Source organism: Callionymus lyra, chromosome 2, assembly GCF_982586985.1.
Source record: "Callionymus lyra chromosome 2, fCalLyr1.hap1.1, whole genome shotgun sequence".
NCBI classification, from domain to species: domain Eukaryota; kingdom Metazoa; phylum Chordata; class Actinopteri; order Syngnathiformes; family Callionymidae; genus Callionymus; species Callionymus lyra.
Window position 1 is genome coordinate 26,798,132 of NC_141819.1, and position 116,972 is coordinate 26,915,103.

Sequence of the window (116,972 nt, forward strand, 5' to 3'; positions counted from 1 at the left end):
AACTGATACACAGATCTGAAGAAAGGAATTGCAGATCCATGACATCTGTGGAGCTTCCATCTGAACAAAATACTGAGATACTTGAATAAGTGGACAGTGGTTGGTACATTAGCCAGGAAGGACATTTGTCAGACATATCAAAAAAGTTCCTTAACTACTCACTGGAGTCAATATATATAGTTGAGAATGGTTAGAAACCTTTATTATCTTTCCAGGATCTTCACATTGCTGCTTCATGTTGAGGCCTGACAAACATCTTCTTAGCCGTTTGTTTATGTCTGTAAACTGTCGGTAAATACTATGAGAAGATTAACAGAGCTTGACCTTTTCACATGCGCAGTATTACATCTTCTGCTAATTCTCTGTAAAACCTACAAAACCTCATTGTACGGACAAATCATGCAAGTAAAGGTTTTTCTTCTTTCAATGTGTTTCAATGACTTGTTATGCAAAACAAACACACTTTTGTATTCAATCTTTTGTAAGATGCTTTTATTGATTTTTGACCTCCTTATTTTTCTGATTTAGCTGATGTTCATATGCTTCTTTAAGATGATATCGTCATGATATCGTAACACTTTATATCATGAATGCATCACATCATTTCTTATTGTGTTTTTGTAGGAGCTATTTTGGAGTGGAACGGCCTGTTTTATAAACCACTCCTTCGTTTGTTATCGGATCTCAGCAGCACTTTTTGCAGGTCAAAGGTTAACAGACCCTTTTAACCTTCAATGAAGTCACAGAAGACCATCAGCAGTCAAATATCTTGCATGTTTCTAACAAGCTTTATTATATTTTGAAAAAGGTTCCAAAGACAGAAAATACTAACTATTAGAAACACAATTAGAACAGTTCTGCTTGTGTGTAGATCCATGTTTCAAGATGGCTTCATGAAGTTCTGTTGAATGAAGTATGTTAGTTTTAGGCTACTATGTGGACAATAATGAGAAACACAGCGAAGGAAATCGAATTATCTTGAGTTTACTTGTTCTGGAAGAACAAAACCTTCTTTTTATTAAGTTGTAAAACGTGTCACGGTTGGGATAAATAGCCCACACATCCTGATCTTGATCTTCCAATTCTGAGTTCAGAGGTATTTAAGTTGGATCATGAATTTATGAATCCTATGACTTTTTATGATTATGCTGTAATCCTGGTTCCAATTCAATTTTGTAATTTGGCATCATGAAAGCAGTCACTAAGAGTTGTAGAGTTTCTACTGATCTAGAGCAGCTACGATCTAAGGCCTTATCAACTGTGAGGTCTTCAAAATAAAGCCGATAAAAGATAGTTTAATAATCTCACAGTGACAGTTTTCTTCAAGTAATGCTTTTACTAGTTGGGGTCGTCATCTTGTGAGAGACGCTGAGGTTAATTGTGTAGTGACACCGTAAGCCGGGCCCCTGTTGCTTCTTTTGCAGAACTCTGGAGCTATCAGATGACTTAAGTGAGAGGTGTTGGACTGGAAGCAGGAGCCAGATTTCAACCGCTAACTGGTCCGACACGCAGAGTGACTGACAGGAAGCGCGAAAGCAAAGAAAGTGGCCGGTGAGCTGCGAGTTCCTCTCTGTCATTCGATGACGAGGGAGAGAGGAAGCAGACCGGCGGGGGGAAGAAGTCAATAAACATGGCAGTCAGCTTTTACAATCAGCCTTACATTCAGAGGATTGTATGTCAGGGGTTCAGGAAGGGGTCACTTGCTCGGGAACGGCGAGCCAGGGGTGTGTGCTGCACACAGGGTTAGGAATCACATCCAAAACACTGATTATCTTTTGTCAAGGGGTGTGAAAGTTTGTTGTGGAAATCATTGTTAATGCACGTCTCATTAACTATTAGATCAGGCTGAGGACTGGTGTGTGGAAAGGATACAAGTCGCCTTCACATGCACAACACATTAGCAAAAAGATATGATTCCTAGAGTGATTTTTGAAGCAGATGTATGTTCCTTTAACGTTTCTCAGACACAAACTTTTATTTTTGCACATTAAAAAAATCAAAAGAACTGGAAATTTGACGAAAAGTGGTTTTATGAATCAACACTTTACATCACCGTCAGCTTCAGAAGTTTTTAAAAAGTGATTTGGTCACTGATGTTCTTATTTTATAGCGCTGTGTATTGGCAAGAATCTGGGGATAATATATATTGCAATACTGAAGGAACAAGGATATATATGTAGTATTGTCCAAGTACCAACATTTTGCATTGAAGAATTGCATGACACTTGACAAAGTGGAAACTGCTTTTACTTAATTTCATTGTATTTTGTATTGTTTTTCAATGTATTTAGTTTTATTTCATTATTTAGATGTTATTTAATGTTTTCACCACAAAAAATACAGTGTTGTGTTTACAGCACTGGCAATAAAAGTGTTCTGATTCTGATTCTGATTAGTTTTTAAACCAAAATATTCCAAGCATTAGCTCTGTAGACTACTGTATCCTCTAGTACACAGTCATTACAGGATTTTAACCCGAAACGTTGAACTATAAACCATGAAATATCTGTGGTAACAAAAATGAAAATCCACCTAGTCTCCAACAAGCAGTAGAAACAGGTGAGCCTCCATATTATCCACCTCAACTCCCTAACACCATGGAAATCACATACACTTCTCAAAAACATCTGCGCTCAAAATACTTCACATGATATAACTAATATCACTACACGATCCCAGACAATCCGCATCCCCCCAGAGATTGTTACGCCCCATGACCTTACTGATGATGTCATCCAGGTTGAGGAACTAATCGACCTTCAACCCCTTTAGCCCCCGGACTACATTATGAGTAGTAAAGGCGAACTTCATTTCCCATGAACTGAACTGAACCAATGTTAAGTTTATGCAGAGTGAATGTTGAATTCATCTCATCACCGCCTTCGCTCTCTCACTCATCGCCTCTTGAACAGGAAGTGATTCACTTGTCCTTTTCATCGGCATTTGTTCTGTGTTGCACTTGTGGTTGATAAATACCCTGATGATTCGTGCACACTGAGGCCGCCAGACTGTATTAACCTCCATTTGATAAAGTGTTTGACTGTGTAGCACAAGTTGAGGGGCCCCTGGCGGAGCAAGTAGCAGGGTCCTCTTGGATCCCGGCAAAAAAGCAAGCATTCCCTCATGCATTCATGAAAAGAGCCCATTTAAAGACAAGAAAAAAAAATCTGTTTCAGCAGACCTTAAAGGGAGGCGGCCAAGTCAAACAATGAGCCCGGCCAGAAAAACCCAAGCCTGTAATGCGCCGTCTTAATTCCATTCTCTCGCATGAAAAGTGAATGAGAGTTCAGATCTGGCCGAAGAACTGTTGCTCAAAGTCTCGGCGTGAAAAATCATCTCGAGGATAAATCACGGCACAGACGCCCTCGGTGGGGCCAAGAGTGCGTCACGGTGAGATAAGTCAGAGATTTGTGGCCAGAAAATGAGACAAGCAACATCATAAGTGGGCAGGAACCGGAAGATAAGTCGACAGAGGTCGCAGGTGCCGGACGACTGTCCATTAATGTGGAGAGGAACCATCTCTGCTTGAGGGATGATGGGAAAATAGCTGTTGCTCCGGGGCAGGTCCTTGAAGTGATGGATTACGGCGAGGACAGTGTGACGCTTGATGACCATTTCCACCTTTCTGAGCTCATCATGGGAATAAACACCAGAGGGGCCTTTTCTGTACGGACGGCTCATGTTTGCAGTGAAAGAGCGAAACAAAGTACACTGGCTGTCTCCTTTTAGCACTTTAACCCCCCCCCACAACCCCCGAGTACGAGATGTTGTTTGTGTTACCCATTCAAATTCACCCTCGAGGAAGATGGTTTGAATTTAGGCCCAGTCGACACTCACCGCCTAATAAGGCGTGATCTTCAAACTAACGCTGTAATCCTGTCGTCACCACAAGGGACTCTCTTGATCACACCATCCTTGCTTAACCCCTCATTATCCAATTTGAATTCTCGATGAAAAATCTCTGAAGTGATCCGCGGGAGTCGTCACTTGGGCGCGTCAGAAAGTTATTGAAAAAAATGACGCATCAAATGTCAAGTCATGTATGCGAGAGGGTTATTTAAGAAGGACTGTATTCAGTAGCATCATTTTTTTTATTGACTTGAGCGACTGCAGTGCTGTAGAGAAACACTAGTATCACGATACGATTCGATATATTCAGCAATTCTTTTGGCACGATATATTACAATACAGTTGCAATTTGACATTTAAAAATAGTGACATCATGAAATCGTTCAACTAAATTTTGTTTGTATTAATAGAACTAAAAATAGATATATGTCCAAACATCATCTTTGAAAGCTGCTAGAGTCGACTGTATCCTCTTGTCCTCAGCCGGATCACTCTGCATTTCATTGTTCCTTAAGGAGGAATGTAGAGGATGTAATTATTGATGCCATCTAGCATTGCCATAATTAACAAACGCAAAGATATTTGCATACTCGTTTTTTTTCTAAAACCCTAGTTGACTCTTTTTACATGGCCTTGATAAGATCAAATTAAAACTGTAAGGTTTAGATGAATTCTTGTAGAATTATTGAAGTTAGGGGAGCAGGAGGGGAGTTAAATTCTTTATTTATTTTTTCCTTGTGTTTTTTGGGTTGCTGTTTTGTTTTTTTATAAAAAAAAAAGAAAAAAGTTCCAATAGATCATATTAACATGTCATTTATATTGAAAACAAGAAAAAAATGTTACCGGCATGTATACACCTTATTCCTTACTTGTAGCGTTTGAGCTTGTTTTCTATTGTGTCCTTGTTACTGAGAAAACACTCTCACACACTTCATTCTTTTTGGTAACAGTTCACTTTTACGTCAACTCAGTTTAACCTTTATTAGTTGAACACAGACCAGAGGTTCTCCCTGCAGCCTGGGATGAAATAGTTTAGAAAAACAAGGAGGGATCTGTTGATCCTGCCAGTGGCACAAAGAGTACTCGATCATAAAATACATCATGTCTCTGGATAAAAAAATGTGTATTCATCAGTGTCTGTTTGTACAATAACTCTCTTTTAATTGAAATATTTACATTAGAAATTGTATTTAAGCCCCGCCCATCTTGTTTACCTTAACCACACCCACTCTTCTGTGATTGGTCATCGCACTTCATTAATCCCAGAAGTCTCCACCTCCAAGGGACTCATTGTATAAACAAAGTGGAGGTGATTAGAACTGGCTAGAGGAGGAGTGAAGCCAATATTACATCATAATGGACTCCACTCTCGTAACCTCTCGTTCACCGAGATTTCAGACGGGGGAGAACTTTATAAAGTAATAAGTTCAAAACATGGTCATGATGAGAAACTTACTGCATCTTTGGGAGGAAGACTTCAACATTTGAAACATTGGGAGTGAGTCAGGGGAGTTGGGTTTTCACATTAGTCGCTCTTTAAAGAAGCATAACAATTTAAAAAAAAAAAAAGAAAATACAAGCATTATTAAGTTGTGACCTACGTAAGAATGTTTAAAGAATGGTTTGACCATCTAAATATATCTTCATGTGAATTTAAGTCCAGCACCACTCTTGGAAAAGACCAGTTGAACACTTTCAACAATCCTGGTGACTCCATGTCACTTTCTCAGCAAACTTGAACTTTCGTGAGTGTTAAATGCACGTAAATCGTCGCAATAAACCTGCTAAAAAGCTTGTTCTGCGGTGATATTCATTGATGAATTGTTCTTTCCTGACATGTGTGCTGGCTTCGAATGACTCAAGATATTTGATCTGCATAAACATCGTCAATTTCACGCTTGTCTGTTTGTGTTTGGCATGTTTGTCTTTGCACTCATCTTTCTTAACATCGTGTTCCTCTCTCTCATCGATGGTAATAATCCCCCAATTTGCAGTTACAAGACGAGCCCTCCTCTGGTCTGGAGTCAGCGGGCAACAGGATCAGACACTCAAACACAATGAGGACTAAGCGTTGTTAAAGAATAAAAGAACCCACACAAGTATTTTCCTAAGTGGCCGGCTTGAGGAAAAGCGTGTCAGAGCTGAAATCCATCACGCTGATTGCTAGCCTTGTCTGAGCGGAGCCACGACGGGGTTCTGTGTGGGGCTTGTTGGGGTTCTTGTGGTTTTGGATCCTGCACATGTTAGTTGGATCTCGGGAGGGGAAACCTCACTGAGCTGAGCTGAGAGCAGCTCATTAACCGGGTTAGTCATCAGGCCGGAGTCGACAGCGGGATGATAAATGAGCGAGTCCTCATGTGTGGCTCTGACGGGAGGACTTCTGTCACCGGTCTAGACAACCAGGAGGCAGCAGAGAAACAACTTAAGAGGCTTCAGAGCGACTGTAGGAATGACTTCTGCTCATTACAGGCAAACCAACTTTGACGATCCGTTGAAAACAACAGAGGTCAAGAGTGTAACTTCCTTCAACAAGACGATACATTTTTCCACAAATGTCACTTTGAAAAAGTTTCTGCAGACCTTTAGGAGAACAAAGATTGTGTCCTTCGACCTCTGCAGCATTTGTCTTCCCACTAGCTGCTCTGCACATGAATCATCTGGAACGATCAGATATCTCCTGGAAACAGTTTGTCTGTTGCAAACCACTATTTCGACGGGTCTTTACGAGTAAGTGTGACAATTCACGGGAGTCAAAATGACTGGATATCAATCTTCTGCTTGACTAAAAATGTGAAAATGAATGGGAAGGAGGAACAATTTCAGTAAAATATGTAACGGCTTCTGAGAGGTGCCGTTACCTCTTCAGAACACATCGGTCTTATAGTGTTTTGTTGAAAGTATTACATGGTAGCGAAACATATTCATGTCTTTTTAACGCTGGATGTTTTTATAAAGTAATGTGTGTGATGCTACACCGTTAGCAACTTACATTTGAGCTTTTTCTTGAAGAAGCAACAGTGTCTAGGAAGTACAAAAAAAACATTTAAAAACTATTAAATATATTCTAAATACAAATTAACACACTCTGAAATAAATCATGGGGAACAATTACAGTGCAAAAATTATCAACTTCTTTAGCTATTATGATTATTTTGACATACAAATAAACCATAAACCCAAAAAAAGACTAATCTTTTTTTTTTAGTCATCAAAATGTCAATGATTATATTGATAAAGTGAATAATAAGAAATAATTAAATGGGAAGAAAATAATTTTTACACAGACATTTTTTATTTTTTTTAACTTGTTTGAATTGTATTTTTTGAGATTGTGGTCATCAATTCATTAAAGTAAAATCCTTTAACTTTAAATCACGTTGGTTTCCTAACTATATATACTTGAGTACACACGGTTGAGGTAATCCCTAAACTAGTGAAGCATCTTTAAAAACGCCATTACTGTCTTAACCATCTTCACGATTCCTACACCTGGGGCGTCCTTACTTTTTTTAGGGGGTCACAGCACACTTTAGGAAGAGAAAATAAGTAGTATCTCAGTTAGAGGTTCGAAAGAGATTATGACGAATATTCATTAAGTTCAAAAAAAGTTAAAAAAACTTATTTATGGCCGGAAAGAAAAAACATTTTCAGTATTTAGGAATTAGCATCGACACTTCCTCAGTACGTGTTTTTCATTTGATTGGTCATGAATAAATGAAAAAAGTTGTATCTTAATTTAATAAAATGTTGTGTATTTTACATCATGTGGTTATAATACAGTTTATAAGGGAGACTGTGGACAGCCTGAAAAGGCTTTTTTTAAATCATCAAACTTCACTAAATATTTTCACAGTTCAAGAGCAGTGTCAGCCGAAAAACGTGGAATTATTGTTGCCATTGACTAACTGACCTGGAATCTGTCATAACGTAACCATTTGGAAACTCAAATCTTTTTAAAAACAGAACGACAGACACGCTCACACACACACATCCGGCTGGTCTGTGTGTGTGTTTGGCAGAGAGCAGACGATGGGATGTCATGGCCCCCTTGACTTTCTCACACACAAACATCAACATCCAGCAGCAGCAGCAGCAGCAGAGCATGAATGGTCATTCAGCTCCAGCCAGCAGCACCAAAACAAGTGAAAAGGAGGAAGAAGAGGAGGCAGCGAGGGAGGGATGAAGGATGGCGTCGCGGGCCAAAAGAAACACGGTGGGCTCGTCTGTCCCGACGAACACCCCGGGCAAATATTCTGTGAATGAGAGCATAATTTCTTCTAAGGGGGGGGTTTACTTCCAGTTCACCCTGAGACGGCGACAGAGGAGGAGGTGAGGCGGAGGGGAGTGATGTCAGAGGAGATGAAAACACTTAAATGAGACTCAATGTGTGAGTTCGAAACCGGCTCCTCGGGTCTGGTTCTGCTATTACGGACGGCAGTGATTCTGTCTCAGGTCAAGCTTTGAACCTGGAAGAATGATGGTGTGTTTCGACGGTTTGTAATGTCAGAAACAGCTTCTAGAAGACTCTCGGACGTACCAGCTTTTTGTTCTCCGGAGCTCAGGATGATGGATGGGTCTGTTACGACCGCACCAAAATATCACAGAGCATTTCTAGGAAGCAAGAGAAGCTCACGTCTGTCACAGTTTGACATGTGATTAACCGATAGGTTCATCCTCACCTTGACCTGGATCACACTAGCTGTCGTAGATGTCAACTCGTTCTGAATCCAAGTCAGTTTTATCAAGAAATCTATTCAAACAAATTGTATTCACAGAGAAAATATCAACATACGTGCACATGTTTGTCATACAAATTCAATGTGTTGTGAGAACATGTATGTGCGCGGATATGAGAAAGTTCAAGGATAAAGCAGGTAATACATAGATACTACTATTCTACTATCATACATCTTTGTCCGAGGAAAATATCTATCTATATTTAACACTCTCTAGTATGTTGTATCAAAGGCAGGAACCAGACGCTGTGCAGGTATTTAATGCTTTTATATGCCTAATTATTTTCTTTTTCTTTTTTTTTAATTATTAACACTTACTTTGAAGGTTGACCATAAAATAAAATAAAATACCATACCATAAAAAGTAGTTGTTATACATGTATAAGGCTTTATAAAAGATGGTTTATAATCATGTATTCCAACACATTTAAAAATGGTTGATGGAATTAATGCATTATAAATTAAACAATATTATTAATGTGACAACATTTACTCTATTTTAAAGACCAAAAGAACCATGAAAACATATAAATTACAGTATTCAGTTTCAAAAATTAAATAATGCTTCAATATAGACTTTAAACCAAAATCTGAACACTAGTAATAACACTTTGTTTTGTTTATTCCCCTATTTAGTCACTGTTAGTAGTTTTTATTTTCTGGGAACATATTATCCTTTGTTCTGTCGGTTCAAACTTTGTACTGTTTCATTATATGCCTGCATGTTTACTACCTCGTTTCTTTGTCCTCCCTTTTATTCTGTTGCTGCACTTTTCTCTCTTTTTCCTGCACATTGTCACACTCTGTACGTTCAAAGCTTAAATCACTTCTTCCATGATCGTCAAGATGGATGAACGACAGATGACCAAATATGATGCAGACACTCAATAACCCTAGTCTAGAGCATCATGTTAGTATTTTGGGATTTCATTCATAGAGTTAGTTTTTCAGTTTACAGATTAATTTCTTTATTAATTTCAACAGAAACAAGCACCCTAACATGTTAAGAGTCACATGCTAATGCTACTCCTGAGAAAACATGGTCTTTTTAAAAAAAATATAAGACATTTCTGACAGTTATTATTAATGCAACTGGGATTAAATCAATAATATTGCTCGCCGTGGCGAATAATGAATGGAGGCGGTTTTGGTTTCTAAGTGACTCATCCCCATGTGACGCAAACACCAGCTGATGGTGTCTTGTGATAAAAATAAAAAAAAGCCACCCAAATGACGCCCAGAAATACGACCAAACATCGATGAGGTAAACTTCAACTTGAACTCATCGACTTAATGAACGACGGCAATTCAGTCCACGCCCGATTAGACATACGACTTCTAAGAAAGACTCGTTAGAGGGTTTGACCTTTCGGAGGTTTCAAAAACATTAGAAATATTACAAGGATCAGTATGGAAGGGTTTCAAGTCGTCCCGTCACACGAGCAGATTCTCTCTGTTGTGATGAAGACAGACTTAAGTACTGACGCTAGGAAAACATCAGAGGAAGTTGCTTCATGGTTACATTTTTTTTTTTTTCGTTCAATGACAGATTTATTCACATATTCAAAGCTGGACAAAAACATTGCAGTTTGTTATGTTGTGAAGTTGGCAAGTGTCATATGATGACACCATCAGTGTCATTAGTTACACCAGTTACGACACCAAAGATCTTCTTAGGAGCCGAGCTGAGGTAACCGTTTATTCCGGGACAATTGGTTGTGTCTGCTGAGCTAACAAGCCAGGATGGACTTTCTCTCTTCCCGGATATTACCTTAGGTTTCTCGGTTGATAGGAATTGAACTTCTTCAATGGAATAACATCAGCTCTGATCAAAGGTTAAGATGCCGCCTCACCCTTCAATCCCCGCCCGAGCAGCACCAAAATACACATCAGTACTGAGGTCACACATTGGGAAAGACTTTGTATATTTACTTGCCAGTAGTAATAATGCATTGAGTGGTAGTTGAAAACCGTTTTCCCTGAATAAGATCAGAAGAAGTCCAGGAAGAGCATTGTGAGAATTAACTTAATTTAATACAGCATTTCTTCTTTCTCAAGGCTCCACCTTCCATCTATTATGACCTTATGATTAAGACCATCATTCCTTTAATCTTTATTGATTGGAATGTGTTGTTATTGAACATTTGTAGGATCATGAACTGGACTTTAATCCACTTTAGATTGTTTTTTCGTCTATAAAAGTAGAAAAAACCTTATCCCTTGTCTGAGGGTCAAGGTGACCCAAAAGTCCGAAAACCAATGTGTTTGTGATACACCTTGTGTTGTCTCTGGGTCAAGGTGAACGACCTCCACCACTGCATATGTATTTATTGAAGCCAGGGTGGCCATTCATCTCGAGAAAGAAACAACACAGGGGATAATACTAACACCTTTTTTTGTGGAAATAAGGGAAAATAAACAGAATAAAATATACAAACAATTTCACAGAAATCTGTGAAAGTCATATAAATACACACATAATGCTTCCGAAACTTTCTCTTGCTCTCTGTCAGGCATAACTCACTTACCAAGGCGATCCTGAAAGTACCTGCATGTGAGTCTCTTCCCAGCTTTTGTATCCCATTGGTGAAGTGTGATAGTAAAATAATGTAGTTTTCTTGTCATTCAGGAAGTACTACTGTATAACGTGGCAGAGATGTAAAAAGTTGCAGACTCCAAAGTACCTTAAGGAAGCTCAGGGTTTGGCAAGATAACAGGTCCCTTTTTTATGCACTGTACTGCACTGTATTTGACATGATGAGCAATATTCACCTGAAATGTCCAGAAAAAGGTTTTTGGTTCAAGAGATTAATATACAAGAATGGGTAAGAAACATGTTCTTTTCAAGAATTAAGTCCAAAAGGAAGTAACCCTTCGTTTCTAGTCTTAATTCAGATATCATTTTGTCTTTTAACATTTTTTTAAACTCGTCATGTGAATGTGACTTACATTTAGTTACACAGGTTAACTCTAAATGGTTCATAGGTGTTATTGTGTCAGAAAATGTGTCTTGTGTTTCAAGATAGGTACAGATTCCTAATATCACAATGTAAGTAAGTAATTTTTAATAATATAGCGCTTTTCCAGACCAGGGTCACAAAGCGCTTAAACAATGAAAACAATATTCAATAAAGTATATACTTTAAAGATCAAGATAAAACTGATAACACAACAGCAGTTCCAGAAAATCAGGGAAAAGCCTGAACAAATAAAAACGTCTTAAGATGTTTCTTGAAGGAGTCAGTAGATCCATCAAACACAGAGGGAGAGGAAGATCGTTCCAGAGCTTAGGAGCAACAGCCTGGAAGGATTTCTTTCCTCTGGTCCTGAACCGTGTTCAGTAGATTCTGATTCACAGACCTCAGAGCCCAGGCTGGGCGGTAAGGTTGGATCAGATCACTGATGTAAGGAGGAGCCTGACCATGAATAGATCTGAAAGTAAGAACCAGAATTTTAAAGTTGATCCTGAAAGAAACTGGAAGCCAGTGAAGAGTTTTAAGGATCTGAGAAATGTGAGTTCTTCTACTTGAGCGGGTTAGAATTCTCGCTGCAGAGTTCTGAATCAACTGCAGGCGAGACAGCTCCTTCTTGTTAAGACACGAAAATAAACTGTTACAATAGTCCAGACGAGAAGACAAACGCATGGATTACAAGCTCCAGATCATGTTATGACAAGTTTAGAGATTTTTCTCAGTTGAAGGAAACAGTTTCTGGTCAGTGTTGAACAAGAGACATGGTTTATCAAATACAACACCCAGGTTTCTCAGGCTCAGTTTGACAGACTGACCTAAGTCACCCAAGTACTGACTCAACCCTGGAATCTTATCATCAGTAGCAATCACCAGTGTTTCAGTTTTGTCCACATTTAGCTGTAGAGTGTTTTCACTCAGCCATTGTTTGATTTCTAGCAAACAATTGACTAAGCTGTTCAGCCTCTGGGGCTCAGTTGGATCAAAAGAGCAGTAGAGCTGGATGTCATCAGCAAAAATGTGATAAGAAACATCTCTGAATGATTTTACCGAGGGGAATCAAGTACAGCAAAAACAATAAAGGACCCAGAACAGAACCTTGAGGGATTCCACACAACAGATCTGCCGATTCAGACCTCCTTTGTTGGCAGATACACTAAAACTGCGCCCAGAAAGGTATGATGAAAACCACTGTAACACAGACCCAGACAGTCCCACTTCATCCCTCAGTCTTCTCAGCAGGATCTGGTGAGCAACTGTGTCAAAGGCTGAGGACAGATCCAAAAGAACCAGAACAGTGTATTGACCCGAGTCAGCCGACATCATGATGTCATTGGATACTTTCAGTAAAGCTGTCTCCGTAGAGCGATGTTTACGGACGCCAGACTGAAACTTCTCATGGATGTCAACAGTCTCAAACAAAGAAGCAACTTGACGCTTTACTTAAGCTTCATTCCTCTTGATGGAATTCTTGGTTTTAGAACAGAGACGTTCCACGTGTGTTCAATAAAAGAGACATGACTGAACGCTCCTAAGAAAGCACATCTTGTACATTGCCCTTATGCAAACAAAAATGATCCCCAAAATACTGATGACAGAAATTGTTTTTCCATGTAACGATTCTTATGATACATTACAGTAAATTGCTACAGCATCTGAACCTTTTTGTTTGCTATTGTGACACTAACTGTTACGTCAATGAAGTTCCTTAACGTTTTCTCGGAGCGACTAAAAATGAATCATACATCAGTTATCATCAAATTAGCAACAGTGTCCAACGCCCTTGTTTGACTTGCTACACGACCATTAAGGTGTAAAACGATCCGTCTGATGTTGTGAACAAATACTCACACGGGGTCGAGTTCCCTTTGAAGTCGTGGCTTCACGCCACCGCGGACCTGCTACGGCGCGTTAGCCACGGCTAGGACGGCCGTCGGTACGCTGGTCTGGGAGGTAAAGGGTTGAAAAGGAAAACGTCAAAACAAACGTCGGTGAACAAAAACAGATTGATATACACATTGTGACCTGAAATCAAACAGTTGTGGTTTTATTTGACTCTTTTGTTTGTGTGTTCAGAGAATTGAAGTGAGACTCTGATGGAGTCTTTCTTGACATGAAAGTTGAAGTTCAAGCAAACAAATTTGAATTAGAAAGATCCGAAAATCGTCTTTCAGATCGATGTTGATATTCTTTGACAATCCAATTAGTGTGAAACTTCGCTCCCTAATTTTTTTCTTCCCAACATCAACAAAGTCCAAAAATGTGCACCACATGTGTGTGTGTGGGGGTGGGGGGGGTGGACACTGAGGCTCGTTCTTAAATATTGACACGTTTGATAAGTCAACTTTCTCACTCGACCACACGTCAGAAATGAAACCGGCGAGATGAAAATATGATCTCACAGAAATCTGGAGCGAAACCTTTTAACCGACTCAGCATGTTCGGCTCTTTTCTGTTGCATAATTAACTTTCTAATTATTTTCTGCGTAGCATCAACAAAGACCCAAACATGTGCCGCGCACATGTGAGTTTGTGGTCTTCCACAAAGAGAGATGAACCGGCTGGAACGGTTGAAGTACATTACGAGAAATCCAAAAAACAGTAATGTTCGCAATAAAAGGTTTTATTTTGTTCCCAGTGGAGGATCAACAAGGGCTTGTTCCAGTCAGTGTCACCATTACAGGCCTGGCCCACATGAGGGATGTTTTTATGAGACAACAGGTGGTAAATATTAAACCCAAATGTGGAGATATCAGTTCATAAACATACGTAGTACTTTTATTTAAATGTGAAAATAAATAAATAGCTGTCTGTTTAGTGTTTTGAGCGCAGAATTTTAAGAAAAAAAAAAGGTTCCAATTAGTCATGTCAAAGGTCAGCTATTTTAAGTGTGTCACGTGACTTGAAACTTGGAACACTTGAATTACAACAAACATTTTTTTAAGTCCCAAATAGTTTTAAAAGAAAACAAATGTGCATAATTATTGCTTTAATCACCAACAAATGTGATTTTAAATGTAAAAGTACATATTCCTAGTTTCATATATTCATTCGTTTTTAATTCAATTTATCAGGGTTGTAGGGGGACTGGACCCTATCCCAGCTACTTTGGGTGAGAGGCAACTATTCACACAGACACTGAAAACCTAAATGCAATTAAGAGTTAATGAACAACGCATACACATGATCTCTGTATTATGTAAACTCAAATTGCATTTCATTTAGGTCAGGTTCAAACCCACTACTGGCTTATGTTTAAACCTAACCTGTGAAAGCAATTACAGAGATAACAGAGCAAGCACACAAAAGTTTAAAAAGAAAGTATATTATTAGCCTCTTGTGGGCCACAAAAAACTATCTGAGATGGTAAATTGGAACCTGGGACCTTGAATTTGACAAAAAGTAGAATCGGTGTTAAAAATATTGATACAGTGATATATCCTGATGTTGTTTTTCATTATACTATATTGATATTTAGGTTTTTATTTTTGCTATTAAGCTTACGGCTTCTAGACGGCAGCAATCATTATGTCCTATGCAGCTAAATGAACATTGAAGTCGTACGACAGTTCAGCAATGACTGAGGACGAGAGGATACAGTGGACGACGGCAGCTTTTAAAGCTGATATTTGAAAAACGTTTGGTTTTAAAACAAACTAAATAGAATACAACTTTGTCAAGAGGCATGTGTTCTGTGAATTCTGCAAATCCAGAGTCAGGGACGCGGACAATACTAAAACTATATTCTTGTTCGTACAGTTTCGTGTTACCTATCGTTTATCCAGATTCTCGCCGATACACAGCCCTAGTTAGTAGATTTAGGTTTTTGGTTTTCTTGAAAAATGATGTAATCAATACAAATCCTAGTGTTATCTTTAACATATCCAATTTCTTATTAATATGCACTATTTAAATTGAATCGTTATATTCTGGGTGAACATGACAAGTTAAATAAACGGAATAAATGAGCATCACTCTCTACTGATCAGGGGTGGGGGGAGTTATTTGACCACCAGATGAAAAAGAAAAATTTCAAGACTTCAAACGATGATGATGAAACAAGCTGAACAATTGTCCCGGCGATTCATGTGAAAATAAGCTGCTTTAATAAAACTCACATGATGTCACTCAACACAACTAATCTCCATGTTAATGTTGTTCTAACCTCAAATGCTCCCCTCGGAGATGAGACCCAACATGACCCTGATGAGTTGTGATAATCCCATTAGAAGCATTCAGACCTTCCAACGTTGAGTGATAACAAGGTGAGTAATCCTGGAGGTGGGCTCGTGATCCAGCGGCAGACTGTTGGTACCAGTGTCTGAGCAGAAGAGGATCACGTCCCAGCGGAGCCCTTTATCTGCGTTTGTAGGACGCAGGTTTGAAAGAGAGCCTTGTGATCACCCCCAGGACCAGCAGGAGGTATTTTAATAGCTGGCTGACCTGTGTGACTCCCGCCTGCCGCCATCTCGCTCACAGGGTGACCATTGTGCATTAAGAGGAGACAGGAGACCAGAGGCTCTGAGGTCCAGTAAAAACAAAAGATGTTTCACCTTCATGACCAACAGACAAGTGCGAGACACTCCATGTTGAACAATGTAGGTTTCACTTATCCCGAGCAGCTAAACTCTATTGGCAGTGAAAATTAAACGTTTTATAGAGTGGAAAAAGAGAATAATAAAGTAGCTCGGGCTCTGAGGTCTGTGGATCAGAATCTACTGATGGTTCCTGAACCAGAGGAGAGAAATCCTTCCAGACTGTTGCTCCTAAGCTTTGGAACGATCCTCCTCTCTCTTTGTGTTTGATGATCTACTGACTCCTTTAAGAAACATCTTAAGATGTTTTTATTTGTTCAGACTTTTCCTTGATTTTCTGGAACTCCTGTTATGTTATCAGTTTTATATTGACCTTTAAAGTATATATTTTATTTTATTTCTAGACCAGGCTTTGTGACCCTGGTCTAGAAAGGCGCTATATAAATAGAGATTATTATTATTATTATTATTATTATTATTATTGTTTTGATTGTTTAAGCGCTTTGTGACCCTGGTCTGGAAAAGTGCTATACAAATGTAAATGACTTACTTACTTACTTACACCAGACAGAGAGCAAGATAACCTGCTGACCTGAAAAGGAAAGACTCTATAAATCACTAACTCTGGAGGGTCCTGCTGGAGGATACTCAGTTTGGGTCTTATTCTTGCATTAAAAATAACTATTTTCAAATGATAAATATTTTCTGATCCATCTGAAACGTTGTTATTACTCTATTTTAAACGCTTGAGTCTTTAAATAACTGTTCTGTGAACCCAACACAATGAGGTAATCGGATCCAACAATTACGATTAAATGTTTGACATCTCACGTTTCCTTCTTTTGAAGCCCTGGAGGCGCTGGAGCTGAGCGCTCGTTGGCTGGCGCGTCTGAGGCGTCACCATGTGTCGTCCAGCAGCCTTCATCTGCGCGCATTGTTCGCAGAGAAGCTCATCCCTCAGCGCGCGTACACGAGGCTTCTTTTGCGCGTCCACTCCTGGTCCTGCTTCACCTCGAAGACCACCGTCATGAACACCCGGTTGATCCACGTCCTGCAGCTCCTGGTGCTCCTGGAGTCCGGCTGGAGTAAAGTCCCCCCGAGCGAGGAGGGCGCGAGTCAGAGCGCCGCGGAGGAGCGCGTCTTTGCGCACGGGAGCGCACGCCAGGACATGGTGTCCGCGAGCATGTTTAAAGTCTACGAGAAGTACAGCAAAGAGCCGCAGAGGGAGGCGAACACCGTCAGGAGTTTTAAAGCAGAACCAAGTGAGTGGGGAAAAAAAAAAGTTCGTATAAAATCCTAAATCTTTGCGTTTTTGTCGAACAGTTACTTATTTAAAATTGAATTTACTTACGCTTTTCCAGACCAGGGTCACAAAGCGCTTAAACAATCAAAACAATATTCAATAAAGTATATATTTTAAAGATTAAGATAAAACTGATAACACAACAGGAGTCCCTGAAAATCTTAACGAATAAGGCTCTTATTTTCAGTTGCATATAAGGTTTTATCTTCTTCATTTGTATATTTATTTACTGTACGTTGAAAACTTAACAAGCTTCAGAAGCTGTAAAATATAAATCAATGATTATCAATTTATAATGAAATATGCAAAATGCAGAAATTTAGATATCAAATAAAATGTTTAAATAACAATATCAGCGCCTTCTTTAAGTAACACAACTGAACCTATTAAACACATTAGAAAACACCTGCTGTCAGAATTTGAATCATTACCACTCAATAGATGAGGAAATCCAAAAACTATTTAAGTCTAGTCTAAGTCTCTGACTAAGGACATAGCTTCTTATTTTATATACAGACACCACCTTTGGAAGCTAAAGACCGATGAAGCAGGATGGATGACATCATCTGCTCAATCGTGAACAACACAGACCCAAAACGATTGTTTGCAAAAGTACATAGAAGAAGACAAGAGCTTGAACACAGCGGAGCTCGACTACAGCCGTGCAGATGGTCACAGTTGTTTCACCAGGCCGGCATTTTTACAACCCAAAAACCTAAGTCGGTCATTGAAAAGCAAATCTCCACCTTCATGCTCAGAGTGAGTTGAGATTTAGGGCACCGTTGGACTTGTAGGCCGGTAGCAGTAACAGTAGAGGTGTGAGACGAGAGCCCATTATCGCACCCAGACACCGGCTGCACAGCAAAAAGCCTCAGAGGAGCCCTTTCTTTTATAAGCATTTCCATATGCCGCACGCATAGACCTACTGGACTGATCCGGTGTTTGTCTTACAGGCTGTGGTGGAAGTACGGGAGACAAGGTTGAGCTTCAAGAGCGTAGCGATCTCGGATGAGGTTTTGGTCATGCGTGAGGCAGCCACTTAAGCGTACGATGGTTAATGTTTTCCATGCCTTGGCTTATGTCAATCAGATGTGAAATGTATTGAGCAGAAACTGCAGGCACAGTCGCCAGCGACGAGACGGGGAACAGGAGTTGAGGGAGGAAACTCAGATCAACTTTATTGTCCAGTGGAGAGGTGCAGGGATTTGTTTGAGCTCTCCCTTGAATCACCCAAAGAACAATTGAAGACATGAGTCAATGTGTTTTCATACTTAAGCATCAGCTCCTGAGAGTCTGTGTTTGTTTGACTTTAACTGGTTCCAGGAGCTCATTTTATTTTATAAAGTGCTTTTTAATTCAAGCAAAGAAATGGATGACTTGAATCCAGGAAGACAGTGTCACAGAGAGGACACGACAAACCTGCGCCCCCTGTAACATGCATCGTATCATCGGACATGAACTGCAGATCATTGTTTATCTGCGGACGACCAAGGATAACAAACACATAGAAATACAACCAGTGTTTAAAACAGCATCTTTGTGTGGTATCATGTTACTCCCTTTAACAGGATATACACGAAACAGCTTTAAAAGTCATTTGACTACATCCTGGAGTTATTAAACTCACCGAGAGTTCCAATGCCTAAATCCTGGACCTCTTGAGAAAGTGATCTCAGGACTGACATGATTAGTTGCAGGGTCAATAAAAGTGTTCTTTACTTTACAAGGAGTCACTGACCTCATTGATTTCATCATGGTGTTTTAACAGCAGATTATTTCTTATCATTCATTTATCACATCATTATGTGAAGTTTGATGTATATATGTATATATTTATTTATATATATATATTGGTTTGAAAAAATTGGATTAGATACATATTTAAAGTGCTTAAAAAATTGGATTACCTACGTTTGATTACATTTTTTTTTAAAGGCAAGTCAACTGGACTGTGTAGAGTTTCTAGGAAGTTCTAGTTCACCTCTCATTCGAGGGGTTTGTTCAATTCCAAATGAACCGGGGTAAGGAGCCAGTGTATATCCTGCGAGGGTCAGGCACACTGGAGGGGTGTTTAATTCAAATGAGAACAATTTATGTAAAACTGCTATAAAATCTAAGCTAAAGCTTCAGCGTTCTACGGTGATATGACTTTTGGTCTCTTCATAAAAGCCAGATTTGTAATCCTGTGATTGGAAATAGTTTTCCTTGCATGTGTCATTTTCATCATCATCATTGTCGCGGACTATACATGACTAGAAATGCACCTCAGTTAATGATGCAACATTCGACTCGTTTGAGTTACAGATTTAACCAAACTTGTGAACAAAGTGGTTTGAGTCAATAGTGGAGAAACTCTATTGCTTCCCCGGGAATGAAACTAGAACATCTGCGGAGAAACTATTATTTACAATTAGATGTTGGATTCTGTTGGCAGTTCAAGCTAGTTTCTCAGTGGCTTTAGCTCAAGTCAAGGCCAATAGAAATGATTCAATTAAAGATCCATGTTAACAGAGTAACTGCTAGTTCGGTTTTTTTTCCCAGATGTAAATTCATCCGTGAAAAAATAATTAAGTAGAAAAGAACTTGTGAGAGTGCAGACCTCCGGTAAAATAATAAAATACATTTTCTGCTTAACAGCAATGAGCTTAATCAGACAGTAGGTGGCAGTAGTCTACTCGAACAAGGGAGTGACAAAACCCTCAAGACTTTCCAAGATCAAAGAGGAACTCCAGATTACTACTCACATTTCATCATCCCTTCATCCATTCCTCTACATTTCCTGAAGTTTTATTGACATTTTTTTTAGGTTTTAATTTGATAACAGTCACATTTCTTCCATGGGAGAGGTTTTTAATTCAACCCTTTTTCTGGCATAGTCAAAAAGACTAAAGAGAGCACCAATTGCTAAAAACAGAAAACGTTGTAGAAAAGTTTTAAATGATCAAACAGACCCACAAAACTGTTAAGAAAAACCACATACATTCAGATATAATTTATAAATGCTGAATATGAGATTATTTTTTTCCCCAAAAAGTAAAACACAAGGTCTGTTTGTCAGTTAATGATGATCCTTGACCATTTTTTTTGCCTTCCCCAGTCATCAGGGAGAAAGAGGTCTTCAAATTCAACCTGTCCTCAGTCCAAGAATCAGAAGTCATCCTCTCCGCCTCGTTTCACATCCTCTACAAGCGTCCCAGACACAACCAGCGACCATGGAGGTTCCGTCGACCTCGCCATCCCTCTGGAAGCCTCCACCAGCCGGGTGCATCCGCGCCGCTGCTCTCTTTCTACGGATCGCTGGCGAATTCAGATTCCATGGCACCTTTGGGAAACATTACGCTGACCCCGTCCAAGAAAGGCCCCTGGCAGTCGCTGGACATCACAACAATGTTGAGACTAGCCAGAGACCTGAGGGCAGATGTTATCATGGTGGAGATGGATACGGGACTTGAGCCAGCTCGGGTCCAACAGAAGGTTCCTAAAGAAGAACTTTCAACGACCAACATGCCATTCATGATGTTATATTTAGATGACCAGGCCATCAACGAGCCGAACAGCGTGGCCCTCTCATTACAACGGTACGGCCCCTTCCCCGCGGCTGAAGAGGTTCCGTCCACCGCTCCGAGGACCCGCAGGGAAATCCACCATCAGATCCAAACCAACGACATTCCAGAGGTCCAGTTCAACGCTTTAAAAAACCACGAACTTTGGCAAAACACGTATTTCCCAGCTAAACCGAAGACCGCTGTCAAAGGTGAGAAGAAGCAGAGCCACGAGAGCAGCGACGCCCCGGGCAAGCCCCAAGTGCTGAGCTTCGACGAGCGGACGATGAAGAAGGCGCGGCGGAGACAGTGGAGCGAGCCCAGGGTTTGCTCTAGGCGTTACCTTAAGGTGGACTTTGCTGACATTGGCTGGAGTGAGTGGGTTTTGGCCCCCAAGTCCTTCGACGCTTATTATTGTGCTGGGACCTGCGGATTCCCTATCCCCAAGGTAAGACGGAAATATCAGCTTACAGATGAGTTTTTGTTTTGTTTGTTTATCTTCTCGGAAACAACACTGTAGGAAGCCAGTACAAAGAGATTCAGCTGGTACTGAGCAGTTCAGTAAAAAACTTACATCTCCATCTGAAAAAAGTTTCTCAACCGCAAATAAAAGAGCTCTTCTAGTTTATTATAGATGTATCTCTGCTTGTTAAATCCACTTGAATGAATAAGACATTTTAACGCAGACTTGTTGGGACAACATCAAAAATGCACCGTCGGCAGAATTCTGCATCATGTGTAGTTTGTCAGCTTGTGACAGGGTCTATAAAGCTATTATAACTTGAGAGCAAGGTTGCCACCCAACTATAGAAATCCATTGATGTACTTCCAGTTTCCACAATCTTCTCTTTAAATTAACCTTGAGAATGGAATCTGTGGCTAAGAAAACAGGAACAGAGAAGTTCCGGTCAGCACTGATCCATCTTTGAGATCAGCTTCAGATCTTAGAAACAGATCGGATTATCTCTTCACCCTGTCAATCTTTACTCCCCAAGGTGGTCCGACCCTCCAACCACGCCACCATCCAGAGCATCGTCAGAGCGGTGGGAATCATCCCAGGGGTTCCAGAGCCGTGCTGCGTCCCGGAGAAGATGAGCCCCTTGAGCGTACTTTTCCTCGACACAAACAGGAACATGGTGCTGAAAGTTTACCCGGGAATGTCAGTGGATACCTGTTCCTGTCGGTAGGGTTACGTCCGGACTGGTTAGCCCAGAGCAACCCGTGGTTGACAGGAAGACATAAACTGTAGGGAGAACTCTGTAATGAATGACAGACATCTGTTTATGGACTTTTCTTAGACTGTGTGTAGTCATCTTTTTATGTAAATGATTTTTTTCCACAATGACTTTCACCACAAATATTCGGAACCATCAGTGTACAACAACAAATGTAACTCTTGAATGACCTTCTCACTACTGTTTAACAACGTTTGTCTTTAGGATCCAGTTTAAGTGTGTCTCTCTTCTCTAACCCTGTCTTGTGTAGAAAGTTTCTTCTGTTTTTGTTTTTTTTTTTGCTGGAAGAAAACATTTGTAAATATCGCCTCATAAAGAAATGTCAAGTATATTTGTGTTATTTAACTTCTTCTTATATTGACTATAATATTCATGTATGAGAGGCAAAACCTGTTATTTTTATACGTGTTTATAAAGTGTGTTGTATATAGAGTGCTCTAAAAACTACAAGGCAGGAGATGATGTGTTGCTGCCCTCTAGTGTCTCATGCTAGAAATTAATGAGGTAAAGCTGGTGAGCAACTCGTGGCCATCGAGCATTACATTGTATAAAGTATTTGTGCTTATTGAAAAGGTATTTGTACAGTTTTATACATCAACAGTGGCATATATGAACCACTTATTGTCTACCTTCAGAGTAGATGCGTAAATGATAATAACTTGTATTGTTTTGTTCCATTTTAAATAAAGTATGTAAAGATATGATGTTGTTCCTTGATTTAAACCGATTTATTTCTGGATTATTTAATCTAAAATTGTCTTTACTATCAGCATCTTTCTTGGCGATAATCCATCAAGCAGCATACTTTTCCTAAAGATTTAGGTCGTAGGTTCTGAATATTATTTTATATGCTGCAGGATTGGCAGAGATTCTGATTGTAAAACGACTTTACAGCATTATGAGCACAACTGCTTAGCTCAACAGATTATTTATGACTACTGAGATTATTGCTTCTTAATCCTGGTGTGGAGTGTTTTATTGCTCAGTATGGAACAATGAAGTTTGCAGCTGAACACTATAAAGCAAGTGTTGAATCCATCTGAGGGATTGTTAGACCGGCTTTAATGAGTCGCCCCCACACACTCAAGTTCATGTTTTCAACATTTAAAACTCAAATCAGAGCCAAAGTTACTAGATAGTTGAGGAGAAGAGAGTCTGCAGATAAACAAAAACACACTTTATAAACCTGAAATTTAAAAAAAAAGTGTCCCTATAAATTCAAGTAGTGTATTTGTATACAAATAAAGTGATGTATAACCTTAACAAAAACCTGAAATCAAAACATCAAAAACACAAAGTAATGTTTCTGTTATCATTAAACCTCAAAGGTGCCTCAGCCTGAGTATAAATTATGGATGACGGAATTTAAAAATAACTCCTTCAAGGTCAACGTCCTGGAAAACAGGACTTCGGAAATGGAGGCATGAATGATGTTCTATAGCTTGGGAACTAATTGAGATATTTGAGTTACATAATGTGAAACTATAGTATGTAACAAAACACTTCCCAAAAAGATAAGCGTCTCTCTAAACATCATGTAGTAGAGGAAGGGTTTGTGAGTTTGAAGGACAGAAAAAGTGGAGAGATGACATAAGTGGTCACCAGAGATCATCCAGTTTCCAAAATAAGATCTTGTGACAACATAATTATCAGCCTGTTGTTCATTTCAATAAAATCTATTAAAAATCACATCTGCCGAAAGACCAGTAAACAACCTACACAACTTTTATCTAGATGTGTGCTGAAATTAAATTTGTTTATTTTTGTCGACTTAAGTGAGACAATTGACAAAAAGAACGCTAACATGCTAACCTTATCATAAGGAGTACACCAGGAATGCATGTGCAATGGCCTGGAAAGACATGGCGCCTGTTATGTGTTATCTAATTGAATTCTTTTATTATGTGTCACCACAAAAATCCTATGTTGTGTCAGTAAATAAAATGGGAAATCAGTAATCCATGTGTGTTGTATTGCCACGAATGTAATCTTTCATGAAGAATCAATTTTAATGAAGAGCTGACAGAATGTTTTCTTCTTAACTGACAATGTCTTCATAGTAACCTTGTTTATTCACCACTAGATGGTAGAGATGCGTTTCATTTTCCTTTTCATCTTTCATAAAAATCTATGCTTTGAGACTCTATGACACATTACATTGTTGGTTGTATAAACAAAGTTGTTTTTGAATACACCACTCATGCTTGAAAGGATAACTGAATTCCCAGATTGTGTATCTATACTTTGCCAGAATATGGTTGCCATAAAATCACGGAGAACCATGTTCAAAGATCACACAGATTTCTCGGATTTTGTACCAACACACCACATATTGTAGCTGCAATTAAATTTATACAATTGAAACTTCAAGGCAGCAATATTTTATTAATAGCTAAAGAGCACTTTGCTTTTTTGCCGTCTTGATGAAAATTATTATTCATTATTTTTTCCAAAACCTTTTAGTAGTTAACTTTTTTTGGTTAATAGTAAGTCATTAATATTCTCGATAGCTAATGGAATATCTTGTTCATGAATTCATCTGAGCTAAGCTAAGTTATCAGTTGACCTATCATAAAGAGTTTCATAAGTTTTGCTTCCACCCTTCACTTTCTCCCTGGATCTGGGAAAGAACATTCTACGAGTCTGGTCTTCAGTAACCTCACAGTTTGCAGCGCGACACTCATTATAGCAGCGAAGTGTTTACAATGTCTTCATTAGCGGTCCAGCCTCTTGTGATAAGGAGGTTTTAAAGAAGCCATCAATGGCAGTGATAAGCCAAGCTACTATTTTGGTTGACACCAGTCGCCCTGTTTACTCTGGGAGCATGGGAATGGACACCCGCAGTGTTGTGCTTCCACTGGAGATCCTCATTTTCAAGCCCTGCCACCGCAAAACCCGCAAGGAAGGAGCCTAAAATTTGGATAGCGTGGTAGACAGCTCCGTCCAGAACAATGCTGACCTCCAGGTCATTTCTGTTCCAGCTGTGTTTGAGTCTGATCGTCTCCCTCGGAACCTGTAAACCTTTGGGGAATGAGGTGGGAACACCTGAGGAGCTTTATTTCCAGCAGCCGGACGAGGACCTCGTGGAGGAGGAAGACATGGACGCTAGGATGGAGAGCTTCCTCGGGACCATGAAAGAAGATTTCCTGAGGAAACTTAACCTGTCGGATGTTCCTCAAGACCAGAGTAAAATCAGCCCGCCCCAGTTCATGATGGAGCTCTACAACAAGTACGCCACGGACAGCGCTGAAATTCCTCAGTCTGATGTCATCCGAAGCTTCACCGTCCAAGGTATGGCTATTTATATTCATTTAAACGCATCAATGTACTGTCTGAGGACAGGCTTATCTGGGTCAAAGATCGGTGTCAACTTAAGACTGAAATGATTTTCCTAAGGGATCTTATTGGGTTATGCTTATCCATCTATTTATATCATTGTCTCCCGTTCATGACATTCTCGCCGGTAAAACCTTTCTTGTATCTCCGACAGATATAAGTCTCTCGGAGACGATCGGCGCGACGTCAACGCTGCGGCTTCTGTTCAACGTCAGCATCCCCAGCCACGAAAAGGTCACCACCGCTGAACTGCAGCTCTTCTTCCTGCCGGATATCAGGTCAACGGTCAGTTCCAACCAATTCAAGACCACTGTGACAGTGTTCGACTCCAACGACGGCACGCTGCCGGTGGGTACCAGAGGGGTCCGGGGGTCACAGAGCATGTGGGTGACCTTGGATGTGACCGCAGCCATTCGCAGGAGAATGTCGGGTCACGGAGTGGCGGGATTTGACGTGGTGATGGATAGAAGTCACTGTGGAGACGGCGGGTGTTTCCATATGTGTCCGTCTGTGGGGGAGAACACGTCGGCCGCCTTGATCGTCTTCTCAGACGACCTCGGGAGCAGGAGATGGGAGATAAAGAAGGAGGTGAGAGAGATGATGATCCACGAGGAGGAAACCATCTTACAGTCGGAGGCTACGTGGAAGAACGAAGGAAATACGATCCCGGAGGCGCCGCGCGTGAGGCGGAAGAGGAAGGCGGAGAGGGAATACTGTCGACGGACTTCACTCAAGGTCAACTTCAACGATATTGGCTGGGACAGTTGGATCGTGGCTCCTCCACAGTACGACGCGTTCGAATGTCGAGGTTTGTGTTATCACCCTCTGACAGACGAGTCGACGCCGTCCAAACACGCCCTCATCCAGACGCTCATGAACATCAGGAACCCGAGCCAGGCCCACATGGCCTGCTGCGTTCCCATCAAGCTGGATCCCATCACGGTGATGTATCGAGAGAATGGACGGCTCACGATAAGATACCTTTACGAGGAGATGAAGGTGGCCAAGTGTGGCTGCAGGTAGTCTCACGAACACGTGGACAATACCTGTTACTCGTTCAACATCATCTAACTTCACAGAATGATCATGTACATGTTAAATAAAGTTCTCTATGTAAATGGATGGAATTGCAGACCAAAAAAGTGCTACAAATAAATTAATATCTGATTAAATCATGTTCAGAAAGTATTTACACATAACACTTAACATTAAAGACAAAAAGCAAGATATACATTTATTTTTGCCTTGTTTGTTTATACATTAAAAACATTTTTCAAAGTATTTTTCAATCTGTATATTGATGGACTTCATTATCTGATGATTGTTTTTCTTCATAAATAATAGGCATGTTTTTCATGTGTGTTAACCATCCAGACATATGATTTTTAAACCAGTACAAAGGTAAATATAGCATCATTTTTAATAACGTATATAATTTCTCATCCAAAATATATTTTTAAATGTACAATGTCATACATTTGATTAATTATCTCTATTCATTATTCTTATAATTGATAATCTTCCTTAAAGTGGTGTGTGTGTGTGTGTAGATATTTTGGTAAACATTGCATTTTATGGTGATGAGAGATGAATATATATTCAAGCTTGAAATGTATTTATTTTTTAAGATAAATGTATTAAAGTTTGTATTTAAAATATTTGGAGGACTAAATATTTCTTTATATTCTTGAAAATGTTTTTGAATTGAATATATCGGGTTTAACAGGTGTGGCCGGTCAGTAGGAGGCGCTGCAGACCGTACTTAATCCTCGGCCCATAGAGCGTCAAAGATTGTTATTGTAATTCTGTTTAGTAAGAACATGAGCTGATTTTTCTGAACACAAACTACATCTTAATGTCAAATAATCTGACAAATGAATCTGTTCCCAAAATCCCTATAGAAGAATAAATATTGTAACTCTTAGACAAACAGACTTATGGGTGAATTAAATTTTCTGTTGAATGTTAGAGAATCAGTTAGAAAATAGGTTCACAATATCATAAATAATTGGTTGGGCTGATGTTGAAACTTTGAGCTTAAGGTTCATGTGGATGTCTTGGTAATTCAGGTAAAACGCAGATTGGTTTATAACTTGATTTTTATCTGCTTTTTGGTAATTCACTTCTTATTTAAGGATGAATGGGCTGTGGCCCCGTCCAAATTGTTTAAAGGGTCATCAGTGTGGTCACTTTTACCCTCATTACTATTGGCAGATTCCGCGACTCTAAGACGTTGCATCAGATTCAGGTAAGATTAATGCCCCCTGTGGCAAATATGTTTTCTGAGATAACTGAAGACAGGTAAGTACACCAGTAGGTTTTGAGGGGGACGTCTGTGCAGGGGTAGAAAGAGTAGCAGAAATGGAGACCAAAAGGTCCTCCATCTAACCTCTAATGTGCACTGAAGATCAAGTGAGATCCAGACAGATGTTTACAACTGGACCCGATGTTACCATCAAAATGACCCAGACAGGGGTCTTATGTATGTATAAACCGTAAGCTTTTCAGGTGGGGGCTGGAGACTTATGAGAGAAAAAATATACTGAGAAAAAAAAATGCATTCAAAGGTGTCTGTATATTTCCTCAAATGTAACTTCCTAAAAATAAAAAATACAGTAAAGAAAGAAAAGAGTGAAAGAATCTATTCTTGTGTCAATCTGAAACGGAGGTCACAAAGTTTACCATTCAATGACACATTTTGAGTGCGGCAGCTTGTAGGAGATCCTCACGTAAAGCGATTAAAGGTTTATTGGAGACAAAAGCCTCTTATGTTTCTGTTGTTTGATAAAAAAGAAAAAAAAACGCTTTATCTGTCAAAACCTCAGTCCATTGTCGGACATTGAAGAAAACAGATAAAGAAGAGCGCATTTGGAAGGCGATAATCATGGATATATTCAGGACAGCGCAGCTTTTGATCGTACTACTAGTACCTTCTTCGCATGCCTCATTCCAGCGGGCGCTGGTTTTAGAAATGGCAAACATCCTACTGGAGAACTACTGCTATCCTGAAAACCTGGTCGGCATGCAGGAGGCCATCCAACAAGCCATCGACAGTGGGGAGATCCTACAGATTTCGGACAAGAAAACCCTGGCTTCTGTGCTGACCGTTGGAGTTCAGGGGGCGCTGCATGATCCCCGGTTAACCGTGTCATACGAACCTAACTATGTACCAGTGACGCCGCAAATATTGCCTTCCTTGCCCAGAGATCAACTTATCCGGCTGGTAAGAAACTCTTTCAAAATAGATATGTTTGAGAACAATGTTGGGTATCTACGTATGGACAGGATCATTGGGGAGGGCACGGCAGCAAAACTTGGCTCACTGCTTAAGGACAACATCTGGAACACTGTGGCTCGGACTTCTTCACTGATCTTGGACTTGAGGTACAGCACCGCAGGGGATCTGTCCGGAGTTCCTTTTATAATTTCCTTCTTCTCTGACGCAACACCCCTTATTCACATTGACACTATGTACGACAGGCCATCCAATACGACCACTGAGTTGTGGACTTTGCCTGGGATCAAGACTGAAAGGTTTGGAAACGTGAAGGACCTGGTTATCTTGACCAGTAAACGTACGACCGGTGCGGCTGAGGCGGTGGCCTTTACATTAAAACAACTAAAGAGGGCCGTTGTTGTTGGAGAGAGGACAGCAGGTGGATCTGTAAAAGTAAGAAAGATCAGGATTGCTAGTTCGGATTTCTACATAACAGTTCCTGTTGCACGCTTCCTTAATCCAAACACGGGTCAAGGCTGGGAGGTCAGCGGTGTTCCGCCGACCGTCAGCATCATCGCGAAGGAAGCTGTTGAGAAGGCAAGGTCACTTCTAGCCGTCAGGAGGATTATTCCAAATATTAGTCGATATATTTCTGATAAAATCAGAAGGTTTTATGCTTTCACTGATAGAGTTCCAGCAATCCTCCAACAGTTGCAGGAGATAGATGTATTCTCTGTGGTGTCTGAGGAAGGTCTTGCAGCTACAATCAATCAGGAACTTCAAACTGTGACTGAAGATCCACGATTAATATTTAAATACATTAAGATGAATCCCTCTGCCGCAGAAGATGAGCATGTGAGCTACAAAGTCCCGAATGATCCAAGATTATTGGCAGAAATTGTAGATTCAACTTTCAAAGTTGAGTTGCTTCCTGGCAATACTGGCTACCTTCGGTTTGATAAGTTCCTCAGGTGGCCCGCAAAAGGAAGACTTGATGAGGTCCTGGCAAAAAAGGTGTGGGAGCCTCTAAGGAATACTGAAAACCTTGTTATTGACCTGCGTTACAACACGGGTGGACCTTCTTCTTCCCTGGATACTTTATTGTCATATCTTCACAATGCCTTGCCGAAGAGGACCTTTTATACATTATACGACAGGATTCGTAATGCGACTACAGAACATGGGTCTGTGACAAAAGTCAGCGGACCAGTTTACGGATCCAAGCGTGGTATTTATGTTTTGACTAGCTACTTTACAGCTCGTACAGGTGAGGAGTTTACTTACCTGATGCAGTCTCTTCGTCGAGGGACAGTCATTGGAGAAATAACTTCTGGTAACTTGAAGCAATCCACCACGTTTCAAATTGATGGTACTGACTTTGCCATCACTATTCCTTACATTAACTTTGTAGATAATAATGGAGAGTTTTGGCTGGGAGGTGGTGTGGTCCCTGATGCCATCGTTCTGGCGGATGAAGCTGTCCAGCACGCTCAGGAGATTGCAGGTTTCCACCAGGGGCTTGCGGTTCTTGTGGAGGGAGCGGGGAAGCTTCTAGAAACCCACTATGTGATCCATAATGTCGCGCTAAATGTAAGCAAAACGCTCTTAGAGAGATGGGCAGAGGGTTTCTATCGCTCCGTGGTTGATGTTGAGTCTCTGACATCCCAGCTCACAGGAGACCTACAAGAGATTTCAGGTGACCACAGACTGCACGTCTTCCACTGCGACGTAGAGCCTGAAAAACTCAATGAAGTGCCTCGAGAACTTGAAGCGGATGAGGTGGAATATTTCATTGCTGCTCTGTTCAAAGTGGATGTTCTCCCAGGTGACATTGGCTACCTGCGGTTGGACATGATGGCAGATGTGAAGGTAGTTAAAGCTATTGGGCCGCGGCTGATAGATTTAGTATGGAACAAAGTAGTGAACACTAAAGCTCTCATCATTGACATGCGGTACAATACTGGTGGTTTCTCAACAGCAGTTCCTCTCCTCTGCACCTATTTCTTTTATCCAGGACATTCTCAGCACCTCTACACTATATATGACCACAGGAGTGGCACCATGACCGAGGTAAAGACAGACCAACATATCCTTGGACAAAGCTATGGGGAAACAAAGGACGTCTATATTCTCACTAGTCACATGACCGGATCGGCGGCTGAACTCTTTACGCATGCTATGATGGACTTAAAGCGTGCAAAGGTCATTGGGGAACCGACAAACGGAGGTTCTCTATCAAGCGAAACGTACCAGATCCAAGACAGTGACCTTTATGTATCCATTCCAAATCAAGTGGTCTTCAGTGCCGTCACGAAGAGCATGTGGAGCTTGAAGGGGGTCGAACCGGATGTAAACACACAAGCAGCCAACGCTTTGACTGTTGCACAGAGAATAGCCACGAAGATGTTGGAGACAGTTGACATAAAATAATGTTCAAATTATTCACTGATGTAATGTACATAAAACTCCAGTATAATCTTGTCACCTGTTATTGTTAAAAACCTCCATGGTTGTTTCCTGTAATCCCTTTTAAATGGATTTCTATCTTTCATAAACTGTAATCTGTAACCCTGTATGGTATCTTTTCCATACTTTTATTTATATATTTCCTTTTAATATATTAGTGAATGTGTTAAATTTATATCACGGCATAGTACTTTCTATGTCTTATCTCAATTAAATGACAAATATACTGTACATATGAGCCCTTTTTTAAATGTGTCTATTTGAAGTGTTAAATAGAACAAAAACTTGATTTTATTTAAAGAAAGTACTCATTCTAACCACCAGAGAGCGCAACTGCTGCATAGATCTCGGAAGAAAAAGCATTTTTTTCTTTTGGTTCCAAAGTAAGTCAATAAAAGATACAAGTTGATCTGGTGACTAGATTACAATTGAATATAATCATATAAATAAAATAAACCATTATAGGCTCTACTCTGGGCCATTTCCCAGGATAAAACATAGCCGTCTATGGGAGGTTTCTACATTTATAAAGAATAATAAGTTCTTACACACACCAAATGCAAGGAACTGTAATACCATCAGTACCAACTCACATAGGCTAAGGAGCTTTTTGTTTTCCAGACATTCTAAATCCTTGTTGCTTGTTATTGAACGTTCACCATAAATAACACCAGGTGGCTTTATATAGACGCCAGAATACCTTGAGCAAGTTCAAGGCTGGTATATTTGGCAACACCTTCTTGTTATAATTCCTCCTTTATTAGCTTGTTGTTTACTTACAGAAGCACTCTGGATAATAGGATTATTGGTTTATTATGGAGTAAATCCTCTTACATGCAAGTTAAGAGAAACCTTCCAGGCAAAACATGAGCATTTGACCAGCGGAGGTGCAGTCAAACACTGGAAAGAAAAATGGCAAGGGCCCTTTTTTTGATAGTATCGCTTCTAGTTTTTAAAAATGTTTTATTTGTCCAAGCTGCATTCCCACCCAGTCTCATTATGGACATGGCCAAAATCGTCATGGACAATTACTGCTCACCGGAGAAGCTGAGAGGAATGAAGGAGGCGATGAATTCGGCCGGAGAGAACACTGGAGTCCTCAACGTCCCCGATGGTGAATCCCTCGCGATGATCCTCAACGCTGGATTCCAGACTACAGTCAGTGACCACCGTCTGAAGATCTCCTACGAGCCCAACTATGTCCCTGCTGTTCCCCCGGAGATGCCGCCTTTGCCTCCCGAGCAGCTCGTTGCAGTCTTGCAGAGATCCATAAAGCTGGACATCCTTGATGGCAACATTGGCTACTTGAGAATTGATCACATCATGGGGGAGGAGGTCGCTGAGAAGATTGGAAAGTTGCTGGTTGACCTGGTCTGGAGTAAAATCCTTCCTACTTCTGCCCTCATCTTTGACCTGAGGTACACTGGAGGTGGTGACATGTCTGGAATCCCCTACATCGTGTCTTACTTCACCGAGCCAGAGCCAGTGCTACATATTGACAGCGTTTACGACCGTCCATCAAACACAACAACCAAGTTGATGTCTATGTCCGCCCTCCTCGCAGAGAGGTACGGCATCACTAAACCACTCATTATCCTTACAAGTAAGAACACCAAGGGCGTTGCCGAAGATGTTGCCTATTGTCTTCAGAACCTTAAACGGGCATCGATTGTTGGGGAGCAGACAGCTGGGGGATCCGTAAAAGTCGATCAATTCAGAGTAGGGGAAAGTGATTTCTATGTTTCTATCCCAACTGCTAAGTCCATCAACCCTATCACTGGCTCAACATGGGAGGTCACAGGGGTCAGTCCTGATGTTGCAGTGAATGCGGAGGATGCGCTCGCCACAGCTATCAAGATCGCCAACCTCCGTGCACAAGTCCCAGCCATTATTGAGGGATCTGCCATCTTGATCTCTGAAAAGTATGCCTTTGGGGACATCGGGTCTGCAGTTGCATCAAAGTTGAAAGGGCTTCTGGCAGAAGGCAAGTACAGCCTTGTGGTCTCCAAAGCTCAGCTGGAGGAGACACTCTCTGCTGATCTGAAGAGCCTTTCTGGAGACAAGAGTCTAAAGACTACCAGTAACATCCCAGCCCTGCCTCCTCTGGTAAGAATACTCCACTCAAGATGTTTAATAATTGTTGGTTTGTTAGGAAGGCGTTTAAACCTGTTCCTGTTCTTCCCCTCAGGACTACACTCCAGAAATGTACATTGACCTCATTAAAGTGTCCTTCATCACTGACGTTCTCGAGGACAACATCGGATACCTGCGTTTTGACATGTTTGGAGATTTTGAAGAGGTCAAGCCCATCGCTCAGATTATCGTTGAGCATGTTTGGAACAAAGTCGTCAATACTGATGCAATGATCATTGATCTAAGGTGGGTATTTACACACAAAAGTGTACTAGAATGTAAATATTAAGATTGAGCTAAATTACTTTACAGGTTTATATCATTAACTTGTGTTTCATTTTCAGAAACAACCTTGGTGGACCAACTACAGCCATTTCAGGCTTTTGCTCTTACTTCTTCGACGCCGACAAAGAGATTCTGCTGGACAAGCTGTATGACAGACCGTCTGGCACCACCATCGAGCTGAAGACTTTACCTCACCTCACTGGTAATGTAGAGTCAAATTAGGACATAACTACAGCTTTTCACTATCAATTACAGATGACATGCCGACATAAGGCTTCCATCTACAGCAAAAGAATGAAGACATTTATACTAAACAATTTTCAAAGATATTGCATGCCAACTAGTGAGAAAGTTATTTCAAACTGTAGGTTTTGGACCCTAGTAAGTCCTGTGAAAAAACACATCTGTTACAAAATGGTTTGGTTTGATAGAGGAATCTATGATGTTTTTGAGGCCATCTAGTAGGCTTTACTTGAAAAAATGTCCACTGTTCAAAATCCAATCATTAGCAGAATTGAACCTCCAAACCCATCAAATCAGAGTTGTAAACTGTGCATCTACAGTATTTATTGTATGGATCAACATCTTCACATTTTACAGTTTTTTATCTTAAACAAGTATGTTCACATCCTCATTCTGTTTTGACTTTTGTTTTCCAGGTACAAGGTACGGCTCCAAAAAGAGCCTGATCCTCCTGACCAGCCATGCAACTGCAGGTGCAGCGGAAGAGTTTGTCTACATCATGAAGAAACTGGGCCGCGCTATGATCGTCGGCGAAACCACCGCTGGAGCTTCCCACCCGCCTGAAACGTTCCCTGTCGGCGATACCAACGTCTTCCTCAGCATCCCAACCATCCACTCCGACACTGCTGCCGGACCTGCATGGGAGGGGGCCGGCATCGCGCCTCACATACCGGTGTCTGCCGAGGCCGCCCTTGAGACGGCCAAGGGTATCTTCCACAAGCACATTGCGAGCCCAAAGTAAATTATGTCTGGAATAAAAAGGTGGAAGGTTCTACTGCGTTTCTTCCTTGGGCTGCCAAATAGTTTCAACCCTGAGAATTTAGTCTTTCTCTACAAGCAAAGAATGTTGTAATGCACCGTGTCCACAGTAGAGCCCCTTGTTTAATCTCGGAATTTTAAGCCTTTTGATCAGCTTGCAAGGAATAAAGGTCTTAAGTAGAACAGCTTTGACCGTATACGTTCTGAATTGAGATATGAATTGTATATCTAAGAAAAAGATTGTTAATCCTCATGATTGCACTTTTAGAAATCGTAACGTGAATGACTTTCTAACAACGTTAGTTGAATCCTGTAACAATCCTAATTCAGAATCACATTTTGTGACATGTAAAAGCTCTACAATAATTATTGAGGAGTCATTTATAATCCCATGTTAAGAACAAATAAAGACACATTGGCTACTACTTGAGTAATTTCTACGGAAAATAAAACCGTCTGTTTGTTTTCTCCACCAAGTGACTGGGCGTTCTATTAAAGATAGGGTGAAAAAGCACTGCCATCCTGGAAAGGCTTGGAGTAGAGCATTGAGAGGAGAGAGTTGAAGTGGACCACATTGGAAAGACTGAGTCTCTCAGCTGGCGGGGGAACACCTTAGGGTCCCAGGGGTAGAGCTTGAAATAGCAATAGCTGGGTAGAGGAAAGTCTGGGTTAAAGCAACAATAAGACCATTTTAATTGTCTTTAAAGCTACACAGTATGTTTTTCTAATTATTAACATAATTAATAAATTGGACTTTGCAATTATAGATATTTTGACGAAAAGGATTAAATAATGATGTTAATCAGACCCATGGAAAGCAAAGGTTTCTAAAGCAATTACATGTGTGGGATTTATTTTGGGGTGATGTAGTTACACTAGAGATCCCATTTTGTTTGATCAAAGCTTGATTTTAGGCTAATAAATCACATTCTACACCATTATTTGTCATTCAAAAATGTCTGCTTCGCTTGTTTGAAAAAAATAATAATAATTATTATTATAATAGATGACAAAAAGGCAGAATGGGGATATGTTACTTTTGATTTGTGATGATAAGTGATGATGTATTACTTAAATTACGCTTCAACTTGCATGTTTTCCTAGGCTGATCTCGGAGTCAGAAGTCTGGCTCTCACAGGTACTGCTCTCGGGCAGTTCAAGTCAACATCTCAGCTGGTGATGGACGATCTTGGATGTTTAGAAAAGCTCTCTGGACGCGCTAATGTTCATCCCATCCCGATGCGCCTCGCAAACTCTCTCTGCCTCATGAAGGAGGCGCAATTTTTTTTTCTTCCTTCTTTCCAAAGAACCTGACCCACTTCCCTCTTTTTTCTCTTCTCCCCTCCTTTAAAATGAAATATGAAACCTGGGCCATTTCAGGCAAGTTTGTCCTCCCGGCTCGCAGATCCTCCTGCGCCAGAACAACTTCAGCCACTTTAAAACTCACTCAGTCTTTCTGAGTTTTTTTGTTTTTTTCTCTAAACGACCAGATTCGTGTTTTTATTTGAGAACAAAGCAAAGAAAGAATGTCGCGACCAAACAGCGGTCCACGTGCCGTGGATCTCGGACTATAAAGCGCACAACATCATCTCTTTTGTTGCGTCTGGATCTCTTAAAGAAAAGAAAAAAAAAAGTCAATTTTGGTTTTTTTTTAATGACAACCAAAAGAGGTGAAAATGCCACGATTTCAGCGAAACGTGCCATTTCTTTTCGTGTTGTTGGGATTATTTTTGGTTTGCTCTCCATCCACGCGAGCCGAGCCGGAGCTGCAGTTCGAGGAGGAGGAGGATGAGGAGAGCTCCTGCCAGGGCGCCTTCGACCTCTACTTTGTCCTGGATAAGTAAGTCCACCCTGCCTGTTGTAAGAATCTCAAGCAGTAAAAGAAAGAAAAGGTGACCGATTTTAAGGCGATAAGACGCGGCGTGGTGACCAACAATAAGACCCCTGTGCGGGTCTGGTGGTGACGTCATGTACAGTATGCTGAATAAGCTTTTTTTTTTCTTTTTGTTTAAGTTTGAAATGTAAATTTACCGTCTACGCAAAATGTTGAGAAAGGTGATAACAATTTTTAAACAGTAAGTAAGTAAGAAAGTAATTTATATTGGTATAGCGCTTTTCTAGACCAGGGTCACAAAGCGCTTAAACAATCAAAACAATACTCAATAAAATATATACTTTAAAGGTCAAGATAACACAGAGAACAAGAAAGGGGTTTTTAGAAAATCAAGTAAAATCCTGAACAAATAAACCGTAACATTAAGAGACATGTGGCTCTGAGCTAACTTCTAAAGCAACATTTACAGGCTAACTGCCATTTAGCATGTGCTAGCTTAATGTGCATTAGCTACAGTACTAAGAGAACTACGGCATCAAATAAAATATTACAATTTAATAGCAAAAACACAGTGGACAAAAGGCCATTAAGTTAAGTAAGCAATTCCGGAAATATCAAAGGCAGGAACCTCATTCAAGGCAGTATCATTCTGCTAAAAGAGCTGAGCCAGAGGGTCCCGTTCTTGTTTTCCTGATATATGAACCATATAAACTAGGGGGCAAGATAACAAAGAGAGATGGAGGAGTGTGTTAAAATGTAAGTTTCTTATTGTATATAATTGGATTATGCACAGATTAAACAGTTTCATTAATTAAAAAATTCCAATTCATGCACATGCATAAACACATATTGAGACACCATTTAGGGGATTTTAAAAACCTTTAATAAAACAAGATAACTAGACAATAAATGGTTTTCGATCTACTTCGTGAAAGAGTTTGTATGTAGACACTTTAAATCGCATTTGGCAAGAGCAAACATTTGATTAAAAGACATTGGCAAATACTTTTTTGTCCTCATGACGTCCTTTTGGACAAACAAATTAAAATCTCAGATGTCAGTGGTGGTTCTAAAGGCATGTCCAGTGAGGAGAAGGACCCCAGAGTAGATGCCAAAACCCTCCACACTCTTGCTTGGTAATGTCTCATATGTCTCAAGGGAATAGATCGCATGGAAATGATGTTTATCAATTCGTAGAATGAACGGCAGCACGATGTTACAACAAAAAGTAATAACTTATCACCTTGTAATCAAAACTCATGTTGCCATTTTTTGCTCCAGAGTGAGTGCTCGCTCCTCCATCTTTCGATCCTAGTCTTTGCACACCCACATAGGAAAAATGCTGTGGTCAGTTGACATCTAAAGCTGGACTTAACAGTTGCAGCAGAGGAAATGTCAGTGAACGAAATGTAGCTCCTCCACTTTCGCTGGAGAAAAACGTGTTCTGCAATAGGACTGCTTGACTTCTGGGGCAGTGAATGAAAGAAGTCTATTGTCAAAACAATAGATTTTGATGTTGTTTGCACACGTCCACTGGCTTTAGAGTAGCTCTGATACTGTCTCAAAGCCTGTTGACCATGTGTGAGCCTCATGCAGAATGAGTTTTTCCCTAAACATCGACAATAAAAGATTAAAACAATCGTTATGTGATGCTTTGACGCTGATGAAGTCAAGATTTAAACAAGAAGACACTTAGTTTGTGATCGATCTCATCTCGGCCTTGTTCTTTATGAGTGAAATGGTTTCAGTTTGTAGCTGTTGTATGAACTCTGTGCCCTGAAAGATCCATATGGACTAAAGAATGAAGGGATTTTTTTATGTCGTCAACTTCAATGATATATGGAGAAGGAGAAGGTGAGTTGGCCAAAGCAGAAACAGCTATGTTTTCTGAAAAATGTATGGAGACATTACTTTTCAAAACAAAACTGAGCTTTTGAATGTTTAAGTATCTCTATAATATATGATAAACATTGCATTCAAATGTTCTATCAAAAAAAAAAACCCTCCAGACTTTGCCTTTATACGATATATTCTAACTAGTGGAGAATTTGGTTATGCAGTATTTCCTCCACAACTACAGGGGGCAACATATCTGATACCATTATGTCCCTTTTGTAACCCTTTTTTTTTTATAAACGTTGCCACAATGTTCAGAAAATTGCTAATTCATTTTCCAAGTGGGCTGACCCATATAATTGTAAATAAATAAGTGACTTAAATTGACCATATGATGACTTTAATGTGAATGTGTTGCATTTCCTAGTTAACCGTTCTGAGTATTGCTAGAAAACTATTGTACTATTCAAGATAAATGTTCCACCATCTACTTTGGTCTCTGTGCCACATTTAACAATCGTGGCCTTGACTTATTTGTTGATGTGGAATCTTACAATCAAGCTGGTGGTGTTGTGCCTTCAAATAAAAGTGCCACGTGGCTGGTGAACCGATGCTTTGTGGGTAAACGCCATTTGCTGTAGATTGAAGGGAGTCTAATGCAGTTTGGGGGTAATGAGGAAACACACCGCTGTGTTTAGCTTGTAAAACAAACTCCAAAGGCTTTAATTGCAACCTAAGGCAGATGAGGCACCACATGGCAATAACATGTCACATGACCAGTCAACAGAAAAAATAAGTCGAATTGTCTTTCAAATGTAATAGCGTCTCCACATTTGTGTGTAGAATGTCTTCATCACTTCATCAGATTTCCTGAACATTTACCAATATACCAATTAGAAGTTCAACTTGAAGTATTTGGTCTTGGATCTACCAGTTAGTCGACCCACAGCTGGATAATTCTTGGGAAAAAGGAGCAATGATTCCCGCAAGATGCCTGAACAATTGTTAATGGTGGGGTTTTTATGGGAGATTTGAGCCACCAACTTAAAAAACTAATTCATGCCATCTCTTTAATAACTTATTTAAATTCATGGACATGGGCGAGGGTAGCAACGAAACTGTTTAGCAAATAGTTGTAGGCACTAAAAACGTTCTAAAGAAATGATCTTGCATCAAAATCCTCAAAAACCAAGGGGAAATATAACAACACGGGACATACCAATAATCTCATTTATGGCATCAATTTTAATCTGCAGTGTGGTGACGATTACTATTTGAAACAGCTAAAAACTTTATTATTGTAAGATTAAAAAATGTTGGATTTGAATGGTACCTTAGTGGTTAACTCTCTCAAAGTTCTATTCTAGTTTAACTAAGTTCATGGACTTAAAAACATGTTTTCACCTAAGAGTTATGGGAAAGGCTACATGTATATATTATTCATGAAAGAAACTATAAACCTATAGATTTTCATTTTATTGACAGAAGTTTTTCAAGAAGGAAAGTTGAAACTTGAGCTGGATTTATTTTGTATAATTTGTTAATCAATAAAGTTGGTCTGTATTGTTAATTGTGATTTAATTGAAATTTAAAAATTGCCATAGAGTTTTCCAGATGTTGTTTTTTCCTATATCTTGTGTTTTTCCTCAAATTATCTACTTCCTGTCATGCAGCTCTTCATAATTTATAAAATCTGTTGCACCTTTCATGATCATACTTTCATGCTAAAATTACAAACAAAACCTTCTGCGGTTCAGTCGTTTCTGGTAATGAATATCTTTGAGAGCTCTGATCTTTCCGGTCTGATGTTGTTGTTGATGTCATCGTGAACATGTGGGAGTTTTGTCATGTTGACTAAAATAATAGTTGAGTCAGCCAACAAGTCATACTGCAGCTGTAAGTAATAAATGATTTTATCAGTTTGGCACATGTTTTTTCGCAGCGTTTCAAGATCTTTAAATAGATCTATGAGAAGAGAAAATACATGAATTCATTGCTCTAGAAGGTGTCTAGTTAACAGTATAAGCTAATAGGCTATTTCTCTTCTTACAGCAGTCGGAGATGCAGTATTAGCTCAGACGTACGCAGTTCAGAAATGGCTGTAAAAGTAGGTTAGTGGTTTTAAACAAACAAAGCCTTGTGCCTAGTCAGTTAAATTGCTGCAGCGTCATTGGCTGCAGGCTGGGGTGGTCTGGAGAGACCCAGCTGGAATGGCAGACAGCCTCCTTAGTTTCAGCTGGGATTTTGGGCAATTTTATTTTTCCTTCTTTGTCACTTTAACTGTGAGAAAGAAACGGCCGACTGCTAAGCTTTACAACTTATGAAGCTTTTTCCCACATGTGTCATTCTCCCCTCCTGAGGACAGAAGTGCATGCTGGGTAACAAAAAACAGAGGTGCCAAAGAACATGGTTATGATCAAAGATTTAAGAAAGAATTATAAAGATTCATATCCAATTGAGTAGACCAATTTTTTTTTCACGGAAAAAAAACCCCCTTCAGGTTTCAGTAGGTAAATACAGCAAACATTAAATAAAACGACCAGCATCTTGATTCTCTCCAACAAGATATTTCCATCTAGAGTCACACAACCGAGAAGAATGGAGCAAATATTGCACTGTAATGATCAATGCAATGCAAATGGTGTAGATTATTTATTAAGCATCGCCCTGTAACAAAAATGCCAGACAGACCAGTACTAACACGCTTTGAATTGGGACCACTGGTCTAACTTTCTGTGAAAAATGTATAACATCAAAAATAAAAAGACAAATAGTCATTTAAAATAATTGTCATCATTATTTTGCATTGTGCAGTGACACATTTAAAACTTGTTTTCCATCTTGGCTTGGTACTTAGATATATTACAAGTCCCTACAGTATATTTGGTTAATAGTCAAATAACAGTTTTTTGAATCAGAGTCTCTTCATAGAACAAGTTTAAAGGGACATGATTTTGATTGTATTGTATTACTTTGTCAATACATTGCTTCAAATATTTGTTTGGTTCCCTATTTTAAATGTATATTTATTCTTGAATATTGATTAATGTGTGGATTAAACATGTCGTTTTATTTGATTTATTTTATTAATTGATAGATTAATAGCTTTACTAGTTTGTCTACTAAAGATTAACAAAGTTTAGTCGTTATTTATGAAGCTGGGTTAAGAGGTACAAAGTCTGTAATGAAGTAAGTTTCAAAAGCAAGCATTGGATGTAGTTGAATATGAGGTGATACCTTACACTGGCCATATACAGCAGCAGTTCAATATGAGCATCCAAACTGCTCTAGAACTGTCATGGCAGTGTTGAGAAAATAAGGTATTAGAGAGCAATGATGCTGCACTGAAGCTCACCAAGTAGAAGACTATGTGAAAGTTGATCAAATAATAATAAAAAACACATTCCATACCAGCAGCGTACCACCGTCAGCCTACAGTACATATCTGCCAGATGACCTCACATACTCTTGGTATAGTATATCTGTCTCTAGGGAATTAACCATTAAACAACGTTTTATAGACAATATCTTTTTTCCCTCAAACATCAAACTTGATCCTCAGGCTGATGTTTCTTTTTTTGACTTGAGTGAACTATGGAGAAAAACCTAGCTTGTCATCAGGTCATTAAACCTTTAAATAACAGGACTCAAATTAGGCTGTGAAACTGAGATGTTTTTTTAGTTAAGTTAACCTTATGGATAAATTAATTTCAACAAGAATCAAAGAACAAAATGTCCCACTTCCTTTAGCAGTTTTGTTTGTACAGGTGAATAAAACTGCAAGGTAGGCCACGGTCCCATGACTGTTGCCGAACAATAGCTCGGTTCCAAGTCAAACACGAGTCAGTGTGGTACAGAAATGTAGAAAAGCAGTAGAAACCAAAGGTGGGAGTCTGCTGATTCACCCTGGCGTTAGATAAATATACAAAATGGCACCTTTGCATGACTTTACCTTGCAGAAACCAGAGCGTTGACCATACTTTCCCCCCACCCCTAGTTGCAGTCATGGAACATACAGCATCATACATTGGCTGCTACCATACCTACCTTATTTAAGCTGTATCTCCAAATGAGTGATGCTTGTGTGACTGTGTGCGCTGCACATTGTGTGTCCTACACCACCACAACGTTTGTTGTTTCAAAGAGATTTTGTTTGACTTTTAAGGTCTTGTCCTTTTCATTTCTGCACGGTCAGCGTTTCAAGAAGTCTTGATGTGGTGGAACAGGTCTCTGAAAAACTGCTTACTGGGATTTTAAGAAGACCAAAGTTAGGAGGAGAAGAAAAACAACTTGCCCAATACTGCCTCAGTATAGAAGCTATGAAAGTAGACTTCTGAATATTGTATATATATTGTATTGATATATCCATTTAAATATAATTAAAATCAATACCTTAAAAACGGTAAATATACCCATTAAATGATAATAATACTAAACTTTTTTTTTTTTTAATTAAATTTAATACATTATTTTTAGATTAATAGTTTCATTTAAAAAACATAAGCTGCAACCAGATTGTCATTTGAATAAGTGAGGCATAAGTGTGAAGAACACATCTTTGCTAGAAATAGCCTTTGACCTTAGACAAGTAGTAGTAACATTGTGTTTCCACTCTTTGTTTATTCGTGATTTTGTAGCCATTGTTGCTTCTCCTTCATAACTTCCTCCTACCCTAAACCAAATTAACCTTCATCCTCTAAATTGACCCCTTCAATTAAGTCATTTCCCCTGTGTCCTCCTTACTTGACCGGTGGTCCGGCCACATGTCCTTTAGCACTCAGACTACTCTGGAAATGAAGAAAGCAATTGCCTCTGGCAGTTTTTGTTTCTGATTAATAGCCACATGTTATGGCTGCTCCCCATGGGAGAACAGGAACTCTTTCCTAAACCTTTCAGCTACAGTGGGTCGCTAATTTAGAAAACAGACCACAGCGCTTTTATCTCGCCAGGCACTAATGAAATGAACTCAAAAATGTTTTAAATTTGAACTCAGTTGTTGTCATTTTGACTTGTCTTAGAATAACAACACAGTTGTTTTTTTGTTTTCTTTTTATAAATATGATGTTGCATGATGACTATCTTTGTTTTCTGTTGCTCAGGTCTGGCAGTGTGAAGCATCACTGGGAGGAGATTTACTATTTTGTGGAGAACTTAGCGGAGAAATTTAAGAGGTAAGAAGCTTTAATGATCCCTCAGGGGAATGTTATGCTATAAATTTCTCGTGTACTAAACGGAGGGTTGTTCTTAAAAAAAACAACTAAAAGCCTGTAGCGGTGGAAAGTTTTTTACAGACAATTCTTTTCTAATAGTCTTGTTGCCTGTGGATTTCCTTGCACCCTGCAACAAAGCTTTCTGAGAAGATTCAAGAAGAAGTCAGAGAGTAAGCGGAAATAAAACGCTGTCCTTAAGACTAACCATATGTTTAGTCGTTCAGCACAAATAATTTTCTTTTGCTTACGTCATCATTTTTGTGCTCAATCTTTACGGAATGATTTAAAAGAGGGAAAAATCTGACAATAAAATCTCATAATTGAGATAAATCATGGTCCAAACCATTAACAAAAACATGACAAAGGATTGATGGGAAATCAGCAATAAGACAATCGTGTATCTGCGATGGTTTTTAAATTGAATCAACAATACTTAAGTTGTCTAAGTTTCTGGCTGAACAAAATGTGTATTCACCAAATTGTGTTTGACAAAAAGTACGAGTCTGATTGTATTATTTTCCTTTCAGAGATTCAATATGTCCTAATCTTTGTTCTTCTTCTCCACACACTCCAATCAAATTCCTTCAACATTTGAATCTTTTTATTTTTTGTATAATTGTCAAGAATCTCTGTTCTTTATCCTATCTTAAACACTGATTTCTTTATAGGTCACCATATCGACATTAATCCACTTTGATTTTAAGGCAGCCAGCAGAAGGGCAACATAAAATGACAAGACGCCAGACCTTAAGTTTAACACTATATATAAACTATATGTAAAGAATGTGTCGTCAAGTTTTTCAACTTGTCAACAACATTGAGCGTGCAGTTTCCTGCATCACTCTGAAGGTCACTCATGCCTCCAGTCATCAATATTTACGTTCTTTCATTGGAAGAAAATGATAAAAAGCTGTGTTTACCATTTTCTTGTTTTACTAAAACAGCATGATAAGCAGGGGAATTCCAGACGTTCTGCTCTGGAGTGCAAACAAAACAACTTTATGATGTTTCTGTTTTCTCCAGTCCCATGTTGAGGATGTCCTTCATAACCTTTTCGACCAGAGCCTTCACCATCCTCAAGCTGACTGACAACAGGTATGTTGTTGATTTGCAGTCAAACACGGAAAGGTTTTCCGACAAGATTTCCAAGTTCTCACGCAACACGAACAATCAGCTGGAAAATAAACTCAAACCATCCCAGCAGAGTGAGAGCAGATGGTCTACAAACCGCTTAGTAGTTGGCCCACGAGAGCCTTGAAAATGCCGCTGGACAGTTTTCTAAATACCATTTTATGGGAATAATTATCTCCACATTTCTGCTTTTTAAGTGATTTATCTAAAGTTGGCCTTTAAGAAGGTTGTTGTTCATGTTCATTAAGATATATGTAAAGTAAAAAATGTAAAATATATGTATAAAGTAAGACATTACATCATGTGCAGAATAAAAGCTACGTTGTTGCTAACTAACTTGTACTCAAGCAGCACTTACTGAAGTATTTTTACTGGAATGCAGTAGTTAAGCTATTTTATTATTAATACATACATATTATATGTACATATTTAGTCTACATTATATAATTATCATATCAGCATAATGGAATGAAGTGTTTTACATCACATAAGAATAATAATACACAATACCAGCCCAAATAGAGTGTGTATAATATAAATAAAGTGTTTAAGTGTATTAGGTGTTAAGGAATAATTATATTCATTTGTCATACAGGGTCGACATCAGAAAGGGGCTCAACTCACTGAAAAAAGAGGTTCCAGGTGGGGACACCTTCATGGATCTTGGGTTGAATCTGGTAAGTTGATGATAATTACTCACATACTGCCTAGTTGACGCAATACTTAAGCAAGTCCTTCATTCGTGAATAACAAGTCCAGCACATACGAGGGAAATGGAATTGTCCTATATCAGCAGTGTTATGTGGCTCATTCTTCCAAACCTGTCCTCTTTACACTTTGTATTCAAAAAACTATCTCAGACCTACACATAATGTGGGACCTGAAAATGATGTTCCCATCACTGACATAAATCCTTAAATTGTTTTTCATAGAGAAAATTCATTCATCTTTACCAACCCATTTGAAACAAAGATTTACTCTATTTAAAACATAACTTGTAAACTCAAAGGTTTTTATCTGTCATACAAATGGCCTCATGTAAGACACATTTGTAAAAAAGAAAAAAGAGAAAAGTGCAAGTGTAACCTCAGAAGGTAGCAGTGTTATCAGCAAGCTAAATAAGCAAGTGTACCATTCAATGTATTTTCTAGTGAGTTTAAAAATAGTAGAAATACTCAAAACAGCAAATAAATATGATGGATTTTCTGTGCTTAAGACCTTCACTTCTGCAAAGTTTTGAGTGTTATCTGTGGTGATGTGTCAGGTCAGGAAACGCAAACGGAATGTTTAAATTGTTCTAAAACAAATGACAATAAAACCCAAGCAAACAAAATTAAAGATTAATAGATAAATGTTAATTATTAATTAGATGTAGAAGGAACGCAATTAAAGAAAGAAGAAGCCATAACATTGTAGAAATAGTTTAGGTAAATGAAGATCAGGATGAAAAGTTGGTAATGAATGTATCAAAACTTCTGCTGCTGTTCCTCATATAGCTGCACAGATGGTATTTGTTCTTACACTGGGAATTGATATGTTTTCAAAGAACACCTTCTGGAGATGATCCAGCTTTTTAATGCATTCCACAGTCAGACAAATGAAATCCAACAAGCTTCTAAACACAGCCCTGTTACCTAGTCAGAACTACAATGGTAGAAGGGATTGGAAAATATTTATATGCATACGTTTTGTTGTACATTTATGTTCACTTGTCTGAAGCCAATTATTCATTTATTTTTCTCTGCAGGCAAACGAGCAGATACACCGGGAGAACTTTGGTGAGTAATAAATCAGTCTTCACGTTGTCATGATCAGTTACTGTGTACTAAAATGCACTGTCATGCTGCAGGGACGGCCAGTGTGATCATTGCTTTGACAGATGGAGAGCTGCAGGAGCATCAGCTCATCACAGCACAACAACAGGTAGGAAGAAAAAATAAATCAAAAGTGGAGACTTCTGATTCAGATGTCATTAAATGTTCTTTGCTCACACCAGGCAGAGAGAGCCAGATCTCTTGGGGCCATCGTTTACTGTGTGGGTGTCAAAGACTTCAACGAAACACAGGTAACTGCGCTGCCGAGTGTGTTCGAACGTTGTCTCATCTAAGATGAACGCTTGAACCGAAGCAATATTTTTCTACTGTGGTCCACAAATATGTTTGCAACGCAGTCAACTCTGGTTCATGACGAACTAGGGACTATTTTCCTCCATCACCGGTGCCAAGAAAACCAGAATTGCCACATATTCTGAAGCCTGACTGTTGCTTGGAAAACCCACAATTTAAAAAATTTCCTGAAAATGAAAACCAGTTATTTTTAACCCTCAGCTGCCTGCCGTACATGATGTTATTCAATAGGACAAACATCTGTATGTTAAGAAAGCGTCTATAACATGACCAACTATGGGATGTGACCCATTTACTGCTTCATGAACTCAGCTGTTAGAATTAACCTTTTTGTCGTCAAGCAAACTGTTCATTTATTCTGTCGTCCAAACTCCCTTCTTTAGCTGGCGACTATCGCGGACACCATTGAGCATGTATTTCCTGTCTTGGGCGGCTTCCATTCACTACGGGGAGTCATTGACAAGGTGAATAAACTGTACAGTCTCGCAGCTCGGTCTTAAATAGGTCATGTTGAAAAAATGTACTGGATGTTTAATTCAGTGAGTGAGTGATAACAGTAATGATACACTCTATGTCACTATGTAGTATGATGTACCGTTACATAACTTTATAGTTACTCTCAATGAAAATGTTCTTAAATCAACACGATTTCGTTCTCAAGAATGACACAGAATAAACATTTCATATGTGTTTGTTTTTCTCAGATTATTAAGAAATCCTGTATTGAGATTTTGGCAGCTGAGCCCTCAAGTGTGTGCGCAGGAGGTGAGAACACACACACCCACATACACACAGATAAACACACAGCCAGGCTTGTTTTCTCACTGGACCATCCACCGTCCAAAATCCCTGATGACACGAGAACGTCACTTGGTCACTCACAGTAAATCTATCAGCAGGAATTATTTGACAGGATGTCTCTGAAACCAGATGGATGATGTAATTGGAAAGCTGTAGTTAAGTGAAGCTTTCTTTAGAAAAATTCAAAATTACAACAGTGTATCCACATTTAATTGGTGTATAAAAGCAGCGGTCGACCACAAAGATGCTTTCGACTGTATTTCACATCTGCTTCTGACCTTAAATCATGTCGTCCTTGAAGCAGAATGATGCTAAAAAACTTGCAGCCTTTGTTGCAACAAGTCAATTTAACACTGATGCAACTGACTCCTCATTTTTGTAAACACTATTCTCTATCGAGGGATTTACAGTATGTATGTATGCGTTTACATTTGAAACAGGTGTAAGGTGTGGGGGATACGCTTATTTCAGCCAGAAAATCAGCCTTATTTTGTTCAATTTCTTGTTGATGTGTATTTCTGGTTCAACTGAAGGTGCATTTGTTTGTGAGAATATGATGATAAGAAGCTATTTAGATCATACAAGTTTAATTTAAGATCTGATATAACATTTTCCATGTTTTATTGATAATAACCAGTTCTATTCTTACATAAATAGCCATCACATTGTACTGGCAAAAACAGTGCTTTTAGACATTCCATGTTTTCTTTTCTGTCTCTTGGTCACATTATACACACAGCAGTAATTATTTAATTGATAACCATGGTTTGAAGAAAACAAGGTTGCTACATTTTGGTGTATTTGCTTGTAAAAAACAATACTTGCCTGCTGTCTTAGTGACTTTTTTCAGTTTGCATGTGTTTAAGTGAATCCATATATATTTATTTTTGAACTCAGGTTGACTTAGATTTGATATTTGGACTTCATCACAGTCTCGAAATGCTCATTCTGGAAATACAGTTGTAAAAACAGCAAAGGTTTAAAGTTTAATGAAGCGGTGCTGATTATATTTGAAATGTCATCCATCTCATTTCAATATAACACTGACACCTGAGTGTAAGTTTCACTACCTTCACCTGGACAAATAAACCAAGTGCTCATGGGAACACTCCACACTTAAGAGTTCACGTCCACGTCCTGTGGTCTGTATAACGTGTCACGAGGAAATGTCCCTGTTGAGCGTAAAATGTAAACATGTCCGTGTGTAATCAGAGTCCTTCCAAGTGGTGGTGAGAGGTAACGGCTTTCTGCATGCCAGAAACATCAACCAGGTGCTCTGCAGCTTCAAAATCAACGACACCGTCACCATCAGTAAGTCAAGTGGCACGTCTGCACCTTACTGTTAGCGGCTGTTGAGCCCGCCGTGTGTTACCAAATACTGAGTCAGAACCATTTTCTGTTCTAGATGAGAAGCCAGCCGGGGTTGAAGACACCTTCTTGTTGTGTCCGGCTCCGGTGGTAGATGAGATTGGAAAGTAAGTCCCTCCTTTACCATGTGACCCTAGTCACAACATATATGAATCCATCCTTCCTTCCTTTCTTTATCGTCTATTTTTATAAGCCCTTCTGCTTAGAATTCAACTTTACATTGACCGGTCTCTATCTTTGGATATGTGTTAAGTTAAAATGGAACAGATTTTTTACACCGCACAACAACCACAAAGCATTATGCAACAAAACATAAATCACATTTTGATCGAAGACAGGTTGAAAAAGAACTAGCTGAGAGATTTGAACCTTCTTTTACAATGTTTGTTTTTCGGCAAGAATTACCACCCAGTGGCCCTTGTGACCTGTTGAGTTAGAGACCCATGTTTAGGACTATATAGAAACTTTTTGTGTTTCACTTTTTATTTTGTTGGCTCACACTTAAACTTGTTATATTATATTTAAAAAATAATGCTTATATATTTATATCTACAGCATGATAAACTCTCTTAAAACAGTATTTTTGTCCTTTATTGGGTGTTTTCTTTTCTTTCCCATCAAAGTTGTTTTGGACCATTCAGCTGCTCTACTTGTCATGGTTTTTGTTGTGGTACCATGATGGAAGAAAATCAGATTTTATATCTTCCGAGAAATCTTGCTTGCACATGTTTTGGCTTCACATTCTTCAGCTCTCCATATGTTTTCATGCATGTGCGTGTTTGCATACAGACCATATAAGACCTGCTATACATTAAGCGTCTTTTATGATCTCCAGCCTCTCAGCTCAGAACATTCTAAGGAACTCTGAAGTCCTGCCAGCACATACAGCGTAGAGCTTATTGAATTTGTCCTGATTCTGTCCTGAATTACAAAAGAACAGTGACAACTATTCTGAGATCTTACTATGACCAACAAATTCAGTTTGAATCCATCTCACTTTCAAGTAGACAGAACCTTAGAACAGAGGACAACATATTCATTGTCTGTCGAACTGAAGACTGTCAGTCATTGATGACTAGTTTGATTCTACAGTGGCTTGTTAACAGTAGAAGTATTGAGCAGCATCAGATTGATAACTTCCCTCAGGCAGCCGTTGCCTTCAAAATAATCAGAGTACTGTTGGACTCTCCGCCGTCAGATATTTCACATAATCACTCTCTTATTAACAAGTAACAAATATAACATGTGTCCATGTAGATACGCAATCCCATAGACTGGAAACAAGAATGATGGAACGTTGAACATGAGGAAACGAGATTGAAAAAGATATTAAAGACGTGTCATTTTTCAGTTAATTTATTTTGCAGAACAACACAAATATTTTAACTCCTAAACGAAGTAATTGAATTCAACAATTATATTTCCTTTGCGTAAGAAGACAGCAATTTTTAATGAAAAAAGATATTAGTTTAGAATTGTGTAGAATTGTGTTATTCTATAGGAGACAATAATTTTCTGTAGTCTTGTACATAAATGTATTGATTGCACTTACTTGAATCAATGTGATATACATTTATATGCAGGATAAATTGTAATCAAAAATGACTCAACATCCACCCAGCTTATGAATGAACATTAGAAGAGTTTAGTACTTATCCATCAATTATAGACCTTTAACCAAACCCTCTTTTTTACCCTCTATAATCTCCACATTTCTGTATCTGCCTTCTGCATTTGTCAGAAAACACCTCGCTCGACCCATTTCTTCCAACCCCTCCTCAACTCCTTCCATATGAGGTGTGGAGGATCAAAGGCACGAGGCTAAGCTAGCTCTGTTAAGCGTACTTCCATATGTGTTTACATGTGCATAAAGTCTCATCAGGGTGTAAACCCTCCAGACAACCCCCGTAAACATGGACCTGGAGTCCTGAACATGGTTTAAATATTTGGCCTTTTAATATTCTTTATTCTATAATAAGTTCCATCGCCAATTTCAACCAAACTCAAGGGATCTGTAAGGTATTCATACCATAACTGAAGAAGCTCATATGTTATCTGAGTGGCTAAATCAGACTTTCTTCTTCCTATCAACACAAGATCTTCAAAATGCTGGGAAATGTTCATCCAAAAGTTCTTCCAGCCATGTCTACAAAACCAGGTTAAGGTCGGCTGAACTTCCTCTGACAGCAGATAAGTTTGATATATGGCAGGGAGAGCCAGAAGAAAGAGACTCAACATGGTGAAGTCATTTTTGAGAAGCAGCAGACGTTGAGGTGAACTCATCAACTTCTGGATGACCTCAGTTACACAGCTAAGATCATCTGAACACAATCAAAGAAAGAATTATGATTTTTATTATGAAAGACTTTATAGACTTTGGAAAAACTGAAGTAGCAATACTCGTAAAATCTTTACATCAACCCTGCCTTAAACCTCAACACTTCCCTAGATAAATTAACTCTCAAATTGGCATTTTGTTGTTTGTTCTAAGGCCAAAATTTATATTTTGGATTATCCAATTTCCTTATCATCCTCTGAGCAGATCATTAAGTGTAAGCAGTGTTGTTTATTTCATGAAACTAAGTCCTTCTTCACACAAACTTTATTGTGGAAACACATAACAATGGAAGAAATATATCTTAATTAATGTTTTAAAACACTTAAATATTCTGTTATGGTGAGAAAATACCGACTTTTAAGTGATCCCTCGTCACATGTGATTAATTAAGGGCTACGGTGGAGCAGATTTTTGTTTAAGGAGTGGATTTAGGTTAAGTTTACGACTTTTCTTTTGATGCATTTCTTTAAAGCCGGTTAATCACAAGCCGGCGTAGACAACAAACAAATGAAGCAGGAGATTTCCTGATGGAAACTAATGTAAAAACAATGAAGAACATGATGTAATTTCCTAAAAAGATGTTATACTAAAATAATTTGGAAATTTTATTTTAGGGTAAGAAAGGGATCTCTAAACATTTTCCTCCAAATTCAAGCTCACACAGAACAAACAAATCAGACTTTCAATGAGAACTCAGCTCCGAAAAGTTATATCCTTAGTCAGCATTAATTCTTCTTATCTCGTTGCCCAATTGAAGCGTCTGTCCAACAACATACGAAGGCTTTAGATGTCAGTTTGAACATGAACTTCACCTACTTACTGGACCTCTTTATCTCTCCAGCCTGTTTTTAATCAAACAGGACAGCTTTTTAAGTTTCGTCAGTCGGATCGTCTGCTTTCCATCTGCAGGGTCCCGTCCTCATTGTCTAGTCCTCGAGCAAACAGGCGGCGGGTGGGGGTTGCGTGTTACAAAGCCTGACATACCTTTCATCCACACGGTTCTTAGAAGTCGCTCAGCTCAGGTCACTGAAGTTCACTTGAGATTCTGGATGTGTTTTTCCGCCTGTAGGGGGATGGTTTGCAGACCATCAAGAAAATAAATTGACTTCCAAGGTTAGAGACGGTTAAGAGTGCAACTTTTTTGGAAAAACATTAAAGACAACCAGCCCTACATATGAAAGCTTAAGCAAAAAAGTTAGACAGTTACATCTTTTGGTACCGTAGATTAAATCCTTTAGGCATCCATAGGGAAATGCTGAAGAAAGGGCCGTTGTGTTTGTGAAATCTGCCTGTATTCCAGGTTATGAGTGACTCACGGAGGATGAAAGTCCTACCCGGAAGGGAATAAGTGAGATCTGGGAGTATAAACAAGACAGGAGGGGGTGACTGCCAGGAAGTGTCTGACTCTGTGAGAAAACATTGGCTCCTAAAGGGGCTACATGTGCACAACATGGGCCTGTCTAGCACAAGTCTCCAGCAAACTTCCTAGAATTCCCTCGCTGTTTTGTGCCTCCTTGTATAGTCATCAGGAGTCCGAGTTGACCTACATCTCAACTTCTTTTTTATACATTCCAGGGAAGAGCAAGGATACCTTTTTGTAAACCTTTATTTTATCTTTCAGGGTTAGACTCTAGAGAGGGTTGCTGAGGCGAGAGATAGTGACAAAAGCCTCTCTACCGCTTGTGGAAACTCCTGCTGAATATCTTGGAAAAGACAAATTTAGGGAAAAAGGTTCAATGTTTATTAATAAAGCTCCGATTTACGATCGAGACTAACATGTCAGAGGTGTCAAAACTTTTTTCCTAGCAGGCCAAAATTGAATGATGTGAAAACGAGCTGGGGCAGCGTAATTGTGCTCAAGGTTATCCCATTCAGAGGTTCCAAACATAAAGCACCAATATCTTAAACCAGTTCAACACAAAATGGAAAACTTTTTCGAGGTAAAATATTTTCAGAATTTAAGAATTAGCATCGTAGCTATTAAGTAGTATTATTATTAAGTATAAGGTAGCTTGAATATAATAGCAATTGATTGAAATTCATGCTATTATACTTTTTATTTTTCTAAATTACGGACCTCTTGGGAGAACAAGACTCACATTTTGTGTTTTGTATTCCGTTCTTAGCTCTGATGTTCTGTGTGTTTTTCAGAGTGATTTATCTTCAAGTCAGCATGAACGACGGCCTGTCCTTCATCAGCAGCAACGTGCACATCACCACCACTGAGTGTGTAAGTGGCCATCACTCAAATATCTTTCAGCAACTGCACAATATTTTTCATGGATTATGTTTCATTTATTCAGAGTTGTGTGAGTTATTGTGGAGATTCCATCACGCAAGAGTGACAATGATATAAAGGTGATTTAAACAGTCACTTAAAGGCAGCAGAAAACTATCTGTTTATGTGTCCATTATGTATGATAATCCTGCTCATGAACAGTCCCTCAGCCAAACAAATTCATTTAACTCTGGTTGGTATAGACCTGCTCTCGGACTTTCCCAGCTCAGACAAATGGGGAACCGCTTCTATGGGACTGAATAATGGATCATATAAATCTTTATCATTCTTAATAAATATAGGATTGCCTTCGAAGAAACCAAGAAACAAGTCACATGCCGAACACAAATTTTGGATTATTTGAATCTATTTGAACTCTGATGTTCATAGTATGATTTAGTAGTGTTGATCCCTTCCACTACAAACACAAAATGATCCAGCAAATTCAAAAGATTGCACTCCTCGTGTTACACCCTTGAAGCCACTTGTATCACCCTAAAATAAGATCAAGTGTAACCACAGAACTATGAAGATAAACAGCCTTTTCCAAAGGAGAAAAAATTGATTTCATCTGACTGTTTTTCACTGTTTTTCTCTGCAACCAAACCACAAGTGTTTCAAACTCGGCGAAAACACCTCTCGGATCCTTCTGCGATGTAATCAGAGAAGGTGTTAAGAAGCTCGGACTCATGACTCGTTGCACAATATTGTAATAGTTCTGCAGAGAAAGCTGCTCTTAATAACATTTCCAGTGAAACAAGATGCACTTTAGGATCATCAGAAGTCATTGAAAAAGTGCTGGACCATGTGTGTCTCTCCGTTTGAAGCAGCTTAACATATCCGACTCCGCATTCATGCGTGCGTGTGTGTTGTGGTCGATCATACACACAATTAGACGACCCAGAAATTAGAGGCGTCACCACTAAACTAAACCATATAGTCTTGAGTCACTTTTGTTTGGGACATCAAAACGAGGATTATTCAGAGCAGGTATAAAAAAAAAGGTCCCCTGCAAAGCTTGTTAAAATGATGAAACCTCAAACATAAGATAGTTGAGTTTGTAAAATAATTCTTTTTTTTTCCCCACATTTGATAAGGAGATGACAAACATGTTGATTGGAAAATTGAACTTCAGACATCTAACCAGAATCTTTCCCGCAAGATAGAAGGGAAAGTCAGACCACATTCAATCTTCATTCACGTCCATAATGAGAACCAGGTTGTGCTGATGGGATGTGACTGATGAAGCCAGAGATCAGACATTCACCATGAGCCACTGTCATCATGAACAACTGATGATTAATGGTCGTGACTGGAAGAGATTTTTGTTGTTGTCTGGCGATTCCTCGAGCTGAGCCTCATAATCATCAATTTTAATTACCTTTCGTCAGTTTGATGGCACCATCCTGCTGGTCACCCTGCTGGTGCTGTTCCTGCTCCTGGCTCTGCTCTTGATGTGGTGGTTCTGGCCCCTCTGCTGCACTGTGGTAAGACGTGGATACAAGCTAATAAATCATATTTCAAAACCAGATCATAAAGAAATCAAAGGACAAAACTTTCACCAACTAATGTATTACATTACAACTTCATAGTGTGTTAAGCCTCTATAAATGTCTATATTATTAACTGCAATAGTAAATAGCATAAGTACAAATTGAAAACAAGTATGAATACACAATTCACACGAGTCAAAAAATGTACTCGTAATGTGATATAAAGACAAATGTAAGAAACACATTTTCTACTCATACAAATGTATATTTAATCATTTGTACCCCTATGAATTTTCACTCAATGTCACACTTTATCAGTCAAAAACCTTTTTCCATTTTGTCTGCTTCTATAAGTGACAACAACATGTCTCAGCCAATCAGAGCGCAAGAAGCGACCTGCCTTCCGTTTCAATCAAACAACTTCCTTTTAAACTATACTCACTCTTACACACATACTGTATATACTCACTCTCAAGTACATATATTCTTCCTCTTACATACATATATTCTACCTTTCTCCCTCACACAAACATATATATTCAATGAAAAGTGGGTATTATGATGTGTAAGAGTGAGTATATGTTTGTGTGAGAGTGAGTATATATGTGTGTGAGAGTTGGTCTATTTGTGTGCAAGAGTGATTATGTATGTGTGTAAGAGCGAATATATGTGTGTTTAAGAGTTGGTGTACTTGTGTGTAAGAGTGAGTATATGCTTGTGTGAGAGTGACTATATATGTGTGTAAGAGTTGGTATATTTGTGTGCAATAGTGAGTATGTATGTGTGTAAGAGTGAATATATGTGTGTGTAAGAGTTGGTATATTTGTGTGCAAGAGTGAATATGTGTGTGTCTAAGAGTTGGTATATTTGTGTGTAAGAGTGAGTATGTATGTGTGTAAGAGTGAGTATATTTGTGTGGAAGAGTTGGTATATTTGTGTGTAAGAGTGAGTATGTATGTGTCTAAGAGTGAATATATGTGTGTAAAAGAGTTGGTATATTTGTGTGTAAGAGTGAGTATGTATGTGTGTAAGAGTGAGTATATTTGTGTGTAAGAGTTGGTATATTTGTGTGCAAGAGTGAATATGTATGTGTGTAAGAGTGAATATATGTGTGTAAGAGTTGGTATATTTGTGTGCAAGAGTGAATATGTATGTGTGTAAGAGTGAATATATGTGTGTCTAAGAGTTGGTATATTTGTGTGTAAGACTGAGAATGTATGTGTGTAAGAGTGAGTATATTTGTGTGTAAGAGTGAGTATGTATCTGTGTTAGAGTGAGTATATTTGTGTGTAAGAGTGAGTATGTATGTGTGCTAGAGTGAGTATATTTGTGTGTAAGAGTGAGTATGTATCTGTGCTAGAGTGAGTATATTTGATTGTAAGAGTGAGTATGTATGTGTGCTAGAGTGAGTATATTTGTGTGTAAGAGTGAGTATATTTGTGTGTAAGAGTGAGTATATTTGTGTGTAAGAGTGAGTATGTATCTGTGTTAGAGTGAGTATATTTGTGTGTAAGACTGAGAATGTATGTGTGTAAGAGTGAGTATATTTGTGTGTAAGAGTGAGTATGTATGTGTGCTAGAGTGAGTATATTTGTGTGTAAGAGTGAGTATATTTGTGTGTAAGAGTGAGTATATTTGTGTGTAAGAGTGAGTATGTATCTGTGTTAGAGTGAGTATATTTGTGTGTAAGACTGAGAATGTATGTGTGCTAGAGTGAGTATATTTGTGTGTAAGAGTGAGTATATTTGTGTGTAAGAGTGAGTATATTTGTGTGTAAGAGTGAGTATGTATCTGTGTTAGAGTGAGTATATTTGTGTGTAAGACTGAGAATGTATGTGTGTAAGAGTGAGTATATTTGTGTGTAAGAGTGAGTATGTATCTGTGCTAGAGTGAGTATATTTGATTGTAAGAGTGAGTATGTATGTGTGCTAGAGTGAGTATATTTGATTGTAAAAGTGAGTATGTATGTGTGCTAGAGTGAGTATATTTGATTGTAAAAGTGAGTATGTATATGTGTAAGAGTAAGTATGAATGTGTGTAAGAATAATTATGTCTATGTGTGTGAGAGTTAATATATCTATGTGTGTGTAAGCGTGTGTGAGAGGTCTAGAATAAGTTTTGTCCTGTACGGCCCCTCATAAATGATCAGTTCTTTATGATGAAAGGTTTTGACATTTGAAAATGTTATAATAAACTTTTACAAGCACTTGGTTAAATGTTATATCTCATCAACTACATGAATCCACATTGTATCAGTGGAATTTAACTATCTATATATAGAACATCTCAGTATTTAACCCTCACTCAACAATGTAACTTTAACATTAGTGTTTAGTGTTTTCACAACTGAACAATGGCATTCATCCTACAAAATATATTTCCCAACCTAGAACTCAATTCCAATACTTGTAATAGGTAATGTCTCCGTGATGAACTTCCTTAAGTGCTGTACTTTCATTGAGGAAAGCATTTTTTATGGTGTTTTTGTTCCACTCCAGGGAGAGAAGCAAACAAATACAACATAAGTCAGTAAATCCGTTTATAAGACCGCTTTGGTGCTCCAAATACACACTCGCTGCTGGAGTTGATTAAAACTAAGAAAAAGGCTGAGAAGAAAAAACTTAAAAGGAAGTAGAAAGATATTAACTTACATGTTTTCGATCTAGAAAAGGGTGAACATTTTTATTTTAATCATGTGTAGAGTCCTTTGCCAAGACTAAAAAGGCTTTAATAATATTTTTTAATATTTCAGAGCAGTCGATCCACAGAGACTGCAAGACCATAACATTGTTTCTCATGTCCAACAGGTCATCAAAGAGCCTCCTCTTCCACCGCCTCCTGAGCCTGTGAGTCAAACACCACAAATCAAACATCAGATTCACAGATTTACTTTGTCACTATAAGAACTATAGCGGGAGAAAGTCAAGTTTCCAAACGGCGGAAGCCATTTGACTTGAATAATTGCTCAAGCAACATTTCTTTGATTATTTGTGTCTAGGAGTCGGATGATGAAGATGGTCTGCCCAAGAAGAAGTGGCCCACTGTGGATGCATCCTATTATGGCGGGAGAGGCATCGGAGGCATCAAGAGGATGGAGGTAACAAGCGCACAAACTGAGTAAACGTTGGAGGACTCTTCTAAGTCATGTTTTGCTTCTATAGGTGCGCTGGGGAGGCAAGGGCTCCACTGAGGAGGGGGCCAAGCTGGAGAAACCCAAGAATGCTGTGGTGAAAATGCCTGAACAGGAGTACGAACCCTTCGAGCCGAAACCCAAGAAGTCCCACAACAAGAAGCAGCCTCAGAACAGGAAGTGGTACACACCCATCCGGGTAAGTCTGCATTACAATATAGACACCGAAGGTCGAGTCCAGACTCTGTGAGGAGGCGATTGTTTTCTTCCAAATTCATTTTTCGTTTCCTATTTCTTGCCTTTTTTATCAAGACTTACAATAACATAAATAAGATGATGTCCAGTTTATGATGAAATAAGCCTTTGTAGTTACTTACTAAAAAAATAAACAGATGTAGCTAACCATAGATGTTTATGTAGCAGAACCAGTACCATAAGCAGAACTGAGAAGGTTCCAGGCGTTTTCATATTATCAGACCTGCCGTCAGTACTGTTTTGACTCGTAGTCTATCCCATAATGTGTCTCTGTGTGACAACACTGCCTTTTCTATACAGCCACCCTGTTATCTGAACATGCTGCCGGCCTGGCTGTTTTTACAGGAGGCTAACTCATTTAGACTGAAATGAATGAACATGTTTTTACTTTTACTGAACACACATTCATGAATTATTATTAGAAAACAGTGGGAAAATACTATTATTAAGGATTTAAGGAATTATATTTTCATCTTTTTTGATCTGTTAATTGTGATGTTAATTCAAATATGTATTTTTAAAATGAAGAAAATAGATTTCTAAATTCAAATGGGACCTTTGACCTCACAAAAAGGAGGTCATCAAGATCTTTGTTTGTGATATCTTTGGCTCTGATGAGACGCTGTAGGAGCCAATAAAGATTAAGGTTTGCTGACCCAAGAGAACGTCTCTAATAAGCTTTTGTGCGATCTAAGATGTGTGTGGAGGGGTTTGGTGTCCAGATGTTCCACCTCTGTTAACCTCAACCGTCTGTCTGGTTCAGGGCAAGCTGGATGCTATCTGGGCTCTGTTCCGCCGTGGGTACGATCAGGTCTCTCTGATGAGACCCCAGCCAGGAGATCATGTGAGTATCGTCATGGCTACATGTAATTCCATCTAATTCGGATTTCTCCCAGTGTGAGAAAGTCCTGTTTTGTTTTTTTCTTCTACTGGAATGAAGTACAAATATGTGCAAACATGAGTAGTTGAGCACATTATTAGACAGATTTACAGGATTTCTGCCAGTTAAGAAGTTTTATGTTTTCATTCCGACAAGCTTAGTCGGTAGATTAATAACGTTCAAATCTCAGTTTAAAAGGTTAAATATTATCCAGGGTAAGGGTTTGTGAAAAGGTGAATTGTAGTTCATTGTTTTTATTCTTCTTAAAGTTCAACTAATGTGTTGATTCAAGTGTGTCTTAAATAGATGTTGGACTCTATTGTACTCATCAGTGTGTGTTTGTACAAAACTCACTTTTGAATAAAATATATTTACATTAGATAATGTGCTTAAGCCCCGCCCACTTAAAACACTTTCCTGGAGCTATAATCTTGTTTACCATAACCACACCAACTCTGCTGTGATTGGTCAAACATCTAGGTCTGCATCACCCATGATCAATCCCAGAAATCTCCAAGGGACTCATTGTATAAACAAAGCAGGGCATGATTACAGATTGCTGGAGGAGGAGTGAAGCCCATTATTACACTGTAATGAACTCCGCTCTTGTATCCTCTCGTTTGCCGAGATTTAAGACAGGGTAGAACTTTATAAAGTTGTGCTGCTTATGTCATTATTATATTTCTAAAAAGAATCACTGATGAAAGCAAAATTAGTGGATTTGTCAAAAATACCATAAAGTGACTTAAAAAAGGTCTAAGTGGCTCTTTTTGCCTGCGAGGTTGAATGAGGTTGTGTTGATATTTTTAACTTGCAGTTTTAGTGTGAAACCTATGCTGATCCACCCTGCATTAGAAAAGCTTGTCTGAAATTTAAAATGGTGTCAATCATATGTAGGCATTACTCATCGTCCATCTGCCTCTCCTATGTTCCTGGCTCACACCTCGTCTGGCCCTCCTCCACGCATGTTGAGCCAGAACCCGCGCTCACACCTGTTTAACATTAGCCGCCTTAAACGGGATATAAAGCAGGACCGCAGGCTCGCTCTCAGACACTTCCTCGTAGCACGATAGGCTTGTTTTCTAATGTTCGTGAGGCCGAACGCTGGTAAAAACTTCTCAGATCAGCCACACGCTTTATTGTCTTTGCGTCAAAACTCCCCGGATTAGAGGAGATCGACGTTTACAGAGTCGAGGAAGCTCTCTGGGGATGTTTTCAATCCGGAAAGGTGTGACTAAATCTCTGACTGGTCATGATCACAGCCAAACCTCCTGCTGACCAGGCTCCATCCTGAGTTCTACATCATCATACCTTATTAGCAGCAAATGTTCCAGGAATCATTTTAACAGGAATTCCTATTTTAAGAGACTTTTTTTTTGGCCCTTTCTACAGAGCATGACTTTAGCTTGCTGCTGCATATTTACCCAAACAAAGTGGCAGCTGTGAAGAAAAGAAGATTGACTTATTGAGTATTATATCAAGGAGTTTATTTGTTGCAATAGTTGTTATAATGACAATGATCAACAGCATGCAAAGTATCTTTATCCAGAAAAAAATCAGGCTTGAAGACGGAAAATGGAGTTCTCAGAGTTAACATGATATTATTTGTGTTTTTTGGAAACTCTGTGACCATAATTTACAAGAACCAGAATAATTATTTGACAATATTAGATAAAAGGAAGTGGTGAGTCCGTCGCTGAACGATTTCTTATTAAACAGTAAAAAATATAATAAGTTTAAATGTGTGTCAGATTTCCCCAGGAAAGTTGCGAAGAGATGACAAACACCTGTCTAATGCTAGCTTGGCAATGTTGTGTGTCGAGGTGGAGAGTCTGGATATGTCACTAGAATGGTATTCGGTGTTACATTTCCTCCTAATTCCCAAGTCTTCATCTGACCACACGGCACATGGAAAACTTCACTGGCACACTAGAACCTAAAGCAGGCGCGTCTAGTTCACAGCAAGTGGGTCATGATGTCAGCCCGATGCCATGACACTTTCCACCCTCCTGCTAATTGTAAGAGCAGCAGATTAAAGCGTCGGTAGAAACCTCCGCACTGACGTTAACACTAGAAAATAAGTTTAAAAAAACATGCGAATCAACTTTAGAAAGGACCTTCTTACCCCCTGAAAAAACAGACTGCTTCCACTCCATCATTAATTGCGTAAGTGTTGAAGAGAAAGTTGTGTGGTTAGTTTCACAAAAAGAAGGTTCTAATTGTAATCCAGCGTTAGGCTTTAATATGCTTTAATGGCTAAAGAATTCTTCCGTGCTGCTTGAAGGGCTCGTAGAAACTTTTGTTTCCTTCCCCAATAAAAATTAAAGAACAATCTATTTTTTTGGATTGCTATAGAACTAATTTTGCCTCAAGTAACATTCAAGCTTCATGGCAAAAAAGGGATACTCAAACGAAAATAATGAGTGACTAAAGTTCAACGTGTTACATTGAATTGGAGTCGACTTGTTGATAGGATGAGATTGTAATAGTGTTGGTCATGGAAAAGCTACATTTTTCTAAGAGAAACAACTTTCTGAAACAAACAATTCTTGAGATACTTAACAACTTCGTCAGCTTATAAAATGATCTATTTCCTGTCTTATTCTGGACAAAAAGTAGGAAAAGGTAGTTCATGTTATCAGCTAGCAAAAACATGTGGACAAGAATGTCGCCCTAATGATGATAATTAATCTTTTTCTCTCTTCTACTCTAGGGCCGTTGCATCAACTTCACAAGAGTGAAAGAGGATTCGGCCACAGCCAGACCTCCAACTCGCTCCCCTATCCACGTCCCCTGTACTCCACCACCCGACTACAACTCGGTGGCCCTCTCTGCACCAGCTCCCACCATGTCTAGTCCTCCTCCAAGAGCTCCCCCCATGGGCCAGTTACCGCCGGGACCACCCCCATCGCGCATACCGCCGGGACTTCCCTGTCCACCCCCGTCACGCCCGCCTCCCACCCTGCTGCCATGAATTCAAGAGACAAACCTGTTTCTTTAAATTGACAGACTCGCCACTCTGTTGCCTAAATTCTGGTGTGAAGACTGGAGAAGATCTTTGATGTCACTCTGGTGGTTCAAGTTTATGTGCTCGTTGTAACGCTTGAGCTTTGTGTTACAAATCAGATTCAACATAAACGACACTAAAGAAAGAAACATCATAATAATTCATTTTATTTCTTAGAAAACACCAACAATGAGTCATTCTAATCTAAAAACTAGAATTGGGAACAGTTTTAGCAACACAATGAAAAGAAAACTTGAACGACAATCAGATGCAAAATTTACATTTTCACAAGTTTATAAGTTTGAGTGTGAGCTGAGATGTGTCTTAGTTGAATAATTGTTTTTAGGTCAGTAGACTTTGAAAGAATGAGAGAACCATCATCTGATCCACCAGCTTTAGACCAGGTTCATCTTTACTTTATACCATTTAGAAGGATTGAAATAATTTGTTTACAATTCAATTTACGAGCTTCACGATGACAAACCTGCAGTTAGGTTTGGACGTTGTGTTGCCGTTGTATTGGCGTTATTGTTGCTGGACAGCAAAGCTGGTAGTGTTTAAAAAATCCACTGCAGCGTACGATAAGTTGTTGTTGACTCTCAACTACTGAGCGATGCCCTCGGACATTCAGGTGATTTTTTTTTTTTTTTTCTTGAACACAAACTAATCCGGATGTTCTTTCGTCTCCAAATTTCACAGTAAATTCTTTAAAAGTGCCTTTAAGTGTATAGATGTGTTACAATTATTGTTTTCATTCTTTATGGTTCCATGACAATGAGGTTGTTGTTATTTAGAAAAGTATAATTACCAAAAAAAAAGTCTTCGTTGAAATACATATTAACTGCAGCCACAACAGTTACAGCTTGACAAACTACATCTGAGGTAACTTTACTCTCCATGTTTTATACACAATATTTGTATTTTTGTAATGTTTTATAGCTACACTTTTATACATACCGGTCACATTGCAACTGCAGGGCAGTTCCAACAGCGTCTAATTTATTTTACTTCCCTGGAGAAACAGTAGAGTACTTGAATATCGACAAGGTGTCAAACTGCTAAGACAGACAAATGCCTGAACACCCGCATTCTTTCTGCACCACCAGACAACGGGAAGCTAAATTTGGTCCGTGTTTTTTATGGCGTTCTAGCTGGAAGTTAAAAAAGTACAAGACGGCTAAATTGACTCGACTGGTGCAGCGAGAGGCGATTCCTTTAACCATCTGGTGCATTTGCTTATTTTGCTTTGTGTTGCTATCATTTCATTTCATTAAAACATCTTTCACAAACATCATTTTAAGTCCGTGCGTTCATCTGAAACAAATTAGATGTAAGTAAGTGAAAAATGGTTGAACAAGCCAAGATGAAGTAACTGTTGCAAGATTTGGTCATTTAATGACTTCCAACTATGTTCAACAGCTTGACAGGATGTTTTTCCAAAAAAATGCTTCAATACTCACTGTTGGACACATGTTTTCATTAATCCTCAACGCCATCTTAAGTCAAGTAAACGGATGAGACTTTTCAAAGGGCAGTAATAAAACATTCTGTTACAATTGCATGTATGAGCAGCTGTCATGCAGCATCAATGAAGTTGATTCTACCATTGTTTATGTTCTGCCAATATCAATAAAGGTTGACTTCCAAGCTTCTACTAGTGAGACTGATGTGTCAATATGTTCACAAAGTTTGAGTTGTTATTATTGTCATTCGTGGAATGTTCAACATTCATAAAAATCTTCATTGAAAGGTTTGAAAGGAAGCCTTGAGCTCTGCAGTAAAGTTGAAAGTACTTGTAAAAGAAACACATCCGAACCACCTTCTACCATGTCACGAAGCGAACTGGTGAGAAATATCATAGAGTAGTTTCATCCTGTCATCTGTCATGTACCAGGAAGTGCTGGGTTTTTCCGGTTGCTAACGACTTTAATCTGAATATCTCCCCTTAGCAGTTCCAGCTGGATAATTACTGTGGAGTCGGCATTTTCCTAGAGACGGATGTGGGGAGCGATTGAGCTGAATCATAAAAAAATGAAGACGGGAGCGGAGAAAATTATTCAGGCAGGAAGTCAATCCTTTAACCGAGCACTGAGACGGACTAGCGGTTCTAGAAAAATGTGACCTGGTTACGTAACACTGACACGGCGGACTGAATAAACATGGCCGTCTTCACAGGAAGCACATATGTTGTAGTTGAATCCATAATGTTTGTATATGAATGTATCGGAAGATAAACAGGAAACATTTCTCATCATCTGCTCAACTTTGAAAAGGAAATTACGGGTTAGAAATGTAGAAACTAAATGGGTACCCAAAGGGGTGACATAACTCTATGGGAATAACAAGAACGCTAGTAGTTTCAGGGTTCTTTTCAGAAACTCATCGAAGAAATTATGTGTTTCTAAGCTCAGTTTCTCTCAAGGAATTGATGGGGAAGAAAAAACAAAGTATGACTGATGATTCTGAGTACTATGATTGGTGGCATTGTACCACGTGGAAACATTTACTTGAAGACAAAATCACGTGTAAAGAAGTATCAAACTGATTTGTAATGTTAACCGTCTCTGCATGATTTCCTGAAAATGAGATGTTTTGCTGGAGAGTTTGCAGATGCAGCAGGGAAGTAAAGTAAATAGCTGCTGAAAGGAATGCAGGGAAACAGCATCATTTACAGTAAATCACATGTTTACTGGAGCTTAATTTGCCGTTTTTCTGCCAGCCCTCATTTCACTGCCATTCTTTTTTTTATTTCCTCCCTTAAAGCTGAAGACAACCGAGGTTGACAGGAATGTGCTGATGGTTGAGTGTTTCATCTGCACCACACAGTACCGCCCAGACTGAACCTCGCTGACCCGTGGGCACACAATGGGAAAGAGGCAAATCTCCATTTGTCATCCCAGTCTCTATTTGGATGTCCTGTGTTACCATGGTAACTAACGTTGGTCCAAACAGTTGAATGGAATATGGAAAGATGTCCTGTGAGAAGTCTTTTTTTCCCCTTTTCTTTTGAGGTCTGGTCCTTTTTTTGTTCGCTAAACCACAGAGCTAAATCGACTTTAATAGCGTAATTTCTTTCTAAAACTGATTTGGTAAGAATGTTTTTTTACTCTTAAAAAACTTGTTTCCTTTGAATTGAGTTTACCTACATTCACTGAAAAGTGTGCAAGATTTGATGAATTAGGAGGAGACATGTTGAAATACATTTAACAGGCACCTCTAGTGCATTATTAAACTTTTGAACTTGAGTGTTGAGTTTACTTGAGTGTCTCTTAAATTTATCTTTTACCTCTATTTTAAGTAAGTTTTATTTTAAGGCACCTTTCACAGACCAGGGTCACTCATCAGTATGAAATCTTGTTTACCGTAACCACACCCACTATGATGTGATTGGCCAAACATCAAGGTTTGTCACCATGCGTCAACAATCCAGGAATTTCCACCTCCACCAAGGGACTCGTTGTATAAACAAAGCGGGGCATGATTGCAGATGACTGGAGGAGGCGTGAAGACATTATCACGTCATAATGGACTCCGCTCTCGTAACCTTTTATTCGCTGAGATTTCAGACGGAGGATAACTTTATAAAGTAATAAGTGTAAAATATGTTCATGATGAGAGACTTACTGCATCTTTGAGACTTCAACATTTGAAATATGTGAGTGAGTCAGGAGAGTTGGGTTTTTAACATTAGTTGCCCTAAGACCTAACTTGCCATCAGTAGAAAAGAAAAATAATCAAAAAACAATGTGCCAGATATAATACAGTGTTAAAGCAGCTCTTTTTGGCATCACTAGAGTAGCTTTAACCAATATGTCTTGAAAAACACCTTGAGTCGTGTCCAACTGGTGACCAACAACATTGGGCAGCTCAGTCAACTCTGACACTTATTGTACGATATCATTACACGACAACACCCAACAATGAACGTTGCATACAACACTGCAAATATGTATGAGAATATTTCTATTTAAAACAAAAATAACTATATTTGATAGCATTTATATCTTAAACAAGTTCACTGTACATCTATGTCTATCTTATATAAACTGAAATCACATTTATGAACAAAGAATAAAACTTAAAATCAATTAACCCTTGTGGAAATGACAGGAGTGGATCAGCCCATCAGTTAAATGGCGTAAAGGCAGTACTGCATGTAATGTCTAATGCAAAGAAACCTAGTCAGAAGGCAGGAAAGTACCTGAGTGTACACATCAGCTCAGCCACACAAAGATACAGTGCCAGTCTTCGTGCAAGAGCACTGAAAGCAAATACAGTCGTGCGATGCAAACGTGGCACCATAAGCTGCCCTCGGCCCACCACCCCTTCACACACTTACTCATTCACACACAAGCACATAGAACACACACACACACACACCACCTCCTCCCTCCTCCCACTATTTCCTGCCGAAACCAACACAACCACTCACCCCAGGGGCAACTTGTGTGGCGAAGAATCTCCTCCTCTTCCCCCTCTCCTCTCACACCAGCTCTGTGAAGACATATCACAGGATAGAAACAAGTTCAGCACAAGTTGCCCGCTTGCTTAAAAAAAACAAAATGTAATTCCCCTAATGCAGTCAAGATCTAAACCACAATCAATACAAATGTAATTTATGTGCACAAAATAGGAAGAAAGATGCAAGAACTTAATCCCATTCTGATTAAAAAATTACTTTATTTCCTAAATATAAAGAGCTATTTTTACAAAGAGTGAATAAAAGCTGATCTCCCAATGTTGACACTGAATTTTATTTTTTTTCTAATACCTCATGTAACATGTGACTCTGGCTTATACAGAGTCTGGGTTTGCTCAAATTGTTTTTGTTTTTTTTCAAGTTTAATTGGCGAGGCTCATGTTACGATTTATTATAGTTTTAATTCTTAATTATTCACGTTGATTTTATTCATTAATTTTGACAAATTCCAGATTGAACTTCCTGTCAGAATGTCAAGGGTCAAGGCCCCGACTTTAAAGCGCTACAGGTGTCAAACTAGATCATCTGTCTTTAGTTACTGCCGCCCTCGCAGTCCCCTCTGACCTGGCGTAGCATCTACCAGGGAAAACAACCTTTTCTGTCCTAACAACGATCACCGAGCGTCTCTGGCAAACATGAAATGCTCCTCCAGACTGTTATTACTCTGAAAAAACCCCATCAGGAAGTCTGTAGATAAACAGAGATCACAGCTGCTTCCAAGATTCTAATACAAAAACACGTTTAGAACATTAAACAAGAAGGAAATTAAGTCGAATTAGAAACAAAGCAAAGGTACAGTCAAGATTCCCAGCAGGCCGTTCACCGCCATAATTGTACATTTGGAGGATGTGGTTTTCAGCAAAATGACCACATGTTACAATGTTCCTTTTAATCCCTTTAACAATGATGTGCTACATACATGTGTGAGACTTTAAACACATAGTATAGATCAAATAAAAAACTATGTTACCAGACTTTTACAAAACTTCTATTCTAAATTCTATTTCAAATAGTTCTTTAGGAAGTTTGACATGAGTCCAACATGATGTGTCACAAATAGAACAATCATCAGTCTTACTGCTTAAACTAACTATTAAACTATTTAAACATCGATACTTGAAAAAAACTTGGTAAAGAATAAATGTTTTTTTGTAATTTCAAATAATTACTTAGAACGTAGAACAACATGCTAATTGTATTCTTATAAAGCACCAGTGATTTCCTTAAGTTCAGTTTTATCAGTGGTGAGTATGTGAACGGGTTCTTCTGTCTTGGACTATTCATAAACTAAATGTTAAACCATGTATGGCATGTGTAATAAACTAGGAAAACTTGTAAGAAAACAATAGATTCATTTTTCATATTGAAATATAAAACTACGCTGTTATTTTTTTAAACATCATTCAGTGAATCATACCAAGATGATAAAAAGGGAAGCAATGGATGAGAAATACTTATTTTAATTAAATATATTCTACTTATTTATTTTATATTGTAAGCAGGCTAACAGAGTTTCAGATAAAGTTGACATTCTCTGTAGGACCAGAACATTGTTGTGAAAATCAAATAAAAACCATGGTGACAAAAAATGATTCCCCAGGTTTCAAGGTGCATTTAAAGGTTACTGGAATTATTCAGAAATGACCAATTAAAACTAATTTTTGCTGACTAAGTTTGCCAGAACTCATAGTTCAGGGAGGTCCGGTTCATTTCGCACATTTCCAATTCTTCCAGGCACATATAAGTCCTGGACCTAATGACTTTCCATCTGAAATGAAGTTTCCCAGAAAAAAAGCGACGGCTCATGAAACTTAATCTGGCATTCAACCATCGTGGACTTGACGTATGGTCGTACCCTCGGGGTCCGCCTGTGTTCCAATGACATCACCCGGATTGAGGAGCTGAAAAGTGAGTGAAGCAAGTAATGAGGACTCTGACTGTGGCCTAGAATCAGGATTCTGATTGGCCGAGAGAAGGCTCAACACAATTAGAAGTGTGTGGAAGGTTAGCGGTGAGCTCATGGAAACTTCACTTGTATACAGGGAAAAATGTATTGTGTCTTCTACAACACAACTTGCTAGCACATCCTCCACCTCTTCCTCTCCCAATTTCCATCCTGTCTTTTTTACCTTCTTCTCTTTAGTATTTAATTCTGCCCCTCTCTTCTCTCTTTTCCAGCGTTGTCTTCTACATCCTTTACACATTTATTCTCATGTTTCTATCCTGCCATGTCAAGTCCACTGATTTCCTCTCTTATTCCATTATTGTCTTATCCTATTGTTTTCTTCATATTGAACTGAGTCATTATTGGACATTTCTTCATTCTCTATTTCTATTTGTAGAAAGATGAACAGTTGTCTTGACTCACAGTCTCGATTTAAATTTAAAATGGAAGCTGAAATGATGCATTTCCTTCCTGTATTCGTCATTGACGTCCTGCGTGTTTGTGACGCTATGTAATATTCATCGACCAGAGTCAGCAGAAATAAAAATGACCTCATCTGTCCCCACACCTTTCCCTAAAACTTATATCGGAGTCTAAATCCTTCTAAAACTCCCGCTGATACCCCTCAAGCCATCCCTGCTCCAGTAAAGTCCATCCTCTGATTGAAATAAAGATGTTTCTGATCGGCTCAGAAGGCTTGCATTAACACTACAGCAGGTGAAGAGCACGACTGGAAACTTGCTGAGGTTATGTTCCAGTCTATTCTGTTGAATCCACCCTTTCACCAGATTGCAAACACAACATCTTAGACAAGACCCTAGCATTTGTATTTTGTATTTCTATTAGTATTACTAGTCTCTAAAAATTTTCTTGGTATTGTTATAGGACTTGTTTAATTTTTGTGATTGTGTATTGCCCCTGAAGAATGTTTAAGTGAATATATAAAGAATATTTTTTTTGGGGGGGGGGGATATTTTTTTATCAGTTTTTTGTATAAAATATCATCGGTTGCATCAATTCTTTCAATTCTTTTATACTTTCCACCTCTTTCATTTGTCCTTGATGGCCTCTCACTACAGTTGAGTCAACAATTTAATCAAAAACGTGTGCAATAGGAAAGGCACTCACAGCAAAAAACTCTGTTTTAAAAAAAAGGTGTTGCTTCTATTGAACAACACATCACTTCACAAAAGCTTGAAGGAATGAACCATTTCGACACTCATCCACAGACATGGTAATCCCTGGATTGGCGTCAGTCCTGCAGTGACGTTGCCAGTCAGGCCATGGGGTGACCCGGTTTAGAGGTATAAGAAGGTCTTATTGGTGAGTCACACAACACAGACTGTGGGATTATTAATGGAGCGGGGCCTCAGGTGAGTGTTGGGTAAGTGGATCATCCCTCAGGTGAGAGTCTGGGGGATTATCTTGAGCGCCTCTTTGACTATACCTGGAACCCTATAACCAGACGTCTGAATTAAACCCCACATTTTCTGTTGTCGTGATCGCCTTCATAGTGATGTCGCCAAACTAATCACACCGATACACGTTATTACGATTCTTCATGGAAAGAGGGAACACAACACACACACACCCCAGACTATCTGTCCGAGAGGATTTTACGTGTTCAGCTATTCTGGACAAAAGTCTGCTCCCATATTTATCCCTCTAAACACACACTCATAAACATGGCGCTGACCCCTGCCTGACCCCTCCGTTCCTGTAAATCAGCCCACAGATTACTGAGCTCTTATAAACATTCTGGTGAACTACTGAAGGGATCAGACATAATGCCGGTGCTTGTTACGGCTGCGTTCAAGGTTGAGAGGAAAACAGAAACATCTTATCAAACAATCTTCCCACAGTTGAATTTAAAAAAAAAATGGATGGTAGTGGCGTGTTCTTGGGCCTCCTGAGAACATCACAATATCTGAAGCACTTTAACCGACGGTAAAATGACACCCCAGTTCTTGCAATGACCTCAGAGACGGTGCTGCAGTTGTTTTTTTTGCATTGGCAGCACTGGTGGTCATCATCCTAGCTAGTGACCACAAACACGATGACCTCAGGGAAATTCAACTGTCGGGGACTTTCCCCCCCCAGTCAAAGTCTTCCACCGCAATGAGGGGTCACAAGGACTTGAACTTTCACATTATTAGAAAATAAAGCCATCATAAAGAACATAGCAATCCAACAGAATCAATTCAGGATCCGTGAAAAATAAACACTTTTCTCCCAGAAAACTAAATATTCAACAACAACGTGTCATTTTCACTGGACATTAAGGTTGCACTGCCATCTAGTGGCTCAATGAAGTCCATGGTATTAACCGAGACCATTTTAAATCCAAATACTTCTGTAAAAAAAGTTATTCTTTCTAAACAGACATTATTTTTTGGTATAACCTAGCGTTTCCTGCTAGCTTAGCTTATTAGCTTAACCAAGCTAGCCGACTAACATAAAACTAACATTACAGTGTTTTTTTCCCATCATGTCTTTCTTAACTCGACATACTTTGTGTTAAATTGTTTTATTTTATATTTATTTCTCGGTATGAAGTTATGTTTGTACGTTTATACTTACCAGTTCTTTACATCGTCTCCACGTAGCTTGAACAACTTTAGCATGCTGTCATCTGCACCAGGAGACTCGAGAAACATAACTTTATTTTCTTCTATTTATTTGTCATTCATTTCAATCTAAATAAAAGTGAATATAATCCTGAATCTTATCTCTTTGTAACTTTCCTTCTTGATATATAATGCTGAACTAGAAAGGCTTCTAGAAGGGGTTGTCATTTTAAGAGCTCAGCAGATGGCGCCCTTAGTAAAAAAAAATATATATATTGAATGTAATTCGACTTGAATCAAGAGTAAATCTTATCAAAGAAAGTGGACATTAAAAATGATTATAAAGTTTAATATCAACACTATCTAATGATTTATTTGTAGAACTACCATGGGACACTTCAACGACCCCTCATGAAATAAAATCACCAAGAATAAAATCCTTATAGACACTTTAATGGTTTCATAGTCACTCAGTGAGCAGCTGGGGTGATAGAAAGTGGAATACAAATACAACCGACAAAAACAAACATTTAAAAGAGTTAACAGATGCACGTGATTGTAGCAGACTTTGCTGATGGTCTACAGAACAGATGAAGAGGCGATAATATTGTATTGCACATGGATGAAAAGGTTTGCATAAATACCCCAAAAGGCCACAAACGGAATTTTTTAAAATGTAGTGAGTGACTCGTGGTGACTTTTATCAACCTTAAACCCTGTGAACCATTCACCTTTAATCCCAGTACAGATGGTATGATCGGAATGGTTCACTGAATAAAAGGCATCAAGTCTCCAAGAGCTCCATGAGCAACTACCTGACAGGATACTGAAAAGATCACATGAGGAGGTTGGATTAGGAATAACCCACCATGTTATCATCCAAGGGTTCAGGCGTTCATCATAAAGGGGTAACTGTATACAATTTTACCAACACATTATCATTTCTACAGATACTCCAAGTCCTTCAGATATTTATATTTTATATTTCTCTAATCGTTTATTTCCCTAGAAATGCAGTAATTATATTTGTCCTAGTGTAATAAAAAAAATGTAGTACTTTTTGGTGGTCCCTTGCGTATAAACCAACAAGAAAATGTGCAATAAAGTTGTGATTTGTTTAGCTCAAACACATTCTAATGTTATCCGCAAATAGTGATAACTTATCAGTAAAAAATGTTTTCAGCTGACTTGTGCTTAAGCTAAAAGATTTTTACTTTTTGGTTTGTAAAAACTCCTATTCTTAATACAATAGCTTGTGCTCTTAAATGCATTTTTGTATACACAGCTTGTATAAAACTGTCTGCACGTAGCAGCAAAAAGCCAAATAGTTTTTGAAAAAAATGATTAAAGGGAAATTGCGATTTTCATTCATCGAGTGGCATTAGAACCACAGCGAACCCTAACACTACAATGATATATTAGATATGTCCTCATAAGTATGTTTCATCTAAATGTGATTTTTACTTCCACCACCTTCCCAGCGTAGTTGATGGTGTATGAAAAAGGTCAACTTGAGCTCTTCCAGCATGAGTCTCTCTGCCCTGATATATTCTATGAAGAAGCAGCTAAAGCTTGATTGACCTACATGTTCCTGAATCTAAAGTACAGCCCAGCAGTCTCCAAAAAGGCACCCAAACTGCCACAAATGTATAGTTTCATTATCCAAATGTGCAAAAAGGCTCACATAGTTTCCCTAAAAGACAAAAACAGAAACGTAAGAAAACAGATATCGTCTTGCTTGTGTCCAATTCTGCTCCTCCTGAGGGTCAGCAGTGAAGATGTGCTTCTGAACAAAACACCTTCACGCGACCTATTGGCACTTTGTTTGTCAGCATCGTTTGGAAAAAGGCAAAATAGATTTATAGAGATCCAGCAGATATGGAACAGCACTGTCCTCTGGCAGCACAGAATTTTCATTTGTCATGTTCAGTTTATCTGGAATGAGAAGGACCTTTCATTCAGCTGGAGGTTCAGAGGAGATCACGGTGGGAGCAGGGGGCGGCTCGGGGCCACTCAGGGCTTGCGGGTTGACGATAACCTGGATTACGAAGTCCTTCTGGATCTTGGTGTCCTGCAGCCGCGTCTTGTCTGTGAGCAGTTTGCCGGAGAAAAACCAGCGCTGGTGGGTGGCATCGATGTCCTCCTGGGCCTGAAGCTGCTTCTTCAGCTGACCGATGGTGTCCGACATGCTGGCGCTGAGGCGCAGGTCCTTACCTGTCGACATGCGTACCTGCAGATATGACGGAAAGAAGATTATTTTAGAGCCAATAATGTATTTAATTACTTGTCAATGAGTTCAGGGCAGATGGAACAGATTTGGATAATTAACCCAGAGAATTTTCCTTTTTTCAATGCAAATATTTGAAAAGATGTAAAGTTACATTTTAAACTAAAAGTGTTTTAATTACAGTATAAACAGGAATAACTGGCTTGTGTTCACCAAGCTTTTATAGTTATGTTGCTTTTTGATCCTTCAATGTAGACTCTTTCAATCATTTTAAAGGAGATTTCACCATATATATATATATATATATACATATATACATACATTTAATAATAAATGTTTTTTTTTAATTATTATGAGCCCCCAAATAATTTAAACAGTATTTAATAGAATATATGTTAAAGCCTGGCTAGGATTTTGAATGAATTAATTGTTTATTTCGGGCATTACAGTTTAGATCACATTTCATCGTATTTCATCATAGTTCACATATTACATTCAAGTCCCGAAAGGGAAACAGCGGGAGAAGCCGAAGCTTATCTAGTTGTAAAGAAATGAAATCACAGGTATAATCATATCTTCAATCAGCATTGATATGCTATTAGTATTTTGATTTAAAAGCTTAAGAAGTTATGTCTGATGAAGTTCTATGAAGTTTGGTATTCTTTAGAGGCCAGTAGGTGGCGCCCTCTGTCAAAAATGATTTCAATAAAAATCTGCAGCAGTTCATTATAGATTATAGAACAGAGTGATGTCTAGTAGACTCTGAAAACTGCATCATTAAGCTACATCAACCAATGTTTACCAATACTAACTGACTTCACTAATTAAACAAACATTTTTAAACACTTCTTGCTCCTCTCTCGGTGACTCCCACTTCCGATCTCACGTTACCTTCAGCTGGAATTCTTTCTTGGATGCAGAGGGAGGCTCTGGACTGTCACTCGTGTCCTCGTCGCTCCGCTCAGAGATGAGATTCATTGGTGGAGACAGGCAGTACACGGGCAACATATATCTGTTCCCAAGTTCATCATAACACTCAGTCAATGTACCTGAGGTGGAAATGGAAAAATATAATATTAAATCCCGAAGCACATTTTGTCTGATTGCACCTTCTTACCGTGTGGCAGGGTGATGCTGGCTCCATCTACTATGGCCTGAGCAAGCTCGTGGTCATTACACTCCAGGGCCACAATAGCAGCTTTCAGGGCGTCCCATATCTCCTTACGGCCCTCAAAAGCGGGTGCCGTGTCCCAGAACTCGTCTCGCTTGCTCCGGAGTTGTCCCTCCGTCATGGGATAGTCGCTCTTCCACTTGGGTCGGTCTTTTCTCAGAGGCTCGTTTCGTCCTGTCGTGATTGGAAGAGTAAATATTTAGCTGTTTTTGAAAAGACGACACAAGTGGTTTCAAATATGTTCTTGTGTCATTTGCTAGAGAGAAAACAGATGTTGGGTGTGCATCCCGTTGCAGATGAGGTCACACCAAACCATGTGAAATGAAAACAGTCTTAATCTAACAAAGCCATTTGTTAACAAACACATCTGCCCTGTTATGCAAGATCCTAATGTTTACTGTTAACAACATTGATGTTTTTGAATTGGTTTCGTTTGTGGATCATGTGACATCATATTTTGGCAAAGATGCGAGTTTAAAACAGTAAAAAGGTCATGGAGGTCCACCTTCTCATAAGAATGAGAGCAACATAAAAAAGTAAGCAAGCCTCAATGTATTCAGATGTTTTGTGTTGAAGCACATCTAAACACCACAAAGGCCTTTTGAAAGAGGTTTCCAACATATCAATAACATGGCTAGTAGTTAACAGTTTTAAATAGGAGGTTATATGAGAGCGATCAAATTTAAAAAAAAAAAAAAGAGAGAAAAAGGTTGGCCTTGGATCCACCGCTAAAAACACTCTCTGACATGAAATTCCTAATATAATCTTATAAATGTAAATTGCTGGTTACATTTGGGGCAGAAGCAATGATCTTTAAATATATATATTATAGTATAATGGATAACCAACTGGTGTCATTTTGCAAACTCAATTCACCCCAAATATAAAAAAGAAAACAGGCTTGAGAATGTATGACCTTGATAGAGAAAAATGGCATCTGCTTTAACTCCAACTACAGATTTTATCAATTAAGTATTATGCGTTCAAGGAAAAAATGATCCGAGCCTAGCTTTAATAAATAAACTTTGACAAATGCTCGACTAACTTTGTCATATTTTACAAATCACATTAAAGAACACAACAGCCTGAAGAGAAAACATTCATCAGCATCGTGATAAACTAGCCACACATTGGAAAGTATTAAACATAAAAACTATGTTGTGGATTTACAAGATCTAAAATGTAATTATTGCTTAAATAAGGCAGAAGAAAATGTAATTACTTTTTTTCTGTAGTATTCAAATCATTGGAGTATTTGTTTGACCCTGTCATTCCATATACATGCTCTTCGATAAGAGCTACTGAAACGAAGACAAAATAATCAAAAAGGCAACTGTTTGTGTGTGTGTGTGTGAGTGTGTGTGTGTGTGTCCTGTCCTCCCAAAGAAAAATGTTGCACGAAAGCGTGGTAGAACAGCTTATGAAAACATGGCAGAAAAACCACAAAAGTCCATTTAGAGTCAGAGAAGATTATAGTCTTCGAGGACAATGAGCATCTCAGAAGTGCAAAACACTTTTTAAAGTATTTTTCACTAGAAAGTATAACATTCTAAAATCTTCAACTTCTGGACAGCAATAAAAAGGCAGTTTAAAAATAAAATTTCACTATGTGCATTCTACCAAAATGATCAAAGTTACCCCAATGGATTTATATTCCTAATGCCAATACAATCACTGTCCAATAACCACTGCAAAACCATCATGTCCAATCACAACAGACATTGTCATTGTCAGTAACACGAAATATATGACGCACAGTCGTAAACATGTGTCAGTGTAATTCTACCCGTTTTTCCCACCATTCAATATTTACACAGAAGAATGGCCGGGCCAGGAAAACCCGGGCGTAAGTGGGCCAAACAATGAATGCACACATGCACAACACCCTGACACCAGAAAGGGAAACAATCATGCATCTGGCCTGATCTGAAAATACACGAGCCTGTCCGTCTATCATACACGTTTAACAATGTTCTTGATTTCTACTTGTAGCAAGGGAACAAATGATGATCGAACAAGTTTGGGTGCGAGTTCTCTTTTAAAAGCAGAAATGTGAGTCATGGAAGTCATTGAAGGAGTAAACTGAGAGTGTCTTTCTTTCAAACTAATTATTTATAGTGTAGGAGGCTAAGCACAAGTAAACATGAGGACTTGGTGGTGTAGGATTAGCAAACGTATCGCAATACACCCATTCCTACTGTCAAATATGAGGCTGCGATCAACATGCTACAATTCTGACATGACATTTTAATGTTATTAGAACCATTTTCTAATCATCTTTAACAATCAAATTCAAAAACAACTTGCATAAGTAAAAAAAAAAACAATCTATTGTGAAAGGTCTTATAAACGTCACGTTAAGATAACACCTTGGAGTGCTTTCAACATTTTACAATGCGAGTAGATAACGTTTTACTCATACAAGTTTCATGTTTTTTAGCTTATCACTTAGTTGATAAAACCGGTTTTATATCAAACATCTGCATTTTAAATCAGTATTCAAAACAGTGCAGCGTCAATAAAGTTTATTTATCCCTGCATTTGTCCTAGAAACATAACTTAAAAAGAGATCTACTGCACTAGCAACATTTAATATACAGAGGATGTGAATATGTCAAAAGATTTATATCTGTTAATACATGATCACAGCTCTGTGACGAAATACTTCTATTAACTCCAGAATCTGTTGAGGAATTTTTACATTATTTTGTGGAGCTATACGTGCCCTAAATGAAGATAGATAGATAAAACTTTATTAGATAACCTGAAAAGAGATTTCAACACAACTTCTAGCAGCAAGAGATGGTGCAGTCATATGTTCAAACACAAATGTTCATTTAAGAATAAACAGAGGGATGCACAGTGGGAGATTTATTGACACGTCAGTAAGGTAGGCACAGTTCCACAAATGTTTTCTTCATTAAATTCACAGACCAGGACAGATGTTGAGCAAACATTACAGTTGCACGAGGCAACATCAGGGCGGTTTCATCATGCTTGGCCCATAAAAGGAGGCAAACACGTGTTGTACTTGGGTGTTAATGAAATGAGTCACTAAAAAGGTATGAGGGGTCATATACAAGTCTGGTCCATGTTGTTATTGAGAAGACAAAGCAACAACACACAAAGGGAAGCAGTGCTGTAGTGAACGCAGAGCGTTTATCTTTTTATTTGCATTAATTCAATAAGACACTAAAGGATGTTGACAAAGTTATTATTTTATCTAAAGTAGTTTTGCACCTCACGAGAGACAGACGTAACTTTGTTGGTATCATTTTAAGTCCTTATTTCATCACTATATTCTTTGCTATAATCTTTCCATTTACTGCCTATAATGAAGTGTTTTTCAGCTTTCATCACATACTTTATTGTTTGTTCAGATATCTTTGTTTTTCTATCTCTATCCACTGTGCATCTCTTGTGACAAATATTTAAAATATTCAAAAACATACTTTGACCAAAGTGAAATTCCTTATCTGCAAATACCTGTCAGACTCCGAAGAAACATTAGGTAACAAAAACAACAAAGTCACAAAAAAAATGTCTTGAAAACGTTTTTCTCAACACCACTGATGGCAAATGATTTAGGTTTAACTAATTAAAAACAGTTCTTTTTCAAGACTCCATTTTGCTTTCTCCAAACAACCATTCCCTGTAAAAAAAAAAAAAAAAAACTTTTCTCCTTATAGACATATAAATGTCCAAGTGCACATCTATAACGTGGCTGCAGCCGTTAAACCAGCGCAAAACAAACATACTGAGCAGAAATTGACATTTACACAAAGACTTAACCAATATTTTAGTCAAACAAGGTCCTTTTTAGTGCTGGGTGTCTTAGAAAAGTGGAAAACATCTAAATTGGTCGAGCCAAATAACTGCAAAACCTCGAAACCCCAAGGAAAAAAAATGAAGGATTGAGTGCCTCACTATAGTTCAACTGGTCAAGGTTGTATGTGTTAAACAATAGAATGTAGGCAGTGATAATCCACCATCAAGGAACTTTTAAATACATAATTGGAAACATGTTTATTCAGCTTCCCAACTACATTTAGGATTTTAAAAAAACCTGAACATCGCAATATAAACAATCACAGAATTTGTAAGATTAAAACTGAAATGTAATGTCTTTTTTCAAAGATAATCTAGTATTAAAACGGTAACACGGAGCTAATCTTTATACATACTTCTAATGTTCAACCAAGGAAGAATCATTTTTGTATGTATCGTTTAAACCCCTGCTCAAGTGACAGTCTGACACGGATTCTTTCCTGCGCATCTGATCCCTTTTTCCAAGTCAAATAGAGGTGCTGTATACCGCTGTATACTTGGGCACAAAATAAAAAATGGCATTGTTGTTATTATTGGGTTCACTCAATATTGATTGATGAGGCAAATGACTTTGTTTTTGCAGTGAGTACTGTCCAATAACTATTGGCTTGTGTTGATATTAGAGGGTTTCAAATGTTGAGTTGGTGGCTTGAAAATTGAAACCTACAGAAACCTTTTTTGAATCGGCTTTATCTGAGCAAACCTTAATATGACTTTACTGTTAAACCACGTAGACTCATGATGAAAACGAGTACATTGAGCCACAATCCCTATGAATATTATCATCCACTCCTTAAGTTGACCAAGAGCCAATATAATGTAAATGTGTGCCAACAGCTTCAAGGTAAGACTCATTTGTTTTCTTACCTCCGCGGCCACCGTTCCTGGAAGACCCACGACTCTGAGTGTCTTCCCAGCTCTCCAAGTATCTTCCCACACATCCGCCCATGGTTAAAGGGGTGTCTAGAGGTTCCAGCGGGGGTTCTAGCTGTTCAGAGTTCCCATCACTAGCAGATGTGATGGGTTCCAGTTACTTTGAGTTGGACTGACGAACGCAACGTGTCCCGTGTCCTTTTCAGCGATGCTTTCAACACGACCCCCATAAACACAGCTCGACCCCCTTTAAGATGCAGTGGACGTCCCCAAGAAAACAATCGGTCCTCTGGGATTCTTTTATCCACATTTGTCTTATCTAACTAATAAGCCAAACTGGTTTCTTTAAGAGAAGAAACCACCCAGTTGTCCAAAAACAGCACAAACATTAACTTCAAGTCATCTAAGCTAACGATGCTAACCAGCTAGCTATGCATGTAGTCAACAAACTTTCCCTCCGCCTCTCAACTCGGGTTTCTCTTCCGGTGAGCAACCAGTATTTACTTCATTAAACGTCGTGCGAAATATTACAACGCTGTTTTTTTTAGAATACACAGACTTCTTTTCGTCCTTCACTTCCTAAGAATCGTCTCTGCCTCCGATGTGGTTCGACTCAGTGGCCACCGAGCCAAGCGCTACTCAACTTTTCAACGCATGCGTACTAGTGTACTTCCAGATGTCCAGTTCAGGATCTGTCGGGCCGTAAATAGTCTCTGAAACAAATTTTAGAATGGAAGTGATAATCGTAAAATTGTCTATAACTACGAACAAAAAAATGACCTTAGAGTCAAAAAACATTGGTTTGGTGAGTACAAAATAGAATCGTTTGCAAAGAAACCGTGGCCGCCATAGTATAACAAATAATTCCGGTGGTCCTTAAATGCATCGTTTGAAAAAAATGATGTATTTAAGGACAACGTTCTTGTGTCATATTTATGCAATTTAAATGCATTTTATATCAATCTATTTGTTTTCAAAATGTAAATTCACACTGGGAAAGAATATCAATTAAAATATAATTCGCGTACTTTGAGTGTCCCCCCTCAACTTTCTGCGCATGCGTACTGCTAGAGCAGCGAGCACGATGGCTGGGAGAAGTGAGACGTTGCTGTCTCTTGTGGAGGAATTTGTTTCGGGATCGCAGGACAGCAAAGCGAAAGAAACTGCGGACGGTAGGAACTCACCGCCAGTACATCTTTAAAAGCCATTTTCCCAGACGACGTCATTTAAAATTGGCGCTGTTATGAAAGCCAAAGGTTCCGCCTCCTTGATGCGAAACGATGTTAGCTAACTTAGCAACACAACATCCTGTAGTCTCGTATCACCTCGTGAACAATAACACACTTTTCACTGTTGACACACTTCATATACATTCAGCATGACGTGACGTTTTCCTGCCTTGTCATTTCTAATGCTAACATGTGCTGTTTGTCCCCCTTAATGCATAGCCGACCCTGAACTCTGAACTGTACTTTTGGACCCAAACTCTGCTGCTAGTTCATGTCACTAGTCTTCAGTTTCTCGTCTTGATTCATTGATGTTAGTCGAACTTTCCACTTGAATAAAGTTTATTTTCTGATCATCAGGTATCAAAGGCGAGCAGTTTACAGTGCTACAGCTCGTGGAAGCACTAGGGTAAGATATCTCCATTACATGTCCTTTTAGCGTTGATCTGAGCATGAAATAACTGGTTTTATTTCCACCAGGTTAAGTCTTACAAGTTCTCAGCCTCATACTCGAGCAAGAGGAGTCCAGCTTCTGTCTGAGGTTCTACAAGAGTGCCATGACAACCTCACGGAGAGAGAAGGTACCAGAATGTTTACACACTTCTGAGCCTTATCTGATTTTAATTTTTTTTTATCATCCTCCACAGTTGAAGTTCTAATAGTTTTCTACGAGACTCGTCTAAAGGATCATTACGTTATAATCCCACCTGTCCTAAAAGGACTCGCTGCTCTGGTAGGTTTAATAGTTACTTTTGGTATGAATATAGTTGTGATATAGGTTGTTTTTTTTAACTTGAAGTTGCTAATATCTCCACATATTTGAGGACTGTGTAGCCCAATTGCTAATATCATAGATCCTGATACCAATTCACAATGTTAACTTCTGTTTAATCTCTAGACAAAATGTCCAAAGTTGCCCCCCGGCTCTGCTGTTTCCATGCTCAGAACGTTATTCCAGGATGTTCAAGTTCAGGTGAAAATAAAATGCTAATAACACACTTTACTTATCATGTCATTATTGTTATAGAATTGTCACTTTAAATCATATTAAATCAACTTGTTTCCTTTTTTACAGTCTTTGATGCTCACTGAAAGACAATGTGTCTACAACATGCTTATCAACCTCATGGAAACAAGAGAAACAGGCAAGACACAGCTTTAGTTTATAAATCGCTTAAACTCTACCTTAACTTAAAGTGAAAAAAACTTTTCCTTCAAATAATTTATGTATAAGTTTGACCTTTTTCTTTGTGTAAAATCGTTTCTTTGGTCACAGTCTACAAAATAATAATACTGTTAGTTTATTATTTATTTAAAGAAGAAAAAAAAAGGCTCTGCTGATAGTTATACTCTCCATTGTGCAGAATTTTCCTCAATTTTCTGAGACTGTGTTTGTCTCTGTGGTGTCTTGACCTTTAAAGCATATTTTATTGAGTATCGTTGTATTTATTAAGCGCTTTGTGACCCTGGTCTGGAAAAGCGCTCTACCGATATAAATTACTTACTTACTTGAGTACACATTTCATTGTTCCAATTTCTGTCAACAGAACTGAAAGGTTTGGGTGCAGATTTTGTTTTTGGATTTGTTCAGTCAATGGATGGAGAAAGAGATCCACGCAACCTCCTGTTAGCCTTTCACATCGCCAAGAACATAATCCACAGAGGATATGATTTAGGTGGGACCGTATGGTTTTATTGATGATTGTTATGCAGTCTAATTTTTTTTTTTTTTATTCTTTCAGGTAAATTTGCAGAAGAGCTGTTCGAGGTGACTTCTTGCTACTTTCCTATCGACTTCACACCGGTGAGTTATTAACCTTTTAGCATCCTGATATTTTGTTTTCCCACCCATTAAGCTAACATCTTAACACATCATCATTCGGTTCTCTGCAGTATGTACACGTATAAATATATTGACATCTACGACAGCGTCATTTAAAGAAATACAATTGAATATTCTTAAAATTAATTCATTTTATTATTTTATCATCTTTCAAGCCTTCAAATGATCCACATGGAGTTACCAGAGAGGAACTGATTCAAGTGCTGAGGGACGTTCTCAGTGGAACACCAAAGTTTGCAGAGGTATGTAACTTTTTACTGTAGCCATAGCACCAATTATATAAACATGTATTGGTTTCTCCATGTTTACAGTTCTTGTTGCCTCTCATCATTGAGAAACTGGACTCAGACGTACAGAGTGCCAAGGTGGACTCGCTACAGACACTGGTGAGAAAGTGCATGGGTTAAAAAAGAGGATCTACTGTTATTAAATCTCTAAAGACATTTTCAAATCTTAAACAAGTAACATAAAATTAGATTTAGGTGTCAGTATAACGCTATCAAGTATAAATATAAAGTAAATTAAATAAAATCAATTTATACATGTTATATATGTATAATTGGTAATTGCAGTTAGAGTGTTACTAATGTTAATATAAAAACTTCTCGTTAAACTAATATCTATAAAAGAAAATACTTTGTAAAACAACTACAATATGTTTCCAGACTGCTTCAATGTCACGCTATGAGCAAAAAGATGTGGCAGAATTTCTTGAAGGACTTTGGATGTCGCTACGCAGGGAGGTTAGTAGTTTTTATTTATGTTGTTCTAATGTGTGAGTAAAATCTGTCAAGTTCTGTAATAATCTTGAAAGTTGCCAAAGTTGATGCCAGTTACCATTTGTGTATTTATGTTGTGTCTTAAAAAGAATAATCTATTAGGGTTTTCATTGACAATTGATGTCTTTTGAAGCTAGTTTTACTCCATAGGAGTCAGAAAAGTAAATCACTTAACTGTTTTTTTTAATGTGATGAATTGTAAGATTAACTTTCTTGTTTGCTGCATCAGGTATTTCAAACATCCAGTGAAAAGGTTGAATCTGCAGGTCTCGCCGCTCTCACCGCAATCACTTCCTGTCTGTCTCGTTCTGTCCTCAACTCTGAGTCTGAAGACTCGCTCAGCACTTTCCTGGATGCTGTGCTCAGAGGTAAACTCAAAGTTAATGCGCTGTATTGCATATAAATCCCTTCTTGGTGAATAAGTATACCTTAGATAGGTGTGTCTAGAAAGTGAGTGCATCCTTATTTAGTGTAGCAAATCATTCACATGTGAACACACACGTGTGTTTAGTATTATGTGGATAAGAAGCAACTCCGGGAAAGACACACCCAATAGTTATAATAACAGGTTGTGGTTAAACTTGGGACACTTGTACATAATTTGGTCACACAGTCAACATAACAAGACAGAAAGATATCCATCATATGTAGCATCTGAAACATCTAAACAGTTCAAATCATATGATTTTCTTCTCCATGCTATGACTGATTTCTAAAACCAGATTATTGTATAAACAACGTTTCTTGTTCTGCCTGTCCAAAAACACTGGCATTTCAGTTCCTTCACAAACATCAGAGCTTCTGACCAAAACCTGTCCCGACTGTTTTCAGACTGCAAGCACCACCTCAGCGAGCCCGACCTCAAGCTTGTGTGGCCAAGTGCCAAGTTGCTCCAAGCGGCCTGCTGCGCCTCCATCAGGGCCGGCCACATCATTACAGCCGCGGTCATGCCTGATCTGCTGGAGCAGTACAACAACAGAACTGAGGTGAGACGAGAGGCAAGGGAGTGCAGATTATGTTTAGTCCTGTTGTTCACGTCAAGTAATCCAAACGTTTGAGTTTTTGTTCTGTTAGTTTACCTTTCATTATTGTTCAAGATCAGCATTGTTTTGATTTTATTGGCTCATTCTGATGGATTAACAATTTATTTATTTAATTAATTGTTAATTTAGTATTTTCCTCACATGACTTTAAATTAATTGCTGTTTCCCATGTTTGGATGCAGCCTTCCCACCGCCGGACTCTTTTAGAGGTGGTTCAGAGATTCGCGCAGTCGGTAAAAAGCAGCAGTCCCACAGAGAATGGTGAGACCCTTTTGGACATATTTTGACATTATCTTAACCAAGGATACGTCATTTTCATTATGTTTATTTCTAATAAGAATAGGAAAATCTCAACAGTGTTTTTTCTTTCCTTCTACATCAGAAGAAAGTGTGCTTTTGCCCTTTCGCTCGTCACTGTGCAGCCTAGTGTTTTCTGCTCTGGTGGAGACGCACCCCAGCCTAAAGATAACAGCAACTGGTGTTCTCGCATCTTTAGCACTTCAGCCAGGTGACGATCTAGTGACTCATTGGCAGGTCAGAGTAAATGTCATTTGTTCTTAAAATCCGTCCCTCACAGGTTTGTTGACGGAGCATGACAATGAGTTGGCCGCCGAGCACTTGACCGTTCTGTTGCTGTCAGAGGAGGATGAAAGAGTCAGGTCAGTCATGTGCTTTTCTTCTTGATCCCTTGTGTTGTAGTTAATAATAATCCTGGATTTTTTTTTTTTTGTCAACTGGTTCATCAATTATTCACTATCACAGATGCATTGTTACTCGTCAATCAATTAAACATTCTAAAAAAAGTCCAAAAGGTTACCAGAAGAACTCCTTGATACCTTTTCCTGGATTATTAATCATTAAAAGTGTTATCTCTCCTGCATCTTCCAATGAAACATGTTGTTTTTGTTCATATTTCGTTCAATCTCTGCTACAGCTTCATGAAGAAACATTTTACTCACTATTTTAAATGAACGATTACTTAATAATTTGTAATACATATGACCTCCAAAATGATAGAGAAACAAAAGTCACAGACATTTCTTTCTGTGTAGCATTAAAATAAAAGCAATAATTAAAAAAGAAAGAAAGAAAAAAACGAGTTGGTAACTTTGACTTGTGCACAATTCTAGTTTTGCTGTGGTGGAGTGTGCAGGGAAGCTGGCGGAGCGTCACCCTGCAGCTTTCATCACCAAAATGATCCCAAAGCTCAAGACATTCTTGATATCAGGTAAGAAATAAGAACGTTGATGTGGTTCAGTTTCTCACAATTCATTTGATTGGTTCGACAGCCTGAGTACTGTATCTAAAATGCATTTTTAAAAACTTTATTAAGAGTCTATGCTTCAAGATGGAAATGCATTTGAAAAGAACTCGCACCATGTGATGCGTCAGCGCTGCCTATCTGCTCTTGCTGCTGTATCTTCCCAACCGAGTATCGTCCAGGAGAGCACGCCTCTCCTCTTGGACCTTCTCAAGGAAGCACACACAGGTATGCATGCTGTGTTAACAGTTCGAAAAACGTTTAAATGTTTAACTCAAGACAATGATATGGACATGAAGATGAAAATAATTTCCCCTTTCATACATAAGTAATCTTTGGAAGTATACAAGTGTCAATGTAACCAGAAATGAAGATTACATTACCATGAATTAACAATGCAAGTTGTACATCTATAAAAGCCTCTCCTTCTTCTATATGCACATGACAACATTGTTCAGAACATACATGGTCTCTGTAAAATCAGACAAGATAGTCTTTCAGCTGAAAATGTGTGACCACTGGTAGTGTATTTACATAAATCACTCTTTTTCTTTCAGGAGAGATTAACTTCTCTGTAGAGGAGGTTGTGTTGGTGTGTCACAGTCTTCAAAAGGTCGCAGCGCAGGCGAAGCTCAACGAGGAGACTGAACGATGCTTCCATGACGTCATCATCCCACGACTGCTATCTCTGGCGCTACAAGCTGCTCTGCAAGGTCCGTCTACTTGTTTTCCTTCACACGTGTTGGTACACAGCTGAGAAAACTGAATTGATGCTTTCGTTCGACTAAGATGAGCCTTTTAAAATGAAAACTTAAGCCAAACAGATCTTTGAATTTCTCAAAATATTGATTAATGGTGCTTAAATATAATTATAATAAATAAATATTTATTTCGGAGCAGGAAACTTAAAAAAATTGTGGATTTGAGAAAACCTTGCTCAAAGTAACCTGCTGGTTCTGGCCTGAAGACCACGCAGTCTTCTGCCTGACAGCAGCAGGCTGGAGAGGCTGTGGGACGGGTGATTGGGGTCACCAGTGATCTATATTTAAGGGGTGTCGAGCAGATTCATTCAAGGGGCCAAATTTCAAACACAGTCCTGTGAAAGTTTGATTCTATTTAGATCCTAAGATTCCAAAAGGAACTCTGTATAGCACTTTTTTAGCATAAAGCATGTCTCTGGTTAAAATAAAGACATTGTTCAAATGTCACAAACACTTTCACATACTTTCCTTACTTTCAATAAATTAATTTTCAGATCCACAGCTAGAAAACAGCCTGGTAAACACTGATCTGAAGCTTTTGCCAAAAATAATGACTTGATGGGACAGATTTGGTCCCTGGGCCATAGCAACACAAAAAATAGTGTCATGTCCTCAAAACATGACATGAATTAGAATCAGTTTAAGCATTGCAATGGAAATCAAGCTGTTCCGACATGAATCCGTCCACTCCGGAAGTGTGACGGCGTTGAATCACCGCTTAAATATGTCGATTCTATATCTTGTTTAAACAAGTCGGTCGCTGTGTTCCGTGTGTAGTTTTATGGCTTTCTAAGGCCTTCTTTGCTCACTGTTAGCAGGTTGTTCCCTTTGTCTTAAAGGTAGCCATTAGTCAAACATTGGATTCATGTGGGCAAGATCGGCTGCATTAGTTTGAAAGTTCTGTGGCTGCCATGCTTTAAAGATGAGAAGTTGAACTGATGTTTTTTGCCCATAGCTGAGAAGTCACCGGAGCAGCAGAGTCCACTGGTGAAGGAGGAAGTCCTGTCTGCTATGGTTCCTGTCATCAGCACCTCCTGTTCCAGACTGCAGCCTGGGTTTGTTCTTCACATTCACGACTTTGTTTAACTCTCTGTACACCTCTGTTTGTTCATCACTCGACCACGGCTGCTCTTGTAGGTGTAACATTTGATAAGAACAGAAGTTGCTTTATGTGTTCAGGCTGCAGGTTTGAGGTTTGTTTATGCCGTCTGTGTGGTTTCCTGTTCAGGTTGGCATGTCAGACGGCTTCAAGAACCGTTTCTCTCTTCCTGGACGGCGACGTGTCTTTTTTACCGAGCAATTCTTTCCCCACAAATATCAATCTGCTCAAGGTGTGTTTCCACTTTTTGCATCGGTATTCAGTTTGAGTTCATTCTTACTTACCTGCACACGTTTCATTGTTTCCTTTGGTTTGTCAAGAAAATACCAAAGTTATCAGTTCAAAGATTCTGAAGCTTTTCTTGCTCCAACAGGGAGAATCGTGGCACCAGACTCAGCTTGTCTGCCTGCTCATGGCATGCGTGTGTTCACTACCTCGCACTGTGAGTCACCAGTTTGCACTGTTCTCTTACACTATTTGTTGAGATGAAACTGTGACATTTGACCTGTAGGTGGCAGTGCCTCAGCTGGAGCGTCTTCTGTCAGAGTTGGAGGAGATGAGCTGTTCTTGCAGCCACTTGTTCTCATACACGTCTGCTGCCAAGTGTTTCGCGGGCCTCGTCAATAAACTCCCACAAGGTTCGCTTAAAGTTGTCACCGTGTTTGAGTGAAGTCTGATTCAAAACATACTTGTAACATGTTTCACAGGTGAGCTGCTGGACGCTGTGCTGGAGAAAACTTTGAAGAGAATTTTAACCGAGTTGGACTCATCGTCATGTGTACAGACGCGAGCGTTCACCCTCCTGGTCTGGGTAAGTTTGATTGTGTTTTAGTTGTGTCATGTTGTTTGTGAAGTTTAAGACTAAATTAAATAGTTCTACTTATCTTCAATTTTTAAGTAAAACTTGAACATCTTCATCTCGATATTTACTTATACAGATTCTACTGCTGTGTCTGCGACTACTATTGTTTTTCTCGTTGTTGTCTTTGTCTACTAATCATACCAGTTGTATTTTCATTATCACTTATGAAGTCCACTAGGTTGAATACTATCAGTGATGGTGAACAACTTGATCTCATGTACAGCTCTTGTGAAGTGACAATTATAAAAAGGATCAAGCTGGTAAAAAACGCTGCTCGTCTCTCTTTGCTGTTTGAATTCTAGAAGTTAGTGTTAGAACTTCATATCCCCTTTTACATTAACTCATATTTAACATGTTAAAGGAACAATATGAAACATTTTAACTTCAATTAACAAATTGTTAAGTAAGTAAGTAATATTTATTTATATAGCGCTTTTCCAGACCAGGGTCACAAAGCGCTTTAACAATCAAAACAATACTCAAAAAAGTTAACAAATGGTCTTCATAAAACAACTTTTTTGGACATTTTTAAACTTACCCCGAAGATAAAAACGAGAGACTAACAAGAGCATTTCTCGTTTTGTAAAGAAATGCACATGCAGAAAAAATTGCATCAGTAGTTTCTTTCCTGACACACAGAAACAACTTGTGTATTATTCCTTTGCATTAATAAAAGTGATGTAAATTATAAAGTAATTCAATAAAATATTTTCTTCAATGGGCCTCTTCATGAGAATGTATCGGCCTCAAGTAAATAAATTAACAAGAATTAATCGGCGTTCTGCTTGAATAAAAAACAAAAAGTAAAAGGGTTTTTAAAGATAAAAACAAACATGATTAACCAGTAAATATAGAAAATTTTCATGTATTATCGATTGATAATGAGAAATTTAAAGTAAAATATTATTATAATTAAAAAAGATGAGCTCAAACAAGCCTTTTGGCGTTTTTAGGCATTTAAACGGGACTAAGCTTTCAGTTATATTTCCCTATTTACACAGAGTATTTTATTTTATATTAAGGACTCTGTTATGCTCTAGTTGTACTAATATTGAAGTAGATACAGACTTTCATTTTAGTGCCCCTGTTTTAACTGTTTTCTGTTGTAAAAGGCTGCAACGGCATTTAATGTCGTATATTATTTGTGTTCCAAAAATGTAATTGAACAAGTTGTAGCTTCAAAACAGATGAAATCAAATCTTGTTCCAGGTCACCAAGGCTCTTCTGGTCCGCTACCACCCGCAGTACAACACACTGACAGACAAGGTGAAGAAGACAAGATTGTTGGAGAAGAAACACGAGTTCAAACTGATGGTGTGTCTCTGCAGCTCTTCTCTGCTCTCGCCGATGAGCGTCTTGGTTCGCTGGCGGCCGACAGCTTCTCCATGCTCATGAGCGACTCGTCCGATGTGCTGAACCGCAGCTGTCACGCCGACGTGCGGATCATGTACCGTCAGCGCTTCTTCAGCGAGAACTCTGCCAAGTTGGTGGACGGCTTCAGCACTGCTGCTCAAGGTACGAGAGCCGGAGTCTGAGCGTCTGGAAGATGACCTTGCAAATGTTTCTCTGTCCTTTAGACAAGAAGCCCAACTACCTGAAGGCTCTGTCCAACATCGTCAACAAACTGCCTCAGCAAGTCCAAGTTACTGAATTACCAGCTGTGAGTGAGAACATCCTCAAAACTTGGGTCTGGACTGACATGCTTTCCTTCCAGCTTCTGTCTCTGCTCCTGGAGGCTCTGTCGTGTCCTGACCAGAGCGTCCAGCTGTCCACTCTGTCCTGCCTGGAGCCAGTCATGGCTGACCCTCCACCGGCACTGATCCAGCAGCTAGAGGCTCTGGTCGGCCGCCTGGTGGCGCTCACGGGCAGTCTTTCCATGGTGAGTGTGTGTGGAGGAAGTACCGGGGTCCCTTCTTTTGTTTAAAGCGCTTTTCTCATTTTTGTTTATCAGAACGTGAGGATTTCTTCGTTACGATGCATCCACACTCTCTCACACTTCCCAGTCCACGAGGTACTTTTGTTGTGAAATTAACATTTCAAATATTGAATTGTCTTTTTAAGCATTAAATGAGTCAGTCATTTCTATATTGAGGTTGAATTTTAGTTTTTTAAATAATTGAATTTTTTTATTTTACAAATGTATAAATTATTTTAAAAATCATAGCCTTTTAAATTCTATATAAGATGTTGGTATAATTTTACCAGATTAATTCAGTCGAGCACTGAGCCACTCGTTCTAACTTTGTTAAACTTCCATTGGTTGCAAAAGGCTTTTTATAATTCCATTATTTGATATTTCAATCCACATATTATAAGATTCAGTTATTGAAAAAAATAAATAATGAAATGCTCAGAAAGCCCGCCACCCCAAAAAAAAATCTTAAAAAAAAAGTTTTCCATTTGAAAATACAACCATTAAATATTTTAGAGGAACTGATCTACTTCCACAACTTTAATAATCAAAACAATAATGTCTGATGAATTGTAGGTAATGTGTGAATACTGTTAGTGATATTAATTGTAGAAGATGAATGATCAATAGATTTGTGATAGATAACTATTATGTACAGTATCTGTCACAGGATACTTTGCTCTCTCAGGACTATTTTAATTTGACTAGTTCTTTGCTCCCTTAAGATCTTGCCATTCCGAGCCCGGATCATTCGAGCGTTATCCAAATCCCTGGATGACAAGAAGCGACTGGTGAGGAGGGAAACAGTTCTGGCACGAGGAGAATGGTGAGAGAAGAGAAACCATCAGTCATCAACGCTCTGAGTGATGAATATTTGTGCTTTATACAAATTCTTTCTTCGCTCGTAGGTTTCTTCTGGGGAGTCCTGGAGGAAGGTGATCGGAAAAGTTTGCAGACCCAACGTATGGAATCATGAAGTCTCAGCCGAGTCGGCATCTTGCTTCACTTTCACTTTCACCAGTTTAACAGCGTTTTGCTCACAAATGTATTTATGCACATGACAGCAAATGTTTTAAGTTATGCAACAAGCCTCATCCTAGTGCTCTTAACGTCGTGCTTATAGAGATTTTGCTTCATGGATTTATTGTGCCAACAAAGAGTCTCATTCTTTGTTTGTTGAAAAGCTGGTTAGCAATAAGAGGTTAACCCAGGTAAACGGCAGCTAAAACATCAGACCAGATCCATCTGTGATGTGTGGGGAACGAGCTCATGCCTGATCCTGGCTTATCATTGAACGTCTCACATGGATGAATGTCAGTTTATTTAAATATTTGCTACATTTGGTAGCAAGACTCGCCATTGTTTCTCGTCGTATGTGTGTCAACATGCCAAGGAAGGACTCAGTACTTAAATAAAACATCACTTTTTAATGAAACTCAATGTGCAAGTTCTTTCAAATCCACAAATACACATGACAGCAACACAGGTAGTTGTAACGTTTCACAGGCTGAGCACATGTCGGAAAAAAACACGTAAGAAAATTATAATTTAAAGAAGATATTAACTGTAAGATAATAAAAAAGACAAGATTATGTTGGTGTTTATTGTTCAATGCTTGTGTTTTCTTTGGCACCTGAAATAAAAGAATAAGTTCAACAACAACAACACTGGCTTCACTACATTGAAGATATGTTAGTTTTCACTGCAAAGTGTATCATGTTTCTATTCCTGTCTTAGTGCACTTTTTTGTTGAGTAGAAACTTCACGTATCTTTTAATAAATAAACTTGTAGTTGATATGAGGCGGAGGAAAGAAGTCTCTTGTTAAAAAACCAGAATCATGGGGAGATAAAGCCTCTCTTATCGGTCTTGTGGGAAAAAATGACTGTTAAAGCTTTCTCACATTTCATACGTGTATAAATAAAGTAAAAAAATAATGACATATGAACGCATGTTTATAAAATAGCTCTTGTGGTGTTGGATGTCTTAAGAAACGCAAGAGTTTGTGAACAATTTTCATTTTTCTCATCAGAACTTTCCCTAAAACTCCCACGGATGAATCAGACGGTGTAGTCGCCTCTGTTGAAGCTGCAGTCCCACGATAACCCGTCTCCTGAGGGGGGGTGACTGGAGGGCAGCAACACGCGTGTCAACCAGTGACTGCAGACAAACAAATACATCCAACGGTTAAGAATCACAACTTTTTACGTAAGAGCTCATTTCTTCACCGAAAAACATTAATCTTTAGCCCCTAAAAAAAGGGGAGCGAATAAACCGGTGACATCACAGGAACAACATTTTCACGCAACTAATATTATCTTGTCAAATTTTTTAACTGTTAATGTTTTGCTGACACTTTAGCCTTGTATTTAATTGACAAACATCCATCTAGCATCTTCTATTGTTGTCTTTTACTCCATCTTCAGGAGACTTACTGTACATCCTCGACGTTGATGAGAAATATACATTATTATTAAGATTTTCTCAACTTCACTATGATGTGAAATGCATAAGAAAAAACTCTAATCATTTAGTTTAATAAGTAAGTTTTCATTTTGCATTAGGATGAAATGTTTCCGTACGTTAAGAATTTTTACACTTTATTTGAGAAAATTCATGAATAAAAAAACATAAGATAGTAATTAAATCACTATTTTTCTTTTTTTCTTTAACTATTTCAGTCCTAAGGTTAAGGTTTTCAGTCATAACTTAAGTTCAGCTCCTGACTTAAGTTCGACTAGAAAATTATGTTTTAGTTCTGACGGGTGGAAAGGTTGGTGTGTTCCATCAAAGAACTGATTGATTGAAATGTATATTCCTAATATGACACGAAAAGAAAACGATCATCTTGTCTCACCTTGTTTTCTCCACACCGAGCAGGAGTTTCCAGTTGTTGATCTTTCCATAGTGAAATGGATTATTGAACACCTGCAGTTAAATATGACATTTTTAAAAAAGGAAGCGTTTCCAGACCTGCAGCAGCGACATCTACCTTCCCCAACTCCTTCAACCGCTTCGTCTCTTTGCGGTTGATGTGCAGCTCCACGCTGGTCTCTCCTCTGCTGATGAGGAAGGCGTGCCACAGCGTCATGCAGCCCAGAGATACAGCCACACAGCTGGAGGGAAGAAGACGTAAGACATACTGTAACTAATTTCACTTCCTTCTTACCTTTTACTACCGACTAGAACACATGAAATTGACTAAGTAGTGAAGCACATGTTGAATGTAATGCTACACACAAACAATAGTTTGTCAATTATAATTATAAAATCCAGATAGAGATCCATGTTAGTATTTTCTACTCATCCTTAAACAAGAAATTTGCAGTAAATTGATGACTTTCAATGGTTCATATTTGTTGCCTATGTTTACCCTCCAGGCAACCTGTCCAGGGTGTCCCTCATCACATCGATGTCAAGTAATGGAACTAGCGTTTACTGGATTAAAATCCTGAAAATATATTTTTTAGTAAGACGATGTTTCAAAAATATTACTCAAATTACATTTATTTTACTGTGTTGGTCGACTTAAAGCAATACTGCGATATCTTGGAACCTTATTTGCACAAAATACTTGTGAGCCTTACTGTTTTTAAAGTTACAGTAATACTGTAACTTTAAAAATTCGAAAAAGTCTAAATACTAGCCATGATTACTTTCATGTAAGTGGAACTATTAGCCACTGCTGCAAAGACCAAAGACTCTATAAGCGGGTCTTCCAGACAAAGTTACTTGCTAGAGTTCAACTGTAAGAAAACCATCATTACAGAAGATTTTTTTTAATGTAATAAATTAACACTGTGCTCAATTGTGACTGTTAAAAAAATTTTTTTTTTTACAAACAAAAACACATACAATCTAAGGGCGGATAAAGAGTGAACTCATAGAAACAAACCATTCTGTAATGATGATGGTTTACCTGGTCAGGACCCAGAGGAAGATGAAACTCTTGTGTGCGGTGGTCTCCATGAAGGTGAAGGGAGGAGCAGGAGTCTGATAGTAACTCTGGTGAGGAGAAAACACGTGTTAACACTTCATAATAAAAACATTTTTTTCACTAGCAGTTGTAGCTCCTGTCGGTGCGATGCTTGCAAACAGTGAGAGTCAAACATCAGACCCGTAACAAACACTGGTTTGCCTGCTGTTGCTGATAAGATCACTCGAGATCATACGTAGGAACATGAGAAGATCGTTTTCATGGCTTCAATTTCACTTGATTACACCATGTGGTCACCAACATGTTTTCCAACATCTAAATAATAGATGTGATCAACGCCGAGAGTGTTTGAGTTGTATTCACGGGATTCTCCGAGGCGTCGGTGTCACCTGCACGGAGCTGTAGGCCTCCAGGAACAGCTGCCTGCTGCTGACGCTGCAGTAGATGCAGGTCACGGTCATGTAGAAGCAGAAGCAGAAGAAGTAGCGGTGGTTGAAGTGACCCACGCAGGTGTTCATCCAGGCTGGACACATGTTCAGGTCGGTCAACGAGGCTCACACGTGCAGCAGGATTTCACTGAGATTCAAAAAGGATACGACAGTGATGGTCCATCTTTAAAACGCATCTGTGGACGAATGAAGTGAGAAGTTAGAAGGAGATGGCTTTGGTGTGACCTCCTGATCTCTTACACGTCGCAGATGCTGCAGTGGTGCGTCCTCGCCGGTTTGGGGTAGATGCATTTCTTGCAGACCGTCACCGAGGGAATCTGTGCTTTGTCCTGACACACAGCAGACACGTTAGAAACGCTGCTCCACATGCGAGAAGAAGAAGAACATGTGACTTCCTACTCGAGGCGCGTGTCCAGGAGAGGTGGTCGTCGCCTTGTAATAGTGAAACACCAGCATGGCGAGAAGATAGTGGCCCCCGATCAGGTGCACCATGACCCAGAGGGCAGAGTAGGTGTCGAAGAACACGGGCAGGACGAAGAAGTAGGCGATGAACACCACTGAGGCTGTGAGGAGGATGACCAGGCCCACGAACACCTGAGAGGAGAGAGAACTAGAATCTAAACCAGTTCAGGAGTGAGACGTGATCTTGTCTTCATGGATCGATAAACATCTAATGGGGATTATCTTCTCATTCAGCTGTTGAGGTAATAATTAGACAACATATATGATTTAATAGAGGCTAGAGATGGAGAAGTTTCCCTGTAGTCTGTCTGTTAACCAGATTGGATGTCCAGGTTTGAGTAGAAAGTCTAGCAAAAGGTCCTGCTGAGCATATTTTCATTCTGCTTAAATAATAAGGTTATGTGAAAATAGTAATATCACAATGTTTTTTTTTCAAGATACTGTCAATAATTATAATTATAAAATAATATTAAATTAAAATTAAAATATGAAAAATATGAATATCTAAAATCACTGGACCAATGTGTATATGTACATATATTTATTGTATGTCATAATCATTTATTCATAAAGAGAACATTTTAAAATGAATAAATAAATAAAATAAAATAATTATATTTTTAACATTTGAACATCCAAATTTTGCGGCTTTTGTTCATTTTTGTGTCGGAAATAAACTTCTGTGTGCCAAATGTCAGCAGTCTTTACTGAACAATGAAATCCCAGGACATCTGAGCAATGACTGAGGACAAGGGGATACAATTGACTCCAGTAACTTTAAAAGCTGATCTTTGGACATATTTTGGTTTTCAAATCAAACGAGCAGTTACGACTTTGTCAAGAGTCATGTGGTCTGTACATTCTGCAACACCAGAGTCAAGTACTTGACAATACTACAAATATATCCTCTTGTTATATTGTTTCTCCTACAGTATACGTTGCAATATGTGGTATCGTTGCCCCTGTATCATGATACGAATCGCATCACAGATTCTTATCAATACACAGCCAATAATAATTAACACATTTAATATTTATGTTGTTATACCATCAAATAATGTATTTATTTGTGTAAAACGTTTGCTTTATATCATATTGTGAGACGTATATCTCATAATATGATATAGATGTTTGAAATAATTCAGATTCATTAGTTCTACAGTTAAAAAATAAATAAATAAAAGCAACCACACAAACTTTTTCCTTACTTTAGAATGAGGGTAATGTTTGAAGGGTGTGTCACAGTAAATATCTTTAATGATAAGAAAAAATATGAGTACAAAATTCAATCCAACAAATGCTACTGGATTCTACCAGGCATCCATGTCAAATATTAACGACAAAAGTGCCCCAAAAAGAATTCTTTACCATAGGAGTGCTAACCCTGACCAGAGTTCAGACACTTACCACTCCGAGCCAGCGAGTCGTTCGGTCCACGATCCAGTAGACGGGTTCAAACGCACATTCCAGGAGACTGTCCGAGTCTGAGATGGTGTTGAAGTAGAGCGAGGTGAGCAGCAGCTTGCTGTAGCTCCACAGCTCCTGGACTCTGCAGCCCATCCAGGCCTCCATCCTCCTGCCCCCCCTCTGCCTCTTCAGGCAGCTCCAGCGCAGCATCAGTCGCATGGCTCGGGAGAGCTGCCACCCCCAGCTGCTGCCCGGACGCATTCCGCTTCCTCCCGCTCTCCTCCGAGCCGGACCTTCCACACACACACACACACACAGACACACACACCAGCAGTGACACAGACCAGCAGTGTAAAACAGCAGCTCCTCGTTGAGAAGCATGAGGACGACAGCCGCCTCCTCCGAGGTGTTCCTGCAGAACAGATGCTCAGACCGAGTCATGGAAGTCATGATAGAAGCTCTGGTGTGAGAAAGACGCTCCTACAAATAAACTCCTCTGGTAAATAATTAACAGCAGACCCACATCTGAGACAGCTGTAACTTCATCAGAGCGATGGATGAGAACACCTGACCTTATCATTTAATGCGAGTTCGTATTAGTTACACTGATAAGACTGGACAATGGGTTGGTACCAAATTAAAGAGTGGAACCTGGTAATGTATATGTGCGATATAAATGCATTACTATAATTACCCTGATCAACTTTCTTTCTTAGTTAGTAAGTAAGTAATTTATATTTGTAAAGCGCTTCTCTACACCAGGGTCACAAAGCGCTTAAACAGTCAAAACAAAACTCAATAAAATATATACTTAAAAGGTCAAGACACTACTGAGACAAACACAGGAGTCTCAGCAAATCAGGGAAAAGCCTGCAAGAATAAAAATGTCTTAAGATGTTTCTTGAAGGAGTCAGTAGATCATCAAACACAGAGGGAGAGGAAGATCGTTCCAAAGCTTAGGGCTGCAGAGTTTTGTATTAACTGCAGGCGAGACAACTCCTTCTTGTTAAGACATTAAAACAAACTTTAACAATAGTCCAGACGAGAAGACAAAAACGCATGGATTTCAAGCAGCAGATCATGCTGTGACAACATTTTCCTATTATTATTATTATTCCATTATTACACTTACATATTTAGATCGTCATCCATTTAAAGGAATCATAATGTACTTTCACCTTTTTTAAATGGCTGTGACATTTAAACATCTGTGTATCATGATATTTTTTTTAATTGTCCATTTTTTAGGATAAGGATTCTCTAGTCATACTGTACTCATCAATACAAAAGCCTATATATAATCTGGTACATTATTTGTTCATCTTATTAATGTACTTAAGAGTGTATGCCTGGTGGATCATTGCTGTGAATAATAATATTATATATTTGTTTCTTCTTCATATTTAAGAATAGTGTTATTTAAATAAAGTTCGGTTTAGCTTCAGTAACACATTCATGCATGTCAATATTTACTATCATGACAATATATTGTGTGCCATTAAAGTGTTTGCAGAAGATAAGAAAATGTCTCATTCATACTTAAAACACTCATCAGGCAAATGTCAGCAAAATTACGATCACACGATTACGATTTATGAACCAAAACAACTAGCTGGTATGAACCGGAGGCTTGAATGAAAGCTACATGCTAGCAGAGTCCTTCCTGCACATCATGTTTACATCATGTTATATTTTCTAATCGGTAACAAACGATCCGGGTTGATTGTAGTAAATAATACCTGATGGTGAGACGCTAGGGTGATGTTTTGAAGGTTCAGGTCATGACAACAGACACACACCCACCATCACAACAGAACTCACTTCCGTACAAAGATCGTTACACTGACAAGATGAGTCACTTGTCTGCAGCGTATGGTCAATACTAACATAAACGATTAAATGTGTTCGGAAAATTATACAATACATATATTGTATACATTTGTATTATATGTACAGTATTGCGAATATCTAATTAAAACAAATTCTAACCGAAATGCAGGAGTGGTACTTCCTACTTTACCAGCTTTGAGCAATTGGGCGAAGTGAGTCATGGGAAATTGAGTTTTTAGTTCACTTTGTAGTTTCATTTTTTTTTCATCTTGACAATTATTTGTGATACAAAAAGTGAAATGCTCTCCTAGATACACCACTAATATTTATCTTAAAAAAAATAATTGTCAATCGCAAAAAAAAATGCTTTCAGAATCAGGAAGCGCAAGTGTGTCACATGACGGTAGAAAAATGGCTGCTGTGCAGTGGTAAGATACTTTTTAACCAAACAAATGAACGCTTTATGACTTTCATGTCACATTAAATGTTCCATATTGTTAGAGAGCGTTTTGTAACTCTTAAAATAGTTGAAGGAATGGTCTTGACCACCACTGTTGTCCTAGTTTATGCATGTTTTGTATTGAAGCAAAGCTTAACACACTATTGCCTCTTTTTTTCTTATATTAAAACCATAATGGTCCGAAATAACTGCGTCTCTCACTTGTCACGGTTTAAATGTATTGTTTTAATGGGGTTTATGTGTTTGAAAACATGCTTAGAAATGTTACTCGAATAACACGATTTAACGGTTTCCATTTCAAATCAAATGCGTTTCTTGTAGTGGATTTTTTGACGTACTTTACATCTAAATAAATAATAATGAAGAGTTATAGAACAACATTTATATCTTCTTCTTTTTTTTGTGGCTCAGGAAAATCTTGTCGTGAAATAAAAATGGTCATGTTTGGAGGTTGTCCAACCAGCCAGGTCTTCTGCTCACTGCACTATATTCTTCTAATTCTATTTTCTTTTTATTCTTATAACAAACTCAGGCGTTTTCGGGGTCGCAAGTATGAGGAGGAGCTACAAGAGTGTCGCCTGGAGGCCACACCTGTGGAGTTTGGAGAGTATCATCCACTTAAACCCATCATGGTACACAATTTGATAGTTTAATTTAAAAATAAAACCGCTCAATGGTTGTCTCCTCTACATTTGTATTAAGGTGACGGACACTAAAACACGACGTGGTGCTCGTAAAGGCAGCACATCTTCATCATCGTCTTCATCTTCCTCTGTTGCTGCGGACCCTCTCAGCTCTATGCTGGATGGAACTGACCCGCTTTCCATGTTTGCTGCGGCCAGTCAGACGCCCGTCATGTCTCACAGTGTCTCTGCAGGGGTCGGTTCTATATATATATTCAGATGTCTTGAAAGCCTTGATTGAGAGATTGCTGAGATAGTTTTTTATTCTTCGGTGTTGTGCTTCCAGGAGCTGGGAAGAAAAAGAGGAGAGAAGGAGGAACTGGCTTTGGGACCAGACTTTGAACCTTGGGCAGCAAAGAGAGGAGAAATCCTGGCGAGGTTTACAACGACTGAAAAATTATCAATTGTGAGTTCTGTAGTATTTTTATAATTGTGCAATCATTAAATCATTAAACAATTTCTTCTTTAAGTATTAATACGTTTATAAACACCATTAGCTTTTAAACCCAAGTCGTGTGAAATAAATAAGATATAAAATGAAAAACAGTTCAAAATCAATGATCTCTCTGCAACATTTGTACTTTTCGGTTGTATTGTGGTAAGATTAAATCAGTTATGTTATTATATTTGGTCAGATGTATTGCTACGTTAAATGAATATTTTTCATGTCCTATATACGTTTACTAATTAATGTTTGTGTCCGGTTTCTACAGAATCTGTTCATGGGCGCTGACAAAGGTATGATGTGGGTTTGTAATGATGCAAAACTGCTTTAAAATGCTGCTATTTTTAGCACAGTTTTGAACTCTTTCAATTAATAAATGTGGCTTCATAGTTATGTTTTCTTACTTTCATCACTCATTGGTCTTCATATTTTGAATGGTACATGCTATCTTAGATAAAAACTATTTTCATTCATCTTCAAATATATTTGTTGTTTTGTCACAGGAAATGCTCCAAGTCCTGGATCATCAGCTGTTTCTGAGAAGGTTCGCACTCGACTGGAGGAGCTCGATGATCTAGAAGAGGTTTGTGTTGCTTTACTTGAATCATACAATTGTACAATTATTTATTTATTCCTTTTCTTTTGCACGGATTAAATCAACATATTTGTTGTCATATTTGAGGAAAAGTGAAATTTGTTTCATTGAAGACTGTAATAATAATAATGATAATGGAACAACAACAACAATAACTCTAGTTATAAAACTACAACATTCAATCATTTCAAGAAGATAACTTAAACAAAAATAGTCATGAATAATGTATAAAGAGCAAGACCACAGTTCATTAATGTGACAGCTTAGGAAAGATGTTCCTTTGCAGGTGGTTCTACTCTGGATGCTCCACAGCCTCCCAGAAGGAAAAGGACAAAAGAGTAAATGTGGAGTTAGTTCAGAATCTTAAATATTAGTGGTGGCTCTTCTGCATCTGGATCTGTAGATTGTCATCCTGACTGGTGGTTGATGCACCACTTGTCTATATCTTTAACCTATGAAACCTTGAGTGCCTTGTGAAGAAGCTGTATGTCAGCATGGTGAACAGGAGGGGGCTCATCACACAGCCCTGAATAGAGCTAGTGCTCGGTGTGATGGATGAGTATGAGATGTTGTCAATACTGACAGTGTGTTTGTCTGTTGTTCTGGTACTTTTCTAGGGGTCCCAGCGGGAGCTGCTGAATCTCTCCCAACAGGATTATGCCAACCGCATCGAGGAGCTGAACCAGTCCTTGAAGGAGGCCTGGGCGTCTGACCAGAAGGTCAAAGCCCTCAAGATTGTCATACAGGTGAGTGTGTGGATATTGACCTTGGACCAAAGTCGACATTTTAAAGTTAACATGATCAGTGATCTGTGTTTCAGTGCTCTAAACTTCTGTCAGACACCTCTGTGATTCAATTCTACCCGTCCAAGTTCGTGCTCATCACTGACATCCTCGACACTTTCGGTGTGTATTGAGCCGTCGTCTGTTTCCTATCAGTATCTGCTGCCTTTTTTAAAAAAAAACAATGGTTTCCTTTTAAAGGTCGACTGGTTTATGATAGAATTTGGACTATGTGTTCGGAACCAAGACCTTTACCGGGTGAGTAGGTTTGCCTCATGTGTGAGAGATTGAGTGTGATCCATGGATGAACATGTGCTTCTCAGACTCCTTCACTCTGGAGGATGTGAATGACACGGCCAAAGAGACGTGTCTCAACTGGTTCTTTAAGATCGCCTCCATCAGGGAACTCCTTCCTCGACTGTATTCTTCCAACAAGTTTTTGATGATTGGATCTGCACATGAAGCTTTAGATATGATTGTATTTTATCTTGAAATCTGTGTTCTTATAACCAAACTATAACTTAATATAATTTTAAATAAAATCTTCCTTTGACAACTAAGAGCAGATATGTTGAAGCCGCCATCCTGAAGTGCAACCGCTTCCTCAACAAGTCGTAAGATGCTTTTTCATACAGTTTCCATTCGCTGGATTATAGAATGTTTCTTCAACCTGTCTCTTCACAGAGGAATCCAGGAGACTCTGAGTCGATTGACGGCTATGATCAGAGGGATCGGTGACCCTTTGGTGGCGGCGTATACCAGAGCCTACCTCTGCAGGGTGAGTCATGACTTTCTATTTTTTCTACGCCGGACCGTCTTTATCTAGTATGTCTGACAGAATGTTGGCTCCTCAGGTGGGGATGGAGGTGGCCCCGCACGTCAAAGAGAGCCTGAATCGTAATTTCTTCGACCTGCTGGGAACCTTTCGCCAGATCAATGGCGAGAGTGTTCAGAACCAGCTGGTCATACAGAGGGTGGAGCTGCCCGAGTACCTGACCCTTTACACGCCTGCCATCAACTGGATCCTGCAGTGTATCGCCTACAGAGCTCCTGAGGTGTGTGAGCGCAACAAATGTGGATCATAAATAAAATATTATATTATTATAATATTTTTATATTTTAGGTGTCAGAAGATGTTTTTATTTGTTTAGGCTTTTCCTTGATTTTCTGGAACTCCTGTTGTGTTATCAGTTTTATCTTAAAGTATATACTTTATTGAATATTGTTTTGATTGTTTAAGCGCTTTGTGACCCTGGTCTGGAAAAGCGCTCTATAAATAGAAATTACTTACTTACTTACTTACTTACTTACTTACTTACTTACTTACTTAAGTGAGTGTGTGACATAAGAGAGTCTTGATATTTTTCAAATATATGGAAGTATATCAGTTTTATCAGAATATTGAATGGTTCAATTGAATTGAATTTCACATTTTGCTTTTTTTGGCATTCAATTATTTTTGAATAATTGCATTCAATCATTTCTGTATTGAAAAGTTTGAATTATATATTTTTTTCATTTTATTTAAAGAAAATTCATATTTTCAAAAATAAATGTGTTTTTACACATAGAGTTTGATATTTTAATTTCAATAATTCATAAGAATAATAAAACATATTTTTCTATTTGTAGCCTTTTAAATTCAATATAAACATGTTACCAAACATATCAAAACAGTATCGGCCACTTGATCGAACTTTCAGCCAATCATGCGATGCGCAGACGATCACATGACTTCTTGAATTCAATTTCAATTAAAAACTCATTCAAATTTTTTATATAGAAATTATTTAATTGAATTATTTATAAAAGTATTATCAATTCCTTAAAAAAAAGTTTCAACAATTGAGATTCTAAATTTACTCTTTCAATATTCCGCTGCCATGTTCATGTATCCTTCCACATACATGTGTTTTTGTTCAGGTTCTACTCACAGAGATGATCGAGCGATGCAAGCGTCTCGGCAACAAGTGAGAACAAAAGTTACCCAAAGCATTAACGATGTTACAGCAAGTGTTTTCGTTTGCTTCAGTTCTTTGCTGCTGAATTCCGTCATGAGGGCTTTCAGGCCAGAGTTCGTAGCGGCACGAGCGACTGACTTCATTGGGATGATCAAAGATTGTGACGAGTCCAGTTTCCCCAAGGTGGTCACGCTTTCCTTCGATCATGACATGAAGGGATCCGGAACCTTTCAACTAAAAAAACACCATGAATAATGTTTCTCCTGCAGCACCTGTTGTTCGGGTCTTTGGGCCGCAGTCTGACGTGGGCCGACCCTCCAGAATCAGAAAGACTGACGATCCTGAATGAAGCCTGGAAGGTCATAACTAAAGTCCGCAGTCCTCGGGTAACACTCCTCATGGATTCACATATTTACCAGAAGGTTTAGAAGGTTATCTTGCATTATAAAATGGTGATACAATTGATTACCATTTATTTTTTGATTATATTGATTTATAAAATAACATACTGATCTCTATCTGAATCCCAGCTTTGCTTACAAGCTTCCAAGAATTGTGTAAAAATAAAATAATGGTCGATAAACAAATTATGTCTCATTTATTTTTAATAATCTTTGTCATTTCTCCTGCAGGATTACATCAACTGTGCAGAGATCTGGGTGGAGTTTACCTGCCGACATTTTACAGTAAGTAACATCATAGATTTTTGGTCAATATGAAAATAGGATCAATAGTTCAATCAATGAAAATTAGATTTTACAGAGCTGCTTAATTAAATCAAAAAGATTTATCACGAAGCGAGAAAAATAAAACATGGAATTGGGATAAAGAAAAGCCATGATAATAATACAATGTGTCTTTAAATGAATTATTATATAATCTAGAATACAATCCAAACCCAATAAAATACAAACTAAATAAATGTTATTAATTTGCAACATTTAAAAAAAGTCCTTGAGACTGAAGCTTATTCGGTATAAATATGAATATCTCACAAATAATCAGCTTCCTTGAGTCTCAGAAATGTTGTTGATTTCATAGACATCCAGATTTTATTGATCCTATTGTTCCACAAGTTCATCTTTAAAGCGACAGTTTCTGTAATCCTCTTCAGAAGCGTGAGGTCAACACGGTGCTGGCGGACATCATCAAACACATGACTCCTGACCGAGCATTCGAGGACGCCTACACTCAGGTCTGTGCTCACAACTCATTCCACTGAGTTTCTATCTGACTCCTGCTTTTCTCCTCATGCAGCTTCAGTCTGTGATCAGAAGGGTCCTCACATACTTCCATGACTTCTCCGTCCTCTTCTCAATGGTGAGTTAAGGGAGAAATGCATGCGACTATTTAACTTGGTTCTCGTTAAACCTCTTCAACTGCAGTGAAAATATATCTAGTATCGGATATAATGTGTTCTAACCATCCATCACAAGTTCCTGGACTTTTTGAAAAGTTAGTTTTATTCTATTTTTCAGGAGAGATTCCTGCCTTTCCTCGACATGTTCCAGAAGGACAGTGTGAGGGTGGAGGTCTGCAGGTCCATCATGGAGGGTTTCCTCAGGTAGGACTCGTTGACAAGTGACTCACTGCTGTAGATTTCTGAAATCAAACTGATGCTTTTGGACTTTTTACTTCAGATATAAGACTTTGTTGGTAGACTTGTGTAGCATCTTGACCCATATAGATAGATAGAACTTTATTTATCCCTCAGTATGTTTGCGTCACTTATTATTTTCAACTTTTTTCACACATTGCCCAATAATCGTTCTTAAAAATAAAAAATGGTCTGTATTCGATTCCATTCATCTATATACAATTTTAAAACGCAAATCGATTTTCATCTTTTACAGAAAAATTGTAAATCTGATTTAATGGCAACTTTTTAAAAAATCAATACATTTTCGGCGAAAGGCCTCAAATTTCTATATTTCAATTTGTAATGTTTACATCTTCAGTCTGCGCAGATTGATCCGTTTAGCAGAAAGTGTAAGTTCAGTGACGTGTGTGAGGTTCATGGCTGGTGACCTGGATTCATATGTATAATTGTAAGAACTTTACAGTGCATCTTATTTATCTTATTTGTATCCAACAACATGGCAATTCTTAGTATCACCATCCTTCTTCATATCAGCTTCCTTCTTGTGTCTAAATAATATTAAGTGTGAAAAAAGTGCATTTGGCAGCACACATTTAATCTTCCCCGTAAGTAAATTCTGTTAATTTTAAAAATGCTGGTGCTTCACTCTTTAAAAAAAAAAGAAAAAAAAAGATTGTCTGTAAAAATGATTGGAAAAAAATTAAAAAATTAACCAGAAATAAATCGGTTCAACCCCTGAAGTGAGGAAGAGTAGTGCAGTTCTACACCTGTTTTCTCTGTACTTTGATCGACCAGCAGTGACGATTCTCATTTTTGAATTTCGGATTAACATACATTGGATTCTTCAAGTTTTTCTACAAGTAAAAAAATCAATAATAGCAAATTAAGACAACATTAAATTGTATTCCTGTATTTGAATGAAAACCGCCCCATATTTTGTTTTTAAAGACCTCCTACACAAGAATAATATCACACTTTTTGGTTTCCAATTTTTGATTCAAAATTAAAAACAGAATGGACCGAAGGTCAATGGACCTACTAGGACCAAACGTCTTGTTTGGGTCCACTTTCCAAAAAAAGAGCCAAAATTGTAATAATGAAGCAGTATTACACAACTTTTCCTCATCCAGAAGCAACATACATTTTCTTTATCGTGTCCCTCAACACATTGACTTGTTGAAACTTGTTTCAAATATACTGTTTAACTTGACCTTAATTGAGAAATACTGTAGTTCTGTTTTAAAATGTGTAATTTGGGTGCTATACTTGAGCAACCCCCAATATAATTAATTATTCTATATTGTTTTTTAATTTGATCCTGATTAAACTACTAAAATGACTATCAATTAAATACTCTCAGTTAATTAACAATAAAATACAATTGTATGACATATTTGTCATGTTAGTAATGTGCCACAATGACACCTCAAAAAAAGATGAAATAAACCATGAAATCATCATTTAAAACCTTAAGAAGTACATCTTTAGCTAAATGATGTTTTTGATTTCTGTCTGTATTTCATGCTTTTGAACATGTTTCTCAGACACCAGCTGGAACCCACCAGAGACCCGGTCATCCTCAACGCCATGCTGCACATCTGCAAGATCATGCACGACTCGGTCAAGTACGCAAACGCTAAACATACGTTACTTCATCTTTACAACTTGAGTCTGGACTCGCAGAACTTCTGGCTGTGGAGCAGGAAATAGAATCAACGCCAGCTTCATTTATACCGAATTGAATTAACGTTTTTGTTTTGTTTGTTTTAAGAAGAATAAAATGAGCCATAATTAACTAAGCATTTGCTAAACCTGTGCCGTAAAGTCGTAGTCGTAGCAGTTCTGTTGTTGTTGTCTGCAGTGCTCTGACTCTGGAGGATGAGAAACGCTCGCTGGCATCTCTGATCATTGGATTCATAAGGATGGTGAGACGGTGAAGCTTCTTCCTGCTGCTCTTTCCTCAGCTTAACTTCTCTTCCCGTCCTCAGGTTTCTTTCGGCCGAGACTTCGAGCAGCAGCTGAGTTTCTGCGTGGAAGCTCGAGCCACGTTCTGCAACCTGGAGCCGGTTCTGATGCAACTGATTCATGTAACGCCGTAGAACACGTGGTTCACGCTGTACGGTATTGTGACCTGTGACCTCTTGACCTGTGACTCAGATGGTGAACCAGCTGGCCATGGAGACCAGGAGGGTGATGAAGGGGAATCACTCCAGGAAAACGGCAGCCTTCGTCCGGGTGAGTCGCTCGAGCACTACGACTCTCTTTTGTGAAAATATGGTTTCATTGTTGAAATGTTGTCTCTCTTTTTCACTTTCACTCCGTCTCTTTCTTTCTCTATCACAATTTCATTCACTTTCACTTCGCCTTTTTCTCTAATTTTTCACTTTGTGTCTCATTTTCAATCTCTCTTTTTCTCACTCTATTTCGTTCACTTTCACTCCATCTCTTTCTTTCTCTCTCACCATTTCGTTCACTTTCACTTCGCCTTTTTCTCTACTTTGTCTTTCTTATTTACCTTCACTCTGTCACTTCACTCTTTCATTCCCTGTCTCTGTCTCTATTTCTTTCCTTCTCAACGTCTCTTTCTCTCTCTCTCTGTGGCTGTCTTTCTCTCCTTTTCTGTTTCTCTCTCCATCTTTCTTTCTGTCTCTCTCTCTCTTTATTTCTTCCTGTCTCTCTTTTACTTTCTCTTGGTCTCACTCTTTCTCTATCTCTCTGTGGTTGTCTCGCTTTCTCTTTCTGTGTCTATTTCTGTGTCTTTCTTTCTGTCTCTATTTCACTCTATATTTATATGTCCCTCCCTCTTTATTTCCCTCCTCTGCCTTTTTTTGCTGTCTCTGCCTCTCTTTTCCCCCCCGTTTCTTTTTCTCTTGTCTCTTCTCTCTCACTATCTCTCTCTTTCTGTCCCGTTCTGTCTTTGTCTCCTTTCATTTTTTGCTCTCTTTATTTACTCTCTATCTGTCTCGGCTCTTGCTTTCTTTACGTCTATTTCTCATCCCTCTTTCTCTCTATCCCTCGCAGGCCTGCGCTGCCTACAGCTTCATCACCATCCCATCACTCGGCAGCATCTTCAGCCGCCTCAGTCTGTACCTGCTGTCGGGTCAGGTAGCGTTGGCCAACCAATGTTTATCCCAGGGTGAGAACTGCGAGGTCATGAACTCCATCACACAGGTTTTATCGTCTTCATCCTTCATGTCCTTCTCTCCAGCCGACGCGTTCCTCAAAGCTGCAGTGAGCCTTCTTCCAGAAGTGCCGCGCTCCATCAGCATCGAGGGGAAACTTCGTTCCTCTGAGACTTACCTGCTGGACTTCATCAGCAGCTTCATCGCCACTTTGCTGGTCGTCCCGGTAAAGTTGCAAATATTATTATGGGGAACATTCACAGGTGTAGAGGAGGTTTCTGCTCAGAACATGAGGCTGTGTGACACATTTGAATAATTTGATGATGCGACTGTTTTCACCTCCTAGTCATCGACTTATTTAAAGTCAGGTTGAAGCTTCTTTTGATCTTATGTGGCACAAAATTAAATATGTCATGAAATATGTGATAAGGATCATCCCGAGCACGGCGTCCTGTACTTGTTCCGAGGTCTTCTCAACATGGTGCAGGATTACGTCTGGGATGAGAACAGCGACGCCAAGGTTCGGATCTACATCTGCGCTGTTCCTCTGCTGGCAGCCATGAGTCAAGAATCCTATCTGTACTCCATCCCCAAAAGTAAACACTCTTATTCACCGACAGTTTACTTCTCTGGTGAGTCAATCATCGCTTGTCTCCGTTTCAGTGGACTCCAACGAAACGCTGTATGGTGGAGACCCCAAGTTTTTATCAGAGATATCCAAGTTGTGTGAGGCCTTGATCGGTCAGATCCTGGACCACCTGAAGGTCCTGGGTCAGGAAGAGGTGAGACTTCAGCTGATATCCACATGTTTGTTTTATTTTATTTTGATTTATTTTCATTATTTTATGTTATTTTATGTTGCCACCACAAAAATTCCAGTGTTGTGTTTACTACAAACGTTAGAATGTAAAAGGAAGTTTTTACATTTTAATTTCTCTTATTTTAAATCTACTTGGAATATTTGGATATGAAACTAACTAAACAGTGTTATTCACCAGAACAAATTGTTGTTGTAATGACAAGAGTGAAGTTTTCTGAATTATCCACTGTCATGTTCAATTTATTTTTTACTTTTTTCCATTTTATTTTGTTAACTTGCCATATACAACATTATAGGTCACAGAGCTGAAACTGAAACTAAAATAGAAATTTGAATTTAAAAAAAGAAAAGTTTGGATCGAAAACTCATTACTTTTTTCTGGATTTATACCTTTTTGGTTTCAAAAAAAATAGTAAAGTGATCCAACTTCACTTAGATCCAAGTAGAAGGCGGTCTGATAAATCCAGACATGGTTCTACAAACCAAACAAAAAGTCCCTGGATAGTCACATTGATTGATGTTGAAGCTATAAAACTTGAAATTATAAGTTATGTAAGTAATGAGAGAAGGCATGAAAAAGATTTAAAAACTCAAAACTTGATCTGTTACAGCTGCACGTACGCCGCCAAGGCGCCGTGGCCTTCTCAGTCTTCGGCGTTCTTCTGGCTCACGGTGACCTGAGGAACAACAAGCTGAACCAACTGGCCGTCAACCTGTGGAACCTCAGCCACAAGCACGGCTACTGTGACACCAGAGTCTCCGTGAGTCCTCGCTCACCGGCCTGTGTCACGCGTACTCGAGTCTCACTCGCACCCGTTTTGTCTCCGAAGGTTCGCACACTGGAGTTCATCAAACATCAGGCCCAGCAGGCCGACATGACGCATCTGTCAGACATGGTCCAGAGGCTTTCCCTGCAGTCACGGACGTAAACGCCGGACTTCAACGTGAAGAGGTTTATGAAATTAAGTCAACAGATATTAACAATTAACTACATTACGTGCCAAGTTTTGTTATGACTTTAATCCACAATTGAAGTCTCATTATATTGGTTAATGTAATTTAAATGGTAAAATAAGTTCAACTTTAACATCATGTTGGTTCTTAGTTCCCGAATATTAACTGTGGGCTGATTTTTGAGCCAATTGTGTAGATACTTTAACGTTCCAATATATGCTTCAGCAGAGAATATATGACTTTAAATAAGGCTTTATGTGTAATATGTGCCATTAATGTGACAGAGAAGAACTTCTGTAATCGACCCAACATTTGATCTTCCACGTCGACGCCGTTAAAACAGACTTCAGACCGGGTCACATGACTTGTGTAGAAAAACACCGCTACGCTGTCAGACGTCCGTCATGTTGTCAAGTATTTATTTAATCAGTGTATCATTGGAAAGGCAAACACTCCCGTCTTTCTGTCAGAAATAAACATGTAAAAACAGAACTCATGCATCGGCTGGATGATATCTGGGGAGTCCGCCTGACTTTGGTCATGCATGTACTTATCTCAGCTGTAAGATCAGTTGAGCTCATCATCCATCGATGGGACGTCAGTAATAATCGACACGTCAAACACTGGATCCTTGGCTTTTACGTCTGCGTCACCATTTATAATATTTGGTTGGTTAACGTCAGCGCTGGGCTGGACTATGAAGACGAGACTCAAACAGTTCATGTAGTGATAATGAAGAACAGAAGTTCACAAACTGACGAATCATCTCTTCTACTGTAAACTTCTGTGCGTGTGACGGGAGCGACGCGTTAATACATCTCAGATGAACCGATTTGTTTCTGCGACGAGATTAAAACAAAGAAATCAAGTTCTTCTTGGCGACGCCTCGTGTTCCTACTAAGGACTGTTGGACAGACGGGAAATGAAAACTTGGTGAAACAGAACGACAAGTTCATTTAATTTACTAACATAACCAACCCTAGAACAGAAACAAAGTGCTGATAAAAACCAACACAAGTTGAGCCGCGTGAACGTGAGCAAACATCAGTGAGGTGGCAGGAAGCGTCAACTCGTTACAACAGACCTTACTCCACATATTCTCTTTAGAGCGTAAAAGAGTTGAAAACTAAGAAGAAAAAAAAAGGTTAGAATAAAATATTTTCACATTTATTCAACAAACGTTTGTGCCATCCGTCCCAGCTGTGATGTTGAAGCTCGTCGTCACGGATGGATCACCAGAAGAGGGAGGGGCTGCCTTGGACCACAACCGCCATTAGTGAGAGGGAAGTGTGACGTCTTCCCCTTCCCGTGTTATTTGTTTGTTTGTTTGCTCCCTACGTCTCCGCTTCAGTCCAGCTCTATGGGACTGCTGTCCTCCTGAACCTCCTCGGCTGCGTCGTCGTCGTCGCCCGACCCCATCAGACTGTTGAGCAGGTTTCCTACGGGAGCAAAGGTCATCTTAAAGGAGCGTCTTGACTCGAATTCAGAGGCTTGTCAAAGTATTGAATCCACGACATATTGTGAAATGTCATCACATGACGGCAGCAAGCATGTTGAAGTGTGGGCGCTGCGGTAGAGAACTTATATTTTTATTATAGGGACAAATAAGTCATTTTGTAGGAATACAGTGTCATGTTAGAATATCTTTATATACAATAGAACATAGGTGTGTGTGTTCACGTCTCAGCCTCTGAAAAAAAGGGCAGTTCTGCGTCCTTACACTGCCAGGGTCGGTTTGTATGAACTCTACAGTGAAGGTTAATGTGTAGCTGCGACTCAACGCTGTAAAATCAAGGCTGCAATGTTGTGAAACATGGAAGTACATTTTAAATAATTTACCTTTACATAGGTTTTTTTTCCACATATTTAGCATCAATTCAAACGAATGATCTTTGCAGACGATAGATGATCATATAATCCTAAACATTAAAGCCAAGTTCACAGTTTGCACCTTTAGATTTTAAGCATTATTTAGTATCATTCTCCCCTAAAAGACTTGTATAACACATTGAAGTTTTTGTCAGTGGAGATTAAAACCACTGTAAACCCTGATATGTCGAGGGATAACAGGGTTCACCCCTTAACCTGGAAACTAAAACACTTCCTACAACTCCATCAGTCAGTGGCTCAGCTCCATGACCGACGTAAAACCTTGAACTTGTCATCGTTGACAAAACATCGTGAGGGACCAACTCTACTTGAATCAGGATCTTCTCATCATATTTGTGCCGACTATGCTGAACTTGTCGATGACCTCCACAATATGAATTTGCATGAATGGTGCCTGAATGAGTCAAGGCTGAGCTTCTCAATTCACTTTCCTTTTTTTAAGTACAAAACACAGACAAAATAAAGTTGACTCACCGAACAGCCCGCCATATGATGGAGACTGTTTGGGTGGAACACCAAAGAAAAGTTGGCCTATTCTGTCAAGATACTGGTGACGAGAGGAAGAGAAACGACACATGGTTGACGGTGTTAGAATGTTTCTACCATGTCATAACACAATGAGCACTAACACGCGTGTGCTCACCTCATTATACATGGGGTCCCTCTTCAGGGAGGGTTGATATTGCTCACACAACACAGTGAAAACTGTTACTCTGCCTCTGAAAGAAAGATGGAGACACCATTAGTCAATCACAATGTTATACTGTGTGTTTCAACGAGCATCATGTAGTTGTACTTATCATGAAAATACAGGACTACTTCTATAATTTAATTAAATGTCAGTGAAAAACAATATTAGAAAGAAAAAATGGACTTGACAAGAAAAAAACTTTAATTTTTGTAAAATAATTCTTATTAATACTAAGCATCACGCAATTACGGTTACAATATAAAGTATTTTTGAATATGGATTAACCAAACACATTTAAGCGATGGCACCATCAAAGTCTGTTTTTTGATGAAAATATTTAGAACATACAATATATTCATATCTGCTTCTCCACACCCTCTAGAGAGGTTTAGATCTTCATGGATGGGTAGCAGCTGTTTACTGGTTTTAAACAACAAGAGACACGTACCCGTCCACTGCCAGCAGCAGAAACCAGATAAAGTTCAGGAGAGGTTGGACGAACGGAGGGCCTTTCTCTATGGACGGGTGTTTCTCTGTGTATGTGCTGAACACCACAGAAGCGCCGCTTTTGTTCTTTAAACAAAGAAACCTGTGAGGAGGACGAGGTGAGAGAGTTATTGAGCGAGTCGCACTTTAAAAGGACAAGAAGATACAAAAATGTTGCTACATGTAGTCATGGTGGTAACTAGGGTGTTGGAAAATATCGATATGGCAGCAAATCACGATATTCTTTTCCATGATAGTGTATTGCTATTCAACAGCATTGTATCGATTACAACTTCTTTTTTTTTTTTCATTTCATTTGCAAATCCTACTTTATGTGCTACCATAGTTTTTAATGGTCTATAGTTCAAGGTTGTGTGTAAAAGAAAATAATTCAATTTTTCACCATTAGCATTCGAATATTCACAACGTTTGTTCATCATCCTCTGCACCTAAATGAACAATGAAATCATACGAGATCCCAGCAATGACTGAGGACGAGAGGATACAGTCGACTCCGGCAGCTTTAAAAGCTGATGTTTGGAGATATTTCCGTTTCAAAAAATTTAAAGCAGTTACAACTTTGTCAAGTCATTTGGTATGTACATTCTGCAACGCCAGAGTCAAGTACAAGGCATCGCAACAAATATACTCTTGATCCTACAGTATCAGAATATATCCTATCATTACCCCTGTATTGTGAAACGTATCAGATCGCCAGATTCTTGCCCATACACAGCCCTACCGGGAATACTTGTCAATTAGACACACTGGGTTACAAGGATACAAATCATGATTGGTTAAGTGAATGACTGTCTTTTTTTAATAGAAAAAACATTTATTTATTCATCAGGCTGCACTGGTCAGTCACCAGGATGTTCCTCAGACTTGAACCGCCTGAAGTAAAGTTCACTACACTCTTGTTTGATAAGGCTCAGTGTTATAACATATGCTGAGTGTCACTTACTGTAAGACGGCTTGTGCCACAAACATGTCGACTTCACTTCGGAAGCCTCTGGATGCTGAATACTCCACGAGCATCTTTGCACAGCCTTCTCCGTCGGAGGAGTGCAGGAAATGGTAACGTGACTCACTGTAGTTTTGCTCTGGACACACAAAGTTTAACATTGACAATGTTGAAATTTTGCATTCTGAAAACGACACCGACTCAACTGAACTTCTCAGACCTGTTAAAAGACGCTCAAGTATATGCAAGATGATCATTTGCTCCTTACTTGAGCCTAATTCTGTTAGAATAATGCATTCATCTACCTGGAAGAGAAATTATATTAAATAATGTCCAGTTTATATTAAAGTGTTAATTCAGTGTAATGTAGAAATCAGGCTTCAAACACCTTTTCTGATGTCAATCAATGTCTTAAGTCGACCAGACAACCCACACCATTTTCTATGACAATACCATTATTTGTCACAGAGAGGAGACCATTACGGTACCTTTCCATAACGTGACTGCCAGAAGCTGGTGTAGTTTAGGATGTCCCAACTTGCCGGGCCCTCCAGTGGACCATTTCAAGGCTCGCGACACAAACGCAACCCTTTCTGGAGAGTTCTGGTCCATTTGGCTAAACAGCTTTGCGAGACTTTCTGTTCAGCAAAAAAAAAACACCATTTGACAGGTTTTTTTTAAATACTATCACAACATTGATGATCAAAACATGACACTATTTTGACCTGTGGGTGACACTCACCTAATATTTCATCTTCAACTTTTGTCTCAGATTTCTCCAACACTTCCAGGACCAACATGGAAAGATCTGCAGCACTATTTTGCTGTAAGATGGACATATTTGTCAAGTATATTTCAGGTACGTGTAGAAAAACGTATGCATGCATATACTACTAACATGGAAACTACACAATAAGTTGGATTTCAATACCTGGTTGTAGCTGAAAAACAGTAGAGCTCCGTTGTACATGAGCTCCCTCGCCTCGGCGTGTTTTGCCTGTGACATGTACCTGTAAATAGAAGGCGTGTAAGTAAGTGTGTGTCGGAGAGATTGCGAACAGGTCGTGGTATCTACAAGCACACACACACAAACATTTGCGTCACGCAATATTGGTTCATAATGATCATAAGACAGGAAGCAATTACTTATTAAAAAAAATATGCTTTTGACTTGCTGTTGTTTTAAAACGGGTGTGATCGTTAATATTGATCCATTTTATTTCGATAATTCAACTCCCTGTCTCTGAAATAGTGGCTGAAAACAAACAAAATGTTGGATATTACGAGAACAGAACACGGCAGTTAAGGGAGTATTAGCTACATTGTGTGAGGCTAACACAGCTGGTCGTCATCGACAACAGTTTTATCGATAAAGTCACGGAAATAAAATGAACACAATTCAATTTAATGCGAGTTTGCTGCGTTATTTGCGATGTCAACGTCTGGTAACGGTGACTGTCCATTTGGGGTAGCTACCGAGTGACGCTAAATATAATGCTATTTAGCTAGCATAACAAGATTGACACATGGACGGACCAAACAAAATAACGAATCGGAGAGAAGTGGGCGTGAACCCGCGGATGTCTGCCAATCACAGACGAGCGAGTGAGGAACACGGTTGACAGTGGAGCGGTCGGGACAGGCCTCCGCGGAACGTTTACCTGAAGAATAACGTCCTGTACATCTGGTGTGCTTCATAATAATCGCCCTTCTCAACACTGGCGCGCAGCTTCCCCTCCACTCTCTGGACGCCGCCACGGTTCCTGGCACTCGAGCCTCTCAGAGACTCCTGCTCCGTCATCTTCAGCTCCGTGAGTAGACCGGCGGGCACCGGAGAGCTGTTAGCAAACTTCCTCGTCTTCTTCTGCGGCGTTCGGTGGCGGAGTCAATTCAGAGCCGCATTACTGCCCCCAACTGGGCTAGAAGAGATGTGCAGGAAATATCAAACTGAATCATCCACAGAATTTTAGGAAACATCATTAATTTTCTGTTGCTATTTTTCTGCACACACATTTGTTAATATATGGAAACATGCCTCTGCTTTATGTCTTTGTGTTCTATGTACTGTTTTAATTCCAGAGTCTTAAATTAAGCTCTAACACTGCATCCCCCACTGTAAATGACAAAACAATTTGCACTCTTTATTATTGGTATTTTAAGTGCGATTAATTTATATTCCCAATTGTATTATATTTATTATTTGTGTTATTAATGTTGATGTGTTTTGTATTTTTGCTACAGTGTACAAGATTTCAATGTACAGCACTGTCCAAACAATGTTGTCTATGCTCTATTCTAAATAAACGACACTACATTTTTTCTTTTCACCATTTCGCATGACGATTAATTGTCAATTTTAATTAAATCTGTAAAGAGACTTGTGTTATGTAATTATTATAAGAATGTTTATGAAGAAATTATGGGAGGAGAACAAAATTAGACTAAGACACACTTCTCCACTGACTAATCCCGGACTCCCGGATAGAAGTGGCTGGAGAATAAAATGTTTGGGAAGCTCCCAAAATGATTGCTACTTAAAGCAAATAAAATAAATGTGTGTGTGTATGTATGTATGTATGTATATACATGTTTGTTGTTTTTTATTTTATTTTAAATTCCCCAATTTGTATGGTATAGCTTGAAAGAGAACAACTTCAGGGGTTATGAGATCAAAATCCTTTGAATGTGAAGTGTTTTGATGAGCTTTAGATGAAAGTTGTATTAAATCTTTTTTCTTAAGAAGGTCACATTTCTCCAACGGGATAACAATCAACATGCATTTAGAAATATGACCCATGCTGAGAATAAAAAAAGTAAGAGGGTTAAAACACCCTAATACAGTGACACACTACGAATTATGCTTAGTTTATTATGGCATATTTACATCTTTCACTATTTTAGTGGGAAACATGTTGATGAGATTGCTTGGTTGTCAAGAAGGAAATTAAGAATGTAAGCAAGTAAGTAATTTATATTTTTAGAGTGCTTTTCCAGACCAGGGTCACAAAGCGCTTAAACAATCAAAAACAAAACTCAATAAAATATTTACTTTAAAGATCAAGATAACACTAAGAACAACACAGGAGTTCCAGAAAATCAAGGAAAAGCCTGCACGAATAAAAATGTCTTAAGATGTTTCTTGAAGGAGTCAGAAGATCCATCAGGCGCGAAGAGAGAGGAAGATCGTTCCATAGCTTAGGAGTCTGGAAGGATTTCTCTCCTCTGGTCCTGAACCGTTTGCGAGGAACCATCAGTAGGTTCTG

At 38.8% G+C, this 116,972-nt stretch overlaps 10 protein-coding genes across 11 annotated transcripts; 7 read left to right on the forward strand and 3 right to left on the reverse strand.

Annotated features, from left to right (window-relative positions):
• Positions 1-17,043: 17,043 nt before the first annotated feature.
• Positions 17,044-22,870, forward strand: gdf10b (growth differentiation factor 10b). The gene is made up of 3 exons (XM_087784359.1): positions 17,044-17,351; positions 20,490-21,382; positions 21,930-22,870. Exons 1-3 carry the CDS (start codon positions 17,117-17,119, stop codon positions 22,119-22,121), a joined length of 1,320 nt encoding a protein of 439 aa, XP_087640485.1. The 5' UTR covers positions 17,044-17,116; the 3' UTR covers positions 22,122-22,870.
• A 2,250-nt stretch (positions 22,871-25,120) lies between these two features.
• On the forward strand, positions 25,121-26,618 carry gdf2 (growth differentiation factor 2). Its single transcript, XM_087782886.1, has 2 exons — positions 25,121-25,460; positions 25,660-26,618. Exons 1-2 carry the CDS (start codon positions 25,121-25,123, stop codon positions 26,526-26,528), a joined length of 1,209 nt encoding a protein of 402 aa, XP_087639012.1. The 3' UTR covers positions 26,529-26,618.
• Positions 26,619-28,446: 1,828 nt separating this feature from the next.
• On the forward strand, positions 28,447-30,884 carry irbpl (interphotoreceptor retinoid-binding protein like). Its single transcript, XM_087782981.1, has 3 exons — positions 28,447-30,674; positions 30,774-30,792; positions 30,861-30,884. Exons 1-3 carry the CDS (start codon positions 28,477-28,479, stop codon positions 30,882-30,884), a joined length of 2,241 nt encoding a protein of 746 aa, XP_087639107.1. The 5' UTR covers positions 28,447-28,476.
• Positions 30,885-32,100: 1,216 nt separating this feature from the next.
• On the forward strand, positions 32,101-34,624 carry rbp3 (retinol binding protein 3). Its single transcript, XM_087784360.1, has 4 exons — positions 32,101-33,294; positions 33,377-33,567; positions 33,666-33,808; positions 34,266-34,624. The coding sequence occupies exons 1-4, from the start codon at positions 32,101-32,103 to the stop codon at positions 34,589-34,591; spliced, it is 1,854 nt and encodes a 617-aa protein (XP_087640486.1). The 3' UTR covers positions 34,592-34,624.
• Positions 34,625-35,967: 1,343 nt separating this feature from the next.
• antxr1c (ANTXR cell adhesion molecule 1c) lies at positions 35,968-63,912 on the forward strand. The gene is made up of 18 exons (XM_087784361.1): positions 35,968-36,448; positions 43,378-43,449; positions 44,512-44,583; positions 45,215-45,296; positions 46,367-46,397; positions 46,469-46,542; positions 46,616-46,684; positions 47,129-47,209; positions 47,450-47,510; positions 48,759-48,857; positions 48,952-49,021; positions 53,404-53,482; positions 54,922-55,017; positions 57,831-57,869; positions 58,022-58,120; positions 58,185-58,352; positions 59,172-59,252; positions 62,002-63,912. The coding sequence occupies exons 1-18, from the start codon at positions 36,285-36,287 to the stop codon at positions 62,260-62,262; spliced, it is 1,698 nt and encodes a 565-aa protein (XP_087640487.1). The 5' UTR covers positions 35,968-36,284; the 3' UTR covers positions 62,263-63,912.
• A 7,807-nt stretch (positions 63,913-71,719) lies between these two features.
• ubtd1b (ubiquitin domain containing 1b) lies at positions 71,720-80,018 on the reverse strand. Its single transcript, XM_087784363.1, has 4 exons — positions 79,381-80,018; positions 74,632-74,859; positions 74,406-74,563; positions 71,720-73,517 (listed from the first exon to the last, which is right to left on the reverse strand). The coding sequence occupies exons 1-4, from the start codon at positions 79,460-79,462 to the stop codon at positions 73,242-73,244; spliced, it is 744 nt and encodes a 247-aa protein (XP_087640489.1). The 5' UTR covers positions 79,463-80,018; the 3' UTR covers positions 71,720-73,241.
• A 425-nt stretch (positions 80,019-80,443) lies between these two features.
• On the forward strand, positions 80,444-91,221 carry mms19 (MMS19 homolog, cytosolic iron-sulfur assembly component). The gene is made up of 31 exons (XM_087784364.1): positions 80,444-80,558; positions 80,973-81,021; positions 81,093-81,193; positions 81,260-81,345; positions 81,511-81,585; positions 81,688-81,757; positions 82,160-82,288; positions 82,355-82,416; positions 82,611-82,697; positions 82,767-82,841; positions 83,121-83,198; positions 83,464-83,602; positions 84,066-84,220; positions 84,460-84,538; positions 84,660-84,785; positions 84,855-84,936; positions 85,408-85,505; positions 85,611-85,766; positions 86,096-86,251; positions 87,255-87,354; positions 87,528-87,630; positions 87,772-87,840; positions 87,910-88,036; positions 88,106-88,209; positions 89,470-89,526; positions 89,589-89,775; positions 89,838-89,920; positions 89,975-90,139; positions 90,212-90,271; positions 90,898-90,998; positions 91,081-91,221. The coding sequence occupies exons 1-31, from the start codon at positions 80,444-80,446 to the stop codon at positions 91,109-91,111; spliced, it is 3,105 nt and encodes a 1,034-aa protein (XP_087640490.1). The 3' UTR covers positions 91,112-91,221.
• A 981-nt stretch (positions 91,222-92,202) lies between these two features.
• zdhhc16b (zDHHC palmitoyltransferase 16b) lies at positions 92,203-98,303 on the reverse strand. 2 transcript variants are annotated; one of them, XM_087784366.1, is made up of 10 exons: positions 98,166-98,303; positions 96,427-96,719; positions 94,957-95,151; positions 94,798-94,886; positions 94,705-94,733; positions 94,498-94,631; positions 94,091-94,176; positions 93,164-93,287; positions 93,029-93,099; positions 92,203-92,331 (listed from the first exon to the last, which is right to left on the reverse strand). In XM_087784366.1, the coding sequence occupies exons 2-10, from the start codon at positions 96,685-96,687 to the stop codon at positions 92,232-92,234; spliced, it is 1,089 nt and encodes a 362-aa protein (XP_087640492.1). In that variant the 5' UTR covers positions 96,688-96,719; positions 98,166-98,303; the 3' UTR covers positions 92,203-92,231. The 2 variants fall into 2 exon arrangements, with proteins under 2 accessions (XP_087640492.1, XP_087640491.1); XM_087784365.1 differs by lacking the exon at positions 98,166-98,303 and having other exon boundaries at positions 96,427-98,142.
• A 357-nt stretch (positions 98,304-98,660) lies between these two features.
• Positions 98,661-110,170, forward strand: vps35l (VPS35 endosomal protein sorting factor like). The gene is made up of 30 exons (XM_087784374.1): positions 98,661-98,684; positions 99,249-99,348; positions 99,419-99,595; positions 99,686-99,805; positions 100,113-100,137; positions 100,348-100,427; positions 101,057-101,185; positions 101,260-101,344; positions 101,423-101,479; positions 101,545-101,641; positions 101,788-101,835; positions 101,906-101,999; positions 102,076-102,276; positions 103,145-103,191; positions 103,254-103,365; positions 103,452-103,568; positions 103,815-103,868; positions 104,297-104,377; positions 104,440-104,502; positions 104,661-104,746; positions 106,327-106,407; positions 106,644-106,707; positions 106,771-106,869; positions 106,940-107,017; positions 107,804-107,918; positions 107,991-108,130; positions 108,335-108,500; positions 108,568-108,686; positions 109,336-109,485; positions 109,555-110,170. The coding sequence occupies exons 1-30, from the start codon at positions 98,668-98,670 to the stop codon at positions 109,651-109,653; spliced, it is 2,901 nt and encodes a 966-aa protein (XP_087640500.1). The 5' UTR covers positions 98,661-98,667; the 3' UTR covers positions 109,654-110,170.
• Positions 110,081-115,568, reverse strand: get4 (guided entry of tail-anchored proteins factor 4). Its single transcript, XM_087784375.1, has 9 exons — positions 115,371-115,568; positions 114,641-114,719; positions 114,452-114,533; positions 114,198-114,347; positions 113,710-113,848; positions 112,708-112,848; positions 112,212-112,287; positions 112,043-112,115; positions 110,081-111,117 (listed from the first exon to the last, which is right to left on the reverse strand). The coding sequence occupies exons 1-9, from the start codon at positions 115,508-115,510 to the stop codon at positions 111,026-111,028; spliced, it is 972 nt and encodes a 323-aa protein (XP_087640501.1). The 5' UTR covers positions 115,511-115,568; the 3' UTR covers positions 110,081-111,025.
• Positions 115,569-116,972: the final 1,404 nt, after the last annotated feature.

Coding starts and splice junctions, on each gene's coding strand:
- mms19 (XM_087784364.1), top strand. CDS start 80,444: ATGCGTACTGCTAGAGCAGCGAGCACGATGGCTGGGAGAAGTGAGACG. Junction 80,559..80,972: donor AGCGAAAGAAACTGCGGACG/GTAGGAACTCAC, acceptor TCTGATCATCAG/GTATCAAAGGCGAGCAGTTT. Junction 86,252..87,254: donor GCTACAAGCTGCTCTGCAAG/GTCCGTCTACTT, acceptor TTTTGCCCATAG/CTGAGAAGTCACCGGAGCAG.
- rbp3 (XM_087784360.1), top strand. CDS start 32,101: ATGGCAAGGGCCCTTTTTTTGATAGTATCGCTTCTAGTTTTTAAAAAT. Junction 33,295..33,376: donor TCCCAGCCCTGCCTCCTCTG/GTAAGAATACTC, acceptor TCTTCCCCTCAG/GACTACACTCCAGAAATGTA. Junction 33,809..34,265: donor GACTTTACCTCACCTCACTG/GTAATGTAGAGT, acceptor TTTGTTTTCCAG/GTACAAGGTACGGCTCCAAA.
- antxr1c (XM_087784361.1), top strand. CDS start 36,285: ATGCCACGATTTCAGCGAAACGTGCCATTTCTTTTCGTGTTGTTGGGA. Junction 44,584..45,214: donor CTCAAGCTGACTGACAACAG/GTATGTTGTTGA, acceptor TTTGTCATACAG/GGTCGACATCAGAAAGGGGC. Junction 53,483..54,921: donor ACATCACCACCACTGAGTGT/GTAAGTGGCCAT, acceptor ACCTTTCGTCAG/TTTGATGGCACCATCCTGCT.
- ubtd1b (XM_087784363.1), bottom strand. CDS start 79,462: ATGGGCGGATGTGTGGGAAGATACTTGGAGAGCTGGGAAGACACTCAG. Junction 74,860..79,380: donor CAGGAACGGTGGCCGCGGAG/GTAAGAAAACAA, acceptor CAATCACGACAG/GACGAAACGAGCCTCTGAGA. Junction 74,564..74,631: donor CAGCATCACCCTGCCACACG/GTAAGAAGGTGC, acceptor TTTCCACCTCAG/GTACATTGACTGAGTGTTAT.
- irbpl (XM_087782981.1), top strand. CDS start 28,477: ATGGCAAACATCCTACTGGAGAACTACTGCTATCCTGAAAACCTGGTC.
- get4 (XM_087784375.1), bottom strand. CDS start 115,510: ATGACGGAGCAGGAGTCTCTGAGAGGCTCGAGTGCCAGGAACCGTGGC. Junction 113,849..114,197: donor GGCAGTCACGTTATGGAAAG/GTACCGTAATGG, acceptor TTGTGTGTCCAG/AGCAAAACTACAGTGAGTCA. Junction 112,116..112,211: donor GGGACCCCATGTATAATGAG/GTGAGCACACGC, acceptor TCTCGTCACCAG/TATCTTGACAGAATAGGCCA.
- gdf2 (XM_087782886.1), top strand. CDS start 25,121: ATGCTGACCTCCAGGTCATTTCTGTTCCAGCTGTGTTTGAGTCTGATC. Junction 25,461..25,659: donor CCGAAGCTTCACCGTCCAAG/GTATGGCTATTT, acceptor TATCTCCGACAG/ATATAAGTCTCTCGGAGACG.
- gdf10b (XM_087784359.1), top strand. CDS start 17,117: ATGAACACCCGGTTGATCCACGTCCTGCAGCTCCTGGTGCTCCTGGAG. Junction 17,352..20,489: donor GAGTTTTAAAGCAGAACCAA/GTGAGTGGGGAA, acceptor TGCCTTCCCCAG/TCATCAGGGAGAAAGAGGTC. Junction 21,383..21,929: donor GCGGATTCCCTATCCCCAAG/GTAAGACGGAAA, acceptor TTACTCCCCAAG/GTGGTCCGACCCTCCAACCA.
- vps35l (XM_087784374.1), top strand. Junction 99,596..99,685: donor CTCACAGTGTCTCTGCAGGG/GTCGGTTCTATA, acceptor TTGTGCTTCCAG/GAGCTGGGAAGAAAAAGAGG. Junction 108,501..108,567: donor TCTGTACTCCATCCCCAAAA/GTAAACACTCTT, acceptor TCTCCGTTTCAG/TGGACTCCAACGAAACGCTG.
- zdhhc16b (XM_087784365.1), bottom strand. CDS start 96,876: ATGACTTCCATGACTCGGTCTGAGCATCTGTTCTGCAGGAACACCTCG. Junction 94,887..94,956: donor CTCCTGGACACGCGCCTCGA/GTAGGAAGTCAC, acceptor GCTGTGTGTCAG/GACAAAGCACAGATTCCCTC. Junction 93,100..93,163: donor GGTTGAAGGAGTTGGGGAAG/GTAGATGTCGCT, acceptor ATTTAACTGCAG/GTGTTCAATAATCCATTTCA.